Source organism: Lepidochelys kempii, chromosome 19, assembly GCF_965140285.1.
Source record: "Lepidochelys kempii isolate rLepKem1 chromosome 19, rLepKem1.hap1, whole genome shotgun sequence".
In the NCBI taxonomy this organism is placed as follows: Eukaryota; Metazoa; Chordata; order Testudines; family Cheloniidae; genus Lepidochelys; species Lepidochelys kempii.
In genome coordinates, this window is record NC_136398.1 from 6,449,213 (window position 1) to 6,591,821 (window position 142,609).

The 142,609-nt window shown below is 47.7% G+C and overlaps 3 protein-coding genes and 1 long non-coding RNA gene across 9 annotated transcripts in view; 3 read left to right on the plus strand and 1 right to left on the minus strand.

Moving 5' to 3' along the window:
* Positions 1-7,661: 7,661 nt before the first annotated feature.
* Positions 7,662-37,932, minus strand: PTP4A2 (protein tyrosine phosphatase 4A2). Of its 2 annotated transcripts, XM_078849402.1 has the most exons (7): positions 37,688-37,932; positions 23,870-24,304; positions 23,645-23,727; positions 21,224-21,316; positions 14,885-15,015; positions 11,507-11,581; positions 7,662-10,266 (listed from the first exon to the last, which is right to left on the minus strand). In XM_078849402.1, the coding sequence occupies exons 3-7, from the start codon at positions 23,699-23,701 to the stop codon at positions 10,158-10,160; spliced, it is 465 nt and encodes a 154-aa protein (XP_078705528.1). In that variant the 5' UTR covers positions 23,702-23,727; positions 23,870-24,304; positions 37,688-37,932; the 3' UTR covers positions 7,662-10,157. The 2 variants fall into 2 exon arrangements, with proteins under 2 accessions (XP_078705528.1, XP_073173666.1); XM_073317565.2 differs by having other exon boundaries at positions 23,645-24,304.
* A 13,427-nt stretch (positions 37,933-51,359) lies between these two features.
* KHDRBS1 (KH RNA binding domain containing, signal transduction associated 1) lies at positions 51,360-81,178 on the plus strand. 2 transcript variants are annotated; one of them, XM_073317564.2, is made up of 12 exons: positions 51,360-52,036; positions 60,600-60,724; positions 61,319-61,435; positions 65,631-65,777; positions 67,715-67,848; positions 68,757-68,961; positions 70,053-70,120; positions 70,528-70,586; positions 73,483-75,730; positions 76,226-76,283; positions 79,826-79,952; positions 80,685-81,178. In XM_073317564.2, the coding sequence occupies exons 1-9, from the start codon at positions 51,730-51,732 to the stop codon at positions 73,578-73,580; spliced, it is 1,260 nt and encodes a 419-aa protein (XP_073173665.1). In that variant the 5' UTR covers positions 51,360-51,729; the 3' UTR covers positions 73,581-75,730; positions 76,226-76,283; positions 79,826-79,952; positions 80,685-81,178. The 2 variants fall into 2 exon arrangements, with proteins under 2 accessions (XP_073173665.1, XP_073173664.1); XM_073317563.2 differs by lacking the exon at positions 79,826-79,952.
* TMEM39B (transmembrane protein 39B) lies at positions 76,247-97,953 on the plus strand. 4 transcript variants are annotated; one of them, XM_073317558.1, is made up of 10 exons: positions 76,247-76,283; positions 80,685-80,735; positions 88,114-88,317; positions 91,254-91,473; positions 92,528-92,611; positions 93,802-93,956; positions 94,594-94,930; positions 96,197-96,384; positions 96,917-97,037; positions 97,558-97,953. In XM_073317558.1, exons 3-10 carry the CDS (start codon positions 88,190-88,192, stop codon positions 97,792-97,794), a joined length of 1,470 nt encoding a protein of 489 aa, XP_073173659.1. In that variant the 5' UTR covers positions 76,247-76,283; positions 80,685-80,735; positions 88,114-88,189; the 3' UTR covers positions 97,795-97,953. The 4 variants fall into 4 exon arrangements, with proteins under 4 accessions (XP_073173659.1, XP_073173661.1, XP_073173663.1 ...); XM_073317560.1 differs by lacking the exon at positions 76,247-76,283 and adding an exon at positions 79,916-79,952; XM_073317562.2 differs by lacking the exons at positions 76,247-76,283; positions 80,685-80,735 and adding an exon at positions 86,483-86,602 and having other exon boundaries at positions 88,197-88,317.
* A 32,732-nt stretch (positions 97,954-130,685) lies between these two features.
* Positions 130,686-142,609, plus strand: part of LOC144929553 (uncharacterized) — an 18,356-nt gene continuing 6,432 nt past the window's right edge. Inside the window, exons 1-2 of the long non-coding RNA XR_013634833.1 lie at positions 130,686-130,982; positions 137,793-137,896. This is a non-coding gene — a long non-coding RNA (uncharacterized LOC144929553). The remainder of the gene's footprint in view (positions 130,983-137,792; positions 137,897-142,609) is intronic.

Sequence of the window (142,609 nt, forward strand, 5' to 3'; positions counted from 1 at the left end):
AACCAGGAAGCAACCTCAGGTTATCAGTGACATGAGTCTGGATTCTGAAAGCATGCATGTGCGAGAGAGATCAATGCTCTTACTGCTCCTGGTCCCAGTTAGTACAATCGTGAAGGCTGTAACCTCCCCCACAGGGGTGATCCTAAAGGAATCCTATCTAAATACAGTGGCATTTACAGACCTGGCAGCAATCCACAGCTTCCCTGTTGGGTTTAAATTTACTGTCATTAAGGGCAGTTGTAAATGTCAAACGCAAGGCATCCTGCAATGGATTTAACACAAGCTGGAGAGAAATTAACTGAAATGCAGGGTATTCGTCTTGCTTGAATAATTATGCTTGCAGGAAGAATACCACTACCAAGAGCCAGTCTGTTCTAACATATGTCACCTTCCTCCTCACCCTTCTCCCATTTAAAATTTCTGGCCAGCGTCATACAAGGAAAGCAAGTCTGGCTTGTTACTCAAGATTCAAAAAATAGCGACAGCAGGTTGGGATGGGAGTCCACATGGGAATCAAAACAAGTCTTTGTAGCCACGCTGAGTTCCTGCTGTCCTAATTACATTTGTGGAGCCTACCTCATGCTGTACTGAGCTGTGCAGCAGAGAGAATTTTCTTTGTGCATTATTGGCTGCATAGAGTGAGAACAGTTTCCTTGACAACATTTTTCTTAATGGGATCTTTCTCTCTCTCCCCCCCATGGCTGTAGGTTTGGGCTTGACTTTGAATCCCAGTCTGTGTTCGTAAAGGTTGTCAGGATTATTATTATTCTTACACCAAAAGTGGGGCGTTACAGGCATATGAGAAAAAGAGGTCCCCGCCCTGGGCTAATGGCAGATGAGGGAGATGGTGCAGCTAAAAGCAAGTGACTGCACATTGATAATTAGCCCATGTCATTAGTTGCATGATTTGCTTCTGTGTTTTTCTGGATTTCTTTTGAATGGGGATGGGTGGGTTTTGCCATCATTTGTTTTCATATTAGCACTTTAAGGGGTGGCCTAGAGATTTCATGGGTCCTGGAAGAAGCACTTTTCTGAGGATGGCAGTGCAGAGGAGGCTGAATCACAGATAGTGCTCTGCATTACAGCAAGTTCTCCACTGACTTGTATGTTCATCTTCTCCACCTGGATCAGTATCTAAGAGCAGCCATATTGGGTCAGACCAAAAGTCCATCTAGTCCAGTATCCTGGCTTCTGACAGTGGCCAGTGCCAGGTGCCCCAGAGGGAATGAACAGAAGAGGTGATCATCCAGTGATCCATCCCCTGCTGCTCATTCCCAGCTTCTGGCAAACAGAGGCTAGGGACACCGTCCGTAGTCCTCCATAGCACCAGATCTGTCTGCGGATTTCATCTCATCTGTTGCTCTGATTTGCCAGTCAGTAGATCTCTCTCCATCAGTCTGTCCCTTTGTGAGAGTGGATAGATTAGAGTTGGCTGGAAGTTTTCCAGCCAAACAGTTTTCTGTCAGAAAATGCTAATTCGTGGGGATCAAAGAGTTCTGTGGGAACTTGTCAACGCCACTGAAACTTTTGACAACGTTTAGACTGCCTGCCTGCCCGGTTTCCTGCCAGCCTGCCCAACTCCTGGGGCTCCCCAGCTCCCTGGGCTGCCCAGTGTGCCAGCATCCCACCTGGCAGGCTGCCCAGCTTCCGGGTCAGGAGACACCCCATCTCCCTGAACTATTTGGCTTCCCAGGCAGCAGGCTCACCAGCTAGCTGGCTCCCTTGGCTGCCTGCTTGGTGGGCTGCTAGGCTTCTCCACAGCCCATGTGGAAGGCTGTCAGGACTCCCCAGCTCCCTGGGCAGACAGTGGGCTTCCCAGCTGACTGGTTCCCTGGATTGCCCACCTGGTGGGGAGGTGGACTCTCCAGCTCTGCAAGATGCACGGGGAGCCAGGCGGCCAGCTCACTAGGCAGCTCCCTGACAAGAAGTTATTCTGGGCAGATGCGGTCTTTTAATTTGTGTTTGTACAGTGCTGAACACACTTGGGGCCCTAATTTGGGTTGGGACCTCTAGGTGCTATTGTAATACAAATAATAAAGACGACCAACCACCCCACGAAATACAAATTTTGCTCAAGATTTGTAAATGAAAAAGTAAAAGTTTTGGGACAACTTGGCATAGGGCCTCTGAGTAATTTACAGTTATCCAGAACTCTGATGCTGGAAACTGGATATTTTGTTTGTTCAATAGCTTTGAGCAGTGCTATAAAGAATCAGCCAACATCCGTCAGCACCAAGATTCTCAACAGATAAACTTGGATGGGACTAATCAGACATCTTTCCTACATAGAATCATAGGACTGGAGGGGACCTCGAGAGGTGATCTAGTCCAGTTACCTGCATTCATGGCAGGACTAAGTATTATCAGATTATCCCTAACAAGTGTTTGTCTAACCTGCTCTTAAAAATCTCCAATGATGGAGATTCCACAACCTCCCTAGGCAATTTATTCCAGTGCTTAATCACCCTGATAATTAGGAATTTTTTCCTAATGTCCAATCTAAACCTCCCTTCTACATGTAATGATAGAATTTCTGCAAGCCATATGGGAGAGAGCCAATTTAGAAGATTATGCTTAAGACGCCTGCTTGCATCTGATGGGGCTTTGCTGGTGATAAAACTGGGCTGAGCCACCTGGATTAGATTAAGCAGGAGAAGTTTTAAGCTCTTTGGGCTAATATTTTAGTTAAATCTGGGCCTGAACTGAGCAGAGAAATAGCTGCAAGAAGAGGGTTATTGACATCTCACTGGAACACCTCTTATCAGAGCAAGTTGCACAGAATCAAAGGTTTTCTATTTAAGCAGGTGACTGCATCCAGCCAAGATCTCCAGGAAGGGCTGTTAAAAATGCCATGGATTAACTGTCCAGAGCAGGAGTTTCTGTTTTGTTTTAAACCATCTTACCCTGCTGGTTGTTTTCTCAAGGGATGTTGGCAGCAGGTGAGAGAGTCTTTACCTACTCATAAAAGAAAGTTTCAGGAAATTTACTGTTTTTAAAAACAACCATATCAGCTCCTAGAATCTCCCACCCATAGTACAGAAGTTTTGGTAAATGTCAGAGGAGGAATTGGTGATTTTCCAGCCACAATCCCCACTTCTGGTTTGATTTTAGCAACAGGTCGTCTTTGCTAGCTGCATCGTGAGATGGAAACACAAATTCTGTTGCATTTTTCATGGTGGTTTTGTTTCTCTCCCACCCCATTTGTCTGCAACAGTCATCGCTATTCCAGACAAAGGGCCACATTCCACCCTCAGTGTTCTTGTCCACAGCCAGATTTTTCTTCCCCGGAGCCATAATTCCAAACAGATACAGCCCCGCTAATGGAAGCTGTGGTATAGACAAGGCTCCAGCGAGGTCCAGCATTTCAACTCTTGTGTCACCTAACCCCATTCTGAAGCAACCTAAGTTTTATCTTTGCTATTACCTTAGCATTTACTTTTGGCAGGGCCCATATTGATTAGACAATGCCAGAAAGTCAAAACCAAAACTTTGCTGGTAATTTCTCTCTTGGTGGAATTTTAAATGTGGTTGGAAACACATGTCCAGTAGACAGAGCTGGAAATCGGGAGGCAGGACTCTTGGGTTCCAATTCCCCCCCACACCCGTGAGTTGAGGTGTGACCTTGGCCAAGGCATATAATCACTGTGCCTCCATTTTTGCTTTTGTAAAATGGGGGTATGAATATTTACCTAGTCCACAGAGCTATCATGAAAATTGGAGGAGGGCTGGGAACAAAAGATGGTATAGACACAGGTGCAAAACATTGCTAATTACATCCCTTTCAGGGCTGAAGCATAAAGGGGGAGGAAGTAAATCCAGTTCCAAAGAAGACTGCTCAGCTTTCACAAGCATGTCAAGGATTCCTGAATGCCATCAGTTCTACAAACACACACACACACACACAGTCAAGCCATCTTAAAGAAATCAGCCAAGGAGCCCTTTAATTGACCTCATGCTGGTGTGACATGGAGTAGCTTTGCAGTGCCCTCTTCCTTTATCAATTCAATAGGGAGGAGGGCATTCAGCACCATGCACCAGTGGGCCCTAGTGAATTAGAACCAGAGAGAAAAGAGCCTCAGAATCACATAATTTATGTCCTTAATACCCAACAGGGTGATGAGCAGCTGTCAGGGGAGCCCTTCACACTAACCCCATTAGCTTTCTGTGCCTAATTATCACTCCCTGGTGGCATCTGGGGTAGATAGCTAGAAACAACACATTTAGAAGACTCAAAATGGGATTTGGGGTGGGGGGGGAAGCAAGCAATTTATTGATGTCAGCAGAGTGCATAGCAGCAGGATGGAAGGAAATAAAGGGCTTGAAAATGAAGACAATTAAGCAATTGATTACAACTGGTCAAAAAATTCCAACAGAACAGTTTTCTGTTGGAAAATGCAGTTGTGTCAAAATTGAGCCACTTCTCAAAGAGTCAGGGTGGGGGAAGACTGGGGCAAGGAACCTGGGGGAGAGGGGGGGAGACCAGGACTAGGACCTAGTGGCAGAGAGGATTGGGACTCAAACAGCAAACTCAAAATGGGAGACTAGGGCTAGCTGGGTGAAAAGACTGGCATAAGCCTGAGTATAGACAAGAATGTGGAGCCAGGGAAAGACACTACTGGGACAGAGAAGAAGTAGTCAAGCTGAGGAGTGAAACAGAAGTGTCTACGCGCACAAGAGAACACTCCCCTTCAGAGCCTGGAACAGAACCCGAGATTCTTGAGTCTGACCATTCCTCTACCCTTCGCAAATAGTAGCATGTGTCATGCCCCTGACCAGTGTGTGTACTACTGTCAGTCACTCCATCAGCCAAAGTGGCAGAGGTCAGTGAGTCCTGATGAAGCTTGGGGTGTCAATCTGATTGACTTTTTTTTTTCCTCCAGTTTGCTTTTTTAAAAAGGCTAAGTTACAAACAAAAAACATTAATGTTGCAAAGTCAAGCACTCAAAAAGTTAGGAAACGCAAGAATTGTTTGTCTGTGTAATCTTAATTCAGCCCCCTTGTGTCTACAGCAATAGTATATAAAAGTGTTTTTCCAAGGAGACTTAGTGCTAATGATCTCAAGTAGCGTAGAGAATAATTGCATTCCAGTCCCATTCTCTCTAGAGCCAGGGCTTCAGAGCCCCTAGGTTAGTACTCCTAGACCAGTGGTTCTCAAATGTTTTTTTTTCCACGGACCACTTGAAAATTGCTGAGGGTCTCGGCCGACCATTTAATGATCTTTCCAAATGTTGTTTGTACCATTAGCTAAACTATTGTAAAGCGCTTTGGATAAAAGTGTTGTATAAAAAGAAAACTTTTTTTGTTCTACAAATAAAAGCACATAACTCATATTTTAATATCAGTAGTCTTACCTTTCCAGTGCAATGGATGTGCCCTCTCTGCCCTGCCATGGCAGCCCTTGAGCTGGGGCTGGGAAGGCTGGGGGGGGGGGGGGGGTGGTCTCTTCCCCCGCCACAGCAGCCACAGAGCTGAGGCTGGGAAGGAGGGGGGTCTCCCCCTGGAAGCTGTAGCCCTGGAGCTGGTGAAAGTCCTTTCTCTGGCTGCCACAGCCCTGCATGTCCCAAATTCCCCCCACCCCCTCTTCTCACCTCACTGCCCCTTCCCACCTACCCCTTATTCCCCCCAAGGCCACCACCTCACCTTACACGTGTCTCTTCTCCAGGGTCTTTAGGTAGGTGGCCATTCTCTTGTGTACGGCCCCCCAGGTGCACACCTTAGAGGGAACTATCCGCAGACCACCTGACTGGAGCTCACAGATCACTGGTGGTCCACGGACCAGTTTGGGAACTTATGTCCTAGAGCATAAAATGCAGTTACCCCTGCGGTCCCTCAAGCAGTACTACTGTTTGGAAGGGAATTATGCCTAATGTAAGGAGAGTGACTATAACAGAAATATTATGGGTTAGGATCCTCACAACACTTAAAGGAGGAGAAGTTCGGCAGGTCCAGCTAGTTGCTTTACAGACACAGACAGACAGGGTGAGAGAAGACTGGTCTCTCCTTTTCTTCATTTTGAGACCAGCATTCATTCTGAGGCCATACCAGCAACAGGAAAAATTCGGAGTGTAAACAGCAAATAACATTGGCAGGGTGCAAACTTTTTACTCGCATGTCATAGAGCCAAGGATGAGACAGTGAAGCCTAAATTCTGCCAGTGCAGATGCCCCTCTACAGTGGCAGCAATATGGATACTAGTGTACACAGGTGTGAAAAGAGAAATATTAGATATGAAGACCATGATTCAGGCAATATTTAGTGTGTACTATTCAGCATAAATATTTTACGTGCAGCTGGCACCTCATTGCTGTTGACTATAATATGCAAATCAGTCCTATTTCTAGGGTCATATACATTTTGACAGGTTTGACAAAATCTTACATTCCACATTTTACTTCAAATTTTGTAAGTAACAGATTAGCCGAGCTCTATATCTATGTATAAAGTTCTTACTGAGCTCAGTCTTGGGGTTGCAGGTATTAATGGTAAGTCTAATATAAAATCCTTTGACTAAAAGCATTAGAAAGTGAGCTTTCATAAAATTGGCGGATTTCAAATACTTCACGCTTAATTAAGAATATTTACATATGCAAACTGACCTTAAACTGCATACCATCCCCATTCCAAGTGCATTACCTTGAATGGTATAAATACTCAATCAATTAAATGTTAATCTCCAGCTAAAGAAAATATCAGTGTTTGCATTTTCAGAAATGGATGTGTAAATATCCAGAAACAGAGGAAACAGGTAACTTATACTGCCACAAAGAGGAAATATATAAAGTTCATATAACTAATTTGCAATGAAATCTATCTTTTTCTGCTGATTAAGCTTTGGTTAATGATGTGCTCCTCTTTCATGCATGGTAACCAAAGGTAGAGTCCTTCAGAAACAAGTGACAGGATTTTGCATTAAAACCCATTATATAAAAGACATTTATCCACACAGGAAGAGGAGATGAACCTTCACAGACACAGCTTCCAGTATAGCTAGAGTCGTTTATTATCTGATCTCCACTGGGGACTGAAACCTTGCATTAATGCACTGGTGAGAAAATCTGATAAAAATTAGAACTCTGATACTGATTTGTGGGTAATGCATCTGCTTTGATGGCAACAAAGGAAAGCTGACTCAAATTTCTATCTGTGGAGCTTTGAAAATAGCACTCTTCTTACATAAGTCAATTGTACATCTCTTCTATGGAGCTCCACTACAAATTAAATGAAACCGATTAGGACCCAAGGCTCGAGAAATTCCCCCGTGTCGTCCCAGACAGTGTTTTAATTCACACACTGCCAAGTGGCACATTGTCTAGTCTTGTTCAGGAGACAAGAAGAGATTTGCAACAAATCTTCTTACAGCACTTGGAAAGGCTGCACAGAGATTTCATGGTTTTTGGTTTTTTTTAAACCAGGTGATTTAGGGGGAAAGAAACAGCTGATGTCTGCAGCAGTTCTTCCTCTTTTTCAGGATGGAACCGTGCCTCCAAATTCTCACTGAGTCACAAGCAAGCTCACGCTGTTCGCTGCTGAACTGTGGTCATCAGACCATCTAAGAAGGAGTGTCTGTAGACAGATTGGTCTGAATCCGTTTAGGAACCAGGGTAAAGAACAAAATTTAACATCTATGCAATGAGTAAATTAATTGGGAACCAGAGGTAAGAGCCATTTACAGTAAGAACTTTATTGCACTATGTCCAAGTGCTGAACCAGCTATTGTGCCTGTTGGACCCCAGTCACAATCAAGCTCCCCATCATGTCTACGAGTCTGTGCACCCATGTGACTTTATCATGTTTTCTCAATTCAGTTAAGGTTGCAAGGTCATAGTACAAGCTAATATAATATATTATAAATCAAAGTAAAACTAGGAGGAATGCAGTTATACACAGAGCATGTAAATAGGGTTTTTTATTGTTCTTTAAAGGGTCTGGGGCTTTGGTTTTCAATCTGGCTACAACACTTTCCCCCCTCCAGTCTGACATCTCTCATTTGTCAAACTGAAATCAGCTATCAATACTTTATTCAGTTCAAAATCAAAGATTTTAATTTCGCAGAAACAAAAATCCAACTGAGAATAATTAAAATGTTGGTTTGTCGTTCGGGGGTGGGGGGCAATATTAGAGCCTTACGTACCCCTGCGCAGAATCAAACATTACCAATTATTTTCCTAACAAGTAGGAATTAGCATCACGCACTCTTGTGTGCCCCCTTTATCTACAACACACACACAAAAATTGAGCACGTTACACATTTTAAGGCAGGAAGGAGTTTGTTACTACATTAATACAGCTCAAGTCACGGTACAGTATCTGAGCTTTGGGGGGGTGCAGTGTTTTATAGCCGTGAACCTACAGCGGGATCTTTTGGCATGTCCTTAAGTGGGAAGGTTTGAGTAGTACCGTCATTTTTTGTTTTAACTTAAACACACTTCTAGAAATAGAATTTTAAAATCCATTATGTGTTTTCTGAAAGTGTTTATGCAGTTTTGTTAGGTTACAAATTAAAAAAAACTTTGGACTAGGACAATATTGTACAGAGGCAGTTCACATAACCAGCATCTGAGGTATTAGTAAAGAGGGGGTACCAGTCTGCACTTGCTGGCACTGCTGCTGGGACAGACAAATGAAAGCCTTTGGTGCTGCACAGCAAGAGACCACGAGACAAGACGATCCTAAACCTGTGTTCAAAGTCCTCAGCGGCTGACCACTATTACAAACACAATGTTGAGTTGAAAGCACACAAGATTGCTAATGTGGCAGAACACTAAGCTGGCATTACAATTCATTTGGTAAAACCAGTTTTACTGAAACGACCTCTCAGAGGCAGTGCAAATTACTAGTCTTGATTAGTGCACTGAACCCAGCAATGACTCTGCAAAGAAAATACTGCACTGGTCCTCAAACAATACATTCCAGCCCCTGCCCCCCAAAATCAGCATTTTCCCCACCCCGTAAGTTACGGCCTGCTGACAGTGTATGCACATTAGGCATTGTTGGTGTGTAACCAGTGATTCTCTCTCAGAAAGAGCCTGGTAAAGAAAAAAAGAACAAGGCAATCAGTAATTAAACTGAACTGTACATGAGGACCAGTCTGGGAAAATACCCATAACCAGGCATTTATTCAGAGACCAAACTGCATATATATTATCTGAGCCTCACAGGCAGTACCAATGAGACACTTCAAGTCCTGGTTTATTATGTTCAAAGAGGCAGAGATAATCTGGACAATGACCATAACAGCCTTTCTGTTTCTTAGGACAGAGGAGTTAAAAACTCCCTGCCTGGAATCTTTTAGTTAACCAGGACACTTCTGGATTATGGATGTCTGAATCTTCCTCCACCAAGAAATAATTTTTCTACCCAAATAGCAGAAAGTTAACTTCCCAGACAAGTTTTTTGGAGAAGTACAATTTAGTCAAGCACGCGCACACATGCCCACACACGCACACAGAGCATTATTTGAAAAAATACTACCTCCACCAATTAGAAAAAGAGAGTCTTCAGTTAAAGAAAACTACCAAAAACATCCTGTCATTTGCAAAGTCTAAATGCCACACAGACACAGAACACAACCACCACTATATTTCTTGAAAAGTGCCCAGTGGGACTTAAGGCTGTCAGACTGCTCACCTACAGCAACAAAGGCTCCTCCTTATTTCTGTCTGCCAGCTCTCAGCAAGGAAAGGGGAAAAAACCGCAATTTAAAAAAAAATAATAATAAGGGGGGAGGGGGAGGAAAAAAAAAAAAAAAAGGACGTCCCAAAGGAAATTCCACATGCCAGGACCTAACTATGAAGCACTGTCCCCAAACCAAGAAAATGGCTTCTGCACAACCCAATGCTCTGCTGGTTTTCCTTAGACATAAACTTCACTTTATTTTATTTTTTTAAAAAAAGTTAAAAATACAGAAGGTTCAGAAACTGATTTTCTCCTGGCAGATATTCAAACTGCAGCTTGAGGAGAAAACAATCCTTCACTGAAATGTTTCTTTTTTTAATTTTATTATTTTTTTTAAATCATCACCACCATTAGGACAGAGGCTGAGGAGCATTGACTCCACCACTAATTTGATGACGTAGTTTGATTCCAGATTCACATTTCCAGGTGACAAGAGTCCAGAAAACAGCCATGATAACTTCAGCCTTTGTTTAAGGTTTCTTTTACTGAACACAGCAGTGACCATTGGTATCTTTGAAGCGTAATCGCATCTTAGGTCGGTATTTCTCAAGGTAAAGCAGCTGTTTGGAATTGAAAGCTCCCCTCCTTTTCCTAAAATAAACAGAATGAAGGCGTCATATCAATTGCAAAAGTACGGCTTCAGTTATTGTGTATATTTCAAAGAAGATAGCTGCTCGCTGCAAGGTTTTTCCAGCCCCACAGAACTGTCACCTGGCTCACTTCATTATCCACTGTCTCCTCTAGGAAAGGAGATCTTAACTGGGACATGAAACTCGGGATCTGTAGAGCTGAATTAGTTAAATCTATAGATTATAAAACGCTTCCCCCTCCCTCATCTTACTGAGCAGACTACAGCATGCCTTTGGGTTGGGAGATTTAGCTTCCCTGGAGTCCACTGCCTCTCCTACAAGCAGGAGTGGTGCTGAATGACATAAGGGATACTCCATCCGCCCCTTGAAGATTAATGTGATGTCTGCATGTGTAGTATTAGATAAGTGAAGACATGACAACTAAATACAAATATTTGAAGGGAGTTAACAAAGAGGGTAATTTAGCTTAATAAGAAAGAGGTAAAGCTAGAAGTAGTGAGAGGAAATCAAGAAAGAAAATTTAGGAGGACCAAGAAAGTCCTCTTGACAGTGAGATGGATTAGGGAGGCAGTTGAAGACCCTACAACAGCTCCAACAGCAACACAAAGCAGGGTTTTGGCACATGGTTGTATAGTATCTTCCTACCTGGTGGGCTTCATTTCAAGATCTGATGCTATAACAAAAAACACCAGAACTTTGTGCTCGCTCTCATTCAAGCACCACTTTTGCCTTTTTTCCATGTTGGATGGCTGCCAACATTTCCTAAGCAGACTGTGCCCCTTCCACACATGAGACCATCAGGGTTCCTGCTGTAGATTGATCATGCTGCTTGGCCCAAGAGCTATAGAATGTCATGCTGCTATGGTACTTGGCCAGGCTACATTTGGTTTTGGTTCTTTAGTAATTTGTCAGTGTCCACCTCAAGCAGGAATTTTACTAAGTTCTTTTGTTAGCATTTTACTTTCACTCCAAATGCATTGGGTCACAAACCAGTGCCTTAATTCACAAGCAAATGTAAAAGGTTGGCTCTTCCCTGCCCCCCAACCTCCACACCCAGGAGGGTGTAAGCCTTGGCATTAAAGTTATGCCCAGAACTGGCAGGACACAGCTACTGGGAAACTATCAGCAGTTTAAGAAGTCTTGCTACAAGTGCACATTGCTCTTAAAAACACAAAGATAAAATTGCATAGACAGACATAGGAGAGGGGAAACGTGCTGGAGAGCTGGTTACTTTTACTTACTGCCTTATGAACTGAACTGCATCCTCATACTTCATTCCACATTCAATGAGAGCCAGTGCAACTAGGACAGGGGCCCTACAAAGAGAAATCAGTATTTATGTTAACAGTCTAGAGAACCAATGTATTGAACCCCTCAAAATAGATCATATTAGTCTATAAACAAACAGCTTCAGTATCCTGTCTTTAAATATTTTACCTACAGCAAGCCATTTGCCTGCAGCATCTAATGTAAAATTCTCTTCAGCACACAGCTTTGCTTCCAGCACCAAAATCAATAGCTCCTTCAGTGTCTGCCATGAAATAGTAATAATGGATTTTTATTCTTTACTTTTTTACTATAAAATAATTTTGTACTCTGCTGGCCATGAAGAAATCTGAGGTTCATCTTTGGTGCATTTAACTTCTTGTTACAACACAGCTTTAATCCCATACAGACCAAAGAGATGCACTGCTTTTGAAATGACAACATTGACACTTATTCCTTTTGCTAGGTTATTTGTGGGACTTAAGGGGCAATGGAATAAGATTTTCCCCTGCAGGTCACTGTTCTGAAACCAACCCAGCTGAGTGGGAAGGATGTGTGGATGGCTGATTCAGGAGTGCTATGTGAAGGGAGATGATGCTCTGAGTCCACGTCCTAGTGCTCAGTTGTTCATATTAGCAATAGCACACAATTACACTTGCACCTTAGTGGCAGAGGAGAGGTCAAGGACTGAACAGAGGTTGTAAACTGAACTACTTGCCCTTACAGTTAATCAGGAACAAAACTGAACAACTCTGGCAGGGCAGCTTGCTCCATCACTGCTGTGCAGCACCTGGATAAACGCAACTTCAGTTTTCGCTGCTGTCAGTCTGAAACCCCACAAACACTAAATGCACTTTAAAAACGTAAGTAGTAGAACAGACAACATTTGAGGTTCAATTCCCAAGCAGCATAAATGCAGTGCTTCCCAGGGCCTAAGCAAAACTTACAAGAAGTTCTTCCTTTTCTTTCTACAAAAAAAGGAACCCAAGAGAAAAACCAGAAAGGTCATTCCTAATGAATAAACCTACCAACTCATGTCTGTAATAACAGTAGATGTCAAACTGTCAGCACACTTTGACTTAATGCTGGGCAAGAAGCAGGAGGGCTTTAAATCTTTTAATTGAGCTACAATCTGTGGTCATCTTCCACCCTTCTCCCCCTCCCAAAAAAATCCTCACACGGAAACAAGACAAAGAACAGAGTAGCAAATCATGTTAATTGCCATGTTTTTGCATTACTCAGGTTTTTCCCTGCTTCAGCATTTCACCTCTCCCCTAAGGGAAGAAATGGATTTAACAACCAAGTTAAGACCAGCCAACCCAACTTACATGACTCTTCTTGATTTTTCTTTATCCCACCTTTCTGTCTTTTCATTATACCTATTTAAGAATTTATAAGTCTCCCACCCCAATCACAGAAGCATCTCAAGTATTTATCTCTTTGTTCCCAGCATGTAGGACAAGTAGCGATTTGTTTACAGAACTTATTTGTTTACATTTGTGAGACTGGATGTTCTATTTAGCTTTCCCAATTACCTGAAGAAATGAATTTTCTTTTTAGTCGCAAACATAGTGACTCCTTCCTGGAGAAGAGGGAAATTGCATTTCGGACCCACAAAGAAATCAGCACATATACGAGAGAGATCTCTCTTTACCCACCACTAAAATCCGGCCACGTTGGGGAAAACAGATCAACTTTTAAATAGCATATAGCACTAATGTATAACAGTTTAGAGGGGGTAGTGAATAGCATATTAGGTTGAAAACCAAGGAGGAAATTTAGGAGACAGTATAGGATTACTAAAATTGGATTATGACCAGGAAGTACCAGGGGGACCTCAGGCACAATGGACCTTGGTTTTGGGTCTTTATCAAAAAATGGAAACTCCTACAGAACAGTTCCCCTAGCATTATGCTGGGATGGTAGCCAGTACTAATACAGGAGTGACACCCACTGAATGAGTTATATTCTGCTGCATCTCAGAGTTCCCTCATGCAAGTACTGAACTAGCCTGACCCCCGATTACCTTATGAAATCTGATTAAATGATTCAAAAGACTAATTTTAAATGACAGTCCAATCTGTCCAAAACCACCTTCCACAAGTTTATTTTAGATATTAAACTGGAGCTTACACATTTTGGAAGAGGTCATTAATAATCTTGTCAGCTGTCCTAATAATTAGAAGCTATAGAAATCCACAAATCAGGCACAATCTTGGTGCACTCCCTTCCCAGGCTGGGAGGGAAGGTGATGCTGTCTGTGTGGGGAGTAGAGTAATGGGAGATAGGAAAATAGAGAGGGAAGTGGCACACATGACAATTTGCTTAGCTTCCAGTAACAAAACAACACTGCAATCTCAAACAATACCTGTCCTAGCCTTAGGATGAATACGAAATCTGTAGCTCCTGTAGAAATAGATGTATGAATTGTATATTGGGGGTAGGCGATATAGCCAAGAATTAAGGGATTGCAAAGAGCCATAGAACCAATATCCTGATTTACCAATTTGAGGAAAGGCAGTTTAGGGCTGATGGGGCAAATTATCATTCACTGGGTCCCCTAACCACCAAACAGGCTGTTAAACCTGCTGTGTATCAATGTATTATTATTCCAGCATTCACACTGCTGCAGGAAATGCCCTCAGTACTTCCAAGTGAACCTTTCTTTTCAGGTGTTTATAAGTGACAAAAATTGCTCTGGTCTGCTTTTAAATGTCTCAACCTCAAAACTATAAGAGTTTAAAAACTAGTTTGGGACTTCCAAGCATTAATATATTAAAAAAAAAAGCTATCTTTTCAGTGAAATGTTGCATGCCAATATTTTGTAACATTATTCAATGGCTTTGACTAGTTGGAAGGCAATAAAAAAGAATCCAACCATATAAAGTGCTTATAGAATCTCAAACTCCCACTGAAGTCAATGGAATAGAAGGCATTCAGAACCTTGTAGCTTAGGCCCAGAGCAAACAATGTATTTGGCTTATACTGCATATATACATTAGGTTTGTCAAAAAGCACAAGAGATTTTTAGCAGAAAGATGCAATGCATTTTCCACTGAGTAGATTCTCTAATTCTTCTGACACATTATGATCTGTCAGATCAGCTACTGTGAACAAACAATCCAAAATGAAACAAGAGCTTTGAGATACAGTTGCCGTGTCACCTACCATTTTAAAATTGTAGTAAGCTTCCTTGATTATGATGGTATGAAGTTGCTTATGTTACTTAAACATAGTTTGCTTGGTTTTTTGTAACTGAATGAATGTAGCTATCTTTCAGAATGAAATCTTCAACTAGTTTATGTATATGCTAAAGTGAATCCCTTACAAAACCAAAAGAGCAAAACACTTACCTTCCCAATCCTGCAACACAATGCACAGCAACACAGCATCCAGGCTCTTCACGAAATTTGGTTTTCAACAGGTTTAGCCAGTCATCAACTATTTGATTTGGGGGTGGCGCTCCATCATCAAATGGCCAGTCCTTCAGGGGAAGAAAAGATTAGCTATAATTTTTGTGCAGGGATTATACACATTGACAGAGAATGCAATCCACAATGAACAGCAGGGCTAGCGGGAGAGGAGCAGGGGGTGGCATAGGCTTTTATTCAGTCAACATCCAAATTCTACACGGTTGTTATTAAACATGTAATTTCCTAGTATTCCAGACACAGATTCAATTATATCATAATAGAATACTCAACAAAATTTAAATATCCTTAAACATTTTAAATTAAAAGCTAATTCACTAAAAATCAGCTAATTTGGTCTAGTGGAAATTGCTGACTGACGACTCAGTTGTAGAATGGACTTTGTGGAAAAACTAAACAACTGTCTTTGAAATATCACTGAAATTTTGTAATTAAATCTAAATAAACTGTAATTCAATTTAATACTTAAAGGAGGAAGAAGAGAACTGTGTAGACTTTTGCCTAAAAGTACACCACTTCAAAATATTATTTGTACCGTATACTCTGCATAGAAGAGTCTGAAAAGATTGCCGCACAACTATTCCACTGGATCAGCTTGTCCAACTGCAATACATGGCATCTGATTAGGAAGAGGCATTCATACCTACCCTAGGTATTATCCACAATTACAAACACATGCCTCTTACTCATATGCAAAATACAGTGCTTAAAAATAAATGGAAAAGTGAATAACTGAGCAGCATCTATGATTTTTTTTTCCTCCTTATGAAAGTTTGTCAAGAATGTAAAGAACTGTCTGAATCATACTGCATAATATGAGCATGGCTATAAGTCAGAATTTTATGTGAGATTATTTCCAAATCTTTTTCACTAGATAATTCACTTTTGGCATCTATGCTTTCTGTTTATAGAGTTGTGTGTGTGTGTGTGTGTGTCTTGAAATTACATTTCAAGACAAAGGTGGGCCCAGGTTTTATTCTCTTCTCAGAAACTAGAGTGAAAGGAGCCTTCTTCTAGCCCTTGGCTAGGAGAACTATGGCTATCATGCAGTACCTTGAGGATCCTGACTTCATACTCTCCTCCTTCAGGAGCCTAGAAAAGACATGCAGAAACTCTGGAGAAGCACAATGCTACTGGGCTCTTAATTTTGAAATGTAATTGTAACTAGCACCGTGACACTTCCTGGGTAGCCCATTAGACAGGATGGCACACCATCAGAGTAGGAGCTGTCATCTGCTTATCAGTTCCAGGAATAGCCATCCAACACCACTATAATTAAAAAAGGAGTACTTGTGGCACCTTAGAGACGAACCAATTTATTTGAGCATAAGCTTTCGTGAGCTACAGCTCCAATGAAGTGAGCTGTAGCTCACGAAAGCTTATGCTCAAATAAATTGGTTCGTCTCTAAGGTGCCACAAGTCCTCCTTTTCTTTTTGCAAATACAGACTAACACGGCTGTTACTCTGAAACCTGTCACTATAATTAAGATTGTCAGTATTTCATGCATCCAATGAAGTGGGTTTTAGCCCACGAAAGCTTATGCTCAAATAAATTTGTTTGTCTCTAAGGTGCCACAAGTACTCCTGTTCTTTTTGCAGATACAGACTATCGCGGCTGCTACTCTGAAACCTGTCAGTATTTCTATTGTCCACATTTTTCAAGGCTTAACATCTTTAGTTGAGAAGACCTCAACACAAGAACAACCTTTAAATATTAGTAGTTGAGAAATTGCAAGGGTACAAATCTGCCATTGTTAGAGCTACTGAAACTGAAAGCCTCATTTCTCCAAAATAATTCTGCAGGTGATTAATCCAGAATATGGATGCAGGGCCTGACCATATGACGTATTTAGTGCACTCAGCTCCTTTTCAAATTAACTTTTGTAGGAGTTTATACTCCACATTCAATATTTAATCCAAAAACACACAAATTGGTATCCATAATCATTTAGGACCAATGTTGTTCTCACAGTAGTTAGTCAATGACAAATTTCACAGAGTTCCATAGAAAAGAATGACCCATTACTTGATTCTCCCTGGTGAACTGGAATGTTTCAAAGAACGGAATTCAGCCTTAACTCTTCATGTCCTTGCTTTGGATTTCTCTCATGTTACTTACACATAACCATTTAAAACCACATTAACTTATAGTTTAAAGAACTGACATAAGAACTTAAGAATGGCCATACTGGGACAGACCAATGGTCCATTCATCCCAGTAACCTGTCTTCTGACTGTGGCCAATGTCAGGTGCCCCAGAGGGAATGAACAGAACAGGGAATCATCCAGTGATCCATCCCGTCGCCCATTCCCAGCTTCTGGCAAACTGAGGCTAGGTACACTTCAGAGCATGGTTTTGCATCCCTGCCCATCCTGGCTAATAGCCATTGATGGACCAATCCTCCATGAACTTATCTAGTTCTTAATTTAACCCTGTTCTAGTCTTGGCCTTCACAATACCCTCTGGCAAAGAGTTCCACAAGTTGACTGTGCATTGTGTGAAGAAATACTTCCTTTTGTTTATTTTAAACCTGTTAGCTATTAATTTCATTTGGTGACACCTAGTTCTTATGTTATGAGGAGTAAATAACACTTCTTTATTTGCTTTCTCTACACCAGTCATGATTTTATAGACCTCTATCATATCCCCCTTAGTCTCTTTTCCAAGCCGAAAAGTCCCAGTATTCTTAATCTCTCCTCATATGAAAGCCGTTCCAGACCCCTTATCATTTTTGTTGCCCTTTTCTGTACCTTTTCCAATTCCAATATATCTTTTTCGAGATGGGGCAATCTGATCGGCACGCAGTATTCGAGATGCGGGTGTACCATGGATTTACATAGAGGTAATATGATAATTTCTAACTTATCTATCCCTTTCCTAAGGATTCCCAACATGTTAGCTTTTTTGACCTCCACTGCACATTGACTGGATGATTTCAGAGAACTATCCACCATGACTCCAAGATCTCTTTCTTGAGCGGTAACAGCTAATTTAGACCTCATCACTTTACATGTATAGTTGGGATTATGTTTTCTAATGTGCATTACTTTGCATTTATCAACATTGAATTTCATCTGCCATTTTCTTGCCCAGGCACCCAGGTTTGTGAGATTCCTTTGTAACTCTTCGCAGTCTGCTTTGGACTCAACTACCTTGAGTAGTTTTGTAAATTTTGCCACCTCACTGTTTACCTCTTTTTCCAGATCATTTATGAATATGTTGAACAGTACTGGTCCCAGTACAACCCTTGGGGGACACCACTATTTACCGCTCTCCATTCTGAAAACTGACCATTCATTCCTACCCTTCGTTTCCTATCTTTTAACTAGCTCCTGATGCACGAGAAGACCTGTCCTCTTACCCCATGACAACTTACTTTGCTTAGGTGCCTTTGGTGAGGGACCTTGTCAAAGGCTTTCTGAAAATCTAAGTACACTATATCCACTGGATCATCCTTGTCCACATACTTGTTGACCCCTTCAAAGAATTCTAGTAGATTGGTCAGGTGTGATTTCCCTTTACAAAAACCATGCTGACTTCTTCCCCAACAATCACGTTCATCTATGTGTCTGATACTTCTGTTCTTTACTATAGTTTCAACAATTTGCCTGGTATTGAAGTTAGGCTTACCGGTCTGCAATTGCCAGGATTGCCTCTGGAGCCCTTTTTAAAAATTGGCATCACATTAGCTTTCCTCTGGTCATCTGGTACATTAATCCCAAAGATACTATTATCCATTCCAGCCTCCTATTTCCCTAGTTTCATCTCTTTATTGCATACACTTGTTTACCAACACTAATAGTTCAAACAGGCTACATCTAATTCTCCAATTCCCTGCTTTCTCACTATGCCATCTGTCAAAGCAGGCTCACTAGCTGCCACATTCCACCGTCTTTGTTTGTCTTACTAGTATATTACCTTATATCATGGAAAGAACTCAAGCTTTACTAAAATATTCTGTTTCACGAGTTTCATAAGGCTTTTGACCTCAACAGTTTTAAATAACACATGCTGTAGTTTTAATCTTTGTTATTTTTGTAAACAAACGTTAGCTTTAAATAGTGGTATGTGTCATTTTCTCAGCCAGCTGGTAATATAGCACCATTTCTGAATGGTGACAGCAGCCTGTTTTGACAGAGCTGGTTTCAAGAGGGACAAGTGGTTGTGGGTCGTGCTGCTGAATATTCAGAGCCACTCTTAAATGCCAAAATACCACTGTGATGTATTAAGTAATGAAGACACTATCATGGCTGGAATCATCTGGCTCAAGTATGACATTAGCAGCAAATCTTCTCTGTCACCTCCTGTTTTCTGTTATCCTTGTCTGATGTCTACAGGACTTGTTCCCTCTGCTGTTTTGCTCTCCTGCAACAAGAGCATACTAGGAGCAGTTACATACTGAATGCAGAGAGAAGGCTGGTTATCAAGGACAAATGTGGCAAACATACAGGATCCTGTGTATATAATTTAGAATTTGTAAGGCACTCAAATATCATGGTGCTGAGGACAATATGAGCTCCTAAATAGATATTCGGTCATCATTGCAGAAGTAAACTGGCCCTTCTGCACCATAATTGACATTGGCCCATTTTCCAGTCAGCATGGTGCATGCACCTCACCTGTAAACAAGTTATTTTGACCAAAACACCATCACACTCCTATGGAATTTTATGACAGCTACACATATGCATTTCAAACAGAAATGTGGAGGTAGAAGGAAAGAAACTGCACCTCTGGTAGAAGGAAGATTGCTCATGAGCCTGTGCTGGGTTTTTTTGTTTTTTTTTAAATATGCTGTAACTTTCCTGTGCTGTTCCTGGCCAGTTTGCTTTCCCAGCAGAGCAAACTGACTGCTATAATTCATTTGCTTTGATGATGCTCTGGAAACACTATGGTTAACAGCTGTGGTGGAGTGGGGAGGATCATCCAGCAGAGAAACTTCAATGCCGCAGTGAGGCGAGAGGCTCCCCACAACCTAGTGCTGAAATCAGAGCATGGCAGTACCCATTTTTAAATAACTCTTGAGGCTTTTCTTTTGAAGTCATATATAAGTTTAAGAGTAGGATCACGCAGAACAGAATGTATCCCACAAATACAAGTCCCGCAGAGTTGTGTGGATTTTCCTCCAAATTGCCCATGGTCTCTAGCCACAAAAATGAGAGGCAATAGAAGACTGACTACCTACAACTAACTGTTAGGCAGGGTGCAGCTTCTGAGATCCCAGCGGAGAGACTGAGGAGTCACTTCAGCCTTTTTATTATATTGAAAAGTCACATCTGACATACAATAGCTGTTAACTTTTGAGGTAATGCATTTTCATATCTGCCTTCATCCCTAATGCCTTCACACCGCTAACAAAAAAATCAACCTAGAGACACCAAGCAATACCATATTTCACTGTGCAAATCTAACCGTAAACAGCACAGTTACAGAATTATACCTCCTGAAGAAGAAGGGAAGAAGCCAATAGGTACACTGCACTTACAGCTGAGCCCACTGACTTCTATAGCGAGTTGGACCTCTCACATTACTGGCGTTTTATGCTAGAACTGGTCTACAACATATACAATACAGCCATGTGTCAAATATAACCGCTATGTAAAATTATGGCTGTTTTCAGCCTGTGTGTTAAAAATTTCAAAAGTAATAAGTGAATGCCAGTTAAGCAACAACGATATTTTTAAAGTCAAGTTAGTACCTGTGAAATGTCTGAGATTATCACTAGAAATGGAAGTTCAGTTTAAGCAGAACTAATACCCCATCAATGCATTTTACCCATGTTTTAAAGATACCACCTTTAGTAGAGAAGTGACTCTTCATTCCGTAGCTGCCAACAGCAAAGCCAGTTATGAAATTGTCACTGGTTCTAGGTCCAGGATTGAGACTACCAAATCAAATCACATAGGCTGAATAGATGATACACCATTAACTTTGTCCGTACTAACCTAATCCACATTCAAATCAGTGACCAAGAGATGAACAGCAAAATATCTCCTGAGGCACCCAGACCTCCATGAATAAGAGTTTCTATTCTAACTAGAACTCCTGGTTGTAGTAATAATCAAAAATATCTCAGATGTATTTCACAAAGTTACAAGCACTTTACTGAACAAGCATATCAAAGTGAGCTCTCAAATGTTATAGCAGTCGCACAGTCCTGGGTCATTATCAGGCAGAAGCATGAATGCCAAACAGTGCTGGAACATCTGATTCATATTTAATGATTTTTCAGTTCAGAAAGAATTTTAAAAGAGACTCACTAGAACTTGGATTCCTTCTTTTTCAACAGGAGCTTTATCATACGTGGCATCACAAACTCGCACCAAGGTTGTCACTCCATACTTCTTAAGCTCCTTTAAGAACAAGAAGGAAAGCAAACACATGAATCATACTCCCAGAATGGGGACTTAGAGCATTTTCTCAACTTTAACAAAGCCAAATAAACATGCTATGCTGAATCAATGACAGTGTACATTGCTCTACAGTTCCATGGAGGAGACTAGATAACTGAGGAGCAAGGATAGCGCCAAGAGTCTCATCCAGTTCTAAGCTGAAAGGATGTGGTCTTGACCGACATTATGATGAGGGTTAAAAGGCCAGGGGGAGAAGAGGAATAGGAAATACCTCTATGTCAGTCTCACTTAGGGCGGGAGGCCAGAGTAGGAAAACTGCCTTATAGGTATGCATATGTAACAGCAAAATTAAAATAGCTACTTATACCCTGCATGCAGATTCTCTCTCTCTTTAAATAGAAGCATGGATCTGTCTGCCTCAGGCAATGCTGAGACATTTTGAAACAGAGAGGAACAGAACGCACAGAACCGTATTCTAGCTTCCTTGTAATGCACTATAAGTAGCACATGGTGCTAGATAAATAATCAGATCAAACTAAAGCTGCCCCAGTTCATTTTGAAAGATCAGACAGCATTTCCTCCTGGGCCTGTACTGGGAATGGCTCTTCAAAATTTATTTTTACACTTTAATACCCCACATGCACTGTCCATCCCAGGCTCTAGGCCCCTGGATAAGGTATTAGAAATATAATCCATAACAATAAAATGAAAACATCACATCAATGGGAAAAACAAAACAAAACAGGGTTTCAGTCCAAACTAACCGTTAGTATTTAAGCGGATTGCTGACAAAAAGAACATCTTCCTGAAAGGTGGAATCATGTTGATATGAAAACTCAGTGTCAGATCACAAGATCTTACCAGAATGGAAGAGATCTATTAGATCAAATCTTCCCCCTGCAAGGGCATGATCTAGTCTTCCTAAAGGACTTACGAGAAGATGCGCCACAGTTTGCAGCAAGACGGGATCTAGTGGTATGCTGTACCAGTACTTTTCGGGTGATGCCATCTATTTCTGCAAAATTTAAGCTTCCGTTTTAACAAGCGTTTAAGCCTTTATAGTTTCAATTACAGTAATTTGGGTATGACCCAATGTACAGAGGAGGTGACGCCATTCATCTCAGTTGAGGCTAAAGACGTAGTTTAAAAACGTCATCACTACTAATTCCATTACCAGAAATAGTTAACTATTCTGAGATTAGAAGCGGAGTTTGAGGACCTCTTTTTTTTTTTTTTAATTAAAGTCTGACTTCTATAATAATGTTATTAAAAGTTAATGTTTAAAGTCAAATTTACACAAATTACGAAGGAAGGTACTGTACATCTGGGGTCAGGCTTGGGATATGAGGGATTACAAGTATCGGTTACAAGGTTCATGAGATGCATACAGAGTACATAGACCCAGATTGGGGTGTGGGAGTTTTTTAACATGTCAGTGGATAAATGGGCTCGGGTATGCCACCCATGGAGCATATTTAGAGTCCAAGTCAGTACTGGTGTAGTGCTTAAGTACATGGGTGGGGTGCGTCCCTTGGTTTGTCAGGGAAGGAAGTGGGTTTATTACACTTGATCTTAGTCAAAAGGCCAAAGACAGATTAATCAACCACTAGAGATCCTTATTCAAAAGCCAGAAGATAAGCTATGGCTCTCTGGGGTTAGTACGTTTTATTACATCGACAACAAAGGGTAGTCTCACTCAATAGTAAAGACAACATGATAAATCACCCGGCAAGTTATTGGGATGGCAGAGTATTACGGCTTGTCTACTGCTGCTGCGCCGTTATAGTATTTCTGCGTAGACACTATCTATGCCAACGGAAGGAGTTTTCCCATAAGCATAGGTAATCGACCTTCCCGAGAGGCAGTGGTTCGGTCAACAGAAGAAGTCTTCTGTCAACCTCGTGCTGTCTACTTGAGAAGTTAGGTTGGTTTAACTGTGTTGGTCAGGCCATAGATTTTTCACACCGTCTGATCCTTGTAGCTGGGTCAACCTAACTTTTGATTGTAGGCTGGACCTAAGAGGAGTCACCTTTATGGGCTCCAAAAGGAGTCCCATCCAGCCTCTCTCAGTCAAAAGATGTAGGACTTTCAGGAAAGGAAATCACCAAAGGCTTCCTTCTTACAGAGTCAGGAGAACTTTAAACAGTTTAATGAAACAAAGTATCTGATCATTAAAGCTTTTTTTTTTTAAATTATATAAAGTATAAAGGGTATTTCTGATGGCATCACCCATGGTGGATCTGGGAGATGTGGATCTAGTGCTGCTTTAGAAATTTCAAAACACAAGGAATGGGGGAAAAAACATACTACTGTATCTGGCTACCTTACCTCTGTGAACTTGTTGAGGGTTGCATTGGTTGGGTTGTGAGTGATCAGAAAACGCATACTCTCATAAGTAATCTCCACCGGGGCTGGACGGTTCATAATGGCAAACAAAAAAAATATATGTGGGGGCAAAAAAAAAATATCAATAACCCTTGAAATGTTTCACAGCAGAAAACATTAAAAAGACCACTAAAATGCCTGGGCTTGATCAGAACTATCTTTATTGACCTGTTTGTTCTTTAAGATTTTTTACTTCAAGAAAACCAGGTTTGCTTTAGAATCCACTTGAATTCAATTTAGGCCTCAATAACTGCAGGTGGTATCCTTCAGACTCCAAAAATTCTGACTACATGCAAGACTAGGCAGCCTGTACTACATTTAGGCACTGGTGAGACAAAAAAAAAATAAGGGCAGATCTTCTCTCCACTTTGTTTTCTTGATGCTTAGTTTTGCTTGAGTCAGTAAAAGGAATATGCTTCCAATATGCAGAAGATATCCCATATATTTGAAGGTGACTGCTGTGTCTGGAGTCTTCAAGGCAAAGTAATTATGGTACGTAGGACACGCTCACTTGTCAGCCAGGGTGCTGTGCTGGGCCTGGCAGAAATCTGCCCTGATGCTCAGAATCGCCATAAATGTGTGACGTATATTCCAACAGAAAACCTAAGAAGAAGAAAAATGTCACATTTAAAAGGGATTGTTCCTTCTGATTGTACAGTGTTATTGAATACAGTGCACCCAGAAGCCTCAACATAATTAAAGTATGAAGCGTTAAACAAACAAGCCTGCTTTTGAAAGTACTTTGATGTACACTGAACCACATCTTTTATTGTAGTACCAAGAAGCATTCCTGTATTATGTTCTATCTTTTGCATGTGGATGACAAATATTCTACAAAATCTCAGTTAATCAAAAAGCCAAGTAATACTGAATACCAGAACTAAAGGTGAAATACCGTCATCATACACTCAGATAGCTCATAATTAAACATTTACATAGAAAGCAGCAGATATTCTCCACAGCCAAACAATCTGTATGGAACTAGACTAAGTTCATGGAAGACAGGTCCATCAATGGCTACTAGCCAAGAGGGTCCAGGATGCAACCCCATGCTCTGGGTGTCTCTAAACCTCTGACTGCATGAAGCTGGGACTAGATGACAGAAGATGGATCACTAAATAATTGCCTTGTTCTGTTCATTCCCACTGAAGCATCTGGCACTGGCCTCTGTTGGAAGACTAGGCTAGATGGACCATTGGTCTGACCTAGGATGGTCATTCTTATGTTCTTAATCTGTAAATTAGCCTACCTTTCATAAGCTATTTATGGAAGTTCAGTTTCCACACAAAATGGCCAGATAACAGAGTTTCACTAATCAGATCATCACTTCCCTCAAGTAAATATGAATAGCACAAGAAGGAAGCAGAACAACTGCACTGCTAACATTTTGTAAAGCAGTATTCAGAACACACAACATAATGGAAAACAGCAAAATTCTAATTCCACTTTGGATAAATGCTGATTTTACCGAAGTTAGGATGTTCATCAGCTGAGGCTATGTCTGCACTTAAACTGCTACAGCAGCACAGCTGCAGCACTGCAACCGCGCCATTGTAGTGCTTCCAGGGTGGATAAAAATCAATGATTTTTTTTTTAAAAAAAAAGGTTTTTATTTAAATCAGATTTTTTTGATAAAATGCTTTTGAGGAAAAAACCTAAAGAAAGATACACTATAGCTCAAAGATATCTCGTCATGGAATAGGGATTATAAATTCTAATTCTATAGTATGAGACAATACATTCATGTCATGTTTAAGAAAAGTTTTGTAAATGAGTTCCAATAGTTCATGGATTAGGGACCCAATCTTATGGAGCTCCAGGGGCTTCTGTAGAAATTATTTAGGTGAATCTTTCTATCTACCCAATGGGATTCAGTGCACAATCTAGAAGATGCCATCAGAGATGCTTAATTTTGCGGTTCTCAAACTGTGGATTTGTCTCTCCAGAGGTAACATGCTTGTTAACAGCAAAAATGTTTTAAATAAATAATTAAATAGAGGTGAGAAATAACAGACCTCAACCCTACTGTCCCCCTGCAAATTTGTGTACACAGAGTCAATCCCTTACCTCTCTAAAAGTGAAAAGTTTCAAAAAGTTCAATGAATAGAAGATTGTTGGGGGTGGAATAGTTCTGGACAAGGAGAAGAAGTCTGGAGATAAATGTGAAAAGCGAGGGACATATGCTTGTCATGTTAAAATATTAGATGTTTGCTGTTGAAGAAAAAAATCCAGAATACTTAACGTTGTTGTTTTAGTTAAATAAAACAATTTAAATGTCTGTCTGGTGATGTTCTCCTCCTAATACAGCATGGCAAGAAAATCCTCCAAATACTAATGATTAACCTGTTGAATTGGAGATAGTTCACCTCCCAGTGACTTCATAAATATCTGCTTTAGTTACCTTTGGTAAATGAAATAACCAAACAATCATTCATTTTCTGATATAGCTGTAAAACTAATCGAAAAGTTTTCAAAATAAATCACTGTTTTAAAATGTATAGTGTGTACCTTCTAAAAATGAAGCCTACATCTATCTCTGAGTTGTGAAGAATATTTATTAAGGTTATAACCACCAACAAGAATGCATTTTTATGTAGAAAACCATGATTAAATTGAGTCTTCCTGACTAGTGATTTAAATCATGATATAAATCATGATTTAAGTCAAATCCTGAGTGCTTCAGTGTAGACAGTCACTACAGTGACAGGAGGGGTTCTCCATCACTGAAGTTAATCCACTTCATTGAGAGGCAGTATCTAGGTAGATGGAAGATTTCTTCCTTTGACCTTGCACTGTCTACACCGGGGATTAGCCGGCTTAACTACATCTCTCAGGGGTGTGGATTTTTCCTGAGAGACGTAGCTATGGCAATGTAAGTTTTCAGAGTGAACCAGCCCAGTATGGAATTATTATAGGCTGTGCTGGTAGTGCCACCATTAAGAGTGCTCAATACTTCTAAGACCCTGCTTTCAGTTGCTTATAACTTTGCCAAACTTCAACTATTCGGGCTGAAATTTTCCATGCTGGCTGCCTGCCTCAGGCTGGTGTTTGTTTGTTTTTTTGGGGGGGTGGGGGGAGAATGGTGGGCACAAGGGAAGTTTAAGATAAAATGATTCAGTCATTACTGAGAAAGAGATTAGGGGAAAATATGTTTTGTTCATGTTAGAAAAACTGTACAGCCATTTTGATGAGAAGCTCTTGCACCTCATACTTTGGAGCAGGGTCTTGACATTTGGCAAGGAGGTTGCCTTCATGTAACAAAGATGCTTTTTGCCATCCCGGTGAAAATTTGCCAAAATTACACCAAGTTATACAACTATGAAAATTCTCAGTTCATACACTCAGCAGAGACTTTAGAGTTTGGTACCTAAATTCACTGAAGACTGCACTGAGCATGCATGCTCCAGTCCATGGCTGCAAGGGCTGAGCAGATTTCCCTGCAATTGCTGCTCCTCCCAGCCAGAACTACTATGGTGCCAGGCATCAGAAAGAGTGGTTTTGCTGGCAGAGCTTGTTAGTTTCCATGGCAAAATAAAATACCAGCAAAAGCACTTTTGTGCCAGTATAATCTCCATCCGCATTAGGGATTTTGTCAGTACAGAAATGTTGTTAAAAACTCACACCTGTAACCAACATGGATAAAACCAGCAAAAGTTTCTAGCATAGATCTGACTGAAATGCAGAGGGGTGAGGAGCCAGGCCGGGGATGGGACATAATCCAGTAGGAACTAGTCTGAAACCACAAGCTCATTTCAAAGGCAACCAAACATTTAATGGTAAGAACTTAAGTCACTGTCAACCTTATCCAAGTTTGCAGTAATGAGGGATGTACCATCCACTCCTGCCACATAAAAGTCACATGAAAGATGTTTTATACTACACCAATAAGACGTAACAAGTTTAATTCTGCCATGAAGTATATAGTCACAGATCCACCCCACTGCTGGAAGCAAACTAGATGGGCACACTCAAGGGTGAAACGCTAAGCAAAAGCAGGAAGTATGCCTTTCACTGCTCCATTGAGCACTACAGTGTCTTTTTTCCTGCTTGTTTTTAAGCAGAGAAAAGTCAGGTTGATGCTTCCTTTCCTGGAGGATTTTAACAAGATCTTTGGAGGAGTGTGATGACTGTCCCAACTCAGATTTCTGCCTACAGTTACTCCTCAGGTTTTGGGCTTCCTCTGATATCACCATGAAAGTCCAAGATTTTGCCAAGTTGTCCAGCACACACACAAAAAAAAAAGTCAGTAACACATTCCTCATGTAAAAATGACAGAAAAGAAGTTCTGAATAATAAACTTCATTAACCAATCTTTGTACAAAGGAGAAAAGAGCACCAAGTTTTCACCCTTAGACAAGGAATTCAGCTTTATCTAGTGGGAGCAAGGCAAACCTCACCAGCATGGTCTTATCCACTATGAATAATTTCAGATAAAATAGACCTTTAAGCTAAAGGGGAAAAAAGATACATAAAAATAAGAGCCCTTAAAGCTACAGAAATATGTGACAGCAACTTCTTTTTTAAAGTAGCAGCCTTAACCAATGGCGGAAAATAAAAGAAATGCAAAACTGCAATTTAAAGTCACTAGCCTGACACTTGAACTAAAACATCAAAATGGCCCATACAATCAATTACCCTTTCTCTGACACCAAGTCAAAAATCAACTGCAGAACAGCAATTATTTCCTTAAAGAGTTGCTTTCAAAGCCAAAAAAAATACATTTTTAATTAGGATGCCACAGGCAAGAACAAGGATGCTTTTAGTCACCTTACCCAACCCTAACACAGTTTTTATTCTAAGTGAATGAAATTCAGATTTCTAGAATGAACCTTGGAATATTTATCAGTTTTATAATTACAGGATTACATTATAAATTCTCTCCCTAGAAGGAAGAGTTCCATCTAATACATCACAGTTAAGTCCTTGCACCTGTCAATTCATGAGAACTGGTCACAACTTTATCTTGTACACATTTCAAGAATTCAAAGCAAACAGATTAGTTTGATGTCTCCCAGTCTGCTACAGCTCTGATGTACTTAGTAAAAAAAAATTACTAAAATCATGGCATATGCATGTGTTCAGCACCTGTAAACTCTTGAGCAAAAGCAATGTGGTCCTCTTTCAGGCAGAAACAATGTATTCCATTTAAGCATATACTGAGAGTCAATTGACACTTTTTAGACAGTGGCCTAAAGAAAGAATAGTTATATCAAAAAGGAAAATTATAATAAGTTAACTTCCTTACTCTTGAGGACCTGATAAAGCTGTTTAAACAGATGGGACAGTTCAGCAGTTTAGTGATCATGCAATACATGAGAGGAGAGTCCCTAGCATCCTGACAGCACTATGGAAACACAACAGTCTCTGGTGGAGAGAACATTTTCTTTTATTGTTCTAAAACTACCCATTCTGACATTTTTCAAGCACACGATTCTCTGAAAGGAAGGAGCCTCCTCCAACTCTATTCAACTATACTTGTAGTTGCAGCAACACATGGTCACTGAGGTTACAATTCTCCCATTCAACAGCAAATCAAAGAGTTACACTCTACCCAAGTTTCTTTTCCCAGGATAAGAGAAACATCCACAAAGTTGGATGTCTTTATTACAGTACACAAAGGAGACCGTATGTTCTCATGAATCAAGTGTGGGACTGAGAGTCAGAAACTCAGAGTCCTAATAATGGCTCCTCAACAGCTCACTGGGTGGCCTCCAGCAAGTCATTTAGACCATGTCTACACTACAGGCGCTTCAGCAGCACAGGTCCAGTACCGTAGCAGTGCTGTTACGGCACCATAGCATAGACGCTTCCCACAGCGACGGAAGGGGTTTGCTCATTGCTGTAGATAATCCACCTCTCCAAGCAGCAGTAGCTAGGCTAACAGAAGAATTCTTCCATCAACCTAGATCTGTCTACACAGATGGATTTTTCACACCTGAGCACTGTAACTAAATCGACCTAATTTTTAAGCATAGACCAGGCCTTATTTTTGGCATCTCAATTCATCATCTGTAAAATGGGGTTAATAATCCTATAATACTCCCATGGGGGCAGTAACTGTTTATTTAGTTAATATCTGAAGAATGATTTGAAGATGGAAAGCAGGGGTAAATCAATTTTGAGTGTGTCAAGGTCCAGATTTCTTGTTCAAGGTATAGTAAAGGTCCAGACTGCAGAGAAAATCATAAAAACTCGATAATAAGTTAGTAAAAAGATTTCAGGGGCCATTCAAAGGCGTCTGATGGTCAGAATTTGGCCTGCAGGCTGCCTATTGACTACTCCTGCTCTAGGTCATGCCTTTAGATGAAAGCTTGCAGGTAGGAGTGGTGCAAAGCGGCAGAGTTAGAGATGTTTGCCCTGCAAAGGGAGACAAAGTGGTTATGGATAGTTCTAGGAAGAGGTGGGTGTATGATGTACACATCTATCAAGTTAGGGTCTCTGGGGAACCATGGAGGGGCAGGTCTCTTTGCTCCCCTCTCCTGCGTCAGTGTCTCTGCAGAGACACAGCACGGGAAAATCTCTCTGCTTCTACGCCCCCCTTGTCCCAGATCGGGATCTCTGGGGAACCATGTGGGGGAAGGACTCTTCCTTTCCTCCTTCCCCCCAGGGGAACAAAGTGGGGGGGGTCAGGTTTCTTCCCCCCTTCCTCTCCCCCTTCGCCTCAGGTCAGGATATCTGGGGAGCGGTGTGGGTGACAGGTCTCTCCAGAAGCACACCCGCCCCCACCCCCCCCATGGTGCTAAAGCCCCAAGTTCCGTCACATCCCACGATCCACTGAAAAGCCTCTGGCGGTCCAGATTTGGACTATGGGCCGTCTGTTGATTACCCCTGATGTGAAGATTTGTATTTAATGTCTGAAGAATTATTTAAAGATGTGAAATGCTACGTGTTAAATATTTGAATATTTTGAGAAACTCTACCGTATGCCAAGTTAAATAAGTATCTAAAGACTATTTGGTTGTCTATATGCACATTTGCCCCCAAACTGTTCAATACCATAAGGTCCAAACTGTTAAATACCATAAGGTAAGGGAACAATTTAGATCAGTGAAGTAACTTTTTTTTAAGGAGTTAAGGAAAACTCTATTATCCATCAGGCCAGATTAAAAAGCCCCTAAATTCAGACAGTAAATGTAAACGTCTTTCACTTTGCCAGTCAAGATATCAACAGGCACTTAATCCTGGGAGCACTGACTGGCCATTATGATTGATCAGAATGAACATATAACCTAGCTTCAACCTCAATGAATGCCACAAAATGAACAATTCTGAGGTAATTTTGATTCTCAGTTTCTGTTCTTCAGAAAGAGGGAAAAGGAAAGTGAATGGCTACCAAAACATTACAACTAGGTTGTCTTCTTATGGATAATTTCATGAAGTATTATGTGACTGGGGCAAGAAGGCATCCAACACCTCAGTACTGCAGTGAGCTGTGACTGGTCTGTTACAAACCCAAGTAGGCCTTGCACTGACGTGATTATTTTTGCTATTTAGACACCCTTATAATAGCCTCATAGCACTTGATATGACTTAAAAAGCCATCTTTATTAGCTAAATTACATGCAAAAATACTGTACAATTTGCAAGAGTTATGGTGAAAAACAAACAGACGGAAAAAGATCCCTATATTAGCTTCTAAAGCAGAGGTGGGCAAACTACGGCCCGCGGGCGACATCCAGCCTGTGGGACCCTGCTGCCCGGCCTGAGCTCCTGGCCTGGGAGGCTAGCCCCCAGCCCCTCCCCTGCTGTTCCCCCTTCCACCCAGCCTCAGCTCACTCTGCTGCCGGTGCAATGCTCTGGGTGGCGCGGCTGCGAGCTCCTGAGGCAGCGCAGCTGCAGAGCCCAGCCTCACCCGGTGCTCTGTGCTGCGCGGTGGGTGGCTGGCTCCAGCCGGGTGGCACGGCTATAGCTCCGCCAGTCACCGGTGCTCCAGGAAGCGCAGTAAGGGGCCGGGGGGTTGGATAGAGAGCAGGGGAGTTTAGGTTGGTGGTCAGAGGTATGGATAGGGATCGGGGTGGTCAGAGGGTGGGGAACAGGGGGGTTGAATGGGTGCAGGGGTCCCGGGGGGCAGTCAGGAAGGAGGGGGGGGTTGGATGGGGTGGCGGGGGGCAGTCAGGGGACAGGGAGTGGGGGAGGCTGTGGTGTGTGGATAGGGCAGGAGTCCTGGGGGGAGCATCAGGGGGTGAGAAGCAGGGGGGAGGGGCAGTTAAGGGGCAGGGGCTGGGCCACGCCTGGCTGTTTGGGGAGGCACAGCACTCCCCTAACCGGCCCTCCATACAATTTCCGAAACCCAATGCGGCCCTCAGGCCAAAAAGTTTGCCCGCACCTGCTCTAAAGTTTTATTTTAAAAAATGCTACAATAGTCACTTATTTTTTTTAGATGAACCAAAAACGGTCAAATGTGATTCCTGACTTGACAAACAGAAGGCAATGTTAAATGTGTGAATTTTAGTAATGGCATTTAAGTTTGATTTTATACTTAGAGATTACCTACTTTACTGTGGATTGATACCTAAATTAAGTCATTCGACTGTGCAAAATCCTTGTACTTCTGTATTTACCCTGCACAAGATCAGCAAAACAGTCCTTCTGACAAGCAAGTAACAACAATCATAATGTGCTCCCTGTCTTCACCACCCCATCCAAAACCTACATTTACACGTGTTTCCCTTGCTACATCAAGGCAGTTAAACAGATTGCAACAGCTGCAGCTTCCCAAGATACAGATTGCAAGATACAGATACTTTAGGAAAGGTTACTTGGATCACCTTTCAAAATAACCTAGTGCACAGGATGCAAAGCAAAACCTGCTAATTTGCAGTTTATATTAAAAGGATACCTTCAGTATTTGTGAGAACGGCACCTTGCAATCCAGTTTATGTTAACTCATTTTGTTCTTAGTTGAATTCCATATTTGATATTCTTTTAATGAGATTACTTAAGTCATGAATTGCTGAACTTGCTTTCTTTCCTTCCCTCTCATAAAAATCTTAATTCTTGTGTTTTACACCTACATACTTGCAATATGTGACATGGAATTTTGTTTTATTTGGGGGGGGTAGGGGGGTAAAGTGCTACAAGACTTGTATCCTAGAAAAATTGCAATTCTCATATATATGGTGGCCTAACTAGACTTCCCTTGTAATTTAACTTGACTACATTACACTTCACTTCCTGTTCCTATGTAGGACTGCTACATTCTACCTCATGTGCGGTGGAAGTGAGAAATGTTAATACTGCACAGTTTGCATGCAGTGTCGTTGTAGCCATGTCGGTCCCAGTAAGAAGAGCTCTGTCTGGCTTGAAAGCTTGTCTCTCTCACAAACAGAACTTGGTCCAATAAAAAAATATTACCTCACCTACCTTATCGGATGCATCCGATGAAGTGAGCTTATGCTCAAATAAATTGGTTAGTCTCTAAGGTGCCACAAGTACTCCTTTTCTTTTTGCGAATACAGACTAACACGGCTGTTACTCTGAAACTCACCTACCTTGTCTCCCTAATACCACACAGGCACATTCAGAAGTGCCTTGAGGGTTCTGATGGATTCAAAAGGTGCTTTGTAAGCAAAAGATTTTATCAGGATTCTAAGACTTCTCCAATCTAGTCAAGTTTAACACAATGGACAACATGCAACACTGAAGCTTCAAGAACTCAATTCAATGACAATTATTTTCTAAAATATGCTGTGTGACTGTATAGAGAACAGAATGCCAGTTCTATAGTTTCTTGGAAACAATTCTTAAATGTAATCTCTAAAGGAAGCTTGTTCGTAATGACATGTGCCTGGAGAGGGGAGAAGTCAAGAAATTCTACAGTTCCTCACTACCCACCCCTGTGAGTTCCCTACCAATTTGCTGACAAGCTCTGGTGATGACTCATTCCTTTCCTTTTGCTTGAGCCAATTCACTCTGTTCTCTGCCCTAAAACAAGGCAGGCTTACCTCAATTTTCTGTTTGATAAGAAAGACAAATCAAATATTCAGTCTAAGGAGTCAATTTAGCAAGAGAGAATAAAAGCAGTGAGCTGCAGCTCACGAAAGCTTATGCGCAAATAAATTGGTTAGTCTCTAAGGTGCCACAAGTCCTCCTTGTCTAAAAGCAGTCAGGTGTTTTTCACAAGACAACTCTTTTTCCAATCTGGCACTAATCTTTCATCAAAACTTCAGTGAAGATGGGAGAAAACACTTGTCTTTCCCTAATCTGAGTGAGCTCAAACAACTAATAACACCAACAGCATAGGCACTATAACACAAAAAAGAGAAAACATCTCTGTGCCCAGTTCAACAGAGGGAAATGAGCTGATACTCCATTTGGATTTCCAAAGATAAGCTACTGGGTATGTGCTTTATGCCAAAGAAGTTTCTGTTTGCTGAGACGCCGAAGAAGCTCTGAAACTGGAAATATTGTTTTAATTTTGTGTATGTTTTTAACAATCCTCATGTCTAAAACCAGCTCAGAGAGGAGCCATATTTGAATATTGTTTAAGTACAGTTTCCAAGCAACTCCATCTGGGCTTCTAAAAGTGAAAACTTCAAAATAATCAAAAAACAAACAACGGGCCCACCTAATGAAGCGTGATGAGCTTAAAAGCTCCTACGTTCAAAATATAGAACTGTGTTTAAATTGCAAAGAAAAATTTTAAATGACCTTATGACATTTTGCATAGTCTTCTTATATCAAAGTGAGATTTGTATTCCATTTTAACAGCCCATTCCAAAATAAATTGTGAAATTTTTTTGCATCAAGTGCCATATTGTGGAAAACCAGGAAATTAATACAAGCCAATTTTATTTTTTTTTAAAGATTCAAAATGACAAATAACTCAAATCAGAAATACTAACCCATCAAACCGGAAGCAAACATAGTGGTGTTTTCACAGCATTAAAGCAAAAAAGGGTAAAGATATTATTCAGTAAATAAAGTTAGAGTAGAAAAACTCAATTTCTTGTACCACATTCATCTCACTTTAGTTTGTCTACACTTGAAACACCGTTGTAGCACTTCAGCATAGACACTATCTACACTGATAGGAGGGGATCTCCTGTTGGCGTAGGTAATCCATCTCCCCTGTCTACTCCCATGGGTTAGGTCAGCTTAACCACATCGCTCAGGGGTGTGGATTTTCCACATCCCTGAGTGACGTAGCTGGGTTGACCTAACTTTTTAGCATACACCAGGCCTATGAGTTTACCATGTCTCTACTGGAAAATTGACAATGTATAGTGGAAAGTTAAAGGCCCAGGGTGCACATACTACTGAGCCATGTTCAATCTCCACTGAAATTTATAAGTAAATAAAAAATGAGTTTTTAATAGGCAATTGTTAAAATTCAAAGAGATGAGCAAGACAGTGCCAGATTTTCTGTATGTGAGACCTAAAAGAATGGGTGTTTAGAGTAGAAATGATGGAAACAAGAGAAAATAACAGAGGTATACAAAACAATGATCAGAGCAAAAAAGCCAGTACTCCAACTGATATACGCTCTCATAAATCACAGAGACACACCAATGAAACTGAGGGAGTAACAAATTTAATACTGATAAAAGGAAACTTTTTTTTAAACACCCAGCACAATTATCCTATGGAGCTCATTGTCAAAAGATATGATACTGACACCAGAGCTTAGTATGCTTAAAAATAGGCTTAGATGTTGAATATTAAAAAAGATGAAAGTTGGGATATTTATAAAAAGTCATGCTTCAGACCTTAAATCATCCACTAACTGATGGGGATAAGAAAAAAATTCCTCTATGGTTACAATATTTTAAATTGTCTATTATGAAGTCCCTTAGACTACTGTCTGATGTATTTGCCTAGACAGATCTCTGGTCTTACCTAGCATGGCACTTCCTATGTTCCTACGTGTAAAAAAAGGAACTTTAACCCTGAATCTCCAAGCCCTAAGGTGCTGCATTTTCAGTGTTCAAACAGTAATATTTACATGGAGACATTCTGCACTTTCTTCAACTCTTTAACAAGCGAATAAAGTACCAGACTAATCTGATCATAGGCAATACATTTATAGATAACAAAGAAAGATGATTCACTAGTTTAGCATGGCTTACAACTGACAACATGCTTCCCCCTCAAAAGCAATCAAAAAGTGCCACCCCTAAAGTTTGCAGAAATCATCTGATGTTAAATAGTACTATAGTACCTAATGAATCATTCTGCTCATCTACAGACTCTCTCATTTTAACCCAATTAAAAAAATGCCTTTATATGAACAGTCTACAATACCGGTTCTCTCTAGAAGAGAGTCTCCAGAATTGTACTTTAATAAGTCCTCTCCCAGAGGCCTCACAATAGTTAACCAATGCAGCATTCCACAACAGGGCAAAGTACAGAGGCAAGAACTGAGAGACAGATTACGTTCACAGTTCTGATACAGAAAACATAAATTCCACTTTCTGAATTGAAAACTGATACTTACAATTAGAGGTAATTAAGAATTATGAAATTGACCCTCTATTTCTGTTAGACACACACAGAAGATTTGCAACTACAGCCATGTCTCATTAAAAGACATGCACATTCATAGACATTCATTTCAGCATAGCATTCTCACAGGTATTTATATTCCTTCCTCTTGTCAAGCTCTCAATCTATCAAATGGATAATTTCTTTCCATCAATTGGGCTTATAAAAGTCAAACATTTCTATACTTTGAGTCACGGCGTGGTTGGGGTTTCTTTGTTTTGTTTTTTTAAACACTACTACTGCAGTTGTGAGTCAGAACCTGTGCTGTTCATTCAGGGGGTTCACAATTCACTTTCCATGTACACAGGAGCTTTGGAAGAAGACAACCTTCTTCCCACCCCCAACTGAAAAAGCCCGGAGAGAAAATGCAGCTTGTGACTAATCATGCTAACGAGCCACGGGAGGAGTCACCAGCACAACTCAGCAACTCCCACCCCCTACCTCAGACACAAACCACTTCTCGCAGCACCTCAATCCCCACATCTGCCCCCCGCCCCCCACCATGCCTCCACTCTGCCCCAGCCAGCCTCCCCTTCCCTCCAGGGCCCACGGGGGGTGTGCAACCCTCAGCCTCCCCGAGCACACACTGGCTCAGCGCATCCCCACTGACACACCTGTGCCATCTGCCCCCCACGTCATCCTACTCCCGCCGGCCCATCCCCCCAACTCGCCCTCCCCAGGCACCTCAGCCCCCCCCAGCAACTGCTCAGAGCCCTTCCTTTACCCCCCCCCCCACTCCCCCACCTGGGCCCGGCTCCTTCCACCCCACAGCGGGAGGCTAAGCATGGCCCCAAGGACCTCCCCAATCCTCAGCCCAAGGCAGCCCCCATCACCTCATCACACCAGCCCCCCAATACCTCAGGCTCCGAGGCAGCCCCCCCTTCCACCCCACCCACCTCCGCCTCACCTGGGGGCAGCCCCCCCCAGCTCCACCTCCCCCGGAGCAGCCTCCCTCAGGGCAGCCCCCCCACTCCTCCTCACCTGGGGGCGCCCCCCGCTTCCCTAGGACACCCCCCCCGGCTTCTCCTCCCCCGGGGCAGCCCCCCTCCCCCGGGGCAGCCCCCCCACTCCTCCTCACCTGGGGGCGCCCCCCGCTTCCCTAGGACACCCCCCCTCCCCCAGGGCAGCCCCCCCGGCTTCTCCTCCCCCGGGGCACCCCCCCTCCCCCAGGGCAGCCCCCCCGGCTTCTCCTCCCCCGGGGCAGCCCCCCTCCCCCGGGGCAGCCCCCCCGGCTCCTCCTCACCTGGGAGCGCCCCCGCCTCCCCCGGGGCAGCCCCCCCCCAGCTCCGCCTCACCTGGGGGCGCCCCCCGCCTCCCCCGGGGCAGCCCCCCCCAGCTCCGCCTCACCTGGGGGCGCCCCCCGCCTCCCCCGGGGCAGCCCCCCCCAGCTCCGCCTCACCTGGGGGCGCCCCCCGCCTCCCCCGGGGCAGCCCCCCCCAGCTCCGCCTCACCTGGGGGCGCCCCCCGCCTCCCCCTCCCCGCGGCCCGACCCCGGCTCCTCACCCTGGGCATTGAGCGCGGCTGTGTCCGTCCGAGCGGGCCCGGCGCCTCCCACACACCGGGCAGGGAGGGGGCGCGGCGACGGCGGCAGCCGCTCTGCCAGAGGAGGGGGTGGGGAATGACGAACGAGCCCGGCCGGCTGGAGCCGCCGCGGAGACCGTGAGCGAGCCCGCCTCGTCCGCCGGCTCCCCCGCGGGAAACGGCTCCTCCTCGGCCAGACACCCCCCCGCGCGCCGCGCCGCGCGATGGCCTGGTCCGCGCGCACTCCCCCGTCAGCATTGGTATGGTCCACCCCCCCCAGAGCCGCCATTGGTACGGCCCGTCCTCCCCCCAGTCCCGGCATTGGGATGACCTACTCAGTCACTTCCCATCAGCGTTGGTACGGGCCTTTCCCCCCCAAAACGGCAGGATGTGGCCGGTCTTACCCCCCCGATCAGCATTGGTACGGCTCATGTCCCCCAAACTGGCAATGGTATGGTTACCCTCCCCTTAAACCAGCATTGGTATAGTCCCTCCCAAAGGTAGCCTGGGCATAACCCATCCCGCACTGGAATAACCCGTTCCCGGCCAATTACCGTCTCTCATCTTCCCCCCCGCCCACGCCAAGTCAGCACTGGTTTGGTCCAGACCCCCCCCCACCAGAAATAAAATCAGTATTGGAATGGCCCATTTCCCCCACAATCTCATTGGCCTGGCCTAGGTGCCCTTCCCCCCTATCGATAGTGTCAGGATGGCCCCTTCCACTTCACAATCACAATTGGAATGCCCCATTCCACCCCAACACGAGTGGTGGTATGGCCCACACTGGTATAGGACCCCCCCCCCATCTTGGTTTGCCCTACTCTGCTCCTCACACTGCCCCTCCCCCCACCACTTCCTTTCCCTTTGCTTCTCAGGGCCAGGTCACCATGAAGACTGTGGTATGCCAGGTGGACCTGCACCTGCCCAGCTAGGTATCAAAAGCCCTCTACTGCTAATGGTGATTCCCCTCCAGACTCCAGGGCTAGGCTGCTGTGCTTTGGAAACAGGAGGGACCCAATTCAATACCAGCTTGCTGGGAAATTTGTAGTGACAGCCAGGAAGTTCCTAGCTGGCCATGGATTTGTTGCAGTAATGATAAACAGACATTGAGAGCGGGGGCAGTGAACAAAGAGTCCTGGGTGTTGCATAGATGTTATTTCCCATAGAAAGCAAGAGGTAAATGCTGGTTGCATCACAAATTTCCAGGAAGCATCTTTTAATCTTGATTCTGCAGCCCTCAGCATACACAATGAGATTTCTCTTGTGCAAGTGATAATACTTCGCACTTGCATAGCATTTTGTACCCACAGACCTCAAAGCTTTTCACAAAGGCGGGTAAATATGAACCCCATTGTACAGAAGATGGAAGTGACTTCTCCGAGACCATGTATCAAGTCATTGGCACTGTAGAATAGCATCCAGATGTCCTGCCTCCCCAGCTGCTGATCCCTTAGTTTGTAGTCCCTTGGGACAGATACTTTGTCTTTCTATTCCCCTGTAAAGTGCCATGCATACTTGTGGCACTATATAAAATAATAAAAGATGCAGGATGGGTGGGAATTTACCCCCAAAATGTAGCCAAGGTTGAAGGTTGCCACTGACCAAGGATGCAGTTGTGAGACATTCCCTGCAGGTGGGGTTATCAGTATAAAAGGTGGGTCACTTGGGAAGAATTGCTCCATCTCAGATGCCACAAACCTTGAAATCTTTACCATCAAGTGCAGGTAACTCGCCAGATGAGAACTGCTGCATTCCTGCCCATGAGAACAAACTAACAGGCAGAAAATGGGGCCTTCCCAGGTGAAGTGTAAAAGCTGAGGATGACATGATAAGCCCGGCCCATGCCAAGGAAGATACCGAGCAGGGCGAAGAGAATGTCATGACTCAGCAGCCATTGTTGAAACTCTGCCATCGGCACTGGCCACGGATGAGAGGGGAATGATTTCAGGTTCAGGTGCCAGAAGCAGGTCACCCTAACCGTCCGTCTATGATACTGTGGGCAGTGGTGACAGAGAGCTGGAACATCAGCCCAAGGATTCTGTTCTGTTGGGAGAGGACAAGAAGCAGGACAAGAACTCAGGGTACAGGGAGCGAGTGTTTGACTTGAGCAATATGCAAGGAAGAAAGCCCTTTTGGAGACGTTTCAGAGTAACAGCCGTGTTAGTCTGTATTCGCAAAAAGAAAAGGAGTACTTGTGGCACCTTAGAGACTAACCAATTTATTTGAGCATGAGCTTTCGTGAGCTACAGCTCACTTCATCGGATGCATACTGTGGAAACCTTTCCTTTTCTTTTGGAGACGGTATTTTCAGGAAAGATCAAGCTCTTGTAAGAAGTTGTATGGTTATTTAGAGAGGAGAAAGGGCCTTTGTAGGAGGAGAGGGACTATCCTCCCCTGGGAAAAGCACTGAGTGAGGCCAGGAAATCCCCACCCACCCTCTGCAACCTGAGTACAGCAGAGAGATTTCTGGTTCTCTAGCTCCCTTCTCCTCTATAATGAAATCACATTCATCACACACTAACTCATCTGACTGAGCGCCACCCCTGTTTGTCCCTCATAGCTCAGAGACAGTTATGCCTCTCCAGCAAGGTGGCATTTCATGGGCAGCTCTAGGGACGTATTTGGGCTCTTATGAACAACAGGCAAAGGGCAAGCATTTTAGTATATTGGTTTAGTGGTGCTGGAGTAAGGCATCAGGATGACAGTCGCTGGGAACAAAGTCCTTGTTTATTATCTACCCCACACGAATAGCACAGGCAGGAGCAAGGCAATTTAAATGGTTCCACAGTTATCGACTAACCCACTTACTTTCACTGCGCAGGACTGCAGGTTGCCTGCAGGAGAGTTCAGGACCTCTGGCTCAGAAAACACAGGGTCCAAATTCCTGGCCAAATTCCAATTTAGGTAATTACATTCTGCCTCTCTCAATCCTCCTTGCAGTTCCAATTGGAGATGCTGCTCTTCCTTACTTCCTGTCCTAAACTGTTGGGTGATGCTACTGTGCAATGTTACCTGGCAGCCACGTTCCACCCAGGAAGTGGCCACACTTAAGAGTCATGCTTTGGCATCTCGTGAAAAGCAGCAGAGATCACACACTTTCCTACAATACAAGGAGTTGTGTATTTAATTCCATTCTGTTCAGTGATTAGGGATCTTGGCAGATCTTACTAGATAACAGGAAGTTATGTTCTTGATGGACAGTTTACGTACTAAGTCAATTCTTAAAGGCCTAGTGCCAATACTTTAAACTGTTTAGAACACTACATCCTTCAGTATTGATTCAAGTTATCTCATTCCTGGTCCATCTTACAGCAGGTGTCCTACATAATGTTCTCTGAGATCCCATTTCAGAGGAGATTCCATAGGGCAGGCGGGCTAGGCAGTGCCTACCCTGTTTTGAATCAGATTCATATTGATCTTTACCTGCTGCTCTAAATTAGCTCTAAGAGGCATCTGTACCTGTCAGAGTTGCATCTGACATGTAGGGCAGGTCAGGAAGAGACTGTCAGTTCCATATGTTGTGATAAAAACATGAAACCGCATGTTGGCCAACACAAAACAACTGCAAGACAGAAACCAAAGATAACATCGTGCTCAGTGCTCTGAGGAACTTGTCCCAGGAAGAAGGAAAAACAAATGACCATAAACCCTGGAGAAAAGCATGGTTGTGTTGTTCACCGAGCAGAGAAGTTTGATTGTGCTAGAAGTCACCAGCTAGTAATTAGGGGAGGTGGCAAGCATTGGAAAAGAGGGCAAACAGACTTGTCACGCTGCTTCTCTCAGTTCATGAACATATCTGTAGAGATACATTAGAGGGGATAAATGATTTTGGGTGGCACAAAGGGTCATAACACTGGCCCTCATGTATCCCACAGCTGTGGAGTTTGCCATGGAAATCCACCTCTTATGCACAATTGTGCTCCTGAATCCTAGTCTTCATTTTTAAAAAAAGTGTCTGGCCCTTACGGTTGCAAAGGGAACCCTGAAGACATGACCCAAATGTAACCAAGCTTGAGTCTATAGGCAGCCTGAAACAATAGCTCTGGGAGAGCAAAACAGTCTCACGTCTTCCCTTGGCATTTACCAAAGCGCTGATTCAAAGAGAAAGCTTAGATGGCTGGAGTAATGGGGTAAGATCGGGGGACTGAGGCCTGATCCAAAGTCCACTAACATCAATGACTCCAACTGACTCCACTGGGCTTTGGATCAGGCCCCAAATCCTGATCTCCGTTATTCTAGTGTAACTCATTGGACTTCCACAGGAGGCTACTCCAGTGAGATGAGTGGAGCCAGACCTGGGGCATTTACATACCTTACTGCCATTGGTGATTTATTATGATGTCAGTTCCCAATGTCAGACAAATACCCAACAAAAACAATGCATTCTGTATTCTGGGAATGGAAATAGTTCTCAAGCTTCATCCTGACAAGCTGAGAGCAGGGAGGGAGAAGGGAATTGGGAGAAGGCCCCAGAGCATGCGTAGAGGTAAGCAACAGGCACACAAAAGGGAGAACAGGTTGAGTAGCCTGATTCATCTGGCTGGGCTCCAGGTGGCTCCAGGGAAGCTGAAGTGAAAGGTATGAATGACACACTGATCTGCTTCCTTGTAGAAGGGGTGGAACACCGGATACAGATGACTCAGAGCTTGGGCTCAGCAGGACCCTGCCCCTTCTTACAGCTCTGACTCCACTTCTGGCTGGACTCCATCTAGAACAAGGAAGAGAAACCTGGATGAGAGTTTCAATCCTGGCCGCATGGCTGTAACTAACCAAAACGGTCATTCTCCCCCCCTCGCCCCTCCCCCACACCCAGTACTCACGCTCCTGTAAAACAGTGCCACATGCTTTCCTTTCCTGGTGTCATGTGGGATTATTGCCCTGGGCACAACATCAAGCAGGCATACTGTCTGGGTGTGACATTTATATAATGGGAGGGTGTTGAAGGGCCGCATCACTTAAGACCCGTGTATGTCCTAATTTGGGGGATTCAGTGGTGTATAGTCCTTGTGCTGAGCCCCTGCACAGGGCTATATTTCACTCTATGAAGGCCTTGGACGGAAGGCACTGTAGACACGGAAAGTTCTGAAGAGGACTTATGCTCTGTATGAGCTGGTGTTTTGATGTGCTTGGTTCTATTCTGAAAATTGGATTATTTTTCCTCTCCAAAGTTCCTGTTGTCTCATCTTTGCCTATTTGGGTATGTTTACACTGCAATTAGGCACCATAACTGGCCCGGGCCAGCTGACTCGGGCTCATGGGGCTTGGGTTAAGGGGATGTTTAATCGCATGTCCATGTTCAGGCTTGGGCTGCACCTCCCATCTTACAGGGCCTTAGAGCCCGGGCTCCAGCCCAAGCCCGAACATCTACACCGCAATTAAACAGTCCCTTAGCCCGAGGATCCCAAGTCAGCCGGCACAGGCCAGGCACCAGTTTTTAATTGTAGTGTAGACATACCCATTGTGGGCAGAGTGCACTCCACGTGCTGGTCTATTTCAAATACCCCACACTCACCACCAGAGGGCAGCAGAGCACAGCATTCAATAACACAGGGTGGGGAGTCTGAGACCAAAGGGGTTACAGAGGTAGAAGCTGATATTAACCTGTAATAATAATGAACGATGATGATCTTTTTGATCTGAGCCCCTGAACCCAAACTTCCTTTTTTTAGCAGAAGAGATTAAGAGAGGGATGCAAAGGAGAGAAAGACTCAGGACTCCCCTTCCAGGCCCCCTCTCAAGAGGAGCCCCCTAGAACCCCCACTGCTTTTTAGCTATGCAGGTAGCTGCAGCAGGAATGACACTGACAAAAGCTGGAACAAGAGTTCCTCTATTCTCCAATCCAGCACGAAAACCCTCCACATGGGCCCCTTCCCAGGCTGCAGATGGGCGTCTCTGTGGCACGCATCCATTTGTGAAGTATGCAATAGCTAGTGCCTAAAGCCCTCGAGGCTTCCTTCTCTCTGAAGCCAACATAGGCAGCCTTGTAGAGAACAGTCATCCCAATTTCAGAGGATAATTGTGATAGCACAGAAGCCAGAAGCCAGCACATCCACCAGGCAGTCCTCTGCTTCCTTATTACACCCATGTAGAACGGGGCAGAGGGCAGGAAGTGCAGGGAGGACCACACACTCGGCACTGGAATTGATCGACTTCCCAATTCCACCCAGAGGAAAAGAATATCCACCCTGTAGCTTTGCCTCGGGGATGGAGGGATGCTGCAGCCAGTTAAACAACCAACAATTAACTATTATTCACGTGTATTTCTGTAAACACAGAGGCCCCAACTAAGATTGGGGCCCTATTGTGCTCCGCGCTGTATATAATAAGAGAGCATCTCATCCCCAAAGAACAAACTCAAAAGACAAGACAAAGGGTGGGAGAAGGGAAGCGCTATCCACATTTTACAGATGGGGAACTGAGGCGATCAAGTGACTTGCCCAGTCTGTTGCAGAGCTAGGAACTGAAGCCAGATCTACTGAGTCCCAGCACTACCTTAACCAGCCAACCTTCCCACCTGTAAAAATGATGACAAACTTTAAACTAGGTACATGCATCTTTTCTCTGAAGTCCTTGAATTAATGGGTCAAATGCAAATGGCTAATGGGAACTACTGTGTGCTACCCACACGGCAGCTCTCAGTACTGTCCTAGCACAACGGCATCAGCTGTGATTTTCTTGCCAAGCCACGTGTGAAACTATATTGATCCTCCCCATCCACATTTACACTACCCCCAACAGCACCACCCTTCTGCAACATGTGTAGCAGGGATTCGGGTTACCACGGAGCGACATTCTTTTCTTGTCTCTGGCTACTCAAGAAGCACGTAGCGTTGGATGATATTAAAGAAGTTCTGTATTAAAATCACAAATGAGTTTGATTCCCCATAGTTTAAATTCCAGGGTATTACTAATTAAGAGGTCTGGTTGGTTTTTGGTACTGTTTCTCTCCCTCTCTGTGTGAAACTTGCAAGCTGCTAATTGTGTTAGTACATAAGACAGAGTCTGTTCTCAAAGCAACTCTTTGTAACAACAACTACTCACACAGAGAGAGACTCAAAGCAATACTCTGTAACAACAGAAACAGCACCCAGAGACTCCCCGCCCTTTTGTTGTATTCATCTCGCTTTGTTAACAATTGTGATTAAAATAGAGATAGAGGATGTATATGGATGGATGCTTGGTGTGGATAATAACTGAATGATCAGGGAGGTGCCAGCCTAAGAATCCAGTGTCCATCGGCTGAAGAGGACCCCCGGAGGGCAGACTGGGATCCACCCAACAGCCTCAAGGATGGGAGAACCAAAGAACAAGATAACATCTGGCAGCATGGAGCCGTCAGGAATGTGCCATCTGCTGACTGATTCAGCAAAAGCATGATGAAGCAATTCCCATAGACTGGCATAGGAAGAAACTCCTATAAAAATGGACTCTAGAAAGTGAGAACTTTGGGGTCTGATTCTGCAAACCAACTTCCAGGAGCATCAGATGAGCATCTGACAAGGCCCTGCTCCCTCCTCATGTCCAGGCCACCTGGCCAGTGGCTTGGCATGAGCAACTCTAACGCTGGTAACTATAACAACCTTGCAGAACCTGTGTGTGTATGAATGAATGTGTGAATAAATATGAAATTGAATGGAATGTTATAGCTATAACTAACTGCTTACTATGATTCTTTCTGTATTCACAATAAATGTGGCATTTTGCCTTTTCCCCTTTAATAAGATCCTGCTGGTTTTTATTTTATTGGTATAACAGTAGAATGCTAATTTAACAGAAGAGACTGAGTGTTCAGATCAAGTCGAGTTAGGCAGCCATCAGTGGGCAGTTGGACAGAAAAAAAGAAAAATAAAAGAAATGTAGTGGGAGCAACAGGATCCCAATGAAGAGGAGAGAGAGGCAGGGAAGGAAAGCTAATTGGAAACTAGGTAATGTGTGAGATGTATGGGGTCAGGGATGTGATACAGACACGATCATGGAGCTCCAGGCAGACACGCTAGTCCAAAGGCATCTCTGGTGTCAGTGGACGCACACCAGCATGAGCTGTTCCCAAGTGCACTAAATTGTACAGGAATTTTCTGGGAAATATTTTGCTAGAAGTGTGCTGAGACCCTTATATTTCATTTCTGACGTTGCACTCGGCGCTGCGGTAATGGGCAGCAGGATCAGACCTGGAGATATGTGCACTTATGAGTAAGAGTTTTGGCAAAACTAATCTCTCATTTGTGGTGCTTTGTAAGGAAAAGATCTAAGGAAGGGGGGGAGGGAGAGGCAGATTCTCAGCTGTGTTCAAGCTTACAAGTAGTGGGGAGGAGGGAACCGCCCAGAAGTTGGTTGTGGCTCCCTAATCTTAAACAGCCCAGCCCTGGTACAAGGCCTTTTGCCAGTAGAGGATTTAGGCCAGGGACCAGCAACCTTTGGCACATGGCCCATCAGAGAAATCCGCTGGCAGGCCGCAACAGCGTCCGCAGGTTCAGCCGATCGAAGCTCCCACTGGCCGCGGTTTGCCGTTTCAGGCCAATGGGGGCTGCGGGAAGCAGCGGCCAGCACATCCCTTGGCCCACGCCGCTTCCTGCAGCCCCCATTGGCCTAGAACGGTGAACCGCGGCAATTGGGAGCTGCGATCTGCCGAATCTGCAGACGCTGCAGGTAAACAAACTGCCCCGGCCTGCCAGCGGCTTTCTCTGACGGGCCGCGTGCCAAAGGTCGCCAATCCCTGATTTAGGCATACGTGGAGCTCTGCTGTGCTATCTCCCTCCCTGACCTAGCCCTAGAAAACCCCTGATGCACTTATGCCAGAACAGAAGAATTCTCCACCGGCCATCTCTAGACTTTGTAGTGGACAGGAGAATCTAGCCTGGAAAGAGAAACAGAAAGAGGCAGAAATGAACCAGGGCCCTTATTTTGAAAACGGCCATACACAGGCAGACAGGCTCAGGCTGTCTGAGGGTATTTCTACGCTACAGCAGCACCACTATGGCACTGCAGCTATGCCGCTGTAGCATCGTAGTGTAGATAATTCCTCTATGGACGGAAGGGGTTTTTCCATCAGGGAAGGTAACCCAGCCCTCCGAGAGGCGGTAGCTAGGTCGACGGAAGCATCTTTGGAGCAGAGGGGCTGATTCTGGACAGCAGAGCCAGTGTGCACGGGCAGAGTCTTGTGTCTTGCTATTGAAAGAGCTGGTGAAGTGACTGGGGCAGTGGGGGCCCGTTCGCAGGAGCGGGGATGGAATGTTTGGACCAAAAGGATCTAGGAAAGTGCCATGGCAGTTGGGACGGCACAGGAACCATGTGGTCCGGGAAGGAAGAGAAGGTTAATAGGTTGCAGGGTGAAGCATGTGAAAACTGTGTCAGGGGTGTGATGCTGAGCTGGACCGATGGAAAGGGGGAGCGTGACTGAATCAGGAAGGAAAGTGAGAGCAGAGAAAGAAGCCCAGATGGTGAGACACTCTGAAAAGATAGCGGGCTCTCACTGCACTGAGACTGGTAAGGTCCTTTCACTAGGACCAGGGTCTCGGCCCTCATAGTTCCCCCTTGGAGTTCCTTTCCTAGGGAGCACGCTCATCAGCTCCTCTGAGAAGTCTCTCTCCTCAGAAGTTTCTTCCCTTCTAGGGCCTCCTGAGTGAACCCTCAGGTGACAGACACTCACTATCAAGCACAGCAGGATTTTCTAGAGTAGCCACAGCTTTTATGAACTGTTGGTCTATTCCACTCTTGCGCTGTGTTGCTGGACTATGAATCAGCCAATCCATTAATCATAGGACAATCACTGCTCACAATGGCTTGAAGGTCTGTAGCTTCCAGGAACGGGATCCTGTCAACCAGTAAAGGAACGCTGCCTTCACCAGCAGCACTGACAGAGATCCCTACAACCAGTGACCCTCAAAGTTTTCTTTCTGAAAAATCGCTCGGTGCAACTGTGATGCTGGCAGACCAGGTGCCAGCTCATGCCAAGGCCCTGAGGTCTCAACTGAACACTGACAAATGCATCGCTGGAAACCAGTCTGGTTCACCTGCATGTTAGTATTGTTAAAATAGGTATCAGATTTATAGAAATGTGTTTGGTCTTTATGAAATGCTTGTGAGTTGCTGCGTGCATTAATCTCACTCTATAGCCTGTGTTATAAGTTAGTATTTACATGTTTGCTCTGAAACTGTAAACTCCCAGTCAGGAGAGAAGCATTACCAAATGTGAAATAATAGTTTTCCACAAGAGGTGTCATCTCCTGCCCAAGAGAAGACCCATGTGCACCAGACAAGCCACTGTGGAACACCAGAGGACAAAAAACTTTGCTGATTGCTCCTCCCACACCCAGGAAGAGGAGATGTGAAGGTGGACTCATCCCATCAGCTTGAACTTGGGTGGGGGAAGAAGAAACTGTACCTAGCTATGCTGCTTGGACTCTGAGGGGCAAAGATTTCTAAGCATAAGCAATATGGGGTGCATGCCCTGCTTCATCCCCTGGGGTTGGTACTGATGTTCCTGAGTCACTCCAGACCCAAGCTGTCAAAGTCAACAACGTTACTGGATTTCATGAGAATTTGCAGGGAGAGAGTTCCTTCCGCATTAGCTCAGCCTCGGGCCTCCCGTCACCACCACCTTATGTGTGGGGTTTATAAACTCCCAACAGATTCAGCTGCTTCCTGTAGTATCTCTTCTTCCTCCCTTGCATTTAAAATCAGCTCATCTCCAACAGCTCACTGTGGTGCTCTGCAAAGCCTTTGTAGCTGGACCCTATTGGAACTGGATCAACCTCTAATGTCCTCCCTTCCAGGGATCTTAGATCTGCTTCCAAAACTACATTACTCCACCACCTGGAATCTGTGAGAACACAAGGCACTGCAGTTCCTTCCAGCAAGAGTGCCAAGGGGTCACGTTTGTACCTACCATAGTGCCCCTAGAAGGCAACACCTGGCTCAACACATGTTGCTAGTGCTTAGGCAGGATAGCACGAGTTCAGGACTAGATCACCAGCCCTCCGGCTGTGGTTTTCTTTTCTTTGGTTGGTTTGCAGTAAATGTCATAGCCTGTGTGTGTTTGGTCTAACCTTCACACTCCTGTCCCATCCTACACTCTGCTCCCTGTGTCCCCATAACACCTCCCACAATCCCAAACTCCACAGAACACCGCCCCATATCTGCAACCCATGTCCCCATAACACCCCCATACCAGCAATCCCTGTGCCCCAACACCCCCAACCCCAATATCCCCACAATCCCCCCATACCCGCAACCCCAATATCCCCACAACTCCCTCAACCCCAGTATCCCCATAGCAGCAATCCCTGTGCCCCAACACCCCCAACCCCAGTATCCCCACAACACCCGCATACCCGCAACCCCAGTATCCCCATAGCAGCAATCCCTGTGCCCCAACACCCCCAACCCCAGTATCCCCACAATCCCCCCATACCCGCAATCCCAGTATCCCCATAGCGGCAATCCCTGTACCCCAACCCCAGTATCCCCACAACTCCCTCAACCCCAGTATCCCCAAACCGGCAATCCCTGTGCCCCCATACCCGCAACCCCAGTATCCCCATACCAGCAATCCCTGTGCCCCAACACCCCCAACTCCAGTATCCCCACAACCCCCAACCCCAGTATCCCAACTCCCCCAACCCCCCCACAACTCCCCCAACCCCAGTATCCCCACAACTCCCCCATACCCGCAACCCCAGTATCCCCATAGCAGCAATCCCTGTGTCCCAACCCCAGTATCCCCACCACACCCCCATAGCCGCAACCCCAGTATCCCCACAACTCCCTCAACCCCAGTATCCCCATAGCGGCAATCCCTGTGCCCTAACACCCCCAACCCCAGTATCCCCACAACACCCGCATACCCGCAATCCCAGTATCCCCATAGCGGCAATCCCTGTGCCCCAACCCCAGTATCCCCACAACTCTCTCAACCCCAGTATCCCCAAACCGGCAATCCCTGTGCCCCCATACCCCCAACCCCAGTATCCCAACTCCCCCAACCCCCCCACAACTCCCCCAACCCCAGTATCCCCACAACTCCCCCATACCCGCAACCCCATAGCAGCAATCCCTGTGTCCCAACCCCAGTATCCCCACCACACCCCCATAGCCGCAACCCCAGTATCCCCACAACTCCCCCAACCCCAGTATCCCCATAGCGGCAATCCCTGTGCCCCAACACCCCCAACCCCAGTATCCCCAAACCGGCAATCCCTGTGCCCCCATACCCCCAACCCCAGTATCCCAACTCCCCCACCCCCCCCACAACTCCCCCAACCCCAGTATCCCCACAACTCCCCCATACCCGCAACCCCAGTATCCCCATAGCAGCAATCCCTGTGTCCCAACCCCAGTATCCCCACCACACCCCCATAGCCACAACCCCAGTATCCCCACAACTCCCTCAACCCCAGTATCCCCAAACCGGCAATCCCTGTGCCCCCATACCCCCAACCCCAGTATCCCAACTCCCCCAACCCCAGTATCCCCACAACTCCCCCATACCCGCAACCCCAGTATCCCCATAGCAGCAATCCCTGTGTCCCAACCCCAGTATCCCCACCACACCCCCATAGCCGCAACCCCAGTATCCCCACAACTCCCCCAACCCCAGTATCCCCATAGCGGCAATCCCTGTGCCCCAACACCCCCAACCCCAGTATCCCCACAACACCCGCATACCCGCAATCCCAGTATCCCCATAGCGGCAATCCCTGTGCCCCAACACCCCCAACCCCAGTATCCCCACAACACCCGCATACCCGCAATCCCAGTATCCCCATAGCGGCAATCCCTGTGCCCCAACCCCAGTATCCCCACAACTCCCTCAACCCCAGTATCCCCAAACCGGCAATCCCTGTGCCCCCATACCCCCAACCCCAGTATCCCAACTCCCCCAACCCCCCCACAACTCCCCCAACCCCAGTATCCCCACAACTCCCCCATACCCGCAACCCCATAGCAGCAATCCCTGTGTCCCAACCCCAGTATCCCCACCACACCCCCATAGCCGCAACCCCAGTATCCCCACAACTCCCCCAACCCCAGTATCCCCATAGCGGCAATCCCTGTGCCCCAACACCCCCAACCCCAGTATCCCCACAACACCCGCATACCCGCAATCCCAGTATCCCCATAGCAGCAATCCCTGTGTCCCAACCCCAGTATCCCCACCACACCCCCATAGCCGCAACCCCTGTGCCCCGAGTCCAGGCCACTCCCCTCCTCCCCATCCGAGGCCCCGGCGCTCCACAGTGTCTCCGGGACGGCGTCCCCAGCCCCGCCCGGGCTCCCGGGCTCCCCCGCTCCCCCGCTCCCGACCACGTGCAGCCACCAGCCCCAGGACGCGGCACATGCGCACTGCAGCACGTTCAGAAGCCCCGCAGCGACTCGCGAGCAGACGCCACAGGGCCGGGGGAAGGCAAAGGCAAGCGCACATGCGCATTGAGGCCACTACGCTACACCCTGAGTTTTCGACCGGGGAGACGGAGAGAGACGACAATACGCATGCGCCCCCTAGGTGCAGCCGACGCTTTGTTCTCGACTCAAGGCGTTGGTGGCTCATGCGCAATGTACCTCGCCTGAGCGTCAGCGTGCTGCGCAGGCGCACTGAGTTCCCGAGGCACTTTGTTTTCGGCGGCGCTTGTGACTTAATAAGGCGCCGCTCAGCGCGACGCGTGCGCAACGAGAGTCTCGCGCGCGGGTCTTCGCGGGCTGAAGGTTGCGCGTGCGCACGGCCAGCCGCGGGCGACGGTTGGGCATGCGCACCGGTGCCCGTCGGCGCTTTGTTCTCGACGGAGGCGGCAGCGCATGCTTGGGGCTTGAGCCGTCTGTGACGGGGGCGGTGTGCGAACGTCCACGCCGCACGGGAGCGGGCGGCGGGAGCGCAGGCGCAGTGGGCCAGGGGCTGTTGGCGGCGGCGGCGGTGTTTCCGGCTCTTCACTTCCTGTCTTGGGAGCCCCGGCGGTCGGTGCGCGGCAACCCTGTTCGCCCTCTCGGTCCCCCCGCTCGTTCGGCCGCCCCCCCGCCCCCTCTTTCCGCGGATGCAGCGCCGCGAGGACCCCGCCGCCCGGCTGGGCAGAGCCCCGGGCCCCGCCGCCCGGCCAGGGGCGCCGGGGCCCCGCCGGCCGCCCCGCGGGGGAGCCCGAGGGGCCGGGGCCCAGCCGCCGCCGCTCCTCCCGCCCGCCGCGACCGCCGCCGCCTCCCAGACCCCCGCCGCCGCGCCCACCCCGCTCCTGCCCGGGGCCACCGTCAAGATGGAGCCCGAGAACAAGTACCTGCCTGAGCTCATGGCCGAGAAGGACAGCCTGGACCCGTCCTTCACCCACGCCATGCAGCTGCTGACGGCAGGTAGCGCCGGGGAGGGGGAAGCAGGCCCGGGGAGGGGGGCGGGCAGGAGAGATCGGGGGGGGGCGGTCCAGATGGGGGGGCCGGCTGGGACGGGGGGGGCCAGCCGGGGGGGAGCACCCGTCGGTCACCCAGGCGGCGCTGCTCCTGGGCGCCAGGCACCGGCTGGGGCGCCCGGCCCTCACCCCCCCTCCCCCCGCTGGCATGGGGCAACGGGGCTGGGAGCGGGCGAGGAGACCCGCCCTTCCCCGCGGCCGCGATCGGCGGCGGCAGGACGAGGGCCGGGGCGTCTCCGTCCCGGCCGGCCCCGCTCTTTGTTCGACGCTCAGAGCGGCTCTCCCGGCTGCGCCCCGAGCGGGGAAGGGGCCCGAGTGCCCCGCTCCTGGGAAGGGGCCCGCCCGGGCTGGGGGGGTCGGATCCCCGTGGAGCAGGGGAGCCCGGGGACTGGCTGCCATGAGGCTGTCCTGCCAGACGCTTCCCTCCCTTCGGGCCCTTCTCCTCCTCGCAACCGATTGGTCTCCGTGCCGGGAGGTGGGGCAGAGGCCAGGGTCTGGGGAGGTTTTGGGGAGAGGCTGAGCTGGGGAGGGGGACGGTCGCCTTTTTGCTCTGGGCGTGTTACAGTTTGCTCCGTAAACTGTCTCGTCTGCAGGGTTTAAGCAGTGAATGGGGAAGTTAAATCGCCACGGCGGGGGGGGGGGGCAGTTTAATCGTTCAGCTTGCTCCTGCCATGATGTACTTTGGACGGATTGGTAGTTTTAAGATACACACATCTATGATTGTTTAAATGGCATCCAGCCCCAATGGCTAATTCGGGGATTAAACACAAACCTAGAACTTTCTTCTTTAAGAAAGTGTGATTTATCTTGGCCCTTTTCATCCTTGGGGGAGAGGAGACTAAAGAGAATGGTAGTAAACTAGTTTTTTTATGTAGTCTCTATTCCGATTCCTTTGAAACGTGGGATTGTGTGGTTTTTTTAATTCACCGCTATGAAAATCTGTGTTAGAGCTTGTTTTATGCCTCTGATGAAACTAAATGGAAATGGCATGGCAGTCTTTGTTCTGTGACTAGGCTAGCACTCTCTTTCTTTCCCCTGATCATCACTGTCCAATCGCCTGGTGGCTCGGATTTCTCCGTATCACCACAGCGCAGCTGTGCTGTAGTCACATTCAGTATCTGTATCAAGTAGACAGGGCTGTGTTGAAACACAGTTGTTGTTTTAAAAATTAGAACAAGTTAAAACGCTAACGTCTTCCTCTGCGTAACAAGGTGGAGAGGCCGTGTAAACTAACACACAAAGGATGTTATATTTATTTTAGACAAGAAAAGTAGAATTTAGCCTCTTGTTACGTCTGTTTGATTTAAAAGTGTGTTTGATACTAATGCAATTCTTTATGAACTGCATTATTAGAAAGCAGTTCTAATATGGCATTGCCAATATTAATATAGTAGATACATCACTCCTTTCAACTCCTCATGTAAAACTAGGAAACTGTGATTTAAATCTGTCATCTTCGTTGTACAAGTGATTTGATGTGGCTCAGTTCTGAATTTGTGTCTTGGTGCCACTGGTATACCTTTTGGTTTTGATAAATTAGATGTGTAGTATTCCCAAGGTAATTAAGTGGTCTTTTTTAAAACTGTCATGTTTTCCTGAAAACAGTGTTTGTAGATGAGTCTTATAATATCTTAGTCTATAACAATACTTCCAGTAACGTGCCCTTCAACCAACTGGTGTTCTCAAACAGCCTGAGGAAATATCTCTCAGAGTTGTATTAATGAAGTGAAACCTTCTGGGTGCAGTACAGATTTGCTAATTCTTGCACAGAGAATGGTGTTCTCACCACAGGTAACTCTTTAATTGCTGAGTGGGTGTACTGAGGATTTATACTAAATATTTCATTACATTTACGAGTATCTTTCCGTGTATTACAGCAAAGTGCCAGCTCTGCTATGGATTGAACTTCTCTTTCTGTTTAAAGCTTAACTACTCTAAGTGCTCTAAAATCCTCATGTTTCACTCAGATTATCTTCAAAAAGAGAAGGAGTACTTGTGGCACCTTTGAGACTAACAAATTTATTTGAGCATAAGCTTTATGCTTTATTTATGCTCAAATAAATTTGTTAGTCTCTAAGGTGCCACAAGTACTCCTTTTCTTTTTTGCGGCTACAGACTAACACGGCTGCTACTCTGAAACCTCAGATTATCTGGACATTTGCTGGGCCTCATGGCTGCAGGATAGTATAAGTGGTCCAAATTTGAGGTCAATTGAGCCAAGGGGCTCTGCTGAGTTAAGGTTGCCGTGTGTGACTTGTCCTCTTCCAGAATGTGGAGAGTGGCTAAATTTCTGAAAGCCAGGAAGTGAAGAGTTAAGGTACACACTACGCCTGTGACACACCCTTAACGCTACCCTCTTTGAGTGGTGCCCAGTTTGGCTTTGTTTGAGTGACTTTCTCAGCAATATTTACTGTACAGAATTTGCAGTTTGTACTCTAAAATTCTGTTCAATTACTCTAAGGATATCTACACAATCATAACTGAAATTTAGGTGTCCTATCATCATTCATAGTTTGGTTTGGATTACATGAGCAGATTACTAGATAGGATAATGTATAAAGGGTCTGACATTCTAGTCAGTCAAAGCTCTGAGCATAGAAACTAAATTAAATCTCATCCTGAAGCGTGTCTCTTCTAATATAGTCTGAAGTCACTGGCAAAATTTAAATACTGCAGCTGCGTTCTTGAAACCTAGTTAGTGAATAAACAAAGGTCTTCAATTTCAGTGCTATCTTGCAACTTTCACAAGATCACCCCAGTCCTGAATATATACAGTTGTCATGCTGTTGCCAAGAGACTTGAAAAAAGAGAGCTTGTGTTCAGAGCAGTTTTTTACATTGTGAAAGGATATTTATAGTCTGAGTTGTGCTTGTACAATTTCTTCAGCCACTGTAACATCTAAGGACTCATTCTCTTATAAAGTCCTCCAGTAACTTACTCTTGATGATTTGTGATGCCGAAGGATCTGAATTCTTCAAATGGATCCGGGAAAGCATATTTTACACTTCCAGAGGCTGTGTAAGATGGCTTTGACCGAGATCCTGCTTGGACTCCAGTGTCTTTTATCTTCCTTGGTTCCTAGGAGTCCTACAAAGGATAAAACATCTTAGATTTGGGCCATTTAGATCAGTCATCTCCACTGAGGTAGATATTACCCCTTTTGGCAAAGTGACTACGTAGTGTTGGACATTTGATCGGTCAAATATTGTTAAAAATGATCAAATTTTAAAGCACTAATTTTTTAGAACAGTAACAGAAAAAGAGTAAGACTTTATGGTCTCCAGTTAGCTTAACCTTACATGCTTATGCCTTGCTACAAAAAAAAGTTACTTAACTGAGTTATTTTAACTCAGAAAAACGTGGAACAATGAACTGAAGTTCTCTGGCACCATGATGCAATCAAAAAGTTAATCTGCCACCTACATCAGGGCATTCTTGCTAAAATATTTAACAATATTTGATTGTGGTCAAATAATATGCAGTCAGTTGACAAGTCAATTGAAGAGTTCAGAACATGGAACATCAGGTGCAGATCCCAAATAACCACCAAATAATCGGTTGGATTAGTTCCTCCATTTCTCCTGATCCTTCAGCACTGTGGGTGAGCGACTTGGTCCCATAGGGCCCACAGTTTCTCAGAATCTATGTCCAGTGCCATGTTCTTCTCAGCTTCCAGGTAAGTGGGTACTATTGCACTGTAACTTCACCTCGAGGAGCCTGGTTCAGACACCGTGTTTGGGGTCTTTAATATGCCCAACTCCACAGCTCTTATGTCTTATGCAGCATTTACTCGATATGGGTCCTGTGAACTTTGACAAGAGACCGTGACTGCTGCTTCCTTTCCATCCTATATGTCTTCAAAGAAAAGCAGATTTCTCTGGAGATACCTGTCGCTTCTATCCAAGTAGCTGAGAATCAGTAGTACTGCCTGATGAGGAGTCAGTCTCTCTCTCAGGAGCTGGTAGCACAGTGCTTTTATGTCTCATCCCCAGCTGATGCTGTGTTGATGTTGTGTCCTCCCTCCAAGTGATGTAAGGGCCTTTCACGATTTGATGGGCAGAATGGCTGTCGCTGTTGTCAGATGGAAACAGGTTTAAAAAGGTGTGTTCATGGTAGAAGCCTTGGCCGTTTTTCTTGTCGCTGTCATCAAAGCTATACCTAGCAGCTAAGGTCTTGTCTACATGGTGCGGTAGTGCATGTCAGCATGAATTCTGATGCACACCATATTGCATGCTGACTGGGCTGTGCAGACCCTGCTGGCACACAATAGGCCAGTTAGTGCACGACATAGTGGCATGCCCCTAAGGAAACCTTTTGAGTTGCTATTTCTGCTGATGGTGTCCATTTTGAAAAGAATTATGGTGTTTCACAATCACCTGATGAAATGTTTCTTTAAAGGGTACAAATTTGTATCCTCCCATTTGAAAATCTGCTGATCCTCTGGACTTTAATTTGGTGTTTCCAAAGCTTATGGAAAGACCCATTGAACCTTTGAGTTCTGTTTTGTTAAATTCTTGTACTGGGCCCATCCCAGTGGTATGAGGGCCTTCCAGAATGAGATGTTAATCTTTTGTTTAGTGTCCTGTTGCATGTGATTCCCCCTTCATTGAGCTGGCGCACTCTCTCGCGCTCGCTCTCTCACTCAAAGTGTCATCTCTGTCCACAGCTAGGACGATGTCAGGGTTGTAGACCAGGGGTCTCAAACACACGGGCCGCATGTGGCCCAAAGAGTTATTTCCTGTGGCCCGCCATAGCTCCCCACACCCTTGAGCCTACCTCCCAGTGCTTGCTGCTGCCAAACATTCCAGGAGGGGAAGAGGCTGGGCAGGGATTTGGGGAAAGGGTTGGAATAGGGGCAGGGAGGGGGTGGAGTTGGGACAGGGACTTTGGGATGGGGCGGGCAGGGCCAGGGCCTCATGGAAAGGGTGGAGTGGGGACAGGGAAGGGAGGGGCTTTTGTATCTTTGAATGAAAAGTTGTCAGTGATGCTGCCCTCAGGCCAGTGTACTAGTCCTCATGTGGCCCTCATGGTGATTTGAGTTTGAGATCCCTGTTTTAGACCCTGATGATTGACTTACCATATACAGTATTTCACAAAGGTGCTTCGGCTTCTAGCCACATTTCTGACCAAGACTGTACCATGATTTCATCTCTGTCTGTTGCACTACCTTTCTTTCCCCACCACACTATAATTGGCTAGCTATAAAATCTACAAATTAAGACTAAAAGCTAGGGTCATGTGTTTAAAGCCAAAAAAGTTTTTCCAGCTGTGATGACTTGACAGGATTGAAAAGCCCTGTTGACTCTTGAGGGGCAGGTTAACATGTTTGAAGATTGTTAGATAGCCATGTTGTAGCTCAGGCTTCCCCCAGGGTGCAACACGGTCAATTAATGTGCCTCCAAATGTGATGGTCTTCATTTTAACAAGTGTTAAATTGGCTTTTCAGTCCTGTTAGGACAACTTGATTGAGCTAATACAAAATTGAAAGCCACATATTTAGGGCTTCTGAAAGTTGCACCGGTTTAATTAAAGATGTAATTGGAAACCAATTTAATTAAACCGGCACAAACTCCTTTGTGAACACATTAATTTTGGTTTATTTTAAATTTATTAGGGATTAGTTTAGGATAGACTGAAATAAGCAACTGTTAAACCAAAATAAGTTTAGCTAAATTCAATTAAAGTCTTACCCTTATGTAAAATGGTGCAGCTTTGGTGCAACTTTCGTGTGCAGACAAGACTTGACCTAATTCCCAGTGGTTGCCTCCTTGAAATGGGAGTGTTTGAAGAACTAATGCGTTTTGGGACTGGTTCCTCTGGGGCAGTAGGAGCTTTCAGGTGGGTGCTTTGTTTGACTCAGAGATGAAGTTTGTATTATGGCAGAGCAACAGCCCTGCCATGGTTAAGATTAAGATGAGGTTTCTGTTTAAATCTCTGCTCGTCTAAGACCGTGTCTAAACTTAAAACACTGCAACAGCCCAGGTACAGATGCACCTCTGTAGCCCTTGAGTGTAGACACTCATTACAGCAACAGGGTTTTTTTCCCATTGCCGTGGTTAATCAACCTCCCCGAAAGGCAGTAGCTAGATCAGAGGTGGACAAACTACCGCCTGCAGGCCACATCCGGCCTGCGGGACCGTCTTGCCTGGCCCCTGAGCTCCTGGCCAAGTCCCTGGCCCCTCCACCTGTGTCCCCCCTCCCCGCAGCTACGCCTGCCCACTTCCCAGGCTTTCCAATAAGCCTGTCCTGCCTCTCTGAGCAGCCTGGTAAGGGAAAGGGGGGTGTTGGATAAGGGGCAGGAGGTCCTGGAGGGGCAGTCAGGGGACGGGGGATGTGGTTGGATGGGGCAGAGGTTTGGGGAGGGGGGTCGCAGTCAGGAGACAGGGAGTTGGGGGGCGTTGGATAGGGAGCAGGGGGGTTGGATGGGGTGGGGGTTTGGGAGGTGCGGGGGGGTTGGATTGGGGGTTGGGGGGGCAGTTAGGAGACAAGGAGTGGGGGTTGGATGGGTCAGGGGGTCTGTCGGGGCGGGAGTGTGGATAGAGGGCAGGGCAGATGGGGGACAGGGAGCAGGGGGGTTGGATGGGGGTGGAGTCCCGGGGGGTAGTTAGGGGCGGTCAGGGGATAAGGAGCAGGATGGGTTGGAGATTCTGAGGGAGGCAGGAAGTGGGAGGAGGTGGATGGGGGCAAGGGGCCAGGCTGTTTGCAGAGGCATAGCCTCCATACTGTTTCACAACCCCGATGTGGCCCTTGGGCCAAAAAGTTTGCCCACCCCTGAGCTAGATAGATGGAAGAATTCTTCCATTGACCTGGTGCTTTCTACACTGGGGTTGGCTTAACTGTATTGCTAAGGGGTGTTGATTTTTCACACTCCTGCCTGATGTAGCTCTGTCAACCTAACTTTTCATTGTAGACTCAGCCTTTAGTCTTCTAAAGTTTATGATTGCTCAGATTGCCTTGATGTGGTGTGCTTCATGAGGGTGCAGGAGTTCTGTTAGGGGTCCAAACTTAGGGCTATTTGACCAAAGTGTTCATGAGAACTTTATTTGGAAAAGATTTTGCTTCGCTAGTTTAGCATGGCACAAGCCTCTTGTGCTAAATGACAAGCTAAAAGGCATTACACTGAGCATGCATGTTACAGAGGAGTTACAGGATTGTTAACCTCTGAAGTTTCACACCAGCTTGTTAGCTCATGGGTATAAGCAGTTGTCCTTTGAATCTGACTCACGCAGCCAGTGTCAGTTGAAGTCCCACCAGAAAATTGGAAGAGGTTGGAAGGCATATTGGTCATATGTCAGGTTTTTGGTTTTTTTTACTTTGAGAGAAGATAATCAAAAAAAATTTTTTTAAAGGATGCAAATATTTACTGGCAGGGGACGGGTATTTTAGGGAATGGGGTCGTCTGAGCTCCTCTGCCTACCCCACCTTATGTGAGCTGGGTTCTGGGGTTCCAGTCCCCAACCCCACTTCTTGCCTTCAAGTGTATATGTTTGTATGTACCAGGTTGGGTGGGGGCTTGCCCATCTATGAGGGTCTGACCCATTCCACTTACCTGTACTTGCCCTCTGCTCAAACCACTAAGCCTACTCCCCAGACAGAATACCACACTTGTAAAATTTAACAACCACTTCATTCCCTTTTACAGCCCCTTCATGCTTGCACAAAGGGTACCATTTAAACCTATATTTTCCCCTACCCTTCATTAAATCCACGAACTGCTTTCATATCCCACCTGACTACTGACAGTACCCATGGCAAGAAGACTCCAGTGCTCTGCTACTGACATAACTTACGCAATTCAGTATTGAAATGATGCAGACTGGAACCTCAAGGTACATATGCACCTGGGAACTCAGACTCTAATTTCTTCATGACAGTCAGAGCTCTTTTAAACTACTCCAGTTTAGTCCTGCACCATTTAATACAGCTACACGTAACACAGTGAAAGCTGCTGGAATCCATGCAAATAATTCCCAGTGGCTATTGCTAGCTCCATGGGGGGTGGAGTTAAGGTTGTGTGGGCGTTTGCCTTTACTCTGTATTTCCTGGTTTTCAGAGGTTTCTTTTGTGAAACTCAGCATTTTGGAAGGGTACAAACTATGACCAGGCAACCTTAACACTTCACTGACAAAGTTCTTTGCCATATTTAATTCATGAGGTTTGAAAGAAAGGAAGGGACACATCACACATGGCATATTGTATTTTAAGCATTCATGCTCACTGTCAATTGAGGTGACTTGTGTCGTAATCCACCATTCCGTTTCCTTATTACGAACCAACAACGTCCTTCATTCTTCTAAAGCCCTAGATTTTGGGTAGAGACACAAACAGGCAAGACTAGATGGGCTGCCCTTTTCTTTTTTTTAATACATCCAAATTTTGTTGCCACATAGTTATAAATGTACATATATTTATAGAGAATTTAGGGCACTATAGCCTGTCATGATGCAACTGAATATAAAGTGTCATTTCAGTTTGAGGAACAAAAATTATAATATTTTTATCTTGTCTAGAAATTGAAAAAATTCAGAAGGGTGAGACAAAGAAGGATGAGGAAGAGAACTACTTGGATTTGTTTTCCCACAAGAACATGAAACTGAAGGAACGTGTTCTGATACCTGTCAAACAGTATCCCAAGGTGAGGGCCAGAAAATAACTGACCAAGTCTCTCTGATCTACCTGTAAACATAATAAAATCTTGTATGCTATGCTTAGTGAGCGGTGTCTTTCTCAGAATGTCATGAGTTATGCTAGAGTGGTGCTCTAATTTCTGTGGAATTTCTCCTATGCAAATTTGCAGTATCTAAGTTTTGGATTTCTAGAATGTCAGGATAAAAATGTAAGTGTCAATGAGTAATTCTGCTTTTTCATTACCAGGGTAGAGTTTCTTCTTTAGCTCTCTTCATGCTTAAAAATTAAGACTCCCTCTAACTCTTAAGAATTGCTGTCCATAAAATGGTTGGAGTCTAGTATTAGAATTAAATAGACTAAGTGAATTAATTTAGAATGAATTGCTGGCAAAATAAAACATCTAAAAAGAGCACGCCTACCAGTTGCTAATTTTTTCTACGAATATTACTTAAACTTTCTCCATGAGACTTTCTGTGAGGTGGGGCTGTTGATGACTTTGGTTAAACTTCCAGTGTTACCTTGTCTGCCAGTGCAGTTTTAACAGCAGTCGTTATTAACTTCATTCAGCTTTGGGACTAAATCTGTTTATCTCCTTTATCAGTTTAATTTTGTTGGGAAGATTTTGGGACCCCAAGGCAACACCATCAAAAGACTGCAGGAAGAAACTGGGGCCAAGATCTCTGTGCTTGGAAAAGGTTCAATGAGAGACAAAGCAAAGGTAAGAGCTTGAAAATCCATATATGCAGATTGCCTTTTACTTGAGGATCTCAAAGCATTTTACAAAGGTGAAAATCACTAGAACTCAGGGGTGCTGACTTCTCTTTTGCTCTGACAATATCAACCTCCATGTATGTTACCTTGTGTAAAAATTATTATGGTTGAGCTAAACTCTTTGCAGAAAATATGGCCTACAGTAACTAGTCCTCCTTTAAACATTCTGTGCCTTTGGATGTAAAGGCTAACTATTTTTTTCTTTTGAAAGCTTAACTGCAAAATTAAAGAATTGAGTGCAATTCCAGCTTTTTTTACTCAGGCCTAGTCTACGTTACGTGGTTAGGTTGACATAAGCTGCTTTGCATTGACCGAGCTGTGGAAGTGTCTTCACTTCCATTTGGCTCCTGCGACATAAGTGCTTCTCGACACTGATTTAGTAACACCACCTCTCTGAGCAGTGCAGATGTAATTTGGACAACACAGTGTCATTGTCGATGCTGCATTGCTTACTTCAACTGTTACTGGCCTTCTGGAGCCATCCCACAGTGCCCCACACTGACCATACAATCCAAACAAGCACTCCTGATGAGGATGCGCACGTGGACACAAGGAGCGAAGTGTGTGCACACAAACGATTCAAATAACTCTGGTGGCCGCATGCTGACATTAGTTAGGTCGGCATAATTTTGTAGTGTAGACATGGCCTTAGTGCCCTCCTTAACCAGGCTATGGGAGGGCATTCAGCAAAGGAATACATTCTTTCCCCTATGTGAAATCCTCTAGACACCTATTGGTTCACTGACCGTGTCAACCTAGAATGTGTCCGTCTGTCTTCAGAGAATAGCAAAGTGCCAGGAGGATTTCTGAATGGAAAACTACAGTTATTGATTTCTGTGCTGAATGCGCCCCTCCTCCTTGCCCCTAAAGCTTGGGGTAGTCAGTGCAGAGCTAGGATTTCACTCTGGTTTTACTTTAACTTTGCAAGTCACCTTTACGTTTTTAGTGTTTTTTTTTCCCCCATTTAGTAAGAATCTGTTGAATTAATTTAAACACTTAACATTAAAGCTTAACTGGCACTGTCTAAGGTGTTACCACAATTTTTCATTGCAAAGCAGTGCCTGGAGGGAAGAAGTGTGCTGTTGAAAGGGAATCATGTTACTTGTATCTGCCAAAAATCTTCTGGAAGAAGGAGTTACAACAGTGCATTAATACAAGTACCAACACCTCTTTCACACTGATCTAAAAAGGTGGAAGCTGTAGGGGAAAAGACTAACTGCTCTTGGTAAATCATTGGATAAGAATGTTGCTGCTGACATGTGACTTGAGTCCAGCTGTGCATCTGAGAGCAGGAGGCAGTTGCAAGGGAAGTGATAAAAAGCATGTAGGCAGAAGAAATATGACTAGCTGTTAATGCAAACCAGTTTAGTACCACTGACTTGTATACCAAGCACCACAAAGTATATACTACCGAAAGCTGCAGTAAAGTTCACCCAGGCCAAATCACAGTGAAATCATTAATAGCCTCTTAAAACTTTATGGTCTGACTTTTCAGAGGTGTTGAACACTCACAATTTCCACTGAACTTAATGGGAGCTGCAGGTGTTCAGCAATCAGTCCATTACTGTCTTTGGAAACCACTTCTTTTGTGTCCATCTGACATTCCTCAAGGTACAATCTGGACTGCTGTGTTCCTTGAATGCTCCTTTTACACTGCTTGGATGTGAGCAATCATTCCTGATCTGCTTTCATGTAGCTTCCAGCATGCAAATTACTCCTAGTTGTATTATGAATGCTCTAGCCCAGTGGTCTCCAACCTTTTTACACAGAAGATCACTTTTTGAATTTTAGTGCAACTGAGGATCTACCCCACCCCTTCCCTGAGACCCCGCCCCACTCACTCCACCCCACCCCCCCTCAGTCACTTGCTCTCCGCCGCCCTCACTCACTTTCACCAGGCTGGGGTAGGAGGTTGGGGTTTGGGCAGGGGTGCGGGCTCTGGGCTGGGGCTGAGGGGTTTGGAGTGTGGGAGGGGGCTCCAGGCTGAGCCTGGGGCAGGGGGTTGGGGTGCAGGAGGGGGTGGAGGGCACAAGCTCTGGGAGGGAGTTTGGGTGTAGGAGGGGGCTCCAGGCTGGGGCAAAGTGTTGGGGTGCAGGCGGGGGTTCAGGGTGCAGGAGGGAGATATGAGGTGCTGGCTCCAGGAGGGGGCTAGGGGTTGGGGCGCAGGCTCCCACCAGGCAGCACTTACCGCAGGCGGCTCCCATTCAGTGGCATAGTGGGGCTAAGGCAGGCTCCCTCCCTGCCCCGGCCCCATGCTGCTCCCAGAAGGGGCCAACGCGCTGGTGGGGGCACCGGCCCCGCAGCTACCTTTTGCCACGATTCCCTGTTCCTGGCCAATGGGAGCTGCGGGGGCAGTGCTTGCAGGCAGGAGCAGTGTACGGAGACCCCTTCTCACCATGGGGGCATGCTGGCCACTTCCGGGAGTGACGTGGGGCCAGGGCAGGCAGGGAGCCTGCCTTAGCAGTAGCCCCACTGCACCACTGGACTTACAGCGGCTGGAGGTTGTGATCAGCTGGGAGAGTCTCCAGAATCAACAAGTCGATCATGATCGACCAGTTGGTGACCACTGTTCTAGCCAGTGACTCCTGAATTATATTGCAGAGGGACACCAGCAAATTCCCAGTCCCCAGAAATGTGCATCTTGTACTGCCCATCACTTTCCTGGACAATACAAGCTCATATAAATAAAGTACATAATTTATTAATAGAAAAGTATATGCACAATCTTGTTGTCCCAAATACTTCAATCCAAACACACTGGTTTGGATAAAATAGTAAAAGAAATTTATTAACTACAGAAAGATGGATTTTACATTATTACAACTAATGAGGCACAAAAATCAGAATCAGTTGCAAAGAAACAAAAGGTAAAACATAACTAATACTTAACTTAACAAGCTAAGTGAATTCAAAGCAAAGGACTCTCACCATAAGTTCCATCATTTTTACTGCCTGAATCTTTCAGTAAGGATCTCCCCCAGGGCTTGTCTACACTCACTGGAGGATTGATGCTATGGCAATCAATGCATCGGCAGTCAATTTAGCAGGTCTAGTGAAGACCTGCTAAATCAACTGCTGATCGCTCTCCCGTGGACTGCCCCACTGTAAGTAGATCTAAGCTACATCGATTTGAGTTACGCTATTCACGTAACTCAAACTGTGTAGCTTAGATTGACTTTTCCCTTTAGTATAGACAAGGCCTCAGTCCAGTGCAGATTCCTTTCTTCATCTGTGTTGTTGATGCCATTGGTAGAGAGAAGAGAGAGATGATTTGTACTTACTGCTTTCTCTTCTTAAAGCCCTCTCTTGTGCAAGAGTCTTCTCAGCTGGTAAGAATCGCCTCCAGCTGGGATTTAGGAGACAAAATGTCTGGGGAGGGGAGGAAGGAACTCTCAGCTGTTTTTGTCAAGCTGTAGATTTTTGCCCACACTCTCTTTCCTGCCAAAGAATGGCCATTTAACTACATAGTGGCCCATTTGACTTGGTTGACACCTAACTTTTTTGTCTGTGGGGAACTGGTTTGTCCTTGGAGCCCCCCCTCACCACCCCACCCCCAAACTTGGAACCTGTCTTAGTAATATCACACAATAGAACCGTACATCTTTACATACAATGTTGCCGCACATATTTCACCAGGATAATAATGATCGGCAAATTATGAGTTTACAAATTGTACTTCACAAGGCATACTCTGTACAAAACTTAACATAATTCTGAAAGCAGTGAACATAGGGGTAGAGACTGTCACACCCTCCTTACTAAATTATGGATATTTTCTGGTGGAAAATTGGCCTGCTTTTGTTTAAAGAAGTCTGCCTCATATTCTTACCTTACAGTACTGTCACCTATTTCCTTTTTTCTTTCCATTTACTCTTTTCTGGTACTGCAGAGTGTGCTTCCTTCCTGTGGCACAACTTAATTTTTCTATAGCCCCATTCACAAGACAAGCATATACTTATGCCAGAAACCTGTTTTGAAGTCTCAAGGGGGTTACTGTTTGACATCCATGGTTAAACATGGCTGAAAATTTTAGGGTAGACAGCCTTGTCCCGCTAATCAATGCTTAGAAACATGATGAAGGAAGAAAATGATTTATTTGCACCTTGTTTGGCTTTATGAAGTTGAATCATCCTTTATTTCAGGAGGAAGAACTGCGCAAAGGAGGAGATCCCAAATATGCTCATTTAAATATGGATCTGCATGTCTTCATTGAAGTCTTTGGACCACCTTGCGAGGCCTATGCTCTCATGGCTCATGCCATGGAAGAAGTCAAGAAGTTCCTTGTTCCGGTATGCAAACTTGTTTCTTGATGCTTTTTAGAATAGAGCCTTGGTTTTGGTGCCCTTCCCTGGGGAACATACAGTAGTTAACTTGTGTCCCGAAGGAAGAGATTTTAAACCACCAAGTTTAGGAAGTGGTGGTGTAGCCGTGTTGATCACAGGATATTAGAGGGACAAGGTGGGTGACGTAATACCTTTTATTGGATCAACATGCTTTCGAGCTTTCACGGAACTTTTTTTCAGGTCTGGGTACTTGATGTCACAGCTAAATACAAGGTGGAACAAATGGATTAGCATACATAGTTAACGTATTAGTTAACTGGCCGCTTCACTTTGAATGGCCTCTGATAATGTGTTAGATACTTGCACTAAACAATCTGTTCCGTCTTGTAATTTAGCTCTGATGCTGGAGCTCTGTATAAGCTTGAAAGGTTGTCTCTTTCACCAGCAGAAGCTGGTCCAGAAGATGTTACCTCACTCACCTTGTCAAGCTTAGGAAGAAGTTTCTTCTAGAGGCACGGTACTTCATAATTGCCACTTTGGGGTATCCTGTACCAACTTGGAAACATCTGTTACTGGCTGATATGACAGGATATTGGACTCGGTGGATGAAACTGGTCTGAGTTTGTATAGCAGCTCTTCTGTCTAGAGGAATCTTAACTGTGCCCTGTAGGGTAATAAAGATTTCTTGAATGGGTTCCATTCATCACTTGAAATTGCCTTGTAGAGACCTAGCAGGAAGAAGTCCTGGTAGCTCTTAAATCAGTGTTCTCACCACTTTTAATGGATTTAACATAGAGCAGCCTATTTCAGCCGATTCCCGGGCATGTTATATGAACACTTAATGCCATTTTTTTAATTTGGAGATGATTTTCATTGAGCTTTCAAGGCCCTTACATTCAACTTTATGGTATTGCTTTGTTTGGATGTAAAACAGTATAAATTTTGAATGCCATGTCTAATCAACTTCAGAATTTCAGGGAATGTTCTGGGTGTCAATAAGCAGAACCATGTGGATTTTGGTGAAAATCAGAAAAAAAAAAACAAGGGAGAAATGGGAGACACATGGAGCCCATGGCTTTTGGTTAGCAGAACCACAGCTTCAGCCACCTCTGTAATTCTCTGTAGATAAAAGAATTGATTGAGGGCAGAAAGTAACACATTCCAGCAGAACAATACCCCTGATTTGAGTTCTTCTCTTGTCCCAGTTGAGTTTAAAATGTTACCACCCCAAAGGAGAGAGAAGAAAAGAGAATAAGAGTGGTATGGCTGGGGTGGGGCAGAGTGATGGGCACACAGGGCTCCTGGCATTGTAGGGGCTGGGGTTTGCAACATGTCTGTGAAATAGAGGATGGAAGGGAGTGGCACATGAGGAGCTTGGAGAAGAGAATGGAGGTATGCCAGGAGCCCCTGATGTGTGCAATAAGCTTAGTTTACAGAAGCAGTGTTGCTGTGGCAGCTCTGGAATCCCGACAGGCAGGCTAGTATTGGTAACTTGATCTGTGTGCATGTCTGGGGAGGAAGTGGGTTGGAATGGCTGCTTCTGAGTTACCAGGATCTTCTGCTGATTCCCTAAGTTATATCCCCAGGGGAGATAAAAAGGCATGGAGCAGAGATGTGCTGTGTTCATGGGAATGTGAAAAGACAGCTCAGATTTGCAAATGGGCATTTACTCTTCATCAGGCTGCATCCAGCTCCTGTTTTTGTGTGGATGCAGTGATCAGTTTCCAGTGTGCCTTTGGGGGAGAGCATGGCATTTTCTGTCAAAAGCATTTGGCTGGCAGTGAACCCACATGTTTCAAAAGGGGACTGTAGATGCTTTGTGGCAGCTGCTGTAGCTTGAGGTGTGACTCATACAGTTTTCAGCAACTCATGTTCTAACATGTTAATTTTTGACACCTCAGAGCACAGGGTGGCTAGCTACTAGTGTCCCTTTTTTTCCTCAGGATATGATGGATGACATCTGCCAGGAGCAGTTTTTGGAGCTGTCCTATCTGAATGGGGTACCAGAACCAGCACGTGGTCGAGGGGTCCCTGTGCGAGGAAGAGGAGCAGCTCCCCCTCCTCCACCTGTTCCTAGGTAACTTTCAAAAGTAGTGATGCTGGAAGTGGGAACTCTTGTTGTTTTCGTAGGCTAGCAAACTGGTTAATCTTTTTTTTTCTTTTTGTGCCTGAACTCAGAATATTGGAACTTCCAGTGTTGCAGGGCTGCTTTTATTAAATTGGGAGTTATGGTCTTGTATGTGCTAGAAAAGGGGTAATAAGACTTTTAATGGGGGTTGGTGAATGTTTTGTAATCTGAATTGTATTAGCTTTAGAAAACCACCTTGCTGAAATTGCGTCTGATTTCTAGAACTACTTAAAGGGTAAAGTTGAAACATATAGCTCATTGGTTCATCATCCTCGGTCAGTGGGTCCTCCAGTGCACTGAGAATCTGCAGCTTGTGCGTAACTCCCATGAAAGCTTGATGTTGCTACTATCCTGACACTGATGCTTTGCTCAAAGCATTGGACTAAATCAGTGATGAAGCTATCCTACACAGTGCCAATATAGGTAGCATTTATCCCTGATGAAGGATTAAAAGAAAAGCCACTTGCTGGTGGCTAAATGTGTTTAGTACTCAAGGGTGGTTAGTCATCTTCTTATTGGACTTTGTGAGGCACCACGGTTCCCTTTCTGCCATAGCAAACCTTCTCGCCTGATCAACCTCTGCAGATCCACACCTTTTTAAGATACTTAGAAGTGGTGACTACTTGAGTATTCAGCTGTATTTTCCTTTGGTAATGTTTCATATTTGTAGTTTTTATGCAGCATTAAACTCTTACCAGAGTTGCATTATAATCCTGTTTATGCATCCAATTATCAATTTTATAGCACCCGTAGTGAATAACTGTTGATCTGTCAGTAAATTGTCTTAGATATTTAGAACATCATTGTGGCTTTTGCAGAGTGCAAAAATGGCTATTTCTAATCCTTTTTCTTCTTAGGGGGCGTGGTGTGGTTGGTCCTCCTCGTGGGGCCCTGGTGCGAGGAGCACCAGTGAGAGGTGCCATAGCTAGAGGAGCTACTGTGGCCCGTGGTGTACCCCCTCCTCCAGCAGTAAGGGGTGCTCCTGTACCAAGAGCTCGTGCAGCAGGCATTCAGAGAATACCGCTTCCTCCTCCACCTGCACCAGAAACTTACGAAGATTATGTAAGAAACCTTAATACATGCTCTTTCCAAGTAGCCAGCAGGCAGTTACTTACAGATCCTAGGGTCACATCTACACTGAAATTAAACTGTGACTGGCCTGTGCCAGCTTGCTCAGGCTAAGGGGCTGTTTAATTAGGTACTCTGGCTGGAGCACAAGTCCAAATATCTACACTGCAGTTAAACATTCCTGCAAGCCCGGGTTGGCTGGCACGGGCCTGCCATGGGTGTCTCATTGCAGTGTAGGCATACCCTAAATGTTGGGTATTAACAAAGCAATTGCAGTAATGGCCCTTGTTTAGTAGCAAACCCTAGTACTAGGCTGAATGGCTGAACTGAGAGGTGAGGTCATTGTTTTCTGTTAAGTTTCCATGTGCGCCATAATGAAACACTTTTTTGGAGGGTAATAATTACAATGCAACTGAAGTGTGGCCAAGATTATATTTTAACAAAAGTACTGGTGCCCAGCAGAAAACCAATCAAAACACTTCTGTGGAAAGCTGCTTGTAGAAGCAGGGAGTGCTGGAGTCTTCAGACCTTGTAACTGCGATAGGAACTTACTTTAATATGTGAATAAACTTGGTTAAAATGTTGTCACTACAGGCACATACCCCTGAATGTTTTCTTTGCTCAGCTAAGAATATTTGCTCTTGCAATTTTAAAGAGAGAAACAGCACAATGATTTGCTTTAGATGAGCACCGGAGTAAATATTTGAGGAACCATCAGAGTGGGATTTGTCTTATTCCACCCCACAAAAAATGCTTCCATCTCCTGCAAAACTTCCTTCAGTTTTCCATTGGCTCTGGTTAAAACTAGTGGGTTCTGTCTACCTATAAATCCTATGTTGGGGAACCCAGTTATGAGACTTCTGACATAACCTGGACATAATGCAGCCTTTACAGGACTCTGGCATGCCTTGTGAACATGATTAACGTTCTCACCTTCACTGACAAGACAAAGATTCCCCTGGGACATGCTAGGATATACAAGTTAATCTGAAAAGGACTGCCGAGTAAATTCAGTTTTGCTCTTCCTCTTAGTCAGAATGAATGACGCCCTCCACATGTATCCATCCTTATGTTATCTATTTCAGGGTTATGACGATACATATGCGGAGCAGAGTTATGAGGGATATGAAGGCTACTACAGCCAGGGCCAAGGGTAAGTTTGTCATTTTTCAGTCCCCTTTAATCCCATTTCTGAGAGAGAATTCTGCATGACTTTTTACAGAATTTTCAGGTAAAATTAAACGTTTCCAATATTTTAATAAAATTGAGACCGGTTGTGCCTTGTTCTGTTGGCTTCTAATGTGTTTGAATCAAGCAGCCCGTGTGGGAAGGTACATTTCAGAAAGTTCCAACTAGCCTTTAGCTCTGTCTTTAAAAGGAGTGGTCATACATACCCAAGGTAGTAGGGAGGTTTTGGGTGTCCTAATTCAAGCACTACAAAGTCTTGAATTATTCTTGAGGAGCTCATGAATTTGAATGCTCCAGCTCTTGGGGTTTGTGAATTGAAATGTTTTCACCTCTACACAACTAACTTAAACATATCCTGTCTTTCTCTTTCAGGGACACGGAATATTATGATTATGGACATGGGGAGGCACAAGAATCCTATGAAGCTTATGGTATGTCTGGACACACTGCTTATGTGACAGGGAGAGAAGGGGCTATAATTCAGTTGGGAATTGCTTGAAGTTTATCAGATCTTTTTTTGCTTTAAATTTTCTGTCTTAAAGTAAGAAAATGCTGATGGTATAGTTCCAAAAAGTAACCGGGGGGCCTTCATGGGGAAAAATATTTACATTCCAGAGATAACACAGGTCTACATGACAGTCAGACTAAGGTCATACATCATGGCTTTGTTAGGCTCATATCTAGTTTGACTCTTGCAGAGGTGACCTTACCTAAAGTCCTGCAGTAGAATGCCATGTCGGAGTTCTTGCCACCGTGCACCCCCCACTTTTTTCTTCTCAGAAGTGGGGTACTTCTCAGCATCGGTCAGTTTTGTGCATGGAATGCTCCACAACTGGAGGTCTGAATTCCCACCTACAATGTTGCTTTTACAGCAGTTTGGCTTGCAGGGATTATATTTTGTTGAGTTGGATGAATGCATAGCTCCGGCTGCTTCCTTGTAATCCTCAAAACCCTTCCAGATGAGACTGACTCTGCAATAAATACTTGCTTGAAAGATGGATTTTAATCTAGCATTAAGTCTTCTCTTTAACTCGATAGAGCTCTGTAGCAACTGTGTATATGGCCTATGTTTGGCTAATGAAAATACTCAATTTGTAATTTCCCAAAATCTGCACTGGTCATTTAGAACAAGATGTCTTATCTGACTAATGCTGTTATTTAAACCATATATAGGAGACAATACTTAGAGAAGCCATAGTAAAAAATTTTTTTTTTATTATTGCATTGCATTATGAAGAATTTAGGTGGATTGAGTAAATGGAGGCAATTCTGGCATGCTAATTGTGAATTGCACTGCCATGTATCAAAGAGCGAGATTTCTTGTCTTCTGCTCAGAACAGCAGAAGTTGAAAGTGCTGCAAAAGCAGTGCAGTCAGCCACTTGATATATTGGAAGCAGTTTCAGCAACCTCTACAGTCAGTGAAGGTACAGAATTAGTTCCAGTGAGAATCCCATTAAATACTCCTGCTGGGGCTTGGGACTCAAGCACCTTTAAGGGGAGAAAGGTGACTAGCATGGGGTATGAGAGTTTTTCGGGGCTCAGAGAAGCAGAGGGAGGCCTCTAGCTGTCCCATGATGAAGCATATGAAATGTTAAGATGGCATTACACCTCCTGCTTCGGGAGCGAACAGAATGTGAGGCTTAACTTTGTGGTGGCACACTGGTCCATATTTACGTTGTATAGAGTTTAAATTCAACTGCCTAACCAAAGATTTTATCAGTCTGCGTTAAATGCGAATAGACACTTGCTGTCAGTAATGCTGGATATCTTTCATGCTTCCATTTAGAATGGCTGTTAAATGCCTTCTTTTGTTGCCTGTGTTCGTCATGCAACACACAGAGGCTTTTGTGTTTCTACTTGGTAAGAGAGCAGTGCTGTTGTCTGAGATCTGAAGGCCAAACACTGCTTGTACACTCGGCATGAAGTTGCCACAGTTAATCTGTTTATCCGCAGTAATTTCTTTTGGCCTCTGCTTTCATAAAAACAAAATTAGAAAAATAAATTGTGCAGCCAGTGTGGAGGCGACTTTAAGGAAAATCAAAATGCATTTCATGATGGTGAAATGGAGTGTTACGCTTGCCTCTCAGTGCATATTTATTCCTCTGAAACCGGTGACGTGTGGAGAGAGTGGCAGATGTGCAAAATAAGAATATTGCAAGCACAAGCCATAATAAAAGCTGAGCTTGGATATTTGGGACTTGAGCTAGCTCTAGGAGAATGGGATTTGAACTTTGCTTGTTTCAATGGTTAGTTATATGGCAAAAGGATTTTGAGAGTATTCAGCTATCCTACTGAAAGCTTTTTACCATAATCAGTTACACATGTTGGTGCAGATACTTTAGGGAGTAGTAAAATTCTGATCTCAGGAGGCAGGCATTGAAAGTGCTGAGGCATCTTCTAGAATGTAATCCCGAAGTAGTCACTGTCTCATCCCTCTGCTACTAACTGGCAGAAAACACTATTGTATCTCTGGGTTCAGTATGAGACTGCCATCCCAGAGCGGTGGTAGTGATTTTAGTCATTTGGCAGGCTTGTGCAAGGAGACTTCCTTGCTTGTGTTTTTCTCCTTTTTAAAAATAATTCTTGTGTAGCAGTATCCTGCACAACTGAGTCAGTTTATAGATTATAAAATGCTGCCTGCTTACAGACTGAAAGAGCTTTAATGCCTGTGACCTTAGGTGAGGCTGACTGCCAACACTGCTTCAGGAATTAGAGTCCATTTCAGATCTACTGAAATTAATTGGTGGTTGTTCATAGATGAAAGGTTTCAGGTTTGTTCAAGTATGAGCCTAGTGGGGGTATCCTATCTGAAGACTTCCAAAGGGGTTCCCATACAAGTTACCTTTATTAAATGCTTGCAAAGTTAGAAAAGGAGTACTTGTGGCACCTTAGAGACTAACAAATTTGAGCATAAGCTTTCGTCGAAAACTTATGCTCAAATAAATTTGTTAGTCCCTAAGGTGCCACAAGTACTCCTTTTCTTTTTGTGAATACAGACTAACACGGCTGCTACTCAGAAACCTGCATAGTTAGAGATGTTCTTGGTAGAGATTTTATATTTGTGGAACTTGAAGCTATGTGACGCTGGGGTCTTGTAAATAAACATTAGTCTTACAGAAGCTTAAAGGGGTGGCCTTGAAAGGCCTGTGAGCCAATAGAGTTGTAGCAATATTAATGTCACTGGTCTTCACAAAGTCCTGATATCAAAACTGGAGGCAGGTGTTCTGATTGGTACACGGTGCAGTCATGCTGCTGCCCTTGTGTGCATGCATCTCACATGATTAGTGTGCTGTGCACTTTGATGTTTATTGCTCTCTCTTTTGCAGGCCAAGATGACTGGAATGGAACAAGGCCCTCCCTGAAGGCCCCACCAGCTAGGCCAGTGAAGGGGGCCTACAGAGAGCACCCTTACGGACGCTATTAAAAACATGAGGGAAAAATATCAGTTATGAGCAAACAGTTGTTACTGATTCTTGTATCTCCCAGGATTCCTGTTGCTTTACCCACATCAGACAAGTAATTGTCTAACTGTTTTTCTTCGTGGCCCCCTTTTCTCCCACTCCATCCTCACCTTGCATTCTGGCTTCTGTACGTAGTATTTTAAAATGAGTTAAATAGATTTAGAAGACCAACTTTAATTTTTTTAAGTGTGTAGATTGCTTTTCTTTGTTGTTTAGATATAAACACAACTGTACTTTTTTTAATAAAAGTTGAGTTAAAAAAAGTTAGTTTCAAAAGTGACATGCTTGCTTAACAGTTATGAAATTAAGGTTTTGTTAACCTTTAAGTTTGGTTTTTAAGATACCCGTAAAAGTTGTAGTTGCAGAATCCCAAAAGTAGGCTACATTTCAAAATTCAGGACTGTTTTTAAGAATTAAAATCATAATGTAACGGTAGTGACTGCCACCGTTTAAAAGTAAGCTCAGATGTCAAACTTTCCTTAAAAGCAGATTGCTGATGAATCTTAAGTTTAAATTTTAATACAAAGATCCTTATAACAAATAAAATAGTTTTTTTTTAAAGTTAATTGATTTAAAAAAAATTAGGTTTGTAAAATTGACTTTTATGTGGGTTTTGAAATCTAGCCCCGAACACGCGGTGTTGAGAGATGCTTGGGAAGCAGATTTTCCAGTGTAAAGGGGTTCTTAGCTTGGTTCTATGCGGAGAACTTTTAAGAGAAGAACAAATTTAAACTACTACACAGCTCTGTCTAATTGCCCAGGGTTTGAAATTAGAGAGTATTAAATGGATATTAGGTTTGCATTCTGTAAAACTACAGATTTCTCGTTTTAGGATATTTGGGGCAAATAATACAGTGCGAGTTTAAAATTGGCAAAGGTGTCAATATTTAGCAATCCCGGTGACTCGTTCAAGTGTGTCTCAACACTAGCTTTATATAAAAAGGGACACTGCAGCTGAAAAAATGAGAAATTTCACTTTGTACATAGGTTAAAGTCCTAATTGGATTTGTACGCTGTCCTCCCACTTTGTTCTTGAAGATTAAATGCTACGTGTGTAAAGTCTGCCTAAATAGGTAGCTAAAACTTGTCAAAATGTCTGCAGCAGTTTGTCAATAAAGTTTAGTCCTTTTTTAATCAAAGTAAATGTGATGAATTGTCATTTTTTTTGGTTGAGCAATAAAATAGCTTTTCTCTTTCAAATAAACTTAAATTAATGCTAAAGTTAATGGTCTTTTTTAAAATATGGAGACATTTTAAAAATGGTGTTTTTCTGTAACCTTTACAAAAAGCTATCAAGCTGGTGAGTGAGCTTAATATAAAAAGGAGGAAAAAAACTTTTTTTTTTTTTCACCCCCTGGAAGTTGTTGAAAGCAGTTTGAACCAGTACTAAAGCAGAAATCTGACTTCTGCAAAACTGCAAGTGGAAGGAGTGTTTATGGGCTGGACGGAATTAGTTTATTGATTCAGATTTCAGATAGCCTCAGCGTTCTGCAGACTCCAGATGGAGTCTGAAATGGCTGGTTTAAAAGTAGAATGACAAAATGAAGATTGACAAATCCAAGACCTAGCTACCAACAGGAGGAAAAAAGAAGCTTTATTTTGTTTTTGAACACAACTAACCCTTGTCTAAAGGTGATGCCTACCTGCTTTAAGGTGGCCTGCATTTGGGAAGCCAGTTACAAACCCACAATTGTTTTGAGAAGGGGGCAGGTGATTGCTTTTAATATCCTTCTGGGAAAGCATAATAGGTTAAAGTAAAATGCTGCTTAAAGAAACTTGAGGTGGTTTGTTGTATTGCCCTTCTCTGCAAAATATAAATCTGACATCATAGGGGGGAGAAATAAACTGCTCGGGGGTGAAAAATGTGCTAGAACATTAGGAACCAAACTGCCTGTAGCAGTGCATGATTGAGCGGAATACTTTAAAACAAAAAGTTGTATTTGTAGATTGTTATTAAAATGTAAATAACAATTTTCAACAATGGTTTGGAGTCAGCTTTCAGGGCATAATGTCTTGCTTGATGAAAAGATCACCCTATACCCCCCTTTTAAAGGAAAATTATCGCAGGAGAATAAGGATGTGTAAAGCTAACATGCATCGCAAAAAACAAAAGGTAACCTAAATGTCTGCTTTTAATAGCACATTTCTCTTTTACATAAACTGTGACGGCAACTTGCATAAACTTTATTGAAACAATTCTTCAAATGTTAATGTAAAATTTGAAAAAAAAAATGTTTAAAAGTAGATGTTTTTAAAAAAAGACCACATGCTTTTGCATAAATTAGCAATAATTTCAATAATCGTGCACTTTGTAAATGCACTGTAATGTAACCTGGGCAAAAAAAGGAATCTGAAAGCTTAAATTTCAAAAATGTAAAATGACACCGAATATAGATAGTCCTACTACTGCCAAAAAAATTCTGCTCAGTTATTTAAAATGTAAAATGATGACCCTTATAGACCCCAACATTGATATTCACTATGCAAATGTTCAGAGCTCAGCTTAAGTTGCATGTTTTCCTTCCTGTGTAATTTGCATGCAGGATCTTTTTTCTGTAAATCTCTGTTTTTCCATTAAGGAAACTCACAATCTTTTCTCAATTTGCAGGAGTCAAGAACGTCACCACAAATCACCTGGGTGAAGATGTTTTTGTCAAACACACTGGGTAGGTTATTATTCAGTTTTGCATCACATGGCTAGTTGTTAACATCTTCTGTGTAGGAGGTGGAGGCGTTGCCATCTGAGGTGCTAAACAGAAGCAGCTCTTCATATGCACACAGATAAATTAGATTGTTCTAAAAGGCTGATTGTGACTGGCTTTTGTAGTGGTCAGTGGGGGAGGCGGGGGTTGTGTGGGTGAATGTGCACCGGCTAAGAGCTCTCCCACAGATCCTCCTGTGGAATGAAACTGAGTGATGGATCTGGGGAGAGGTGGAAGTGTGGCAAAGCAAGAGCAAGGCCATCTTTTGAGCTGACTCTTGGCTGTGATGTGGAGAGAGGATTCACTTCAAAGCCAACATAAGGCAGTGTTGGAGGTGCTACCCCACCTTCCAGCAATGGAGCAGTTATATCTAGTAACGTTCTTCACGTGTCCTCTGCATATTCCCACTCTTAGGGAGAACTGGCTGGTGCAGCTTGCATGGAGGCACCTTCTGGTAACAGTGCCTCTTAGTGCTCGAATGCCTCTCCATAGCTAGCGTTTGAACACATTCTGAAGGTGTAGCCCCAAAAGGAGGCATAGCACCAGCTGCAGCCTCAGTTCCTTCCAACCACAGCAGTGAAAGGATGAGGATCACAAGGATCCATAGCAATCAGTAAAATATCTATTTTGTTAGATTAGTTGATGTTAGTAGTTTTAGGATAAGTTAGTCTAGCTAAGAGCATGATAATTACCTGGTAACAAGTCATGGTGGAGCCAAATGTCAAGAAGCATGGATTTTAAAGGTGTGTGTCACACCCAGGAGTCTTCCTGGCTTCCAGCCGTCCTGTTCGGTGCCTGAAATGCTTAGGAGAAAAGCATTCTCCTTCATGTTGTGCTATACGCACCACACTTACTCCTTGGGCCTGTTAAGAGAGACAGACTAGCCTTTTGTTACATCAGCACTTGTCAGCCAAGCCTGTGAGATTAGATGCTGCTAGAGGATCCTAGTGAAAGGATAAAAGACCTGAATCAGCTCCGAGTACTTCTGAATCCAGGAAGGCTTCAATAGTGAAGGCTCTGGCTTTGGCAGAGAGCTTCACTTCCAAGTTGACTCAGCTTATGGTTGGCAAATCCTCTGATCCAACACCACAGATATTCCCTCCAGAAGACCTGGTTCCAGATAAGGAACACAAAGCTCAAGAGAGACCACTGGAAACAAGCACTTCGATTACGAGGGAAAGGAAGGCCAAATTGAAGCATATCTTAAACGATTCTTAGGACCGTTCTGAGTTCAGTGTGGCTTCAAGATCTAAAGATAAAATGCCAGATAGGTCTGGGCAGGGGGAAGGGGTGGATCCAAAAGAGATCAGTGGAACCTAGTATGTTGACTACTAAGGTTCCTACTTCTACACTACAGTGTAGAATCATGTGGTTCCACAAGAGAGGACAGTTCGACTATGTCTCTTTTTTCCCAGAACCAAGAAACCAAGTTGGGAGCTTGACTGGGATAGATCTCCAGAGACAGTTTCCCTACCACCTAAGACTCCAGCTGGCTCTCTGAGAAAGACACTCACCATTTTCCATTCTCCAGATCCCAACTTCGTTGGGAGGAGCTAGTTCCGATAACAGCATCCAAGGATCAACAGTTTTCCCTGAAATAGGTCTTTCTTCTGGAGTGGACACCCTGAGACAGTCTATTGCAAGAAGCATATGATTTGATGCCAGAATGGGGTAATTAGCAAGACTGGCACATGCCACCATGGAGGCTTTTGGCACTATTGGCCCACCCCTACTTATCCATACCATATAAGAAGGTCTGACGCTCTGGTTCCAGAGCAGCTTCCAGCTAAGTCTATGGGTCGGAGATGTTCTGATCAGAGATGCTCAGAACCAACAGCTAGAGAAAGCTCTCCTACCTTGGGTACAAGATATGCTTCCTGAGGAGGGAGAAGAAATATCCCCTCCAGTAGATTTTCAACCACAGAACATTAAACCAGAAGGTGATTCATCTCCAGATGGAAATGTAGCGTCCTCTCCTTTGGAAGATGCAATTCAGTTCCACAGATGAGTGGGTATGGATAGTGTTGACTTTAAAATTGCCTTCAGTACCTTAGAAAGAAGCTATCCACTCAGTGTTCAACATTTTGAGTTTGGCTACAAAAATAATGTATCTTCACCAGTAGTAAAGGAACTTGTCAACCAGTAAAAGCTAGAAGGACCAATCCCTCCTCTTCTCAACCAGTTTCAAAAAAAGGCTGACACTAGTGCCAGATCCCATACGAGGGGTTCTCTTGTTTTCATAGTCACTCTCAGACTAACTCACTCGACATGGCAACATACAAAGATCCTTTTTGTTACTTTGGTATTTAAGAGTGTTGCTCCATTTTTCAAGTCCTATTCAAAACCCATTTTAGATTATTATACCGAAATGTTATGGGTTTGTCCATCTCCTCCGTTAAAGTTCATTTAGCAGCAGTAGCAGCTTTCCATGTGCAGATTGATGGCAAATCTGTTTTCAAACACATTAAATTGTTTTAAAGGGTTTATTGAACTTTATAGTCACCATTATAAGATCCAGTTTCTCCAGGAATGTAAACATAGTTATAACTTATGTCTCCTCCATTTTAAACTCTTGTGGGCTTATGCTATTTTCTATAAGGACAAGGTAGTTCTTGGGCTTTACCCCAAAGTACTTCCTAAAGAAATTTCAGATTTTCATATAAATAATTGTATTTATTTACCAGTATTCTTTCCAAAATCTCATGTACATAAGGGAGAACCTAGATCCTGTAGATACAAAAAGAACGCTTTCTTATTTGAATGGCGCTATGAGGTTTTAGGTCCTCCAATCATTTCCTACTCTGGTCACTCTGAGGGTCAATCTATTTCTGCTCAGTTTGTATCTAGGTGAGTGAGGCCTTGTCTACACTACTGGGGTAAGTCAACCTAAGCTACTCCAGCTAGGTAAATAATGTAGCTGGAGTCAACGTAGCTTAGGTCAACCTTACTCTTCTCAGGTAGTCGACTGGAGAGTGCTCTGTGGTTGATTTAGCAGGTCTTCACTAGACCCACTAAATCGACCCCTGCTACATTGATTGCAGCAGCCTCAATTCCTGGAAAGTGAAGACATGACCTTAGACAGTGTATAGAAGGGAGTTATAGAAATTCTTCACTCTCCCCTCCTTTTGTTCTTGTACCCAATTCCACTAGGATGGTTGCTGTTTCTATAGTGTATGTTAGTAATGTCTTCCCTTTATTGAATTAGGTAGAAGGTAGACCTGTCACATGGAGTTCAGCTCACACATTCATGAAACACTGTGTATTAATTTGGCAGCCAGATCTAACACAGTTTGGCAGGGCAGTTTTTCAGTTGTTTAATTAGGGCTCCATTTCCCTCCCTCCCATCTTTAGTGTTCTACTTGCCAAACTATCCGAAGAGTGGGAATGTGCAGAAGACTAAGGAGAAATGAAGGTTGTTTGTATGTAAACAGACCGCCAAACCTTGGTGGGTTTCTGAGGTTTAAGCTAGCTACTGGCTGTTTTTTTATTGTTTCGTTTTGTTAAAGATACAGGCACAGGCTTCTCACTCAGTGTTTTCAAGCCTGACCACAGCTTGCTTAGCTAAGAGTTTTGAAGGGCTGCACACCCCCCAACATCAGCTGACGGAACAATTTGAGCCTGTTGTGTTAAGAGGTATAATCTCATGATTCCTTTGGCTGTCATTTACTTTCACCACTGACAGCTGACATGCTCCCTCTGGTGGATACTGTGATTATCATTCATTTGCTTATCCTGTGGAAGCATTTTATTGTCTCCACCCACCTGCCCTCCTTGCAAACCTAGTGATACATTGGACAACAGCCCAACCTTCACTCAAAAAGAATTGACAGTTGAAGGCATCAGTGGACTGGGCAGCCCTCTAAAGCTTGTAGTTTTCAAGCTTCTGGTCAGTTTCTCACTGGATCTTTTGAGACCCAGGAGTGAGAAACTTGAGACTTCCTAAAGAACAGAATTGCAAAATAATAGTCCCTTATTAATTATGTTGCCCGTAAACCACTGCAGCTTTGCAAAACGAACAAAAACTCTGATATGTAGGGACTATATAAGTACATAGAAGCAGATCTATCTTACATGGAACTGTAAGGACGCAAACAAGTATCTCTAATCATATTCCTCTGCAATAGGAAAGGAAGGTTGGGAATGACCGTGGTGCTGAAATGTTAATTACCCGTCATGATCTTCAAAAGTGTGTCTGCTATCTAAAAGTATTAGTCCATTGGTGTAAATAGATTGATTAGGGAAACAATTTATGTATGGGTGATTTCCATAGTCCATTTATTCAATACATACTTTTTTGCAATGTAATTAGTCCTAGTAACCATTTCCATCGTTGTACCAATTCTTTTCCCATTTCTTTCCTACTAGGCACAACCTTTATATCCTGTGGAAAAGATGTGATAAAGATCATCCATTACGGTGCAGATTTTTATCCAGTAGAAGTGAATCTTGTGGCACTGCCATTTGGAATGTATACAGCTTGCTTCTACATTACGCTTCCTGCATATGTTGGGTGTTTATATAAAAGATGCTAGGGTTATGGAGGAATGTAAATCTCATTGTAAATAATTGTGTTTGCCAAAACTGGTTTGAGAACATGCTGCTTGAAGCATTTTCCTCTATTCATCTTATAGTGTTGGTATAATCTGATCTTTTTTGGTCTAGTATATGTACTGATTGTAGAATTATAACATGAAAACCAGATTATGATGATTTTCTGAAAGATGCTCTAGTTTAGCCAGAAATTATGGGCTTCACATGGGACTGAGTCAAATTTTATGGCCTGTGTTATGCCGGAGGTTAGAATAAATGATCATAATGGTTTTTACCTTTGAATCTATTAAAAGTAAATTTTCCTTTTATTCAGTCACATTTTTCCATTGGGGTGTGGTTCAGATCAAACACATGCCTCTGTGTTTTACCTATAAGTAATAGAATCCTTGAGATCCAAAAGTCAACTGTACCAAGTGGATTACAGTTTTGATATTACACTACCACCTAGAGGTCCCAGTCAAGGTCAGGACCCCATTATGACATAGTAAAAGTCAGCCCCTGCTTCAGAGTTTGCGGTCATTGTCAATGTTTAATAGATGTGGGAAACTGAGGTGGGAGGAGGAAGTGGTAACAGTAGTAAGAACATGTATTTACAAAGACTAGCAGTCTGCATCTTTTTCCTATCTGTTGGGATTACTAAAGTGAGTATCTTATTTTACAACTTCACTGTGATAGCTTTTTATATTTGTGAATGCCCCTGCATGAGAGGGGATCTAATCTTCAGTAGTATATGTTCAGTAGGACAAAAGAGTAAGTTACCTAGATAGCTAATTGTGCATCCAGTGAAGTGAGCTGTAGCTCACGAAAGCTTATGCTCAAATAAATGTGTTAGTCTCTAAGGTGCCACAAGTACTCCTTTTCTTTTTGTGGCTCAGTATTGCTTTCTGGATTCAGATAGAATTATGATCCCCTGTTACATATACAAGGTTTTGAGGCCAGCTTGGTTTTTAAGAGTAAGGTTGGGCTCTTATTTGACCATGAAAGCAAATGAGGTTTCTATTTAATACAGAATGTGTGCCATCTGTTTTACAGCAGAGCCAAGGATAGTTGATAATTATAAGGGCAACTCTTCCTTCCTTACCCCTTCCCTTCTTGAACAGTAATACGCTAAATCACGCCCCTGCCTTTCAAAAGAACAAATGGGCATGGGATGATCTGTAAGGTGTTGAGCAGGAATCTGGGAGTGGCATCAGGAGAGGTGAGACACACCAGCTGGGGCACCTTCCTCCCTGGGCCTCTGAACATTGAGTGCCTATTAAGGATTGAAATAGCTCGGTTGGGGGATGCAGGCAAGAAGAGGAAGTACTAATAACGAAAGACTTCTGTAAGCTGTTTGGAGAAGGGGGACAGTCGTTTAATACCTTACTCTGTCTTGAGGGAGAGCTGGTTTCAGGGCATAAATCTTGGTAAGACTTGAGCTTCTGAATTTCGCTGATATGTTGTTTAGACTGTAGGCTTACAAAGGCAGAGACCATCTATTTAATGTGGCTGTAGGGTGGCCAAAATCAAAGGTCTCATAGTTCTGAATATAAATACTATCCCTTTTCTCCCTCCTGACACACACACCAGTAATGGAGTTTGCTGCTAACTTTGCTATTCTGACCAAGCCCTTGAAACCTTCCAGTACTACAGCTTGTTAGTGTCTGCTCCTATCTCAAAATGCTCCATTTTGCAAAATGAGCCAGTTCTACTACTCAGATTTGGGAAACCAGAGAGTAATATGAGTGAGCTGGTTTCTTTCATAATGTGGACAGGAACATTCAATCTCATTAACCTAGCCTGTCTTTCAGAAGGGGTCTCTTTGTATGTATGTAAAGAGGACACTGAAGTCTGCTTCCTCACTTGCTTCAGAACCTGGAAGGGAAGTGGTAACTGTCAGCACTGAAATGGAAAGTATGCCTCTTTCCCAGTTAAGCTGCTAGTTCCATTTCTAGCTTTAGAAGCAAACCCAGTAGGAGGTTTTCTCTAAAAATGCACAGGTTTCTACCTTAAATCTCAATGTTTGATGTGCAGTCAGTAATGGTGACCGGGAATCTTTGCAATTACATATAGAACAGAAATTTTTAATGAGTTAAGAATTGTGCTCTTGCGGATGTCTGAATATTCCTTTTCTGTGCATAGCCATCATAAAGGAACATTGGAGGCTGGAAAAGCAGATCCCTTTCACCATCTGGTATTGTCTTGTTTAATGAGTTCACTAATTGTATAAACTGTGTTGCCTCCAGCCAGGACATAGCCGATCCTCTGTCGGATTGTGCAGTATCCCATCGTCTGCACTGTAGCATCGGCAACACCCACAAGTTAGGAGCTGAAATTTAAAAAAAAAAAAAAAAAAAAAAGTGAGGGGGGGAATTATTGGTAAGACAAAAGTCAAAATGAATCAAGGCAAATCTTAGTTTCATTATTGCATAGGTAGGAGCTCGGTTACTTAGTAAGCCTAGTCAGGCTAATACTCAGCAATACGTTAACCATATGATTAACATAAGTTTATAGTTATTCCCAGTAGATAAAGGCCTTGACTGTGAATTTCCTTGCTTTCAAATGTGAGATTTTAAGTTTATCCTCCTGCAATTACTACTCTTGCCTGAAGCCATAATTCATGGAGTCTCTATCCAGTCCAGTGCTAGGTTGGATAGGGATCTGGGATGTAGAGAACAGAAGCCATGGTACAGAGAACAAACTACTGCATTTCCTTCCAGGTGGTACACCTGAACATTTGACACATGTTTGAAATGCTTATAATTTAATTACTGGTGCAATGAAATCTATCACAAGTTGAATGTCTGTCAGAAATAGTCTCAGACTATAGAGGAATGCAGCGTGACAGGGAGACATTTTAAGAGATCAGAAAGCTGAGTCATGTGAGGCCGAAAGGGTGTTGTGGTGGTCAATTGGATAAGAGTCCTCAAAAATAGAGAGAGATTTTAAGTCATTGTATCTGGAAGAGCTTTGCAGAGATTCAGACTGAATGTGTTATGTAGGCAGTTTGTCTTGTTTTAATCTCATTCTAATAAATTTTTAATTAGACTGGTCGGACGTTAGACTGTTGAGAATTTCACACAGATAGTCCTGGAGAGGCTCCTCATTCTTCAGAAATCCATGTACCTTTTAAGGCACAGTTTGGACAGGAGCTAGTCAAATCTGCATTGTTCTTTCCTGTTCCATAAGAGTAGAAATGGTCAAAACTTTACTGCATTTCTGTCCATTAGATGGATTTAATCAGCTGGCTAGCTTTTTGGTTTTTATGAGCATGCTGTTTTAATTAGCTACAGATTAGTGTTAGAGGGAAGTTGTATACTGGGGAGTTTCAAGTTATTAGAATAGTCTAATAACACAGGGCAGGAGAGCAGGCTCAAGTCTCCCCAACCATGTTTGTCGGAACATCAGCATTTTCTGTTCTCCCTCTACAGTAGGTGAGAGTCCTAGATTACAGACAGCTCACTGCTGGTGTCATGAGTTGCACTCAGCTATGGGGATTAATCTATGCCCCATAGTCTTTGAGCACAGGGAAGGGTGCATGCTTAGGGGGGTAGGAACTGGGGCAGATTTCGGCTTTGGATCACAGATGCTTGAAAGACCAAAATGCTATTTCTGGGAGGCAGCTGAACCTGCTGTGGTACCACTGGAAGGATGATCTTTTGAGAGATTTCTAAGCGTAAGAGTGTTGGGGATTAGTAATGAAGAGAAAGTAAGGTAACTGCCAGGGTTCTGTTGAGGATTTGTCCCAAAATTCTCTCCTTTCACATTTATTTACACTTAAAGTGCAGTTTTACCTGTTACAAGTGGCACTCAATGTACCTTATCTCCCCAATCATGTGGATGTTGTTTTAGGCTGGAGCTCCTTGGCCACCACTAGCAGATGAAAGGTTGCAGCCAGCATTCCATTAGAAGTCCTGTTTTCAGATTGCCTAGAAAAAAATATTAACCATTATTTCTCTAATCATTGGACGACTTTCTAGCCACAGTCGACTCTTCCCAGCCTGGATTGAAATTGCAGTAATGTTAGAGTTAAAGGGCCATTAAACTGCACCTTTTGTGTATTTTTGACATGGACTATTGGGTTCCCCCTAGCTCTGAAAAGGCCTGTTTTTATTTGTAACTTTACAACCAAGGCTACCACCTAGTGCGCCCCCCTCAAAAATAAAAAAATCCTGTATGTAGCACTCAGTAACCTTTTACAACCCCTGTTCCATCAGTTTACAGCCACCTTACATATACAGCTTGTACACCCCTGGGAAGAGTGAAACAGTTTAATATAAAGCCTGCAGCAACATTGTATGGAGTTCTTCGAGCCCACTAGGGACTTCTGCCTGACCACAACTGGTGAAGGCTCTGACTGAGTTCCCAGGTGTAATTTGTAATAAAATTTTAGGGGGTTCCAGGAACCAGAAGCCCAGTGTTAGAGATCAGCTATATACATTAGCATGTGTCTACTATATATGCTTTGTAGAAGATAAACAAGGGTCTGTATGGTAGGTATGCCCCTCTTCTGGGTTTCTCAGTGAAGTGTTAAAAAAAACACTAGATTGTAAATACATATATACCTATCCCTGAAGGGGGAAAATGCAGTCTGTTCTATAAAAACTATATTTACAGTAAAATTATCCCTACATCTTTCCTATCCTCTGCTGGTTTTTTTAGGTGCTATCTGAGCACCTTACAGCAGGGGTTCTCAAATGGGGTCCGGACCCTTCAGCCTCCATCCCAAACCCTGCTTTGTATCCAGCATTAAAAATGCTGTTAAATATATAAAAAAGTTTTTAATGTATAAGGGGTGGGGGGTTGCACTCAGAGGCTTGCTATATGAAAGGGGTCACCGGTACAAAAGTTTGAGAACTACTGCCTTATACCATTCCTGCCTGTTTTCCACTCCCGATTTTGTGCTGTACCCCTCCTCTTTCCTCGCAAATGAAAGATCCAACAAAAAAAGGGACAGGGTGCTTTATAACACGTTTTCCTAGCCTCAGTCCTCATGTATGATGTGGTTATTTAGTATAAATGGGAGGGCCGTAGGAGGCCAGCTAAAAAATTCCCTGCCTCAAGGGCAGCATGGAGGCAGGATCTAGGGTCAGAGCCAGAAATAAATCCAAAGCAGATGCCAGCACGCTGTAGCTGCGGGAAGGAGATGCAGCCTCTGCCTGTCTGACACCTCCCCCACTCAGGTCCACATACAAATTGGGTCAAAATGTACAGGCCACTGACTTGAGGCAGTGTGGCCTAGTGGGTACAGCTGAAACGCCTGGGTTCTGTGGGCGAGCAGGGGCAAAGGCGTGGCTGGACATTGTGGCGGAGGGGGGCCAGGGAACCTAGGACTCCGGGGCGGGGAGTAGGGTCTAGGGGCTACAGCAGGGGGAATAGGGGACAGAGAGCCAGGACCGCCGAGGTTCCCTCTAGCTCTGCCCCTGACGCCTTCTTTGCGCTGAGGAAGCCGCTGCCCTGCTCCGTGCCTCAGTTTCCCCCTCCGCGCGGGGGCCCGGGGGCGAGGCGATTCGAACACGTGGACCGCCGCGCTCTGCGCCCCCCCGACTCCACCGCCGGGCGCCGGCCCAGGGGGCGGAGCCCGCTCCTCCGCCCCCCCCCCCCGGCGGGGCTCTGCCGCTTTAAGGGGCGGGGCCCGCTCGCGCGGTGAGAAAGTTTGGCCGCTCCTCGCCGCCGTCTCTCCCCTGGCGGCCCCGCCCGCCATATTGTCCCCGCCGCCGCAGGCCGACCTACTGCAGCCGGAGCGGCGATGGGTGAGGGGGTGGGAGCGGCTCGGGCCGGGCCGCCCCGCCGCGCGGGCTCGGAGCCCCGGGCTAGCGACACCCGCCCCTCGCGGGGAGAGGGAGAGGGAGGGGGGGTGGTTCGCACGGGGGTCGGGCTGCAGATCCAGAGACCCGTCCCCGGGCCCGTCCTGAACCTCCGGTGGCCCCCCCGGGGGGGGGCTCCTGCTCTGCACCCCCCCCCGCGGCCCTTTCACCGCTTGGCCGACCTCCCCCCCGTGCACGCGCCGCCCCATCGATCTCCCCGGTGGCCGCCCCCCCCCACCCGCCTGCGTGCCCCACACACCCTCCTCTCCGCTGCGCCCTGCCCCCGTACAACCCCCGGGGCCCGGCACCCCCCACCCCCCTCGGCGGCGCCCCACTTCAGCAGGGCCCTTCTGCTGCAGCAGCGTCGGGCCTGGGCTCTTTCGTGCTGCCGGGGGGCAGGGGGGCGGGGGGGGGGAAAGCTCTTTTTAAGTAGTTGTTTTTTCTCACCTGGGAGGTGTTTCCTGTGTGTCTTGTCTGCTATCCAGCGTAGCCGTCCCTAGTTTGCTGGAGGGCTGCCTGGAGGGTAGTTAGTGGGGGCCCTCACACCTTAGTTCATTAACAGGCAGCAGGCTTAAAACAAACAAAAGGGAAATTTCAGAGCAGCGGCCCTGTTAGTCTGTATCCGCAAAAAGAACCGGAGGACTTGTGGCACCTTCGAGACTAACCAATTTATTTGAGCCTAAGCTTTCGTGAGCTGCAGCTCACTTCATCGGAAGTGTTTCTTCACACACCCCACAGGCAGCCTGTGGATCTCGGAGGATGTTGCGAAGGCCAAGACTATAACAGGGTTCAGAAAGAACTAGATATGTTCCTGGAGGCTAGCTCCACCAACGGCTATTAGCCAGGATGGGCAGGGATGCAAAACCGTGCTCTGAAGTGTCCCTAGCCTCAGTTTGCCAGAAGCTGGGAATGGGGGCCGGGGGATGGATCACTTGATGATTCCCTGTTCTGGTCATTCCCTCTGGGGCACCTGGCATTGGCCACTGTTGGAAGACAGGACGCTGGGCTGGATGGACCATTGATCTGACCCGCCATGGCCGTGTTTATCTTCTAACTGAGGGGCATGGGTGTTAAGCCTTAACAAAGTTCTAACTGTTAATTGGGATTGAGGTTAAGGGACAATTAAAGACCAATAACACAATAGAGTTTTAAGCAGTCAAGGCTCACAAAAAAACACCCTCCCCTTTTAATGGCTCACGGTGGGTCCAGTAGTATCTTTTATTGGACCACCTACTTCTGTTGGTGAAAGAGACAAGCTTTCAAGCAACCCCGAGCTCTTCTTCAGGTCTTTGAGGATCTGGGCCCCTGTACCTACATTGCCTCATCTGTAAAATAGGGATAACACTATAGGGGTGCTGTGAAGTTAGTCTTTGATGCTTTGAGATGCTAGAGGAGTATGAAAGTTACCTACCTACTCTGCTCCAAATCCATGTGTGTTATAAATCTTTCCTTTTCAGTTTTAAGGACTGAAGAAATAGTCAAACAGTGAGCAGCAGTCAACCTCTCAGGGCAGTCTCCATACCCTTTGTTGTTATGGCAGGGGGAAGGCGGGGCCCTAACCGAACGTCCTACTGCCGAAATCCTCTTTGTGAAACTGGGGCTACTGGGGGTTCTGGACATTCCACAAGTTCATCGGTCACTGGTGTGCGCTCACGTACCAGGTAAATATGCATCCCCTTTATTCCCTTATGTGCTGTGACAGTTCTTCCTCTATGAAACATGTAGTTTGACAATGAGGCTGGTTCATGTTTTTCCATCCCTTACCCTGGCCGTTTTGTCAGTGATTCGGTAACTTTTTTGTTGGTATGCTGATGTCGGGTTGCAGTAGTCTCGCTGATCCGTGACAACTTCCCTGGAGTATGTTTTTGTCATTAAAGCAAAGAATGGAGATTGGGAAATGTGGGTTCTGATACACCCCAGGACTGCCAAGTGCATGTGATGCTTAGTTATCTGAGAGAAGTGTTCTAAAGGACTTTTAGATTCTGCAGGGTGGGGTGCTATAGACAAAGTTTTGGCTCCAGAGTTCTGCTTGGTGGATCAACCCTATCCAGCAGCATATGGCAGCAGTTGGTTAGTACAGACAGATGCAGTCTGCTTTTCTTTCCCAAATCCTAAACTGGTTGAATGGTAGCAGCTCAGCCTTGGATTATATGCTTTCACTTTCGATCTGACTTCTGTGGGGAAAGCACAGAGGTTTAGGGAAGGAGAGGGGAAGTGGTGCCAAGTGAGACATTGAGGGAAATCAACACTTGGATACCCATGTGATGAGCACTTCATAAATACCTTGAATAGAACATCCTTGACACTGCAGGTGAATATCCCTTAACATACTCCCTGATTGTGGCCGTAGGCTGAGGTGTTTCTTTAGTATTACTCATTTACATAGCAGTTCGTCCCAAGGGGTCCAAGCACCTTATCATCCATATACATACAGCAGTCTTGACGTGCATGTGGCCTCCTTGGAGATAGAGGGCAAGCCCCTGTGATGAGCAGGGGAAAGGCTTGGCAGGGTAAGAATCTTATGCTATAAAGAATGCCATTAGATCTTTAGTGTTCGCATAGAGCCTGTGAGGTCTCTGTCTTCTGGACATCTATATTACAGAAGCTCTGTTTCCAGCAGGAGATCCAAAGGCTGAAGGGCTTAATCAATCCTGTGAGTTTTGGGGCTTCGGAGATTTCAGAGCTCATGCTGCGAATGCTAAGTTAACCCTTCAGTGACACATCTGAGCCTCTGCGTACGTCTGCACTGCAATCAGAGGTGTGACTGCTGCACGTGTCAACACACCTGAGCTAGTTTTGATCTAACTAGCTCCAGTAACAATCGCAGTAAGGCCACAGCAGAACCAGTTACCCCGAGTACGTTCCCCAGGTCCAGTGTGGCGGAGTACAGCCTGGGCAGCCCCCCAAGTTGCCGCAGTTTCATTGCGATTGTTTGAGCTGGCAGGATCAAAGTTAGTATGGCACGGTCACGGGGTCTCAGACTTGGCGCTCTGGCATGCTCTGAGTGAAGTCAGACAGGACTCTAGTGCAGCGTCTTCCCCTCAGGACACACTCTCACCAGGGCAAACCTCCTTGGCTTCAGCGCCTCCTGGGTCTGACCTTGGAGTGTTCAGCACCCCTGTTCACAACATGAGCTCCCCACAGTGAGCCCACCTGGATGGGACAGCTGGGGAAACCTTACATGCCGTCCCAAAGAGGCCATGCACCCCACCTCCGCAGTCAGCAGTGACTCTCAGCTAGCGAGGTGAAACAGAAGGGTTTATTAGTCATCGGAAACACTGTGTAGAACATATCTTGTTAGCACAGTAAGGAGGAACATTCGGCAAAGTCCCTTGTAGGGGGGATCCAGAGCACAGGGCCCCCGGCTGCCCCCAGTCCCAAACCAGGGGATTGACCAGCATGCAGCAGCCCAGCCTCAGTCACCCCCAGCTGTCCCACCTCCATGCTTTTGTCTCTTCTCTGAGCAAAGAGGTCACCTGGTGTCCACCTCTCTTTGTTCTCCACCGGATTTGACTGGCTCCTTGCAGAGGACAGGCTCTGGCCATCAGTTGCAGGTGTCAGCCATTCTGTGTCACACCTGCCCTCTAGGGATCTCTGCAAGAACAACACAGCCTTATCCCATCACCTAGAAACTTGAGTAATACATAGGTGAAACTGAGGCGTGCATACAGTATTCAGAGAAAACATGAAGGACATTCCCATTTTGTCATGGTCACACCTCTGATTGCACTGTAGACTTACCTTTTGTTTAAGGCTTTCAGCCTTCACAGTCTTATATTTTTTTAACAGCTTGGATTGGACCCTCTTTTTCCATTCACTTGATTGGAAGCTTTTCTGCTGTCACTATAGCTGTGACTTTTATGGTTCTGTGTTGGGATTTTTAATGGGAGTTTGGCATCTAATGCTCTGAAGCCCCTTTGGAAATCCAAGACCTAATTACTGAGTGTTGTTGCTTAGGAATCATTCGCTGGATGCACCTTGCTTGACTTGCATTTATACCCTTCTCTTTGAGTAAATGGTTGGCAGCTGGAGTTGCTCATGTACACAGGAATACAAACCTGTGATTAAACCTCATGGTTCCTCTGTGGCTTTAAATAGGCTTTGGGAGAATAAGAAATCTCATAATTTATTTTATTTACTTGGATTTTATGGCACCAAATCTTTTGTGCATACACTTTATGTAAATAGCAGCGGGAGGCAGAAACACTTGTAAAAGGCCACTCGGTGTCCCTGCTGGGCTGCGTGCATAGGAGCTCTGCTCTCAGACCTTGCTCAAGGTGGGGGATCCCAAATATAGTTCTTGCTGTACAAACCAAGTGCCATGCCTATATCAGGCAAAACGGTATTGGCACATCCAGAGCATGCGGTGCTACTTCTGTACGTTGTCTCGTATCCACGTGCAACAGATGTTTTTTAAGCATTGGCTCTACCAGTTCATTGCAGCCTCTGGGTGTGGCGTTCAGCTTGGGCTCCTCACTTAGCATAAATCCATCCATCCTCTGCAGTCTGAGTGTGTGGGCTGCTGGTGGGCATTAGGCTGAGGGAAAAAAAACCCATCTCAGGGGAGTAACTGGTGGGTTTTGGTTTATCTTGGTAGGAGCGGTTCAGGTACAGGCCTCTCCAGCCCTCCTCTGGCAACCCAGACAGTGGTTCCCCTCCGGCATTGTAAGATCCCAGAGCTGCCTGTGGAGAGGAGTGTCTTGTTTGAACTTCAGCTCTTCTTCTGCCATCTCATTGCTCTATTTGTCCACTACATCAATATCTACAAAACCGTGTGGTGGTACCCACCCTCCCACCCTCCGTCACACACATCACTGGTAGGTATCTGGGTATGTGCTGCTGTACTCCTTTAGATCCCTGCCCCCAGTGTACCTCCACTCTCACTCCCATGTGCATGGCTGCTCTCTCCAGATTGCTGAGCACCCAAAACCTATTCCCTCCCCAACAGATATCCCCGTTCCTCCTGCTCTTTGACAGCATCTGGGTAGATGCTCTCTTAGGACAGCACTTCCGTCTAAGAGCCAGCACCCAATGTAGCCCAGCTCTTGCGACAGTGGGATTTTTATAGTGTTGGGCAAAATAGCCCACCTTCCCAGCATCGTGCCACTGTAGGGAGTAGAGGAGTATGTGTTGATTCACTGAGCAGTGATATAACAAGCATTGAAGGGGAAAAAATTGTATTTAAATTGAACATACAAACCCCCTGGCTCCCACCAGCTCTTACGTTGAATTTATCTGTAATGTTAAGAATCATGAGATCTGGCATTCCATCCCAATGCAGACTTCCCTTCTTGGAATAGAGTTGATCCTCTTAAATTTAATCCTTGGTGGAGTGGGGAGAAAGCGAGCAGCATACAGGAGAGGCGATGAGCAGAGGTGGGGATCCAATGTTTTAATAGAAGCCTCTTTCATGACTGGAACAAGCCGTGGCTCCATCTGGCTGATGATGTTCTGGGCTGAGGTGTAGAGCTCTCCCGTGGCTTCAGATGCATCACGCAGGGAATTCTGCACTGTGGCCAGTGCCTGCCTTCGCCCATAATACAAAAGCACGGCTTATTGCAGCTCTAGGTCCCAGCAGGCCCGGCTCCATCTTTATTTGAGTAGCCTGGCTACACTGCATCCTAGGACTTGGTCTCTATAGGGTTCACCTTTTTTGTGAAAGACTAAATGGCTATAATCAGCTCCACTTCATGCAAACTAGATGTGGCTCTGAGGCCCCAGGTAAATTGTCAAGTGACTTTAATTTGGGCAAAGTTTGGACATCCTGGCACTGTGCACACTTGGCATTCTCCTGATAGTCCAGGAGAAGAGAGGTAGGAGTGGCTCTGTTGCCTGGAGCAAAATGGAAGTGTTTCCTTTTTGTCATTGCAGAACTTTCATCTCATTGACTTCAACGTGCTGACAGTGACGACAATTGTCTTAGCGCGCAGGCTGATCGGTGCCATCGTGAAGGAGGTAAAGCTGCAGGCCAAACTCAGAACTATTCTCTCCTTCCCAACCTTCTCTGACTAGCATCTGTGTTTGCCTTTCTGTATCGTGGATGCATTAGGTAAAAGAATGCGGAGAAGTGAGTTTCAACTCAATAGAGAGCCTTATCAAGCCAAAACACCAGCGTCATTAGTTGTGTGCACTAGCTGTTATTGCTGAAGTGACATCAGTAAAGCAACAGTTTCTGTAGGACCTGCATAATAGTGGCTACAGAGAGATCTGCAGGTACTCTAAGTGCTTAGAGTGCTGTATGTTTTCAAAGGGCTATGCTGACATGAACTGAGTATAGAAGATTCTTAGAATGGAATGATAAATTTAAAAGAAAAAACTAGATGATAGCTAGTACCTGGCAGCTTAAACATAGGGTGAAGTTTGGACATTCTGGAAGCTGAATGTAAAATTGAGTGTCCCTTTTAAACTTCAGCCTTTTCCCTGCCCTGTTCTGAAGGGTTTTGAACTGACTGCAACATAAAACCTAGACGTGGTTTCCTACTGGCAAACTGATTTACAGAGATGTCGCCATCCATTACTCATATGAGTTTCCCTGTATTATGTATATTTGATGGTTACTGAATTCCTAGCATTTCAGTCTGTAGTGGGTTTGCTTTATCCTTTCCTGAAGAATGACGTATGGCTCCTTTCACCTTCCCTTCCCCTTTAGTTACTCCAGCTTCCTGCAGAGAGGAAGCTGAATAACCTAACCGTTTATATTTGCGGATGCATTTGGCTCACTTCAGAGGCTTGCTGCAGTACATTGGATTCTGGGGTTTTTTCTTCCCATTTTGTTCAGGAAAGTAATCTGCTTCTTGCTTGAGCAGCCTTCGAGGCTGCAGGCAGGTGATCCTCCAGGACTAGACAAGACACCACAGGAGCTCGCCGCTCCCCCAGCGGAACAGGAAGTGTATATTAAATCTGTGCCCAGGGTTCAGCTTCTTGATCTTGGAGAGTCCAGATGCAGATTCTGATCTAAGTCAGGCCTCTCTCCTCCAGCTGCAGTCACATGGCACCTGGAGGTCACTCCACCTCCACTACTGTGTGGTGCTGGCTTAGTGGGACCGAGTAGAACTCGTTCACTAGTTACGCTGCTAGTTTCTCCTGTTGGCTTTCCAGAAGGAGATAAGTTGTCTGACTCCTGCCCTGCTCTTTCTCCTCTGCAGGCTTCACAAAGCGGCAAAGTCTCCCTACCGCGCTCCATTTTCCTTGTGATTACTCGGTTTGCAGTCCTCACTGGGACAGGCTGGAGCCTGTGCCGGTCAATAATTCACCTCTTCAGAACCTACTCATTCCTCAATCTCTTGTTCCTGTGTTACCCGTAAGTACCTCTCTTCTCCCGTCTGGGTTTAGATGATGAATTTCTAAAGCTGCCTGTCCAATCAAAGTCTGTTGTTACAATGCCATATGGGGCAAGATGTGGCTTGAAAGTAAATGAGCACTTGACTTCCTTGCCACAGAACTTAACCTTTCACTCTCTTGGTAGATCATAAAGACTATATTAGGTTAGATCTCTTGGGAGCTGGGTATATGTCTTTCCCATTCTACTTGAATGACCTGCCCGGTGAAGGAGTTAACCACAGTTTGCAAATTGCCCAGGGTTTCATAAAAAGACTGTCCACTTTGAGACGTCTCATGCCTTAATTATGAGCAAACCGTATTAATATTGGCCGGCCACCTTTGGCCATGTACATCCAAAACCTACAGTGCGTATTAGGTGGACCTGATTGTGTTGTGTCTCTAGCTTCCATTAGCTATGTGGACAATGTCATGTGGCTGTATCCCTCTAGCTCTCCCATTCTAGAATCTGTGTGTGAAGTGGCTCTCGTGATCAAACACCCTTCACAAGGGGATGTTGGGTGCTAAAGCATCTTCAGTATCATGGGAATGGCAGTCAGACTGGGGGGAGGAACTGGGGGTGATGATGTTACAGCCTTCCTGCCCATGTGCTTTTCCAGGTTCGGCATGTACATTCCTTTTCTCCAGCTGAACTGTGACTTTCGGAAGACGGCCCTCTTCTCCCAAGTGGCTAACATTGGCCCCCGAGAGACAGGGGATGTGAACTCCAGGGGTAAAGACTATCTAACAGTTTTAAAGGAGACCTGGAAGCAGCATACCAGGCAAATGTATGGCATGGAGGCCATGCCCACCCATGCGTGCTGCCTCTCTCCAGACCTGATCCGCAATGAGGTGGAGTATTTGAAGATGGACTTTAACTGGAGGATGAAAGAGGTGCTGGTGAGCTCCATGCTCAGTGCCTATTATGTGGCTTTTGTGCCTGTCTGGTTTGTGAAGGTGAGTGCCAATGCACCCCTATGTGCTCACCGCTCTAGCGTGTGTTTCGTGTAATTCCTCCCACACATGGGACAAGCGAGGCAGTTTTGTTTCAGTCGCTGGCAAAATCGGACGCTGGTCCGGTACGGCCGCGATATGGTTAGTTCTCACCCGATGTATGGAAAGTGGGTACAGTAAGTCTAAGGGCTGGTCTACACACACATTCCTCAGAGACTCCTGTGTGGACAAACTTAAATCAATTTACACCTGGCTTATATGGATTTGCTTAATTCTGAATTGCCTGCGATGTCGTTAGTTTTGTGGAGTAAAAGGGGTCTGAATGTTGAGACGCTTGAAAGAAATAGAAAAGTGTAAATTTAACTCTGTAATACAATACAGAATCCTACTGTGTGTTTCAGCCACTGAACTCTCTGATTACCTTAAGTTACACAAACTTCTATATTCCTGTCATCCATGGCAAAGTGTCATATGCTTGTTCCATCTATTGGGGTGAAACTCTTTTCCCCCTTGGAGTTACAAAATTTCTTCTTTGGTTATGGCCAAGCCAACTTTTCATGAACTGTAATGTCTAGTTGGGACATATTCAAGACAAGAGTAAGACTGATTTTCTTTTCTTTCCTACCTCTCTTTAGGGAGGGGGTGAATTGTAATAGAGGGGACTCTCCCCCATCTATTTTATTGGATTTTCACAGTAAGTTGTACTGTACAGCAAATGTATTTGGATGAGTATAAAACGAGACTAGAGACTTCAGGGACCTATTGTAATCTGCTATGCCTCCGGCTTCGTGGCTGTCACTTTTGCAAGCCATGGGAATAGAACTCAAAGCCGCCTGCTCTAAGAGTGCAGGCCCCCTACTGTTTGAGCTAAAGCAGAATCATTGTTTGCTTCTAGCAGTATGGGGTCTATGAGCAGTAGTGATTCTCCCAGTGGCATCGAGACAGAGTATTGCAGCATAAGTGTCAGTTGTGGAATTCATGCTCACTCACTGTCCCCCTCGTATGCAGAAGAGTGACTGTTGCCCGAATAGGACCCCTTCTCCCAGCTGGTCGTAGATTTTTGCATCTGAAGTGTTCTCTTGGTTGGCCAATTACTGCTGAATGCAGGGCTGGTACAGCTGCTGCCCTGCTCTGCCTCTGATTTCTCAAGCAGGAATAATTGCTGCTGTGAAAAGGCACCGGTTCGCTTGAGTGCCTCGTGTTCGAACTCTGTTTTCTTGGGTCAGGGTGTCCTAATGCATTTTTACACTGTATTCCTGCCCCCCACAGAATACTCAGTACTACGACAAACGGTGGTCGTGTGAGCTGTTCCTGCTGGTATCCATCAGTACGTCTGTGATTCTGATGCAGCATCTCTTGCCTGCCCGCTACTGCGACCTCCTCCACAAAGCTGCAGCACACCTGGGCTGCTGGCAGAAGGTCGATCCTGCCCTATGCTCCAATGTGCTACAGCATCAGTAAGGACCTCTCCCACTGGCTAGCACTGGTTTGTTCTCTCTTGTATGCTGGCTCTTGTCATGATGGGGTGGGGAAAAAATCTGCCAGGCTGCTATTCACCCTTGGGGAGAGATCTCTCTCTCTAGGTTCAGCAACAGGAAAATGAAACTGGAGTTGCTCCGTGTGGCTGCTAATCAGCCTAATGCTGTATGGGCATGATCTGTCCCATCCACTACCGAACGCAGCAGGCAAACCTCTGGTTTGTTGGTGAGCAGTGACAATGGCTATGAAACACTTAGTTGTAGAGCTCGACGAGCCAAATTCTGTCCTCGCAAATAACCGCAACTTTATGTCTTAGCAAATAGTTAGAAGAGACCTTAGTGACACTCAGGGATTAGGACTGTCAATGGCTGCATTGGTGCAGCCCTCCCGGCTAATAGGGGAATGCCATTAACCCCCCTGCAGAAGCTCTGTTCAGAGCCGCAGCCAGCTGCCATGTGACTGATTTTGTCATTCTGGAGGTGGAACTAAGGGAGTTGGTTTCTCTTGCAGGTGGACCGAAGAATGCATGTGGCCACAGGGGGTGCTGGTGAAACACAGCAAGAACGTGTACAAAGCTGTGGGCCATTACAATGTGGCTGTGCCATCCGACGTGTCTCACTTCCGCTTTCATGTAAGCCGGCGTTGTTTCTCCTTTATTATTAGAATTATTTGTAGCACCATAGCGCCTAGACAGGATCAGGGCCCCATTGCCTGGGGCACTGCACAGACATATAGGCAGTCCCTGCCCCAAAGAACTTAGTCTAAATAAACGAGAGACACAAAGTTGGAAGGCCAGCAGGCACCGAGTGGTGAAGTGACCTCCTCACGATCACACAGCAGGGCAGTGATAGAGCCAGGAATAGCCCCTGGTATGATTCTTACTCCTGTGCTTCCTCTCTCCCTGTCCCAAGCCTCTCCTGAGCACTAACAATGGGGGAGCTTTCTGAGAAGGACCTCTGTGCACTTGTTCTGCGGAGCAGAGCACCGAAGTTCTTTTCATTTGTGAGCAAGAAGGGAACATGCTGCTAGGTGTCCAGAAGTGAAATCTTAGTGCATTTGCTCATGGAGCATTCATTCCTGATGTGTCCTGTATTTCCTGTGGAGCGTCTGACTCCCATGCAGCACCTTACCCTGGGCTCTTTATCCTCCAGTTCTTTTTCAGCAAACCGCTGAGGATCTTGAACATTTTAATTCTGCTGGAAGGAGCTGTCATCTTCTACCAGCTCTACTCACTGATCTCGTCAGAGAAGTGGCACCAGACCATCTCGCTGGCTCTCATCCTCTTCAGCAATTATTACGCCTTCTTTAAGCTGCTGCGTGACCGGCTGGTACTGGGAAAAGCTTACTCATACTCTGCCAGCAGAGACTCAGAGCAGAAGTTCAATTAAATCGCACTGCTGCTCAGCTTGTATTACAAAATAAAAACCTTAAAAAACAAACAAAAAAAAAACCACAAACAACCTCAGAGCTTTGTATTTTTGTTACCACTGCTTTTTTCTTTGATAACTGATGTAATTAAAAGGAAAAAAATATTTTTGTACTCCCAACAGCTGTTTGTGTGTTTATTTAGCCGCATCAAACAATAAGCCTTCCACATCCTATCTTTACTTAAAGGGCATCTCCACATTAACAAATGACTCTGAACATCCATTCTTGACAGGTGCAAATGTTGTTTATTGTGGGGGAAGAGGATGTTGGGAGGGGTCTGCCTGTGGAGTTGGGGAGGAATGAATAGATCAGTGTGGTCATGTTTAAGAGCTGCTTGTTGGTTGGGAGCAGTCAAGCCAAAGGCCCTGCCTGCAGGAGGAGTTTGTACTGACTCGGTGAAAGTGGTATGGCCCTTTGTGTGGACACATGGTTTGAGTGCCTTCCTGTGATTTAGCTTAAATCAAAATAAATGCTCACAAAAGGGCGTCGTGCCACTTTAACTTCATCTATTTGGAACCAGATTTGGATCAGTGAAATTTCTTCTCTCTTAGGCCTTGACTACACCATTTGGTTTAAAAATCATATTTAAAAACCAACAAAACCTGCTTTCTTTCACTTTAACTGGCACTCCCTGAGATGATTAGAGTAAGGCTTTGTTTACCCTACAGACGTCTTCTGGTGGAGCTGTGATGGTCAGGAGCGTGAAGAGAAGTGATCCCTGACCCACAGAGCTGGGCTGGCAGAAGCCCCTAGTGTAGACACAGCTAGATTGGCAAAACTGCTGTTACATAGATGGCTTGTTTTGCTTGGGCATATGTGCGGTTTTACTACTGTGGTACAAAGTGCAGCTTTGCTCGCATTGCTGCGGCCACATGGAGTTCTTTGCTACTGTCGCAAACCGGTAAAGGAGTCCTTGTGTAGACACAGCCTTACGGGGAATTAACCCTCTACTTTTCCTGTCTCCCTCTGGGGCTGGGTTTACACTGCATACAAATAGCCTGGCCAGATTTACTCTGTGGGTCTTATGCACATGGCAGCCCTGTGCTTGGGGAGTTTCTGGGGCCACAGCTTCTGCAGTGGGAGGGTTGCAAACACTGCATTCTAAGCCAAAAACTCTGGTATTTTACCAAATGGAAATATTTGGGGTTGTCTTTTTTTTTTTTTATCCTGTTTTATACTAAACGACCTGACCCTGGCCCTCTGAAAGGAGAGTGGTTTGTGCGGTGGGGAGGTTCTATAAAGGTCCAAAGGCTTTGAACACAAAGAACTGGTGGATCTAGCTCCAGTACCTGCTGGGCTATCCCTGTATTTCTAACTGGCTCATTGCTGTGAGTTTATAGTGTGTGATTCACGCTTCTCAACTTCCTATGTTTGCGCTGGAGCAAGGACAGCTGGTGGGGATGTTGTTTTTGCAGCAGGATAAGTTATTGATTAAAGACATTTTGTAAGTACCCATGATCTGGGGTAATCAGTCATTCAAGCAACTTTCCTACTGTTCGGCAATTTCTAAAAAATAAATCTCTAAACAGCTGCCTTTAAAGTATTCTTTGCAAGGCAAACCATGCGGAAGTGACGACTGGTGTAAACTAAGCTTTGAAACTGCTTCCCCCCCTCCCCCCACCTCCAGTCATTTCCTAGTGACCTACAATGGAAAAATAAATTGCCCTTGTCCTTCCTTTTTTTTAAAAAAACAAGTGTCCACCTCTCCCTCCAGCTTCCTTCATTTATTTTATTTCCCTGCACTAGAAGTTCAGGTCAGGCCTAGGCTGGAGTCTTCTGTGGTGTTGGAGACCTAGTGCAACGAATGACATCGCAAAAGTAAAGTCGGAGTAACAAGGTAGGGGACCGATGGTTGCTGGTGGCAGCTGTTTGTTTAGCTGCAGTGGCCAGTACTTTAGTGAGGGGAAAACAACGCTGCCCTTTCCATGAAGGGATTCACAGGGCTCCTTGGGAGCTAGAAGTCTTCATGAAAAGACCAGCCTTGACCTTCCTGCTTTGAAAATGAAAAGCAAGCAGTGTTGTTTTTTAAATCCAGGTCTCCTGATCCAGCATCAAGAAGCAAAATGAGGGCGCAGATCTCATCTTTACAATATTCTTGGCCTCTTACCTTTAAAAAGGAGGCCTGAGGCATGTCCCACCCCAGAACAAAACGCTTTTCCCCGGCTGTGTGCAGCCCCTGCGGGCAAAACTTATATAAGTGCCCCAGCCACCTCCACAGCAGCTGTCTCGGGATGGTGCAGGCCGGGGGAATCTGTAATCCACCCCTTAGTGATCATGAATCTTCAGCGGGACCACTACACCTGAGAGCCCATTTTCAGAGGACGTGATGCATGCTGCACATCCTGCCGCGTTCCCATTCGGGGTGGGGGGGTTTAGTGTGAAAGGGCACTCTGCAACCCAAATCCCTGCTGGGGGCGTGCCAGCTGCTGGCACTAGTGGGCAGCAGAGAGCTGCTCCTCCCCTAGTCTTTCATCTTCGAGGGGTGATGGCAGGCTGGCATCATTCTGTCAAAGCCAGCCAGCTCTTCAGCTCAAGGCTGCAGCTGGCTACAGTCAGGAGCAGGGAAAAGTGATTGGGGCCATGCAAATGGCCTGGAACAAAGCAACCCAGGGGAACTGGTGTGTAAGGGGAGACCTCCAGAAAGTCAAACCTGCCGGCACCGCAGCCTGGAGGACGCATGGGACAGGGGCTGGCACAGCCCAAGACAAGGCAGGTCTCGTTCAGACATGTCCCTGGAATGGCCGCAGCAGGAGCGGTTACCCCGACGTGTAGGGAGGGAGCCACTGCTGACCCACGTAATAACAGAGATTGCTGCAACTGAAGGCCATGACACCTACCCAGTCCTGAGGGCAGGCCCCCATCCTGCATCCCACCCCTGCCAACTGCACCCAGCAACACTTGGGAATGGGCACACCGAAACCAAAAGCAAAGAAGAAGGAAACACTGCCTGCTTCCCAGCGTGAAGGCGGAGGCATTGCCTTGGCAGACGGGAGGGGAGGGAGTGGCACTACAAGGTGGCATGTCCAATGCACGGTGACCCTGGGTTCCTCCCAGTGCTCTGCCTGCCTGATCATTATTTGACGGACATGCGCCCCGTAAGGCCGGGTGCATGGCAGCTGTCCCGGAGCTTTTCCAGGCTAATGCCCTGCCTTGTCCCTCATCTGGGGAGGAAACTCCACCTCAGCAGCCAGGCCAGGCAGTCTCAGTGCTGAGACAACACCAGCCCAGCCCAGGTGGGTGGGGATCGCAGGGGGGGACCAGGGGCTGAAGTGTCGAAAGGCGCTTGGCTGGAAAGAAGCTGTAATATACTGGCTGAAAGGGCCCCCCCACCCCAATCACCTTAGAGCCAATCACTCAACTCTATCCAGCCAGTAGTTAGAGGAACGAGAGGTACCACAGTGTCCAATGGGCAGGGAGAAGCCACTAGCAACTAGGGACAGAAAATGCACTAATCAGGAAAACCCAGGGCTCCGCTGGCTGTAGGATGGCTGGATCACTTCAGCTTGTGCAAAGCCGCCACGTTAGCGAAGAGACCCGCTCAGAAAGGACGAGCGAGCGACTAAGAGCCCCTTGGGGCCGGGGCCTGTCTTTGTGGTCTGTGTCTGCAGAGACCCTGACTGGGGCCCTCCCTCGGTGCTACAGGACTGCAGATCAATAATCCTGCATCATGGCAGCTGCCAGCGGGACGCCCATTACAGGGCCAGGCCTCATACCCAGGAACAAGCAGGGGCGTGACAACCCTGATCCCGCGCTCCTGAGTGAGAAATGCATGTCATGCTGCACTTTCTGGCCCCTGCAGCCCCCGCCAAGTGCCCAGCTCCTGGCGTGGCAGGGTGGCTTAGTCTAGTGGCACTTGTTTATTCTAAGCCCCTTGCTTTTTTACCTGTCGGTGCTGCTCGCACACCCGACCACCAGGTGGCCCTCCGGCCATGCCCAAGTCACAGGCTCTGCAACAGATGGCACTTTGTTTTGCCAGCCTCTATATGCAGGGGAGACAATAACCCTGAGCCTGCCTGGTTCCCCCCCCCCCCCCCAATCTCCCATATGCATTTGCTTTACTTCGTCTGCACTGCCAAGCTCGTTCTGCGGCACCAGGGCCCCCCCCTGGCCTAGGGCAGAGCGGTGTGTCTGACACACGCAGCTGGGGGGGAACGGTGGGATGCCGAGAGCCATGCACAGCTATAGCGCTGGGATCAAACGTACCTTGGGTCACAAGTGCAGCGAGCCAGGCGGGCTCAGCCCTTATACCGAGCGCCGAGTTTCCTACGCTGGTCTGTGCAGAGCAGCCTGGGCGCACAGTGCTGGTTCGCCTCCCACTTCCCGTGGCTAAAGTGCACTGAAAAGACACTGAATACACCATCAGTTAAAACCAAGGTGTCCGGTGGCAGACTAACAGATTTAGTTGAGCATAAGCTTCCGTGGGTAAAAACCCCACCGGTGGGGTTTTTACCCTAACACGGCTACCCCCTGAGACGTGACCCCCCCCATCCCTTAACTACTTCCCTGCAGGCGCTTGGTCACATCAGCAAAGGTTGGTGCTGCCTGTCGGGCCCCCCCCCACAATGTCTGTGGCTCCCTGACCCAGTGCGGGTTTAGCCTCCGCACACGAGGTGGGAAGACCATCTAGGAGCCCAGACCGCTCAACTGTCCAGCTGGAACCAGGCGGAAGGAAGGACAGGCTGGCTTGAGCACAGTCTGGGCCCACAGGGCGCCTTGAACCGCCACATGCCTCCTGCTTCCTGCGCAGCATGCGAAGAATTGGGGCTTCCAGCAAAGCAAGCAGCCTCTGCCACCCGGGAGGGTCTGGTCCGCAGCGGCGTGCGCTCCAGCACGTCCCATTCAAGGCCTCCGTGGGGGAGTCAGTGTGCCCCTTTGTACCCCCCCGGGACATGTCTGTTCCTCCGTGTGCTCCTACAGGGCTTTGAGCAGTAAGAAAACTCCCAGGGCAGCTGAGGCCAGCGTCCAGCTGGGCTCTGCAGCTACTGGCCTAGTGTGATTCCTCCCTGGCTGCTGGAACTGGACAGGGAGGGGCAGTGATGCTTTGGGCAGCCAGTGACCCCCCGGGAGGGGTGGGGCGGTGCAGGCTCTCCAGCCACTGGCCCCAGCATGCTTTGCTCTTGCTGCAGCTCGGAGAGCTCCTGCTGGCAATCTAGGCCACCCGAGCACCAGCTGTGCCAGCAAGATTATTGCAAATGAAATAAGAAAGGGCTTAGCCCAGAGATTAAATATTTAATAGCCGTGTTTATTCCACGGAGAAGAACATTCCTCCGTGAAGGGAGCTGGCAGGGCAGGGCAGGAACTGGCTTTTCATAGCCCTCCCCCCCGCCCCGGTTCCATCTGCAAACCCAGGGAGACTGATGGGTGCAGCTCCAGCCCTGACCCTTCGCCGTCACTGCACTCACACTCACAGGTGCAAGCAGGTCTTGACCTAGACGGCTACCCTGGGCCTCATTGCTCTGGCCAGGCCTGTGCATGGAGCACTTTGCCAGTAGCCTGGCGAAGGAGTCCCAGCGTGGACACAGCTTGTGCTGGCAAACCTGCCCCGCCCCGCCAGAGAAACAAGCTAGAACGTACCCGTGTAACTGCGTCTGCCCGTGGGGCTCCTGCCAGCACAGCTCTATCCCTCAGGGTCCCCCCGCGTCACACCCCAGACCAACAGAGCTAGCCCCTCCCTCGCCCAGGGGTTATACAGTGGTTCCACCCAGATCTTTCCGCTTGGTCAGCCTGCCGAGCACTAGCCCTGGGGCAGGCCCAGCCGGTGATTCAGTCTCCATGTTCATCAGGGAGCCTGCCCCCCCAACCCCACCCCATGGGGGAGTCTCCCCCCTGCCCCATGGCTGCGTTCACATGCCCTCCTCTCTCTCGCGAGCTGCCTGTGGCTTCTGGGAGGTGAATGAAATAGAGCGGCTGAGAGATGGTGCAAAGCCAAGCCACTGGCTGTTTCCACAGCAACAGCTGAGCGCTGATTTATTTCCAGGGTAATTAAAAATGCCTAGAGCAAAGCAGCAGTGCCCCCCCCCGCCACCCACCCAGCCACCCCCGCATTGGGCCACCTCCCCCACAGACCCTTCAGCCCTCAGACGCACCACCCCAGAGCCCTCCCAGGCCATGCAGGCTCACAAGAGCAGGCACTGGCAGATGGGGGCCCAAAGGGCGGGGAAATGAAGGGAGCGTGTCCCCCACGTCCCACCCTGAGAGGAGGGGGGGGGTTCTCTCCAGTCCTTCCCCCCACCCAGCACCTTGTCGTCCCCTTGTCTCAAGAGCTGCCTGCAATTTGCATTAGGCTGCAGGTCAGGGAACGTCCAGCTGGTGGGGTGTGACCTGCACCCCCCCGCCCCCACTTCCAACTCTCATCCCACCAGAATGGCCCCAGGGGCCCGGGAGCTGCACTAAGCCAAGGGCTGCTGCAAAGGGTTCTTGTCCTGGAGTCGCCCCCCTCCTGCAGGCAGGCCTCGAATTCAACTCAGTGCAGCTTAGGAGCCAGCCCCCCTGCTGGCCCCCAACCTGTCTCTGTGACGGTGCCCTAGCCCGCTGGAGGGCAGCTGCCAATCAGGGCCCAAGAGGGACAGCATGGAATTAAGGCTGGTTTGAGGCTGCAACCGCTGAGGGAGAGCATGTCAGCGCAGCCATGGGGCTGGGGGGAGACCCGGAGGGAAGACGAGAGACACGGGCAGGGGGCCAGCAGGGCTCCACAGGCGAAACAAAGGGGCCAGTGGGCAGAAACATCCAGCAACTACCAGTACGTATGCTCCTCACCAGCAGGGAGGTAGGTAAGATTGCATCATCAGCCCCCCTGGCGTGGAACGTGCAGAGGCTTACCAGTGTCTGCCCCCGGCAGCTGCAAAGGGCCCCGCAGCCATTGGGGAAAGCAGAGGAGAGTGCGGGAGGCAGAGGGTCTCAGGCTAGAGCAGACCCCATTCTGTGTGTGGAAAGCGCTATGGGATCTGTCGTGGCCACAAGTAGCCGGGACCTCGGCTTCCCGTCATCTCACAAGCCAGGCCAGATGGCTGCTCTGAGAGACGGAAATAAATGGCCCGTCCCCAGCCGCGTGTTCCCATCACCAGGTACGGATGCAGCCGGATCGGCTCGACGACAGGAAGGGCTTTGGGATGCAGGCGCCAGGGTAACATCCACAGCAGCTGCTCCTGGAACGGGCGCTTGTGTGACTCCCCCAGAGCAGCCACTGGGGATCCTGGGGATCCTTGCAATGCTGCGTGCCTGGAGCTTTCAGGATTAGCTTCCAGGATCCCCCCACCCCGAAGGGGTTAGCTCCTGGCGATCCTTTTGGGGTGTGAGAGGAAAGGCTGCCCTGCAGATATGTGTGAAAGGACAAGCTGCAACCCAAATCCCTGCCAGCTGGGAGTTCCAGCTGCTGGCACTAGTGGGCAGCAGAGAGCTGCTCCTCTCCCATCGCCAGCTCAAGGATGGGGCTCCCTGGAGTCAGGAGCAGGGGAAAGGGATTGGGGCCCTGAGAACCCAGGAAAGCTAGGGTGTAAGGGGGAGGGGTGAAAAGTGGGGGATGGGGCGGGGACAACAAACCTGCAGAAAGCGCTGCAGCCTGGAGGAAGGATGGGACAGGGGCTGACACAACCCAAGACAAGGCAGGTCCAATTCAGACACTTCTCTGGACCCGCCTCGGGGAAGCGGTTACACCGGGAAAGGACCTGAGTGGACCCAAGTAATGACAGAGGTGGCGGCAGGGCAGGACATCTACAACCCAGACACACTTATTAAGGAGCACCCAGAAAACAAAGGAGAAGGAAACTCTCCATCTGTTTCCCAGAGTGAAGGCGAACGTGTAGGGCTGCCCCCAGCCGAGCTGCCCTCTGAAGTCCTGCAATGTGGATTTCAGGGCAAAGCTGAATCCGTGTCCCTGCCTGTCAGCAGGATGTAAACAGACATTGTGCAAACCAGCGTCTTCAAACAAGAGAGGGGAGAAGAGCTGGGCTGCAGCTTCTTCCTCACGCTTCTCGTGCATCCAGCGGCGACAGGCCTGTGTTACTCCCTTCTGCGCCCCAAATCTGGGACTGTCTTCCCTATGCAGATGACCTCATTGTGTTACCCACTGAGCACGGCACCTCCTGCTGGAGATGAGCTGCAGCACATGGGCCCCAGGAAACAACCTGGAAAAGAACAGCAACCGGTCAAGCCCCCAAACAAACAAACAAAAATCAAACGACCCTTCACCAGGAGCAGAGCTAGGCTCCAGTGTGACTCTGCATCCCTCTGCTTCACAGCTTCAGAGTGGCTGTGAGAACAGTCCAAGAGAAAAGCACTGTGTGTTTTCTGCACTATGACAGCAACAACCTGGGATCAGACTTTGGCGAAGGTTTATAACGTAATCCAACCCAAGATCAGACACTGCACATCTCAAGTCTCTTGAGCAGGCTATCCTGAACGGGACAAACCTGCAGTCTTGTAAACAAATGCTAGATGGACGTCAGGATTCTGCAAACCATGGGAGAACTTGGTTGAGACCCCTGGATTAACAATGTACAGTGCAAAAAAACTGGTGATGCCAACTCCAACCCAGTAGCATGAAGCACTAGAGGATCAAAAATTAATGCTAGACAAATGCATTCCCTGTTCATAAAAAAACAGTACTCCTAGGCTTTCCTAGTGCCAGCCTCCAGACCAGCAAAGCAAACAGCCCCACCCAACAAGCAAACAAAGACAGAAACCTACAGAGACAAAACAGTCACCTGGTGAAACAATCGGCCTGGAAAAAAAATCTAATCATGAGATCCAGGTTCTGTTTACAGACCTGCAAACTACCTTGCTACATGCAACCATGAAGTGAGCTGTAGCTCACGAAAGCTCATGCTCAAATAAATTGGTTAGTCTCTAAGGTGGCACAAGTCCTCCTTTTCTTTTTACCTTGCTACAGTGACAGGTTTTAGAGCAGAAGCCATGTTAGTGAAGTCTACAGAACAGAGACAGGCCCTTGTCAAACATAGAATCCCTTATCGCCAACTGGAAATAGGAGATGCAAAGCACAGTTGCGGAACTCAGACTTTAAGGCCAGACGGGACCATCAAACTCTCAAGAGGAAAGACCATAGATACAGCCAAATGTGACACAAAGCATCAGAACCAAGAGGCATTTTTTTACTCCATCGTCCAAGAGCGCAAGGAGAGGGAGATGATAGCTCTGAGGATCTAAGAGACTTTCCATTACAAAGCACGGTGGAAAAAGACCCTGTGTGGCCCTAGGAGAATGGCAAGAAACAGCCGAAACAGCGCCTCTCAGCCCATCATCCTGCCATCTATCTGGAAGGCTACGAAAGGATGCAAAGACTGCAGCATTGTTTAGTCCAATAGGAAGCCCTGGCCTGGCTTGACGTGAGCTATGTCCCAGCAGACTGTCCTTGGTGGAGCCAAGAATATAGGGAGTTTTGATTTGATTTTTGGAAGAACAAAGGGGGAGGAGAAAGGGACTGGAAGGGGAGGGGGAGGAGCAGAAAGCTGGACTGGAAGGAACGGGGGTGCTGTGCAGGAGAGCAGATTCCATTCAATCAGATTCAAAGCCCAGTTCCCCTCCGCTCTTTCCAATCCCCCACAAGCTCCCTCCAGTGCTCCCTAGTGCATGTTGGGCGTTCTCACTTTGCTCTTGTGAATAACACCAGAAGGGACTGGCTTGGACCTTTGTGACACTGCCAAAATGGTAGCTGGTGGCTGGCCCCTGGCCGCGCACTGGTCCCCGGGTGCTGTTCCCTTCTGCAGCTAAGAGCCTGGGTAAGGAATGCCACAGCATGAATGAGGAGCGAACCCGCTGTTTAGGGCAGCCAACAATGGACCCAGGAGTGCCAGAAGGTCCCTAAAAGTGGCAGGGGGGGCACCAGTGGCCAAACCATGGCCCCACCTCCCCACGCCATCCCTTCCCCCAAGGCCCTGCTCTCACACTGCCTCCTCCCCCCAAGACCCCACCCCCCACTTGCTCCTCTCCCGCAGCAATCGCCCACCCTTACGGATGGTGAAAAGTGGGAGGGCCATGGTCCCCTGCCCCCCCCCCATTCCCGAGCCCCTGAATGGGCTCCATGGACCTCTGGACTCTGGAAGTCCCTCAGCTCTCATTGCTAGCAGGAGTCCGATTGGAGTCGGGAGGAGAGTTCCTCTCAGGCCCAGGGGCATGGTTAATACCCCCTGGTTTAAATGGGGCTGGTCTTTTTACCCTAACACCAACGCTGTGACATGGGGAGATGATGCTGCACCATTGTGACCCGGTTGGCGTTGGACTGAGGACTCCAAACCACGCACAGGCCAGCGCACCCTGGCTTCTGCCCAGGAAGAGCTCAGGACGGGGGAGAAGCAGGTTGAGTGCTTTATTGCAACAGAGACACTAGGCAGGGGGGCCTCAGGGCAGGAAAAGCCAGGGAAGCTGCAGATCAGGATGGGGGTGCAAAGCAATTGTGGTTCGGAGCGTTCGAAGCCAGAGGGGCTCCCCCATCCGTGATGGTGGAACCCTCTCTCAATAACACTTTCTGCAGTGGTGCTGACCAGATGTTCTTCTGACCTTCACCGGATGTTCTTCTGACCTTCACCAGATGTTCAGCTGTTCCCGGTAGCAGGAAAATGGACGGCACTGGGTGAGTTTGATAGAGTTGCTGGGGCTCAGGGTGTCCCCAGAGAGCAGTCCAGCATCCCAGGCCATCTATGGCTTTCCCGGCTAATCAGCAGGCAATGCAGCCCACAGAGGTGCTGACAGGCTGTGCTTTGCCACAGCCGGCTGGAATGCTCTTTTGATCATGGTGGTTATACAGTCTCACCCATCCTTGGCAGTGCACGAGCCCTTGCTCTGACACCCTCCTGACAAGGGGGAAAACCACAGGTGATCAAAGATGCTGCCGAGTTCTTCCAGGGCTTTCACCTCTGGCGCTCGGCCGCCTTTCCCAGACACCCGTCTCTGGATTTATAATTAAAGTTTGACCAGAATTCCTGGCACCACGCCAGCGAAAGGGGGCTGTCTCCTGTCAACTGAGAAAGCAGGCCTGTTCTTCTGCTCCCCTCCAGCTCCCCTTGTGTGTGTGATCTAGTACACACACAGACAGAGAGGAGTGGAATTCCCCCATGAGTGGGCTGTAATGTCAACCATTAAGGACAGGGAGGGGGACACACACACACACACACAGTGAGAGTGGAATTTCCCCATCACTGGGCTTCCAATTGCACATTGCAAATACATGCAAATACATTAGCCCAGCGACACAACCTCCAATAAGCGATTCCTTCCCCCCACCCCCACCCCCGTTTCCTTGGCAGACACAACGCTGGCCCCTGAACTGCAGCCAAGGATGCTCTGGAGCCTGATCTCAGGAAGCAGGAGAAGTGTCGGAGTAACACAGACGCCCCCTCCCCCAGCCCTGTCCAGCTTGCCCCTGCACTGAGCCAGGCGGCTAGCTCTGCATCAAAAGACCTGCAATTAGCCGAGCATGGGGGTCCAATGTTAATTTTGCTCTTTAGCTGCCTGGCAAGTGAAAATCCGTGGCCACAAAGTCAACGCAGGCTCTGGCCCAGAGGCAGAAAAGGAGTGGGGGGTGTGGGGAAGGGATCAGGCCCATTTTACGATTGTATGCCAGGCTGGCAGATGAGCCCTGAGGGCATCTCTCTGCAGCCTGTGTATTGGAGGGGGTGGTTCTCTGGGTCCAGCCCTATCAGCTCCCCTCAGGAGCCAGCGATGGTTAGAGGGAGCTGATCAGTCAGCTAGGCCCAATGTCCCTCCAGACTTTGCTTTCTCTTTTCCTTCTGCTTCCAAGTGATCAACCAGGCCGGGGTTTATGATGCAGCAAGGGAGAGGCCGTCCCTGTGTGCGCTGTCCAGAACTGGGTTTGCTGCACATCTGCAATGGGCTGCTCCTTCAGGTTTATTAGGTCTTTCTGGCTGCTTAGCAGGGGCAAGGCGGTGGGCCATGGTGCCAGGCTGCTGGAATTCAGACACTCAGAAGGTTGCTGCCCGAAAGGAGCGGGAGATGTAGGATCACATATCCAGGGACGGGGGTACATAGAAGCAAATCCTGTGGCTGTTGCCGTGAGCTTCCTCAAAAACAGTGCCAGCCACATCTTCCATCCCCACAGCGGTGCCCGGGGACTCCCCGGGCTGCAGGCATCCTCACAGCAGCACCCTGACACTGCGGGCAGGGACCCCCAGTCCTGTGAACTTCCTCACAGCGGTGCCCTCTGTACGCTCTCTCCATACACTGCTGTAAAGGGCTCGCTTCGGAACAGAATGTGACACGTGAACAGGTTGTGTTTAAAGTCGATTTAGCAAACGTGCTTTAACAAGCACAGTTCTAAACAGGACGGGGCACCTAGCACTTAATAAGGCGTTAGCTGGGGTGGTCCACCCTAGGGTTAACTGCACCCAGCTCACAGGTCTTGACTGGCCTCCCTGCTCCTCATCCCGCTCCATCCACATGGAATTCCTCTGCCAGAATTTTGCTCCGCTTCTTCAGTCCAGTGGAGTGAGGAACAATGGCCCAGACGTGGCCTTGTCCCTGCTCAATCCCCATTTCCAAGCTATTGACACCCGACTGGGGGGGATGAGGAAACTTTCCAACCTCCTGAATGGCTACCATGGAAACCACAGGAGAGGCTGGAACGTACCCATGGGAACAGCTGTCTTCACACCCCCCCCCTCCCATTTCACACAGATTGGAGGGGGCGATGCCTGGAGAATGAAATGATTCCCTCTTTAAAGGAGAGAAAAAAGATCTGGGGCTGTAATGGGAAGTTGGGGGCTTCACTGTTCAGCATTCAGCCCCTTAGGGATGGGCTGGGGGAGATGCGACCCACTAGGGCTCCTGGAAGATGGGAGGGAGAATCCCCAGGCATGGCACCAGGACAGCAGAGGGGAGGCTGCCCGGCTTGGAGAGGTCAGCACCAGCACTAGGAAATAACTAACGGGCCAGGCGTGCGGGGCAAAAACACCACCCTGTGTGCATGGTGTGCCGGCCACAGGCCTCTGTGGGGAGGTGCCATGAACGTATTGGACCACACACTCTAGGGACAGGCCTGGGGAGAAGGGCTGGGGTCTCTGACCAACGGTCCCTGATTCACGGTGGCCCTTCATCTCAGGGTGACCCTGCCTCCCAACCAGTCTGTGCTTTGGCTTCCCCCAGGGATAATTGCTCCCCTGGAGTCCTGCTTCTCTGAAGACCCCATAGTGACTGGGTTCCTACTCTCCGGTTGGGACCCGCTAGCATGAGACAGGCAAGGACCCTGCCAACTCTCCAGGATTTCTGGCCTTGGGAAGGACAGGGACAGCCCAGCCCCCAGTGTCTATACCTCCACACCACCCTCATCACTGCCCTGAGCAGTGCTCCCAAGAGCCCCTCAAACTCCAAGGGCCATAGACACCCCCAAAATACTGACAGTCAGGACAAGGTCACCAAGAAAGCCACCGAGCTTGAAATGTTCCCCCGTCACCCCACTCTGAGGGGAGGTGGGTGGGTGAGGGGGATTCCAGCCCCATGAGCAATTATCCCACCCTATTGGCTGGATTCCTGCTCCGTGTAGCTTGGGAAATGGCAGAGGAATCTCCACAAACCCACAGGCCCTCCAAGGAAAGGAACCGGAACCGTATGAGACGGTTTTGTGCACGATGCAGGGGAATCGCAGGGACTTCCCAGATCCGCCATCCGTAACAGGTGCCAACAGGTGTCCTCCAGGTGAGGACAAAAAGAGGTTTGTACCAGGAGGCAGGAACGCAGCAAGAAACAGATTCCCTCCTGTTAGCACCAGTTAGAGCATCAGCTCAGACGCTTCCATCATAAGGCAACGGTTGCTAAAGGAGGATGCTGAAAACCTCCTTTCAGTAGGACACAGATCTCCCGCCAGCCTAGGTCAGGCCCCCCATGACTCCATCCACAGAACCTGGGTTCGGTGCGCACTTCATAGAGGGAGCTGGTGACCCCGTGCCCCACGTCGCACCAATGTCACTGATCCACATGAACCGGGGCAGCCGGCACCCCCTCACTTGCAGAGGTGTCCACAAGCCAAAGGTGACATCGGCCCCATTGCTAAAAGTATCAAGAGAAGCTGGAGCTGCAAGGAGCTGCCCCAGGGGAAGAGGGGAACTCCAAGGATGCCGAAACAGCGTCCGATCCGAAGTCCACCTGGGGGTGGCTATGACACCGTTCCACTGCTGGCCCCTGGCAGAAAGCGCCGGCAGCGGAGTGGTCTAGAGGGGGGCACTGAGGCGCTGGTGGGGGGCTTGGAGAGCCAGGCTCCCGTCAGTCTCACACTAGGGAGCTGAGCCCCCAGAGGAGGAAATCCAGTTGGCGTGGGTTCCTCAGAGAATGGCATTGACGCACTGTGGTGAAGTGCTTTGAGATCCTCGGATGGAAGGCACTCGACCTTAGGGGTGTGGCATGGGTCATTCTGAAGCCGCCCTGGCTCTTGGAGGTCGGAAAGTGGCACCTAGCAAGGACTGCGGCAGCAAGGTTGTGGCCCCTCAGCACAGGTTCCTGAATTCAAGGAGCCCGTCAGTTTCCTCAGTAGAGCCAGGCTGAGCAAGGGGCTAACTTGAACCCTGTACCACGGTCCCCTAAACTGCAGAGCACCGACAGTTCTCTCAGCCCTTCCAAGGTTCAAACCACCAGGGTGGGAGCCAGGCTTCAGTCCCGCAGGGCAGACAAGTTTTAATGGCACAATCTCATGGCTCAGACGGATGAGCGGAATTGACTGACGAGCCCGCGGACTGCCCTGGGAGAAGAGGAATGCCAGGCCCCAGCATCTCTCAGTAAAGGCTTGATGCTCTGTCCATCCAGGTATCCATCCCGATGCAGAAGTGCTGGAAACCTGAAGAGCTGAATGCCTTCTCCCTTCCCCGTGACTCAGTCTAGAGAGGGCCTCCTGCCCGTAGCCCCAGCTCCTCAGTGTCCCTCCCTCCCCCTTCCCAGGGCTTCTACCTGCAACCAGAATGAGCAACTGTGCCAGGATGGCAGCTTCCCTGGTATGGTGGCTGACCCTGCACCCTGGCCAGTCCTGCCCATCCTTGCACAATCCTCCCTGAGTCTATTTATCTCCAGGGAATGGAAACTGTCAGGGAGGTGGAAATCAGATAGACTCTAGTCACCCATCCCCCCGACCCCTAGACAGTGTAAAGCAGCCCCTGAACCAGCTGCTGCGAGGTTCTTTGGCAGACAGAGCTTTGTGCCGGCTCCACTGGAGAAGACAGATTGCCTGGCCAACAACAGCCCCCTGCCACTGGCCTTTCCACAGGCCCTGCCCGGCGAGCGTGCTGGCTAATCTGAATGTTTTGACGTCCTCTCTGGTGTGAAGCGCAGCCCAGGGGCTTCCACTCCAGCTCAGCTCCGCATTATCTCTCAATAAACTGTCTCAGCTAAGCAAACGGGGGCTAAGCCACTAATTCCTGCTCTGTCTTTTCTCCCCAGCCAACCTACATGGTTCCCATCACCATGCGCCTCCCCCAAGACATTCACATCCACACACACACCTGCGCCCCCCTTCAACAGGCCCTGCTATTACCATCCCCTGACCCGGGAAAGCCCTTGATCCCAGCAGTCACTGTCGCTCCCGGTTAATTTTCTTTTGTTTCAATGAGTCGGGACATGGGCAGATGGAGGCGGCGGCCAGCTCGGGGCAGATGAGGCCATTTGGCAGCAGGAGGCACCCAGGTCTCACTGCTCACTCCAGGCCCATCCACCAGGACACAAGCTTCAAGCAAAAGGGGATCAAATACCCACCCCAAACATATCAGCCCCTTTTGGGGCTGCCCCTGGTAGAGGAAGGGCTGCAGCTAGCCATTGGCCAGGGAGTCCAGGAATCTGCCAGACCTGCCAGTGGAATCTTAGAACTTAAGAACGGCCAGACGGGGTCAGACCAAAGGTCCATCTAGCCCCGTCTCCTCTCTTCTGACAGTGGCCAAGGCCAGGTGCTTCAGAGGGCATGAACAGAACAAGTGATCCCATGGGTCTCCATGGGACCTGTGTTCCTAATGACAGGGCTGAACTGAACCAGGAGCTGGCCCCACACCAGACTTGTTTTATCCTCAGTGGGGTTTATTGCTGGTCATTGTAGCAGAAACACCCAGCTAATGTGCTAAACCCACTATCCCGAGTCACCTCCCGCTCCTCCCCAGAGGACTCAACTGCCCTCTACCAAAACCTCCAGCCTCCCCCAGGACAGCTTCTGTGGTGCAATCAAGCCTCGTCCGCACTCCAATCTACAGCACGGTGTGAACTGGTGGGGCAGGGGCAGCGTAAAATACATGAAACTTAACACCCAGCCAAACAGCATAGGGGCTGCTGGACGTGGTGCCTTGGTCGGTCCTATCCTGAGTCAGTAAACAAACTCAGATTTCAAAATTCACCTGCAGCTGTGGCAGATTCCCTGTGCGCTGCCAGCTCCTGGGACCTGGCCATAGACTCTGGGGTCAAATTGCCACTGAAAATGCAAAGCCTTGCCTGTGGAAGTGTCTCCTCTGGGTAGCCAGGTCCCCTCTCCGGGTCCCCTTTGGCTCGTTCTCAGGAGCTATCCGCTCTGATGTGAACCACAAGACCAGTGTCAAAGCATCCAGGAGGAGGGAGAATGAAGCCAGCTCCACCTGACCTGACCCCCATTGGACCAGGAGATGCATCCACGGGCCAAAACCAAGCTCCCTCTAAGTCTACATGCCAGCATCGTTCCACAAACCATAGTCCCGTGGTCCCGCAGCCCTTAGGTAACTATGGATGTGAGTCACAAAGCAGAGAGATGAGCTCGTGATACCCTAGCCCGCTCCTTTCCCAGCACAGCTCACACCTTTGGAGAACAGCAGCTCTCTCTCTCTCTAATTAGGCAGCCATAGGCATCTCCCTCATGGGATAAATCAGACACCTGGCTCCAACCTGGTGTTGTTCACTTGATCCCCTCTCAGGCACGTTTCAGTGGATTCCCTGCCTCTAGCCTCCACCCCGAACCAGCCCTACCTCTGACAACCAGAAGGCCCCGGGAGGCAGTCCAGAGTAAGCGGACCCGAGGCCTGAGGAGAGCGGTGTTCGTGGACAGAGCTCGGTGGTCAGTAACAATGCTTGCACTTATGTCCAATCTGCGCTAGAAAGGCTTTGCCGGTAGAGAGGTCTTGGAGACGCAGTTCATGCCAGCATACGCTGCTCTCGCTTAAACCGGTGCCCTGAACACAAAAGCCACAGGGTGAAAATAAGGACTTTGGTGCCAATATCACTTCAGCCGTACAAGAGCTTTTCCCAGTATAAAGATGTAAAATCTCACCCCTGTAGCCAACACTGTGACACCAGCAAAAGTCTTAAGCGCAGGCCAGGCCTGATATGGCAGCCTCCACCTCCGCAGCTCAGAGCACTTGATAAACCAGTGGCAGAGCATTTCTTCCCTATGCAGTTAAATGACATGCCCAAGATCATCCAATGAGTCTGTGGCGGAACCAGGAAAAGAGAAGCCCGACATCGCAGCGCTTACTGCTAATCCATACTGCCTCCCATAACCCACTCACCGTAATAGTCAAGGGAGGGTAAAACAAATGGGGCCCCGCTGTCAGATCCACGTGGCCCTGGAGTGCACAGGAGCCGCACGCTGGGGCTCAAGGGCAGGACTTGGCCTGTTATCTTATCTTCTCCTCTGGGCCATACTGTTCATATTAAGCACCTTCTGCAAAGGGAAGGGCAGGGAACCCTGAAAGATTGTATCACGAGCTCTGAATTGGCTAATCGTGCCTCAGTTCAGTCACCGAGCCTCTGATGACACATTTCCTGCCCAGGGATCCCTGAACAGGCAACTCAGCCTTGAGGATAAAGCCCAGGCTCTTCCCCCCTCCCTGCACGTAACACACCCTGCATTGTGTCAGGAGCCTGGCTCCAGGGACTTTGCACTGTCCTCAGACTCCACCCTCTGCAGGGTGGAGGGAGAGTGTGTATGTGTGTTTAAAATCCTCTCTGTCCAGAATTGCATCATGCCATCAAATGCTCCGAAGACGGTGGCTTTTCCACTCATGTTCTTTTCCTCTTTTTGTCTCACTTGCTCTGGAGGAGGAGGAGGGGAGGGATGGGCACCTACTTGCTGAAGGGTAAAAGGAAGGATCATGCTACATGCTGGCAGTATTGCCCCAGTAGGGCCCAGCTCCCAGCTGAACTGCCCTTTAACACAAGCAGGGATCCCAGCATTGAGTTTCTTCACGCCAGCGCCCCATCCTCTGCCGGTGCCAGCCAGGACTCATTGGCATGCGCTCTTCACACCCCTTGCTAGGATACCGACAGCGTGAGCTTCCTCACAGCAGTGCCCTGCCAGAGCCAGCTAAAGCTGCGAGTTTCCTTACTAGCTATACCTGATGACACCAACTAGCATTGCACCCTGGTGACCCCTCTTACAGCTGGGTGTCTTGTCAATTTCAGCACTCACAACTCCAGGGCTGTGAGCTTCCCTACCACGGTGCCCCATCAGTGATAGCTCAGCTTCCCGCAAGGGCAGTGAATTCACAGGTATTATCAGCTGGGAGAGGTCAGATGCTGGTTGTCCATGGCAGCTCCTTCCAGAATCCCTGATGAAACAGGAAAGCTCAGTTCCTCAGGCCAGTTTATTTGAACAAGGATTGGATGATCAGCCCTGTGACTGAGTGCAAATAGCTGCTACCCTGTCACAAGAAGCTTCTTTCCACTGAAGTGATTGAAGCATCCTGGGGACACTCCTGTTGGCACATTCATCTTGTGACACCTGAAGATGAGCTAAATCTTGGCTTCTGTCGGTAATCCCTGGAGACAGTCCCTGCGCCTCAGACAGATAATGCGGCCTGCACTGTCAGTTTCTAAACCCACAGAGTCATTAGTCATTTGGGGCTGAGCCGGCCGGGGAAGCCTGGTTAGATTCCCACACGAGGAACTTCCTGCTGACCCCTGGGGTAAGGATCAGAACGCCATCCCTGGATTTCACACCCGGATACACATCATTCCAACAGGAAGGGCAGAAATGTCTGTTACCCATCTCTACAGAAGATGGGGGTGAGAGTTTATGCGGTGTTGCTGTAGCTGAGTTGGTCCCAGGATAGTACAGAGACAAAGGGGGTGCAGGAATATCTTCTGTTGGTGAGAGAGAGACAAGCTTTTGAGCTTACACAGAGCTCTTCCTCAGGTCTGGGAAACGAACTCGGTAGTCCCTGGTAATAAATACAAGAGTGTGTCAGTCTAACAGAAGAGGGGAAATGAACTCGTGGTAAAAGGCACAGGCCTGGGAACCAGGATACATGGGGCCTATTCCCAACTCTGCCAGATCCATTGTGTGACCTTGGAGGATGCATCGTCAAAATCACTCTGAGCCACAAGTGCCCTGTGAAAAGGGGGCTTGTGCCATTACTGCATAGAGGGCTGTGGGGGTTAATTTAAAGCAAGTACAAATGCTTTGAGATCATTTGCTGGGAGCTGCTTTGCAAGAGCGTGACTACCCAGGAGGAAAGGGAATTGCCGAGTGTCCTCCAATGGGGTGTCACTAGAATTTGACCCCTGCCTGGTGTGTTTTCAGAATGACTGCTGATGACCCCAGAGGTTGTGATGGGGGCATATGCTGCAAGCTAGGTGGAAGGGAATGGAGAAGAGAAAATGTAAGGCAGATAAACATCCTGACAATGGGATCTTTTAGGGTGTGGAACAGTCTCTCCAAGGGACAAAACTGGGACTTTTATGGCTCCTCTAATGAACAAACCAGGATCAGCTCTGACTCATGGGAAACAAGGCAGACTAGACAGGACCTAACAAATTGTCTTTTCCATGTCCTGGGTTGCAGTACAGAGCAAGCTACCTGCTCAGTCCTCTTGGGGCTGTAAGGGAAGAGGAGGGAATCTCTAGCCTGTAGAAATAACAACAAGATTTACGGAGAGGGGCTTTTCTTTCTCAGTTCAGGGATACGTGAGGGAGAATAAATCATATTGCCACAAATCAGTTCTGAATCCAATCTCTGGCTGTACTTTTAATCTTTTCCTGGGGCAGTGTGGTGTGTTATCTCTCTGATTACTATCGCTTTGATTTGCTGGGGGATAAAGCCATGGGTGCTGTGGGAGCTGGAGAGAGAGAGAGTGTGTGTGTGTGTGTGTGTGAGAGAGGGAGAGACAAAACCTTGTGGGCCTCTCTCCTTCTCAGCCCACTTCTGGAGGAAACCTGTAAATCTCCAGTTGCCTTTCCCCTGTGTTAGGATTTCCTTCCTTCCATTGAGAGAGGACCCTGAGGTTAGATCACAGATGCTGAGCTCTCAGACCCCAGGCGGTGAGAGCATGGACACTGGGATGCCAGACCAAAGAGTCACTGAATCTTGCTACTTAGATCAGCTTGTGACTGGTCAATTGATTCTCCAGTGTCAGCTCTGCAGGGAACCTGCCCGCTGGGGTGAGCTCATCCCAGTAAGGGTGGGAGATACACATGGATCCTATCTCGGGCGGACACACTCTGGGCCTGCTTTGTGTTGAAGCCGCAACTCGTGCTGACCCTGAAGTCTGAGGTGGAGGTGCCACCGGAGTGGGGAGGCAGGTCTGCTCAGGCTAGATCACCCGCAGTCTCACATCAGCTTTCACTCACCCCCGAGCCATCGCTAAGAGCCTCCTCCACCTCTCAGAGGGCCAAATTCAGCCCTGCTTAAGCCCGTGAATGTCACGGGAGTTGCATCCACTTACGCCGGGTGTGAATTTGGCCCAGAGAGCCCAGTTTTGGCACTGGATGAGGAGACATTTCAGAGATTTTTCTGCTCCTCTCCGGATCTAATCCCTGAACTACTGAACCTGTGCCCCCCCTGCCCCGCCCTTTCTACAAGGCAGCACGTGGTCTCGGTTGACTGGTAAGTGCTGTCATGACCCCTGGTGCTGTCCTGCTCCTTGACCCCTCGAGCCTGCATCATATTACTGCACTCATCACCCTTCTGTTCAGCTGCCCTGAAACAATGGGGCTCGGAGCATCTGTCACTAGGGATGCGAAGGCAGCCAGCACGAGTGAAGGCCAGGGCACAGGAGCCATGCTGCAGGGAATCTCACTAGTGTCCTGTGTCCCAGTGGAAGAGGCTTGGGGATGTCGCAACCAATAGCCAGTGGGGGATCACGCTGTGTCTGTGGCTGAGCTGGGCCTGGCAAGACTCTGAAATACTTGTTCTGGTGCATCTGTTGTGTTTCATGGGGTTAGGGTGACCAGGTGTCCTGATTTTATAGGGACAGTCCTGATTTTGGGGTCTTTTTCTTATATAGGCTCCTATTTCCCCCCACCCTCTGTCCCAATTTTTCACACTTGCTGTCTGATCACCCTACACGGGGTGGGTGAAGGGTGGCAGAGAATGAATTCCAGGAGAAGGGGCCTTCGTGGAGAATGCCCTGCCAGCAACTCCCTCTTTTATACTCAGGATGCTGAGCAGCATGACTGATCTCAGCTGCAGCACTATGGTCCGGAGGGAGGGTGTCCCCACATTTAGCTGGTTAAAGTCATAAGGAAAGGTCCAAGGCTGCTGAGTTGTCCTCTCAGTCCTGAGATGGATGAACATCATCCACGTGCGACCCCAGCACGTTCACACGCGAATGGGGCACTTTGCAGGGACCCGGGAGTTAGATCCAGGGAACTAAATGGGAAGAGGGCAGGGACACAGAATTGCCAGCTAATCAAAGCCAAAATCCACAGTGGGAAATGAACGAAGGGACTTCTGTGATGCAGCAGCTCCAATGGGGAGCTCCATCACCGACCCGTGAGCGGCATGTTCCAGAGGGAGGTGCTGAGGCGCTGGTGTCCTAATGAGACAGGCCTGCCTGGGTCTCAAAGGGCCAATGGTTTTGGAGAGCCGGGGAGCTCTGGTGAGTCTCGCCACAGAGAGTCAGGAGCGTGAAGGAATCCAGTCAGTGCGGGATCTTCAGAGAAAAATTTCAGTCTCAGCCCCTACATTTGTTTTGGAGATACGGAGCCTCTTGTTTCCTCTAATACGCAGGGCAGGCAGAGAGGCACAGGCATCTGCCATTACACAAACCCAAGACACAGCCACACCTACACAAGACCTCAGGAAGGTCTGTTCCTTTCCCAAGAACCCCAGCAAGAGATGCTGGTGCCAGCTAGTGCAAACATCACATCAGGGCTACTTTCTCAGTGCCTAAGCATTGTTTTTCTCAATTCAATCGGACCCAATAAAAAGGGCCATTAAAGTCTAGTAAATCTGTATCCACCACATGCCTTCCTAATGGTTAAACTGATTAACTGAGCAGAGAAATTACTGGCAGAGCCGAAATGACAGTCTGCAGCCAAAAAGGGGCAGGGCAGTTTCACCAGGTCCAAGCTGCTTTGCATCCAGCAAATCCTTAATCCACATTCCCAGATAGCCCAACACCTCCCGCCCAGATGGACGCCCCTTGAATTTCCAGGGGGATCCTGGAAGGTGAAAGGAGAACAATGTAGCAGAGAATCTCACATCTGACCATTAAAATAAACCCGTGGCTCACATCCTGGTGAATGCAGGTGCACGTTCAACAACAGCTGCCGTCCAGCTTTTCTAAACCATGGAAATTAAATGAAAAAAAGTATGTAAATACAGCTGAAAATTGCAAAGGCTTGTGTCAGGCCATTCGGCAGTAAAGCTCCTGCAGCAACAGTTACTGAGCCATATTATACACTCAGGAGTCAAGAGCCCACCACATACCCCAACACAGAACCGTACTCCCACACAAGAGAACTCAGTAACCCTTGCTATGGGAGACAGAACTTTTCAGCAGGCAAACCTCCTGGAGTGGGCTGGTGCAAACCTCTCAGAGCCTGAGGCCATGTGTATCCCACAAAAGTCACCCCCTGTACTTTACACACAATTATTGCCCCCTCCAGACGCCAGATGCTGGGGCAGCCTTTGCTTTGCCTTTTCCCTTCACTTTTATACTTGCAGAAATCCCACAAACAAAGGCACCAGAGCAACTTTCTTGCCCCCACTCCAGTTCCTCCTTGCCTGGGAAAATCCCTTCTTTCTTACTCACCACTTAACCACAGGATTTTGACTGTGACTCCTGAGCCCTGTCTTGGCAACGGCTTGGCTGGGCCACTCGGTTTACTGGTAATACAGTGGCAAGCAGGTCCCATCCCCCAATCCCACCTTCCATATGTCACCTCTGAAGGAAGCTGCAGTCGCAGGGAAAGGGAGTGACTCAGAGCCGGGAGGGCAAGGTCTGCCAGCACCCCTTGGTTTTAACTAGCCCTGCTGCGGGGCTGGGGAGCCAGGAGAGAGATCAGAAGAGAGTTGGCAGAGTATCCCCCAGGCCTGGTTGCCAGCAGGCCTCCCTTGGGGCAGGGTGCTGTGCCTGCCTCATGCAGAAGCATTTCTCCCTAAGACCTTTGCACTGCGAAGTGGAGTGTGCAAGTCAGCAGGTGGGGGGTGCTCCACCCCCATGTCTGAAGCCCTGCTGGGACCTTAACCTGCCTTGTTCTCCAGCAATGGCCTTGCTGCAGGAATCACTGGGTGGGAGTCTCTGGCCATCATGCAAGAGGCCAGACTAGATGATCCTTATGACCTTCAACGTCTATGAGATGAGTTTGGCAGCTCTCAGCTGGGCTCCTGCTGGGTCAGATGTCAACAACACATCACACCTGGCATTAGCAGCTCCCCTCCACAACAGTCTCCATAGAGAGGACTGAGCAGGGCCCACGGAGAATGAATCACCCCTAGTGCGAGCGTGGGACAAGCCAGCCCTGCTGCTGTCTCTGCTGCAGCCAGAAGACGGCACCTTCCATAAACAAACAATGCTGGTGAAATGTTGAAGAGGACCGCTGTGAGAGAAATGGCTGGCGCTGGGAAAGCGGGGAGCCCCTGCCTGCCAACCCCAGGGGGAAATGGACAAGGGAGCCACGGCCTGGCAGCTGCCAGCACAGATCACTGTGGCAACCCATGCTCCATCCAAGGGAGGAATTGTTCTCCCGTTCTAAACAGACGTCCACACCACTGGGCAAATTTGGTCCTGGGGTAAGCGGGATAAACTCAACAGGAGCAGCACCCACTGACACCGGGGCTGAATTGGCTCCATTCAAAGCGTAAAGCTCATGGGCTCACACGCGGGGAACTCTCCCAGCGTGCCCGGTTACATTACACGCTGCGCTTCCAAGTGCTTTACAGCACGCGGGCTGAGCCCCAGACAGAGAGGGCAGAGCTGTCAGCCGGAGGTGAGGCTGTCATGCATTGCTTTTCCATGAGCTGACACTCTGTGCACATGTGGGTGTGTCCTGCTCCAGCCAGGGAACGGAGCAGCACCGGGAATGAGCAGAGCTCGCTCATCCTTTAGGAATGACAATAACAGGACTGAGCTGAAAAGAAAAGATTAGAATCAGTGAATCAGCCATTTGTCCCTTCCCAGGGCTCGGCTCTCGACTCCCATGGGCCCTGCCCTATCCACACTCAGGTTAAGACAGAGAAAAAGACACTCAGAAAGGGTTCCCAGCATTATCACTGACCTGCTGTGTGACTGGAGCAAGTCACCTCCCTGCTCTGTGCCTCAGTTTCCCCTCCCACCTTTTGGCTGTCTTGTCTGTTTAGATAAGCTCTTCGGGGCAGGCTCTTACTGTGTGTCCATGCTGGGTCTATCTCATTTGATATCCCAAGCTCGGTTAGAGACACTAGGAGCTGCCGTAATACAAATAATAATAAGCATCAGTTTTTGTCATTCATTTTTAGATCATCTTAAAGGCAGTCATAAAGGAATTCTAGTGTATTCTAGTGGCCAGGGCACCGCATGGGGAATAAGGAACTGTGGGTTCTGTCCCTGCCTCCAATACTAACCCTCTGCGTGACCTGAGGCAAGTCATGATGACGTTCAGTGCCTCAGTTTCCCCGTCTGTAAAATGGAGCTTATGATCCTTGGCCTTCCTTGTGTGGCACTTTGCGAACTGGGAATGAGTACACTGTCTAACAAGAGTTCTAGCAGGCTCTTTCAGCCCCTCTGGTGAGCAAGGTTAGCTTGCACTGGCTTTGTTGTACTTCCTTATGTACCTAGGCAAAGAGGTCATGCTGGAGGCACCTGTTGGGTCCAAGGAAGTCACGTATCTCTCTGGCAAGCCTGGATCCCACTAAGCAATTCCCACTTGCTAAGCCACAGTTGTTGTTACTGATCATTCTGGGCTGTGTTATTTATTGAGTGGTGACAGTGATCCGAAGAATGGCAGCCGTATAGCAAAAGCAGTGGATAAATGAACCCCCCTTGTTTGATCCGCCTGGGACCCTTTGAGTAAAATCACTATTGAGACAACCCCTGCTCTCCTCCTGTCTAGCTGGAACTGGAACCTCACGTGTGTCCCACTTTGGTTTTACTGGGGTTTTCTCAAACACTGGTTTTTAGCCCACGGCAGAGCAGCTTGTGCAGTCAGGCTCAGGTCTGGGACCTAGTCCGTGGTTCTCAAACCCCAAGGGGAAAGTTTGGCTCCAGATCCCATTTTACCCAGACCCTCAGTGCTCACAGGGGTTGACTAACGGGTTTTGCTTTGGACCTGGCTGGTGTCACTGCACTGCTTGGGCCACGGGACGTTAGGTCGCAGGGAGTAGGCAGAGGATTTCTGGGTTAATGGCTTCTGCTGTTTCCCTCTATTCCCCTCCCTCATTTTTCAGGCCTGACCATGATCTATTTTTCATGGGCTGCAAAAAACACAAGACAGATGCTTCAGCCCCAGCTACGCAGATCCCGGTAGCGAGGAGAAGCCAGACAGTGACAAGGTATCAGCTTTGATGCTCCGGGGCTTTTGCATCTCCTAGGAAGGAAGGATTTATGGGCTGAACACTGTGACTGGCTCGGAGCTGCAGCTGCCCTATGGGAGGAGGCATGCTTCCTATTTTAGGCTCCTGTGCTGATTCTAGGTCCACGCCGGGGCGGTTTGATTGTTGTGATGTGATTGGACCTGGCACGGCGGGCAGGAGCCGTACAGCCCCCACACACTGTAGGCTATATACGGGATGCTTGTCACCAGCCAGCTCATTGTCCCATTGGTTACCTGCCCCCGGGGGATTCTTGCATCTGTCTGCTTCCTGTTCCCGCTCTGGCTTGGCAGGAATGGACACTCCCTCCCCTGGACTCATTTGTCAGGCTGAGCACAGCCTCCCGTGCAAGTGCAATGGAGCGGACAGAGGAATGTCTGAAGTGGAGGAGATACAGGGAGCAGGCAGTGCTGAGCTAGGGCCGATGGAGATGCCCGCAGCACTCGGCCTGGCCTTGTTGATATTCTGGGCAGGCTCCACTCTAGCTGCAGAAACCATGGTTATGGGAGGCTGGGAAGCTGCATGCAGGCACGGGTCCCCTTTCGCACTTCCCTTCAGGGCACATGCTTGCTGGGTTGGGCTTGCCTGGTGAATGCTAAGACACTTTAGGTTTTAGGCTGGGTAGCTACCGACTGGGCTTATCCCTGGCTCCCCAGGTTCAATCCTCACCAATGAGTGGGGATCCTAACTCCCATCAGGCTAGAAAGAGCCTCAGACGCAAGCCAGGACTAGGGCTGAATCATGGTTTGGGGAAGGAAGGGGTAGATTCAGAGCCCCTTTTCCAGAGCCGCTCCCAGCTTGTGAACACACAGCAGGGTTCCCCTCACTCCTAAGGCCAAGGTACCCGTCACAGCTCAGGGGGCAGAGTGGGGGACACCCACCTAACTCCAATCCCGGGCCAGCCACAAGCACAAACTCAAAGGGGACGGTGCATTCTGCATGGAGCATTTGCTCTGCCCTGGGCTGGCGTTAGCTGTGGCTGGAGCCTAGCAGTCTGGTGTGCATGAGGATCCGTACGAGGGTGTGCATGCAAACACCCACCCACGCACCTGTCTACGGCAACAGTCAGTCCTGCGGAGGGCTCCCTAATAGATGGCATCTCCACCGGGTGTAAAGACACACGGACACAGAGGGTCAAGTGGTTGATCTTTTCTGATTGCCAGGGTGCAGATCACAGCCCAGGATCGCACTCATTAAGGTCAGCACCAGAGGCCGAATAACTCGACTTTTAGCCGGCATACACTCCGCGGCATGGTTTGCTTTGTTCAGTGACGCTTCGTTCAGAATCGTGGCCTTTCCCGAACTGGCAGCTTGATGTAGGGCCAGTGACTGAAGCAGACCAAGGCTACCTATCATTGTGATGTACGTGCCTTCCTTCCCTTTCCTCACTTCTCATGCCTTCACGGTTCTCCCTAGTTGTGAGCGCTTCAGGGCAGGGACTCTTTTGGTGAGACACGTAGCCCATGGTGGGGGGCTTGAAAAGCCACAACCCCTTCTTGAAGCGATGAGCCTGGAGCAAAATGCAAGAGGCCCAGGTTGGGGGCGGTGGTGTTTGTTGACTGTGACTATTTCGTTTCTGAGGTTTAATTAAATTAAACAGAGGATCAAGTCAACTAGTGCCTGACTTAAAAAAGAGTCTACGTGACACTTACCTAATAGATACACACTGGGGTATCTGAGCATTAGAGAACACACTCTATGCATACTATAAAGAGCAGGTACACACAGAGGAATCCACTCTTTCCATGTGGCACTCAAGCCCGGGCCATGTAAACCAGCAGGAAGCAGTGAATAAAGCATCAAGGACTGAGACAAGGATTCATTTCCTGCTAAAGTGACCTGATGCCCCATAGGCTGCTCGCTGCCTCTGGGTGAAACGGAGCCGGCCAGCTGCTCCAGCACAGGTCCTGGAGTCTGATGGCACCGCTCGCTCCTCTGACATTCCCTCTCTCTGACGCCTCGGCCTTTTTCTGGGGTTCTGAGGGAGGCACTGCAGTCCCTGGGGTGTGGAGGCTGCTGGAGTGGCGGGGGGCGGGGAAGGGAAACGGTGTACTCTTATGGCTTTGAGTAACGCATCCTACACCATCCACACCAAGCACCGGACCACTAACACAACTGGGAAGTGCCAATGGACATGAGAACGATCCCTGCTGGTCGCCATCGGTCTGTGCAGAGGAACCCCCGAGATCGCATTTCCCCTCTGGCTCAGCTGCCTGTGTCTACATGCACGGCTGACAGGAGCAGCCCACCGGGGGGCTGGGAAAGTGACCTCCTTCTCAGACCTCTCCTGGGCCCTGCCTAAGCGACGTGGTGGGGAGAATGCCGGTGGCCAGCCTATAACAACGCTTCCACAGGCGGGGCTGGCCCAATGACAGCAGAACCATGGGAAGCTGAGGAGCTCCGTGAAGTCAAGACTGGTTGCACACTCCTGCCTGAGTGATGTCTGGGTGAGCGTGAAGAGCAAACTCCCGCCCTCAGGGCACCGACGTGCCACCATCCGCAGATCAGAGCGGGGTTATCTGGAGAGGGGTTTTCACAGGATAACTCCCTACCCAGCTACTCTTCCTCCATGTCCCTTGGTGCCTCTCGTAGCGAGAGGAGAGCCCAGCACCGCCTTCCGGGGCCAGGTTGTAACAGGTGACCGCCTACATTTCAAGATCATAAAAAGGACAAAGATGAAAGATGACAGACGAAGCCTATGGGACAGCACGGTACAAAATAACAAACATTAAACCCCAGAGTCCCTGTTGGTATTGCCACATCCAATCCCCTGCACAGTTACTGCTAGAAACACCCAAGCAGACAATTTGTAGTAGCTCCTTATTGGATAGTGGGGTCCCAGGACGATAGGCACCACATAGGGGACCTCCTATCACAGCAGGGGGAAGGCTGCCTATCTTCGCCCGTGGGCACCAGATGTTACAACTAGATCCTCAAGGTTACTTTAGGCTTCTCCTCCTCACCCCCCCAAAATATCTGATTCCTGAGCCACTGCCATGTGTGGCTGATCCTCACCCAATGGCCCGAACCCCCCGCAGCGTGGAAATGGCTGCCTTGTGGACAGAGTTGGGGGCAGGGATGGAAGCGCCATCTTCCTGGAGCAGCACTTTAGGACTGTGCAGGGGGCTGGGGGAGGAGCAGCTCGCGGGATTCCCAGAAGACGCAGTGACTCCTTCCCTTTCTCCTGTGTTGGGAAATGTTGCTTCCATTTCCCTTAATAGCTTCCTTTCTGCAGTCCAGGGGCTTTCCCCACATGCCCTGCTGCGCTGCTGGAAAGGATCTGGGTCCTCTCCAGGTTGGGAGATCCCAGAGGGAGGATTTCCCCTTCGCACTCATCTCGCCCCCTCTGGATAAGGCAAGTTTGGGTAGCACCAGGCATTGCATGGACGGACCAGTCTAGGGGGGGATAGGCAGATGAAAAGAGTGTGGCACGGAGAGAGGGGGATATTTTGCTCCTATAATAACTCCCTCTGCTCTCATCTGCTCCTTGGTTCATGATTTCCAAATTCCCCTCTGACTCACACACACACATCGCTAGCACTGGTAGGGCACTGCTGGGAGGAAGCTCACTGCCAGAAGGGTGCTAACAGCAACAGGTATCTATCGAGAGATTCTGCCTGGCTCAGCGACTAAGGGAGGAGAGAAAACCTGAGGACTCGGAGGTGGGCCAGGACTGTGCAGGAACACTCAGAAACCAGAGCCATGGTTGGCAGGGAGAGACTTTGACCAGAGCACAAAGCTACCTCCCAGCTGCTGCAGAGAGGTGAAGCCCAGGAAGGTGGTGATTAAAGGGTGTGGACTGGCCAGAGGGCGCTGGTTCCTGGGTGTGAACTGAACGCGGCAGAATCCCTGGCTGTGCTCCATCTGTCGGGGCCCAAAATCTCTCTAATCCTGTAGATTAGAGACCAGATGCTAGGCATGCACAGGTTAGCGGCAGGTAACAGAATATCCTTCTGGGAGGAGGTTATGGACACCAAAGCGCAGGCAATTAAGGATAATCCTGCACCTGTGCCTAATGAGGTTATGAGTCTCACATCCCAGCGCAGCACCAGGAAAGCTGGGGGTCTGGGACAAGGCAGCTGTTGGGACGAAGCTGACACAGGCCAAGCTGCCCCGACGGCAAGTATCACGCCAGAGATGGAGGGCGGGGAGGGGTAGATAAACCTGCCCTGCTTGTGAGTTATTCTGGCTGCCACTGTAGTCAGTGAGCGCTTTGCCCAAGTGAAGACGGCAGGATTTATCGCTGGGGCACTGCAGGGCGAGATGGGGTGACACCCCTGTTTCTGGCACAGCTTCCTCAGGGGCATCTGTGCCTGCAGTGTCTGGGAAAGAAACTAGAAAACCCCTTGTGTCATCAATTTCCCCAGAGCAAAGATACAAAAGACGTTTCCCCTTTTCCGTCTCTTTCACTATGAAATGAAACTGCTGCCCCTGGCTCGCTTATCAGTGCCCAGCCTCCAGCTCAGCAGTGGGAACGAAGGCGTCACACCGTCCTCCTCTTTGCCGGAGTCAAAGACCAGAGACCACAGTGGAAATCTCCTCCCGTGGCCTGAATGCTGCCCAGATGGGGGTGGCTGGGACCCTTCCCCTTAATGCTGGCAGCAGAGCAGTGGATGTGATGGGAAGGCATAGTGAGATGGGCCTGGCCCAAGCCCAGGATCTCAGCAGTCCCCAGCCTCGGGGGAGCTGGGATCCAAACTTTATGACTCTGGCCCAATTCTAATACTCAGCAAACTAGCCAATCGACCCTGCTGGGAGGGAGCTTGGGAGAACCATCTCCCTAATACAGTGGGGGAAGCTGAATCACAGAGAGGTTTAGAGCAACCTCTAAAGCAGCCACTGATTTTGGGTGCCCAACGGGAGGCCCTTTGGACCGCATTAAATTTCCAGAGGTGCTGAGCACTTGCACCTCCCATCCATTTCACAGGAAGCTGTGGGTGCTCTCTACTTCGGCAAACCAGGCCCTGGGTGGTGTCTTAAGCTGGGCACCCAAAATCAGCAGCCACTTTGGAAAGTGTTGGCCTAAAAAGACTTGCCCAAAGCCACAGCATCAGGCTCGTATTAGAACCTGGGAGCGTCTGGCTCAGAGGTGCTCTGGCCTCCCTCAGAGTTGCCTTCTGGATATATATGAGCAGCGAGTGCTGGTGCCAATGCTTGGATTTAGCCAGGCTATCAATCCATTCTAATGGGCCCATCACCGTGGTATCTAGCAGGGCTATAGCACTCCCAGCTTTTGCAAGGGCACTAAAGTGTCTGCATGGGCCTGGCAAAGGCAGGACTGCCAGCTGCTGCCGAGGTTCTGACTGGGCCAGTGTCCAGTATCAGAATATAAAGAACGACCACACTGGGTCTGACCAATGGTCCCTCCAGCCCAATATCCTGTCTCTGACAGAGGCTTCAGAGGGAATTAACAGAACAGGGCAATTTTGAGTGACCCATCCCATCATCCAGTGGGTTTAGGGATACCCCAACCATCTTGGCTAATAGCCATTGACAGAACTACCCTCCATGAGCTTATCTAGTTCTGTTTTGAACCTGCTTATACTTTTGGCCTTCACACCATCCCATGGCGATGAGTTCCACAGGTTGACCGTGCGTTGTGTGATAAAGTACTTCCTTAGGTGTGTTTGAAACCTGCTGTCTATTAACCTACACAACCTCCCAAGGTACCCTGGCCAGTAGGGGGAGTGGTCTGCGCACACTCCCCACCCCAGCGTGCGTTACTGACCCGGCTGGAGGGTTATTCTTATTTGGCTTTATTTAGGCCTCTCTGAATGCGTCTCCTGGCCCTGGGGCAGGCCTGAGGGAGTATAACTTTTCAGAGACCAGGAGCCCTGGCAGGAGGCTGCAGTCACTCCTCACTCATTCACTATATATAAAGATCGGTCAGTGGCGTGGGTCAGTCAGAGGCGCAAACAGGCTGCTCATTCCCAGAGAGCTGCTGGCTGGACACAAGAGAGGACAGGAGGATGTTTCCTGAGACGGCTCTGTTTGTGGCGAATTATCTCCTCTCTCGGTACGTGCGCTCGCCTTGCTTTCACAGCCACAAGGGACCGCGGTACTTAGACAGAGGCTAGAATTTCAGGCGTGGTCCAAATGGACCCTCCTTCCTCCCCCGCAGCAACAGCTGCCCCAAACGTATGGCGGGTGTCGAGCATTGCCGTGAAATTCTGCACACGTCTGAGACCTGCTCTGCCAAATGGCATCCTACGCATAGCGGGACCGCAGGCGCGCCGCACGGACGCCATTTTGCAAAGCATGGCTTTGGGCATGTAGCCCATGGAGGTGCCCCCAAACTAGCATCTGGCCCACCGCACTGTAAAGATTGGGCAATCCTCAGTGAGCCAGACGGCCCCCCAAGAGAGGACTGCTTTTGCCTGACATGGGCGCATGCAAGGGGCTTGTGACTCCTGTAACTCAGCCTCTCCCCACCCTGGAATTTGCTTTCGGTGATGCAGTTTGACTCATCAGTGAGCACTCTTCGCCTCCCTCCCTCAGAGAACTTGGATCAGAGACCCTGCCAAGGTTTTGTTCTCCTGTAAGATTCGGTTTCTCTCACAGCATCCGCAGACTCGAAGCGCAATCCATCTCTCTCAGTAGGAGGGTTTGTCAGGACATTTGTAATCACTACCCCCCCTCTGCCCCCCCCCCCCGGTGCCCTTGATAGCTTAGAAATGTTTTACAGCAGGAAAGGAATAATTCTTGCTGAATCAATTGGAGACAGCTGAGTTCCCTGAAGATGATGTCCCAACCAGATTCTGTCTTGGGTGGTTATGTTCTGCCTCCCCAAACTCCCCCCGCACAACGAGGCACAGATATCATTTCCAGACCTGGACTGCTGTGCACATTAGATGCCTGTTCCAGCCCAGAAGTGGCTACATTTCACTGCTTGATGAAGTGACCCCTCTCTCTAGTTTGCAGAGTGCTTTGGGATCCTTTGGATGAAAGGCACTAAGGAAATGCAAGATGCTAGGGGGCTCTGACCCGATCTGCGATCAAGGGCAAATATTGCTCAAATCCACCTTCTGCTCCCTGAAACTTCTGCCCCAGGGTGGGACTGCCGTTTGGCAGGGAAATTGACAGCACGACACCCATGGGGAGTGAGAGCACAAGAGCAGCATGTCCGCAAACCAACATGCGACTCCACTGCAGAGACTTCCCTATATAAACCTCATGGGCTTCTCTCTCTTGATGCAGCAAGCCGAGGGCCCTGCTGCCCCGCAGAAATGAAGTGGAGATGCCAGTTTATGGGGGGAGGAAGAATATTGCTCTGCGCCCTGCTTACTCCAGTCACCAGGGCCTGCAAGATTACTGGGTCAGCCCGCAGAGGCGCTATGCATCTGGCAGCACATGGGCCACCCCCAGGCGGTGGCTGCTTATCCTCCCTGGGAACACAGGCCTTTCCGAAGTAGAGTCTGTCCACTGGCCAAGCTGCTGCGGATTGAAACACAACCTGGTGTAAGTACAGACCCCAGCAGAACGTGGGGCTGGGGACCTTTGCAAGGTGAAGAGGGGGCGCAGCGGTGTGGGAGCTCGCAGGGACAGAGTGAGGTGGAACACAATCCCAGCACTTAACCCACGGCTACTCTGATCCTGGGGGCTGCAGTTGGCAGCTGATCTGAGTGTCGGTCCACTAGGAGGCTGTCACCCAGGAGACACTCTCTTGGGACAGAGTGGATGGAACCAGACTTGGAGGCAATGGGGCTAGTGGTTAAAACAGGGGATCAAGAGTCAGGACTCTTGGGATCTGTTTGGCTCTGCCCTGGATCGTGTCCTGCTCTGGGCCTCGGTTTCCCCAGCTGAGGAGTGGGAACAAGTCTCACCTTCCTCCCAGGAGCGGGGATGAGGGAGGAACTCATCTGTGTTTGAAAAGCACTTTGGATTCTGCAGATGGCCGCTGCTGTGGACAAGCTAAGTGCTATCACGGGGGCAATGCTCTCCGATTTGGGACCTGGCTCACTCACCTTGCCCTGGTAGCTAGCCTTGGGGGTGGCCTGCTGGGGTCCTGTCCCCCCTAGCCACAAGAGTCAGCCCAGCAGAGTCTGGTGCCAAGTGCAGGAGGCCATGGGACACGAGAGGTGGCAGCTGGAATGAAATCGCTCTGGCCTCTGAACAGGATCCTGGGCCACTGACTCATGTAAAGGCAGGGCATGGGAGAGGGTCAGCAAATGGGTGAACCCAAAGGGCCTTCCCAAACCAGACCAGGCCCCATAATGAGCCAGGATTATCCCTGCTGGAGCTAGTCACTGGCCTTTAGCTGGACACTGGCAGCTTTGACTCTCCCTTGTTCATACTGTTAATAAAGCGAAATCCCTGACGTGGCAAATGCAGGGTTTATTTACCCTCCCTAGGTCTCACGCCGAGGTAGGTTCTGCATGGTGTCAAGGGGGATCGGATGGGAGCCAGAAGGTGGGACTGGGGGTTCCTTGGCTGGCTGGGCCTGTCACCCCATCATCCTCTCACCCTCACCGTCTCCCTCCTTCTCTTTCTTAAAGACCCCCTAGGAAGGTGCAATGGCTCTGATTGGCCAAAAAAAAACCAGGAGAGGAAGGGAGATTTGCCATTCACAACACAGTGTCTGAGATGCCAAGGAAAGGGTTAATTAGCTCTCTGTAGCGGCTGAGTAACAGTGTCCTGGCCTCCAAGTATGCTCGGCCAATGGATGTTTGCTCCGATGAGGTCATGCTTTTTGCTTGCATTTCATTGGCTGGGCCAGCTTGCCTCTTGATACCCTGCAGAGGAAAGTTATGGGGGTGAAGTTGGCTGAGAACTGGTGCAAACTGGCTGCCTGGAGTCAGGAGCAGGTTCTTCCTTGGTGCTCCTGTAGTTCAATTCACATCCCTTCCCAACTTCTGATTCCACTGGTGCCGTGAGCACCAGCAGGCCGAGTGCCAGGGATAAGTCTGGGCAGGTCCAAAAATAAAAAACAGGGCCACATCTGACAGCTGATCCAAGCCTAGGAATTCAGGGAGCTCCTGGGAAGGATCAGATTTAAAGAGAGTGTGTGTTCGTGCGTGCAGCAGGTAGATCTTTGCACGCCGAGCAACACCCCCGAATCAGCCAGAAATAGCAATAGCATCATCAAAGCAGCCAAAAGGTACCTAATGCAACATGGAGGGAAAGGATCTGGTTTCAGCAGGTAACGCTGATGAACGTGGACCAAAACCACAGGTTCTCAGAGTCGGGAAGCTGGGGAAAATTGGACAATTTTGATCTTGTTTCGTTATGTGGTCTCTGATTGGACGTGTGCAGTTGCTCCTTTTTGGACTGTGGAGCAGGTTATAGGAACATTTCTCTGGATCCTTCTTTTTCTTGCTCTCCAAAAAATCATTTTGTTATTATTTGTGCTGAGGTAGCACATAGGAACCCCCGTCGTGGAGCAGGGCCTCCCTGTGCTAGATGATGTACAGACACAGAACAGAGAGACAGTCCCTGCACTGAAGTACTCACAGTCTAAATATAAATCATCTCTCAGTCTGTCTCTCACACTTTTGTTTTTCCTTTCCCCTGTGGACTCTCTCCACTTTCCCTCTTGTGTCCTACGGTTTCTAGATAGGGAAAACAAGAAACGCACCTTGGTTCTTTGCCTTTTCTGCTTTGCTTTTAAAAAATGTGTTATCAAAAACAAAGCAGCAGCATGTTCCAGTGATGGGACTGGTTGCCCAGAGAACTGGATTCTAATCATAACACTTCTGCAGGCTCACTGTGTGGCTGTAAGTAACTTCGCCCCTTGGTGCCTCAGTTTCCCCATCTCTAAAACGAGGATGATTGTACTTCTTTGTAAAGCACGATAAGAGCTTCAGATGAAAGGTGCAGAGCATTATTGTTATTCTAGCGATAATATATTACCTTTGTCCAAGAGTGACTCATTTAGCCAGAGTTTGCAAGGCCTTCCCCAGTCCCCTGGCTCAGGGAACCAGGCAGGGAATGCAGCAGAATTTACTACTGTAGGGCTGTTCAGCTCCCCCTTTCCCTCTGAGCCTGCATCTCTTGCTGACTAATGTGTCTTACTTCTAAGCTTTCTGCCCCAGTTCCAGCTTTGCCCATTGAGATTAATGTGGGAAGCTAGAGCACCAAAGGTCTTTTTTTCAGGACAACAGTGACTCTTTCTTTGATCTTTTGACGCTGAAAGTTCACAGTACCGCAGTTTAATTGAGAGCTTCATATCCTGGGCAGAAAAGGGCCTCAGTCAAACCTCCATATGCAACACCCTCCCCAGCTCTGGGGACACCAGATCCAGAGCAGGATCCAAGCCTTGCGTCTCTAGACCTGGGTGAGGAGAGAGAAAGGGTACAGTCGAAGTGCAGGCTTTGGCCGTGGAGGTTGCACACCGACATTTTCCAAGGGAAGATCAGTCGTTTGCTTCGTACGGAAAGGATCAGCCCATGGACATATATCAGGTTTCAGAGTAACAGCCGTGTTAGTCTGTATTCGCAAAAAGAAAAGGAGTACTTGTGGCACCTTAGAGACTAACCAATTTATTTGAGCATGAGCTTTCGTGAACTACAGCTCACTGGACGTATAGTAACAACTCCATGGAACATCATATTGCCATATTCCAAAAGCACCAGGCTCTCCCTGGAGAGCTACCAAAGTGTTTCCATGAACTGTTAGCAATATAGGACTTATGACACACAGCTGAGCTGTCCTGATTCCATCTAGATGACAGCAGTGGCCTGCAAACCCACAGACACATATGGCAGATGGTTGCGAAATGGAGGGCCAAATTCCATCCTCAGTTAAACCCAGACAATCTAAGGAAGGACGGGGTGTAACGTGGGGCAGGATTTGGCCTGTAAAGTCCGGTCTTGAGTCGCCATCATAATCCTTAAGCAGCAGCAGCCCCATGCGTAGCTGCCAAAACAGAGCCAGTGAACGTAGATCCTTATTACTAATTACACACACACGCTCATTTTGTCACCCAAACAAATTCATTTTGTGGGGGCAGGCGGGGCAGGGGAGGGGGGAAAACTAATTAGAATAAATTCAGAATAATTTGTTTCAAGTGCCTTTGCTCCTGGAGATAACAACTCTTGGGACAGACCCAACCACCCTTGGCTCTGGGAGAAACAGGGCTAAACAGTAGGATTTAATAGCAGATTCATTTCGAAACCACACACCAAATTAGACAATCAGCGAGAAGAAAAGCTAATAATAAAGCAATCAGACAGGTGTGGGGCTGAGGGACACATGGGCGGGGGGGGGGGGGGAGGAGAGGGAGCAGGAGAGACTGAAAGGAAGGGAAAAACTAAACGCTTTGCATTTCAGTCTCTATCCCTTCCATGGCTTTCTTCTTCCCTCTTCTCTCCCCTGCTTAATTCTTTTCTGGCTCCTCTTCATCTTTTTTTCTCCCTTCTGCCACTTCCCCTTTTCTCCCTGTCCCCTTTCATTCCACCCTCATAGGGGATTCCCACCCATCCTGCTGGCCCTTTATGTTTCTCTCTGTAGCAGGAGCCCTGGCCCTTTCTCTGCCATTTTCATGCGTTCTGGTCCCAGCTGAGCCTGTGCTGCTCTCTCACCATCTGTCTCTGCGTTCGTCAAGGCGCGAGGAACCGCCAGGGCTGGCAGGGGCGAGATCACCAAAAAGCACGTGGCACGGGGCGGGGGGGGGGAAGGCGCTTGCTGGCTCACCCTGGCATGGTACAGGGGTAGTGGTGCCAGGTCTCTCTTTAGGCTCCCAGGGGTAAGGAGGCCATGCCCAAGTATGGAGGCTGTCACAAACCCCATGGACATGACTGCAGAGCAAGGAATCAGTGCCAAGCTGTGTAAGGGCACAGTACCCTCCCGTGGCCAAATCTTTGAATAATCCCCTGCCCCTCGAGTGCTAACTGGTGGCATCCGGGCTGGGATTTAGGGTTGTGGTTATTTTATTGGAGAGAGAAGTAATTCTAAAGTTCTCTCTCCAGCCTGACCTGCGGTAACCCCCGCCCGTGCCCCTCCAGCTCCTCTGACTTTTCCTAGCACCTAACCCTAGGGCTCCTGCTATTTCAGCCTGTGCCTCTTCCCAGGAGAGATTGCCAATCCACCCACTTCTTCTGGATGTGTTTTCCTAATCAGCCGAGACCGCTGAACTCATTGCACTTGTAAGATGAACAGAAGATCAGGCCTCCAGGAGTGAAAATTTAGTGTATTAACTCCTCCAGCACTGCTCAGTGCTCCAGGGCTTCTGTTTCAAAGTGCAGATGTTTTCTCATCCGTTCTCTGATCTGCCTCAACGAACACCAGCATTTTACCTCCGTATCCACAAGTCGGCTTCCCACAGCCCCGGACTTGGGTCTCTCCTGTGACCCAGCCGGGGCTACTGCAGCAATGTGGACTCTTCTGGGGGCAGTTCCAAGCCAAGACTACACACTAGTTACAGTGCGGGTCCAAAGCCTGGTTTGGAAATCCCCAGAGATGAGATTCCCGGCTGGGAATGGGGCATGCAGTCATTTCAGAGGCCACAGACACAAGCAAGTGAAAAAGAAAACACTCCCCCTATAAGAGCAGATGGTGATTTATAGAATTACAGCGCAAGGCATGGCCCAAGGAGACCAGATGGGACTTGAGGGGAAGAAAGGGAATAAAAATGGAAGAGTAAATAGAGAAGGAACTTTACCAAGCTGGCACCTTACAGCTCCTATAAATATTTAACAGCCTGCATCCCTGTTCTTGTTATGAAATCTAAGGCATTAGCTGCTTGCAACGCCAAAACTCACCCTCCTCCCTGAGAGAATTTCAGCCTTCAGCTGTTGCCAAGGGAATTCCCAAACCAAGAGGACAGCAGGTCAGTGGGGCAACAAACGAGGGGGCTGGAGCATCCAGGTTTGGGCTGCCAAGGAAGCGGGAGCTGATGCCAACCGAAAAGGCATCAGGAAGGTTGTGGGTTCCTGCAAGAGGCAAGTGAATACGTTTCAAACTTTCCTAGGCTTGTGTAACCCACTCACCCACAGGCCTCAAATCCCCGGCCTCAAGCAGATGTCATCTTCCCAGGACACAGTTGTTACTTAATCTTCAATTAAATAGTTAAATTACTTGAAAATTAACTTCTGTGTAAATAACCCCCAGTGATCTGTAGAAAATAAACCACACAATGCTCCGGCTTTGGTGCTGCCCTAGGACACTAAGGAAATAACATCTGTATAATCACCGTGTCTTTGTTTCCAAGCAGGCCAGTTTAATGCTTTTTTCCCCCACTGCCTGTCCCCAGCCCCGCACTGCTGCCATCTCACTGGTCCTTTCAGATTTGCAGCCTTCAAAATGTGTTTTTACCTCATCACACAGCCAGCTGCTCGGTATAGAGCCCAGATTTGGGCCCCAGTTGCTGCTGGGCATTCAAAACAGGCTTCACCAACCCAGGAGCACACTACTCGCTGCTGCGGAGGAGCTGAGAACGGCAGCTCAGCGCATGAATGATGAGGTCTCAGGGCCAATGCTCCTTTGAATCCTGGGACGGTTGCAATGGGAACTGTGTATAAGGACAAACCCCTTGTAAAATGGTGGAGTGGGTCAGCTGATTTGGCAACAGTCTTTGAGTCAGCACTTCTCTCTTCCAAGCTTTGTGCACACAAATTGAAACAAAATGGGCCCTGCATGTCCAGAAACCACCAAGACTGCATCTGATGAAGTGGGTTGTAGCCCACGAAGGCTTACGCCCAGATAAATTTGTTAGTCTCTAAAGTGCCACAAGGACTCCTCACTGTTTTTGCTGATACAAACTAACACGGCTGCCCCTCTGAAACCTGCTCAGATGAGTGCATATCATGGGTATTTATACTATAGTCTAGACTCATCACTGTCCCTGTGTAAACAACGACGACACCCGGGTATGTTTATTATTGCCTATCACCCTGAGCCAAACAAGCGAGGCTGGTTTTTGCTGTTATAATTGCGTCTACACTAGGGGCTTCTGCCAGCACAGCTATGTCAGGCCGGAGTCACAACTCCTCGCACCGCAGCAGGGCTATGCCAGCAGAAATCTGTAGTGTAGACATAGCCTGAGGGACAACACATTCCCCAGTGGAACAGGAGAAGCGGGGCTTGATGGTGGGACACTGTTATCTAGCAACAACGGATTAACCCTTTAATGGGTGTCACTGACAAGACAACTCTCCTCCCATTCTCCTGTGTGAAAGAAGTCTGCACATGTGGGTTCCTGTGGGGCTGATCAAGGATATGCTCAAAACTCCAGCTTGTCCTGCCCAATCTCTTTGGCCTGTGACCCGCCTCTCAGTCTATTACCTATCTCCCATCGCATCCCCCCACTCCATCTTTCTTTCCCTTCTGCAGATGGAAATATCGCTGGCAAAATCTCAACCATTACTACCTGGGCAAGAGAGTTCGCCGACTCACGAGCCTGTGACCTGTCACCCCTGAGAGGGTCACCAACCCAGGTAAGTGGATCAGTTCCCGTGTGCTATCTGCTGCTCCTCGGGGGACAGCTGGAGTCAGGGAAACCCTGGGGCTAAACACTCTGCGAGGTCAGAGGTAAATAACGGTCTTGTCACCAGACCCAGACCGCACCCTCTGAATCCACCACGAGTACTGGGAGACCGCACGACTCGTTCATCATCAAGGTATCTGAGCGCCTATGGGAGCTGGGGACCCACCTTCTTCCTATTATTATTGGACAGTTATGTTACAGGAGCGCCTAGAGGTCTCAACCCAGTCGGGGCTCCATTCTGCAAGCTGCTGTACAAACATAACGAATGACCATCGCTGCTCCAAAGAGCTTACCACATAAAGCCTTCTTCACTGTCCCCTTTCCCTACTGGGGACCTGGATGTCCTAATCAGTCCATGCCTAGCTAGAGGAGCCTGGGTGCTTTGGAAGATGTTTTGCCTGAGTAAGGATTTCAGGCCTGGCCCAGGGACAGAGTTCCTCCCCCAGTGCCCTGGTTTCAGTCTCTCAAGCAGAGTCCCTGTCCAGATCAGCACAATCCCTCACCCTCGTTGCCCAAGTGGCATGTCAGGCCTTTCCAACGTGACTGAGGTGAGGGACACAACCGAAACCTCCACAAGAGGAAACTCCGCCTCCCACGATTTCTGCATGCCCGGGGAGGTTCTTCCAGCTGGTTTTATAACCTGACATTTCAGAGGCCAATGGACCTCTGAGCCTTGCACCCAGAGGAGGAAGTGAGCCAATGAAGGGAAAGCACATGATGATGAAACACGCGTGCTGCTCTTCCATGCTCGCTGGCGTGCATGTGCCAGATTGGCCTATGGCATGTGGCAGCAACAGCTAGGGATCCCAGCAGACCCCGGCTCTTCTGGAAAAGACCTGCTAGATTTAATTTACAAAGAGCCAAGGCAGGGGCTGCCCCAAAGCAGAGCAGATTGCAGCTGCCCTCCTGCTGCGGCCTGTCAAGACTACAATTTCCAGCGTGCGGTACAGTTCTTTCAAATTGGAGCATTGCATGCTGGGACTTGTAATCTCATTGGGCTGGGCTTCTGAATGCACCACAAAAGTGGCTGCCAGAGCTCTGTGGGCTGCACTTATCCTTCAGCAGACAGAGCTGCACATGTGGTCTTGGAAGCAGCTCTCACAATGTCCAGAACAATTACTGGTGCCCAGTTGGTCTTTGTTAATGGGCCATCTGAAACCGGGAGCAACAGAGCCAGCTCTTCAAGATCTAGGTACGACCCAAGCAAAGAACCCCTTAAGCTGGTGAACAGCAAGCGGTAAACGACATGGAACGGTGACAGCGCATCACATCTTGAGTAAGAACACCTTTAGCGCACAGAGCTGTCATTCTCACGTGCACCTTCCTTCATAGGAACATGGGCATTGCCAGACTGGATCAGACCCAAAGTCCATCTAGTCCAATGTCCTGTCTCCAACAGTGGCTCATGCCAAATTCTTCAGAGGAAGGTGCAAGAATCTCACAGTGGCAGATATGGAATAATCTGTAACCATGAAAGCCTCACGATGACCCCTAACAGTTACAGATCAGTTTAAGCACTGAAGAATTAAATTTTTTTATCCCTTCCAAAACTCTTTGTTTGCCTTAACTGTTATAACTCTGGGTGTTCTTATTATCCTGTTGAACATCCATTCCCTCGCTCTTTGAATCTTGCCAAATTCTTGGCCTCAGTGACATCCTGTGGCAGTGAGTCCACAGTCTAATTCCATAATGAGTGGAGGGGGGGAGTATTTCCTTTTATGAGTTTTGAATTTTGCTACTTTTCAATTCCATTCAGTGTCTCCTTGTTCTTGTGTTGTGAGACAGGGAGAAGAAGCTTCCTTCTCTAGAGGATTCATTATTTTATATACGTTTACTCTGGCCCCTTTCCTTCATCTCCTTTCTAAGGTAAACAATCTTAGTCTTTTCAATCTCTCTTCATAGGAGAGATTTTCCAGGACTTTGATCATTCTCATCACCCTTCTCTGAACCCCCTCAAATAATACCCTATCTGACATGAGTGACCAGAACTGTACACAAACGCACACAGAGATTTGTCAAGATAGAAGAGAGCATTGATGTACATAATAGCATTATAATACTTTCCATATTATCCTCCATCCCGATCCCTCTTCATCCTAACATCTTGGTTGCTTCTCTGTCAGTTCCCAGCCATAGAGGGGAGGGAGGAAAAAGACAATAGCTCCCTGGCCTACCCAGCCCACTTGCCAGGAAGCATTTCTACTTGCACCGGCAAGCGGCTGAGTAGGCTTCTCAAGCCTTGCCACCATGTGTTACACACAGAACCTATGACATCCCTCCAAGTCCGACCGTCATGAGGCACATGAGATCCTCGCACCTGATCCTCGCTGCAGTGAAAGAGGAGGCTCATCCAGCCGGGTTCCCAGCTGATTCTCACGTTGGCCAGTTATACCCTGAGGGGCAACAGCAGCTAAACTGGGACCCCAAAATTCCCCTCTCCATCTCGGAGGCTAATGGAGATTGGAGCCGAGCAGTGTCCCAGTGCTGGAATCCACGCGCACGTGCAAACTTGCACAAATGCACATGCACACCTACAAGCTCACGCGTGTACTCACCAGTACGTGTGCCCACGCACAGGGTACATACACACTCATGCCTGCACGACATACGCACACGCAGACTCAGGCGCATGAGCTGTTCACAGGCTTGTGAATGATCCTGGAGCCACCCAGTGTATTGGCATCCACAGGAGGAACCGGTCCCCCAGACATACCTGGGGCACCACCGAGCGTTTGCAGAGTGAAACTCGCAGTCCCTTGCAGCTGACGTGCAGTCACCTCTGCCTTCCCCTTGCCCTCTCCCACAGGAAGCTGAAGCAGCCTGGGAAATCCCTTTGGTATCTTGCAGGGGCAGTCCCTGGCTCCATGTGTCAGTAGCCATCAGGGGCTGCATTCTCGCAGTCACAGCTATGAATATTCCCATTATGTTCGGCCTCTGCCCCCCGCCCCTCCCCAACGTTTCCGTGTTGTTATTTTACACTTATGCCATTGCTACCGCATGTGATCATTTCGGCACAGCAACGGCACCTGCTGCAAGTCACGGCTGGCCGGGGGGTTGGGAGGGGGAGACAGCAGGTGCTGTGCTCTGGGCTCACCCTCCACCCAGATTCCTGGCTATCACAACAGCATCCATCCACTCACTCCTGTTTGAGGGTGGGGTCGTGGATCCAGACACCCTTCAGCTCTGGCGATGTTTGATTCCAGGGCCAAAGACTGCGGCTAATGGCCCAAACCCAAGTCCCAGATCCAAACAATCGGAACTCCCGGCCCCATCTGCTGCTTTATCACCCCCAGCTCTAACCTTACAGACAAGGAAAACATTGCGTGAAAATAAATGAATCCCACACCACCCGCTCATCACCACTTCCCCCTCTACAGCAGCTTCACTGTGGGCCTGTGCCACCAACTTAGACCCTGACAGGTTGAGAGCCTTGGCAGAGATGCACATGTCTGTATATGGCCATGCGCAGGAATCTCTTCACCTGCCCACTGATATGCAGCTACTTCTGGGGTGGAATGTGGCGGCTCTTTAGCATAGCAACAATATACGACAGTTTCGGGATGGGAAGAGAAGCACGGGGAATGTGCATTTAAACATCTATGTTTCAAAAGAGACTCCATTCCATTTTCTCTACAAGGAAGGACTGCAGCTCCCAGTGGGATTCAGACCAAAAATGAACTAGGGTTGGATGCAGGGGAGCTAACAGGGTCCTGTTATGCCAGGGAGGGAGGGTTGCTGTGTTGAGGAGGAAGCTTTGCCTAGTGGTTACAGCACAAGCCTGGGCGATCTGGGTTGTGTCCCTAGCTCTGCCGCTGACCGAATGTGTCGCCCTGGGGAATTCGGCTCACTTCTCTCTGCAGCCACCTTTGAGGGGCAAGGAGCGATAGCAAGGCTGTGATCGCGCTCAGGAAGGGAGAGAGCCATCAGTGTGGAGAAGAGCATGACTAGGTCACAGAGGGGCCACCCCTCAGGACCATCAGGGTCACAGGCCCCCATGATCTTCCTGAGAAAGGACAGGGCCAGGGGGTGGGACACATGGGGTGAAGCGGCCTGGCCCATGTCTGAGGAAGCTGCAGATAATCCCCTGCCTGAGTGCCAGAGCTTCGGGCCCTGTCTGTCCTGGGGGGCAGGTGTGGCTCAGAGAGAGAACAGCTGCCTCCCCCACCCCTTGCTCCTTTCACGGCTTCCTCACCCCTTGCTCCTTTCACAGCTTCCTCTCCCGTCACTGCCAGGGGCTCGTCCTGCTCTGTCCAGACCTTTCATCTGACGCTCTTCCTGCCAGCCCTGGAAATGGCAGGCCGCTTTCCTGTCCCAGATTCCTCTCTTCTCCCTGCTCCCCCAACCCCAGCGCTTCCTGCCTGTGACCGGCCAGTGCCAGCACAGGGCTGTGATTCACTCACCACGACCCCCTCCCTGTCCCCATCCTGCAGCTCTTGGCTACATCACGGCTAATCAGCCAACTTCATCAGCGTCACCCCAGGCCCCTTCCTCTCCACATGCTCTTTCCCCCTCCTGGCTTCCAAAGCCTTGGCTGGAGCACACCATCTGGTTAATACCCTGTCTACACTAGGAAAGTCTGTACCCAGCTCGGTGCTAACTGGAGTACACACAGGCCCCCAGGGAGGCCACTGGGTTTGTCTAGTGGACTGAGCACTGGCCCACA

Coding starts and splice junctions, on each gene's coding strand:
- PTP4A2 (XM_073317565.2), bottom strand. CDS start 23,740: ATGAACCGTCCAGCCCCGGTGGAGATTACTTATGAGAGTATGCGTTTT. Junction 21,317..23,644: donor CCCTCAACAAGTTCACAGAG/GTAAGGTAGCCA, acceptor TTGTTCTTAAAG/GAGCTTAAGAAGTATGGAGT. Junction 11,582..14,884: donor TGTGTTGCAGGATTGGGAAG/GTAAGTGTTTTG, acceptor TTCTCTTTGTAG/GGCCCCTGTCCTAGTTGCAC.
- TMEM39B (XM_073317558.1), top strand. CDS start 88,190: ATGGCAGGGGGAAGGCGGGGCCCTAACCGAACGTCCTACTGCCGAAAT. Junction 91,474..92,527: donor CTCCGTCACACACATCACTG/GTAGGTATCTGG, acceptor TTGTCATTGCAG/AACTTTCATCTCATTGACTT. Junction 96,385..96,916: donor TCCAATGTGCTACAGCATCA/GTAAGGACCTCT, acceptor TTTCTCTTGCAG/GTGGACCGAAGAATGCATGT.
- KHDRBS1 (XM_073317564.2), top strand. CDS start 51,730: ATGCAGCGCCGCGAGGACCCCGCCGCCCGGCTGGGCAGAGCCCCGGGC. Junction 60,725..61,318: donor CTGTCAAACAGTATCCCAAG/GTGAGGGCCAGA, acceptor CTCCTTTATCAG/TTTAATTTTGTTGGGAAGAT. Junction 70,121..70,527: donor TACTACAGCCAGGGCCAAGG/GTAAGTTTGTCA, acceptor TTTCTCTTTCAG/GGACACGGAATATTATGATT.